A 144179-nucleotide genomic window follows, 5' to 3' on the forward strand; every position below is an offset into this window, starting at 1 on the left:
CAAACAACATAAACAATGCTAACTACGCTAACCGCTCTGACCCGTCTGCTAGTCTCTGGTTCTGGTCTCAACAGACTCCACCTCTGAGTCTGGGTCTGACTGAGGCTCAAACATGTGGCTGAGTCTCTCTGATGTTTCCTCCTCTAACCATCTTCATACTCTCTGCTCTCTCACCTGTCCACCTGGAGCAGGCAGGTGGTGGTGGGCGGGGCACAACGATCCAGGATTTCCCAATAAGGAAGTCAAGTGTAGATTGAGGCTTACAGCCCCAGTTTCCCTATATATAAATATATAATATATATATGTATATATTTTTTTATGTGTGAAAACCATGTTTTACATTGTTTAAAACATGTCTGGAGAGGAACTTTAAGAATCATCCCCTGGGAATCCATCATGAATACCTGGAGTTAATGTTAGCTATGTTAGCTCTTTGTGCCCTTGACGTACTACTATCCAGACATTTGTCTCTGAGTCTCACACAACACTCCCCCATCAGTTCCCTCTTGTGTCTTGTGATCCATAAATAGGAGGAAGATAGACACAGTATTGGTGTTGGTTACTGAGGTGCCACGAGGAGACACTGGATTGAAATTCAAAGCTTCTTGAAGTGTGACAATTGGCTTCGGACACTGCCCAGTGACACAGAAGACGAGTTGCCAGTCAGACATGTTGCATCGGTAGCCAACTGCTGAAAGTGAGATTTCTTGAATTGGAAACCGCTCTCATGTTTTCCAGGAGAGAGAACGAGTCAATTGGAAGGGAATCATTTAGCGGGATTGACCTATTCTAATAGAGGTGGGGATTTGCTCCAGTTTAATACTTCACGACGGCACAAATGGGACAAAACCATTGGATACTAATCTTGTGAAAAGCCATTTGTTGGGAAGCAACAGGGAATTTAGTGCTTAAGGAACTGATGGCAAAATCTAAAAGGAACAATTGCATAATGAAACATTTCTACAGTGGACTGTCAAGTCACGGTCACTTCCCCTCTGTCCTGTCATGACTGTTATCCTCCCCTCTCTTCACATCGTTAACCAGTGCTTCCTTTTTCTCTGCAGGATCCTCTCTTCAGGCTGATGTAATGACTTACATCTCTGGGACGGCAGGGGAAAGATTAACATTAACAGTTTGAGCAAGTGGATTGCCTGACACACTGAGGTCTTTCTTTCAATTGACCCCCCCCCCCCCTCCAGAGACATGAATTATCAGTCAAATCACCCAGCCTGGACTGTTCATACCAGTAAGCACTTCACTCAGAAATGCACTTTGGGTTGCAGAAGTGTGCTCTGCATTGTGAAGGTGGAGGTAATATGTCAAGTCATTTACATACAATTTTCCTCACGGGTCAAGACGCGTCGCAAGTGCCTCTGAATCCAAGATCGCCATCAGAAATGAAGGTTTCACACAATGTTAAGCATCTGCAGCAAGAAAGAAAACTCATGGAAGAAGCAACGGAGAAATAATTTAGCGGCTCAGACTCTAAATAGAGTTCTGCTTTCTCAGGCAGTGACTTTTGGGTTGAAATTGAAACCTATGTGGATTAACAAGAATGTCACTTCAAAGCTGCATTAGGCGAGATCTTCATGAAAAAGCACCACCAGTCTAATTCTCACAGACCTCGGGACCGCACGGTCAATTTAACCAGTTTACTCAAATAAAATTCTGGGGTCGGCCACAGTCACGTCGAGGAAGTGACGAATCTAATCCAAGAGCTGGGAACAAAACAATGACGTCTTACCAGCGGCGAGTCAAGAGTCCGGTGGGGCCCTGGGCAAAAGAACTGCCAGGGGACCCCTCCAATCAGCGTCCATCACCGTTATGTGATGGACATAACCATCACTGCAATTTAGTGATTTTCTGGCTATATTTGGCAACTCTTGAAGCCCTTTAACTACTTAAAAGCAGCCGGTGCGACATATGTTGTAACTGTTTGGACAGACCTTATCTCTTCTCCTTCTCACTGGAGAGGCTCTCTGGACCGACAGTGTTCAGCAGGCGGGACGGAGCAGTCGACCAATCACCAACCTAACGACCAATCAAGATGTCACTGATAATTTTGGTCACTGTATTCGTGATATTAAATTCATTAAGTTGAGTTTTTTTTCCGCTTGAAAACAGCTGGAAACCGCTGGAGCTGTGAGAGTGAACCGACACAGTGAAGCTGAAGGCTGTAAAATCAACACAATGAGCTGAAAATTGCTGTCAAGCCTCATACAAGTGAGAGGAAGTTAAAATTGGGTGATAAGTGACGTCTTTTACCTACAAGTCACTTTAAAAGTCAAACTGAATTTTGAAGTCTGTTTGCTTTTTCTGTCAAAGGGAAACTACTTATATGGATCAAAAAGCTTCGGATTACTTCCCATTACAAATGCGGTTTAAATAATTCACTTACAGTAGTCAAGTAGTCTGCTTGTGTTGCCTTTGGGTCTTTTCATGGAAAAAAAAAATAAATTCTCGTAGCCTCCTTCTGCAGCTGTCACATGCTCAGTCTCTCTTCTCACCTGTTTGCACGAGGTTCTTGGAGACACAGTGTGTAACGACCAGTGACGGCCGTCCCCGCCTGCTCTTCCAACATAAGGTGTGTGTGTGTGTGTGTGTGTGTGTGTGTGTACGTGAACACCATGTGATACCTTCACCGCCGTGGCTCACTGGGTTATTTTGCCTCTCGTTCCCGCTCTGCTCGCTCTTTGGGACTTTCACAGTGCGTAATTATTACAGTCCTTGCTCTCTCACAGCAGCAGGTGTGTTACGTGAGTGGAGTGTAATGTCTTCACCCTGAACCACTCAGACCGGGCTCGGAGCAGGAGAGGGCCACGGTGCACAGTGTTTTATATTTACGTCTGTAAACAGTGAAGCTGTCGGTTTCAGTACTTTGTATTCATGTCATAAATATACAAATGTCAATTAGACAGTTCATCTGCATGAGGAATAAATAAAAAAAAAAAAAGACAGAAATTCTGATTGCTGGCTGCTGAAGAGCTGATGCTGAGCTGCACTGCTGGAAAAGGTTTGAGCTGGACTCTGTTGCTTCATATATGGCTGAGGGCTGATCAGCATTTCTTGATGGATGGCTGGGAGCTGTGCTGCATTACTGGCTTAACTTTGTATGAAGGAGCAGCTGGAGGAGTTGGAATAATGAGAACGGGATGAAGGGGGCAAATGTATATATATATATATATATATATATATATATATAGGTGTTGAAATGAAGGTTAAAGTGTGAGGACTTAAATGGGCTTAAGTGTATGAAGGAGGAGTTTATGAGGCATTCAAGTGTCTCACTTGGAATCATGATAAACAGTCAGCTGAAGTCTAAGCCCTATAAGCACAGCAGTGTGAGAGGAGCTGTGTGTGTTTGTGTGTGTGTGTGTGTGTGTGTGTGTGTGTGTAAAAAGAAAAGAAAATCTTAATTTTGAAGGTGTTGTCTTGTGAACTGTAGACCAGACGTCACATTTCGGTTTGGCCTTCGTGGTCTTCAACAGCCGCGTCGTCGACAGCGTCCTCTGAAGGGCCCCTGCATTGGGACACAGCCTATGTCTCATTTAAACAGCAGAATTTCAAGTATTAGAATATTACTAAGGTTTTTAATAGATGCACAGTGATAATTAATGTTAGGATGCTGTGTATTCCCACAGTCTCACCTGTCATAAACTGGCATAAATCATGACGGTTTTGAGAATTCAACTCTCAGATTTATATCTGCGATGACATGAAAGATCCATTAAAGTAAAAGAACATCTGTTTATAGAAGTGTAGCTGTGACTTTTGAAGCCTGCACCATGTGGGTCCCAAAGTCTGAACCAGACTCTCTTTTCTCTGCGTGCACCACACGCTACAGTTGTATTGGCAACCAATCTAAACATCCCCGTCTAAGGGGTGTGGGATCACCACGCTACCTCGACGACCTGCGGGTGTTTGGCAAACACTCTCGTTAAAAGCTATGACCACCAGCTACATTTGGCCGAAGCCCCCCCCCCCCCACGTCCTGTACATCTAACATTCTGCTTCTTCTACTAAACCTCAGATGGACCGCCGACCTGCATTATGCGCCCCCTGCCTCGGCTGTAGGAGACTGCCTATACACCGCACAGTAGTTCCCCAGAACTAGAAGAGGGACTTTCTGTTGGGAAATAAATATAAAACCCGTAGATCATTACGCTAAAGGCATAAACGATGACTTAATTTGGGGGTTTTATTAGCAATGAAATGAGTTAAAAATGTGGTCGTGCTATAGAGATAGAGCACATATCAGGAGTTTCAGAGAAATTTCAATCAAGTGTTCAGTAAATGCCACAGAGATCAGAGCAGCAGTCTAATTAGCAAATCTCAGTCAGCTGTGCAAGCCCACCTGCGATTAAGGTGTTGTCGGGTTTGAAGGATGGCTGGGCCCAAACGCAAGCAACACAGGAAGCGGGGAGGTACGATGGAAGGGCTTTAATATAAAAATGTCCAAACAAAACTCATAAATAGTCCATCAGGAAGCAAACTCCAGAAAATCAAACTCAGGAAAATCAGGAACAGCCACAGACAGAAAGAAAAGTGAGTGTAGAAAAGACGAGGGTAACAGAGCACAGAACGGAAAACAGGACGAAGTGACAAAGACAAAGGGGAGCACAGAGACTAAATAGACACAAGGGAGGCAAGGGTAATTAAACACAGGTGAAACACATTGGGGGGGGGGGGCAGACAATCAACGAGGAGGGAAACAGAACAAACACAGGAAGTAAAACTAACACCAGACTCACAAGGGAAGCAGAATTTCAAAATAAACCAGGAAAGGAACAAACGTCCAAACAGAAAGAGTCGAAGCACCAAAAGTTCAAACCAAGATTCAACATAAACAATCATGTGAGGGCAAACCGCAACAGGTGTTGCCATGGTGACTCCAGGGCCAGAGAGAGAGAGAATAAATTGTGTGTTTTGCTGTAAAACATGAGTCTCACTTTGAGTTACAAAGCGTTAAATGTTTAAGTTAGTTTTGCTTATATAGGAACATTGTATTAAAGAAAACAAAATTGTCAGTGTTTTAATAAAATGATGGTGTGTAATATGAAATATAGAAATAATAATAGTAATTCTGATGAGGTCCTAACGGGGCTGAACATTTTGACAACTGAATGAAGTTTCTATGTTGTGTGTTCGGGTGCCAAAAAAAAAAAAAACAAGGAAGAATAATAACCTTTTTTTTTGGTGGGATTCCAGGAGCCCAGCAATCCCAGCACAGACACTTTGATTGGTTGCACTGGTGCGTCTGACATTTAGCAGGTGTGTCTCTGTGTAGTGTTATTTATTTTCCCTCCTGTATTCCACAAACAACCGCTCAACTCTGCCTCCGGCTCTGACCCTGGTGTTCTTCTTTGCCGAATGTAGGAAGAAAAAAAAAAAAATGGATACGTTTATGTTATGATACTGTAATTTCCTTCTCACACTGTCACTGAATTCACTATTCAGCTGAACAGCATGTGGTGTTGCATATGGTAGAGATATAATCCTTCACCATCAAAACATAGAAGCAAACATCACCTTTTGGCACAGATCCCCTGGACTACATAGAAAATAAATAATAGAAGAAAATGCATTGTCCTGAAAAACCTGAACGCTGCGGGAGGAAAACGAGCGGCAAAATTGGGCGCGAATTTTTGTAGTGTATTGAGTGTGACTGCAGCACTCCAGACCTAGTGCTGTGATGTCAGTCACAAAAAGGAGCTATGCATGGAATGATAGCATTAGGTAATTGTTTTAGTGTCCACCCACACAGATATTGCATTAATCGAATTACAGTACCGTAATAATAACATAAATAAATAATAAGAATATATTTAAACAAATATATATTAAAGTCAGACCAAAGAAAAAGCCCCCTGTAGAGCACATGCAGGGGGGACTGCAGCTGCAGAAAAACAGTCTTTGTTTCATGTCAAAACGATCAAACAAACACGAGCGATACGTTGATTTCTCAGTAAAAATGTACTTTAATTTCTTTTCAGTTTTATAAAGTAAAACACAAAATGTCTCTTGAATGGTGATGGGTCCGGAGAGAGTTCGACTCACCAACCGCAGAGTTTTACCTGCTGTTATCCTTTTGGCATCTGATTGCCGGGTACTTAAGATAAAAGCTTTGAGTTTCCACTTGCTGCCAGGTGGGACGTTCACCTATTCCACTGCAAGAGAGCAAAACATAAAAAAGAAACTGCAGCTAGGTCAATAGCTTCAGTGAGGGAGATGCCGTGTGCCTGCAAGCAACATCCAACACAGCTGCTTTAGGGTAAACAAAATTGGTCAGTTTACCTCTATTATAAGTATATAGATGTGTATATAAAGTACAGAACTCTATTAGGAACACCTGTACACACTGTATTCATGCAATTATATAATCCTGCAGATATAGATTAGGAGCTTCAGTTAGTGTTCATAAGTGCTCACCTGTTGGAGCGTGAGCCTTTGGCTTAGTCCTTGTCATGGTGGCCTGAGTCCAGCCCGTGGCCCTTTGTTGCATGTCATCCTCTCGCTCTCTCTCTCTCTCTCTCTCTCTCGCTCTCGCTCTCTATGACTGAAACCAAAGCAAAAGCCTGTAAAAATATAACCTTAAAAAAAAAGAAATATAGTCTGTCTCTTCCAATGTTCGTTTTATAGTTAAATCCATCTGAAATCACAACTCGGTCTTTGTCTTTAATTTATGTGATTGGTGATCTTGTCAGTCGACGTCCAAGTTATAAAAATCAGGATTCAGGAACCATCTCAATGTCAGTGTTCACATTACAGGAACAGTAATGAAGCTTTTCAGACTTTGTTAAATTTAAACCATTGTCTTACGCGGCCACTTGGGGCTGCATCATATTCTAGTGTGGCCCTGAAAACCACTTAAAAAAACCTCTTCTAATTTTTGCAGCAGCCGGCCCTTATTGTTGCGGCAGCCATGGGAATGTAGGCAATCAGCTACCCATCCTGTCGGGCTGGTCAAAAATAGTAATCACATCAGAGAAGTGAAATAATCTCAGCCATCAGGGAGAAAGTCTCTGCAGGTATAGACCATTTGATGGATTCTATACTTGGCAATGATAAGGAAACAGGAGAACGGCAAGATCAACCAATAACTCCAAACAGGCATGTGTAGTACCTTTTCATTTTCCTTAGATGTCCACTGAGGCTGCAAATGGGACATTATGCTGGCTTAAGTGGGATTGATTTGGCAAGAAAATTAATAGGACATTGCAGTGCTTGAGCTGTAGGTATGTTATTGTCTGCCATCACAGCCTATTCAGAATAGATGACAGACTATTCACTGACAATTTAGCAGTCTGCTATCGGCTGTTGTACTTTTTTTTATTTTATTTAGAAAAGCGATTTTCAGACCGGAGCTCAGGCTGCACTGCGTATTCAAGAAGGTCAGGTGCATTTTTAAAAGTGGGTATTTAAACTAAAATGACTCTCTCTTAAATGTTACAGCAGAGAGAGCCATAATGTACAAGGCCAGATCTTATAAAAAAAAAAAAAAAATGTAGTCAGGAAGAAGTAAGAGGAAAAACTTCATGCAGTTTATCGTGGAGCTGCAGCACGGCACCGTGTCACGTACACTTTAGATGATGTGTGATGCCGCCTGTGAGGGCCTCAGAGATTTCTTTTGGCTCATTTGGGCTGTGATGGGCAGTGTGATGTGGCACTGCACTATCTCTATTGACAGCACATTTATCACACTTTGTCTCTGATAGCGTTCATTTGCATGGGCCCATCTCCAGTCATGTTGCTGGAGGTTGTCGTGACAGTATGTTCTTTTTTTTTTTTTTTTTTTTTTTTTTTTTTTTTGTCCCAAAGCCACACGGAAAGATAAACATTAGTTCAATGCCAAACAGGAAGGCTGTGTGCTGTTATGCACTGCTGAAAAATGGCATCCTTTTATTGCACATTCTCACCATTTATTCTAGGCAAATGTTTACCGTGCACTGTCACATCAGCTTCATGCCATGTTTCACGCCACATGACAGAACAACATTTGACTTCTTTGATTCTGGTAATGGAATCATAATTTATATAAAACTAAAATGTTGTGTAAAAGTAATCATTATTACGAGAAGTCATTGCTCCAAACAATATTTTCTTTGAAAAGTAAATATTACTCGTGTATAAATGCACCGTGGCCCAAACGTGACAGTGAAAAAATTTATAAATATGCCATAAAGTAAATTAATATAGGACAAGAAATGACAAAAATACTAATACTATTCTATAAATCACCGGGTTTGACTTCACCTCAACAGTTTTTGTGGTGAAGGAAGAAAACATCCTTTAAGCCTAGTTTGATTTCTAATTAAAGACGGGTCAGGTCCTGGGCGGGAGGGTGGAGCCTGGGGCATATGAAATTGAAATCATCACCAACGAAATAGACATTGAAGTACTGATTAGAAACAGTTGTGTTATTTATGTATAATGTAAACGGCAAATGGACCAAGCAAAGAGTCCTGTGGCACCTCATTTCTGATGGTAAGATGGCTCGATGGGAGGACGGGAAGGGATGACGTCAGAGAACTAATTGGTGTGAGAAAGAAAAAGAAAGAAAGAAAAAGAAACTGAAGCTACACTTTTTTAGGCCTATTGCATATTTCTAAAATTTGGCACATTAATTTAAGACCCACATTTTTCAAAAACTCTCTAGTACAGCCTTGAACAGCTGTCTATTAACAAGGATTTTTGCTAAGCGAGTTTATAAATTAGATGGTGCAAGGATACTACTGAGGCCGGGTGGTGAAGCGTGATAATACAAAAATGTTCTGACATTTTGCTTCAGCTTTTAAGTACCAGTCATTTCTTTCATTATATTGCAGCCTGGCCCATCAGATTTCCCGCTGTTGCCACTGTTTAAATCCCCAACGAGAGCTTCGCATAATTCATTTCAATTCAATTTAATTCAAACTTTATTGTCGTATGTACGGGAAACAGTCTGTCACACAGTGCAATGAAATTCTTAATTTGGAAAAACCTCCCAGCAACATCAGACATCACTAAATACCAAAGGAAAAAAAACAAGTAAAGCACAAATATAGTGCAAGAAAAATGTTCTGTGCAAATGACTTGTGAATGTGAGTCTGTGTAAAGTCTACAGAGGTAGATTGTCAGTGTGTGTGTATGTGTGTGTGAACGTGGGCAGGTCGGAGTGAATCCACCCTGTCTATTATAGCCCAAATGTCATTAATTGAAAATCTTGAGTGCAGTAATACGGAATGGCTTCAGTTATTCTTTCAGTTGTTTTAAAAATATTGGGCTCATTGATTTTCCCCTTCAGGCTTACATTAAATAACATATGTTGTATATTTACTAGAAACCTGTTCCACATCTTCCTAGTCTGTCAGATTCAGCCTGAGCTTCTATGGAAACTTTGGTATCTTGACTAGAATTTAAAATGAAGTTACAATAATGCTTGTTCCATGCAGCATGCATTTGTATTGAAGGACCCAGCGGTGGGTCCAATTGGGGTTTTAGGAGTTTAAGTCAGGCTTACAAACAACATTGAGATGTCTCCAGCAAACATTACAATCCTCTGGGAAAGAATTCAAAGTTTTACTTTGCGCTCAGTAACTGAAGTCGCGCTGTCACTGTTCAGCAGGAGATGAGCAGATGTGAGTAGGTGCTCTAATGTCATCCCTCCACCAGCGCTTTCAAAGCAGGACAAGAAAAAAACCACCAGGGATTTGTTAAAATGTCTCAGAGGATAAATAGCATTTGGTTTTATGAGCAATTTCCTGAAAACACACAGCTGTAAAAAAAAAAAAAAAAAAAACATACAGCAGATATAAACAGAACATATGTTTGATTTTATGACACTGGTATTTTACTACAATGGGTCCTTAGGGCTCTTAGACTAATACATCCTGGAATGAGCACAATCAGATTTCCACAAAATTATATTGTTGAGTTAGAACAAACAGTTGAGCCTGCAGGCTGGGTAAAAGGTAGACAATTACAAAAGAGAGTTGTACATTAAAGGACAGTTAAATTAAATTTGTCTAAGAGATTAAAGCCAGTGTGATGATTTCGATATGGTGCAGGAGGACTTTTTGAATTTTGAATGTGTGCTGTTAAAGACGGCCGACCCACAGTCTTGTGTTGTTGTTTATCGAGGTCAGATGAGTCGCCAAAGCACTGTTCATGAACTCGGTATATCGAGAGGCCATGTTACCTTTTCCTTACAGCCTGTATAGGTGTAACACAGAGTTTAGACAGATGGAAGACATCTAAAATTAAACCTGCTAAGAAATAAACCAAACAGCTCTCTAAAGCTACCGCACATTAGCCACCAACAAAGCAATACTTGGTCCATGCAACTGATTCACAGAAAGCAGGAACTTGGGTGTAGTCAGAAGTGTCCTTTGTTACTTGTGCAACCACACCACCCAGCAATAACGTCACAGTGAAGAGACACGTCGTCATCACTGCAGCAAAGCGATGAGTTGAACCACCAGACGTCTGGAAACCAGCAAGACTTTTAGCTGCTGTTAAGTTGCTTTTTTTTTTTACCAGATGAGGGTTGGGGAAAGATTGTGGAGGCAGAATGAAGAGATGTAAGAGATTACAAATGCTGTCAGCTTTTGAATGTTCGAGTCAGAAAATTAGGGTGAGCTTCAATGTCATTGAAAGAAACATCTCTAATTGAGTAGAAAATTAAAGAGGAGGCTATTTCAATAATTCTTTGAAACCCAAACACAACCCATAGAAAGCTAAGGAGAAAAATGTAATTTGAGAAGAGTGTCCATGCAATACTCAAATATATCATTTAATAACATCTGGTGGACTTGTATAATAGAGAAGCAGGGTGTCTCAGATCCCAGACACACATTTTGACAATCCTTTCTGAGCAGTAATTTCATTACTGGACTGTAGAAATCTGTAGGAAATAACATCATAGAGACAAGGGCCTGTAAATAAGCTGCAAATACAATATGACTTGAATTTCCAGATATACTTGCACCTTTTATAAGGGCCTGCAAATGTTTCCTCATGTAAGTAGTTTATTAGGATATTAGGATACCTATGTAAGGTTGTGGCAGTTACACAATGATTAATTGGTATTAAGAGGTCCAACATGTGCCAAGAAAACACTGCCCCCACACCATTACACCATCAGTCTGGACTGCTGACACGAGGCAGGTCGGGTCCACGGATTCATGTTGATTCTGACCCTACCATCTGCTGCCTCAGCAGAATCACCAGATTCATCAGACCAGGCTTCATTTTTTTCCAGTCTTCAACTATCCAGTCTTGATGAGACTGTCACTGCAGCCTCAAATTTCTGTTCTTGGCTGACAGGAGTTAACCTGATGCACCAGATGGTCCGATACAGATGGTTAGTTGAAAACTGCTCGGAAAAGGGGGCGGGCGTTTTCAAAAAAAAGTACTCGGCAGGTGATTGGATGAACCATCTGTCTAGCACCGTCTATCACGGGGTTAACTTCAACCAATCAGATTCTACGTTCCTTCCCATTTTTTTCACTTCCAGCGGAGCCAGTTGGTAAAACAAGCTCTTGGCGTAACCAGTCGGGAGAAGAGCGAAAAAAATCCTTCAGTGCTTCTTTCATTAAGGAAATACTCTCCAGTTCTGATATAACTGAGCCGCCATTGTTGTTAATGAACAGCAGCTTCTGGCTGTCATCACATCTAAGACATGCTTGCAGGTAGTAGTAGTAGTTCCACCTTTATCGGAGGTTGACTGGTCCGAACCGCTGCGGTTCAGCCACACGCAAACAACTTGGGAGTTGGATTCCCGCTTGTGATAAATTCCAGCTGCCTCGCAAGGTCAGACAGGAGAGGAACCCGACGTGGTCTTCTTCTGTTGTGGCTCATCCACCTCGAGGGAGGTCTTGTGTATTCTGAGATGCTTCTCTTTTATGGTCTCACCGTTCTGCTCAGGAGGTCATCCTCAGACTCAGTGAAAGCAAACTGCTTTAGGGAAAAGAGATTCACAGAGGGTATTCACAGGTTAAATGCAAGTACAGCACCTGAAATAATATGCCGGAGTATAAGACGGAAGATCATCAAGGCCAGTGAGATGATTGCCTGAGGACAGTGAAAATGTTTGCCTGCTACGACAATCTGTCTAAAAGAGAAGAATATGTTCCCAAACTCTGACTTTTCTTTGTTCAACCAATTATGGACAAGACCTCGGAATTGTTGTTATGGCAGCAATTACAGTATTTTGACTGCGCACAATCTATTACTGTCTGTTTTAGCACTACTTGAATGCAATGCAGGACATTCGCAACAAACAGAAAATGCCCTTTTATAATTGGTCAAAGTGGGTGCTCCTGTGGACCATGGTACTTTGTAATGGCACTGGGAAGCAAATCAAGCACTGTTTCACTCGCTGCCATTCAGTTTAGATTACTAAGGCCTTGGCAAATGGCTGACATCCCTCGCTTGTTCTTTTATTCACTGTGACCACTTTGTAGATAGGAGCTCTGAAAGCAACTCCTGTAACATATAACAGCTCTGTGGCGTTATTGATAGGACTGTGTGTAGGTTTTTTTTTTAATGTCTTTTTCTCCTTCAATAGATAATTTTGCTCGACTCCAATTAGTGGTAAAGAAAGCTGGGGAAAAGCCTTAAACACTGGAGGTGAATATAAAACTAGCACTGCACACTGTAAAAGTGAAATATAGCTTTAAGTGCTGCTCGGCTGGGAGTCCAAGTGAAAACGCCCTTACTGAGTGTGTGTGTGTGTGTGTGTCTGCATTTGTATGGTTGCTCATCTGCAGCATCCATGGGGAGTCTTTACTCATCTAATCACTCTACTCCCCTGAGTCGACGTCCTAATTAGGTCTAAAATATACATCATAGTTTCCCCTCATCTCTTTAATTAAAAGTTGATGGTAGTTATATATTCAGCTATCAAGTGACATGACACTTTTTTCATACTTGGAAAAGTGTCCAAAAAAAGTGTGGCTTATGTGCCAGTTTAAGGACAAAGAAATAAAAAAAGAAAAGAAAAATATGCCCAGTTTTATGGGAAGATGAAATGCTATATGCTTCTTTTATGTTCTCAGAAAATGTGCATCATTGCCCTTTTTAATTGAGAGTGTGTATAAAAAGGAATAGCTGAATGATGAAATCATTCACAGAAGAGAAGAGATGTGACATGGGGTAATTATTTCAGGCACTGAGTGGTGGAGTACATTTTTAGGATGCAGCCTGTCATGTGGCGAATGAAAAGGTGGCTGAACTCAGTTGGCATCCTCTTATAAGCTTAAGATTTCCAGCCCAAATAAAAGATTCCAAATCGCAATCTGCCTCAGTCTAACCTGTCGATTAATGAGCGTAAAACCTTGACTTTTAAAGCACCTGTGTGTAGAGTTGTCATAAGATCATATTCTTAAACTTGCAATCCTCAACATTTTAATTATATCATAGCTGGATTTTGATGCTTTTTTTCATGGTGTTTTTATTCCCCCAGCAGTTCAGTGCCATTCATTGTATTTGCATTTATAATTCCCTACACAGTATGTGCAGTAGTTTTCATGGTTACTGGCAGAGTTTGCCTTTCCTGTGGGAGATCCAGATCATACTCCCACACACAAGGGATTCACACACATGCATGTACTAGACATGCATGTGTAGATGTGAAAGCCAGGGCGTGTGCAAACTTCAAGAGCTGTGGAAGACAGTCTCTTTTTTTTTTTTTTTCTTCCAAGCAGTGTGACATGATGAATCCTGTTACCCCACATTTTGTCAGGCTGTGCTGTGAACAGATACCCCAGTTGTGCTTCTTGTCTTCTTGTGCGGCGCTCATACTATTCATCAGCCAGTCATTCATCTTGTCCTCTTTTGTGCATAATTCCACAAGGTGAAGTCTCGCATTAACAGAACAATCTTTAATAATGCATGCTTTTTTTTTTTGTTGCTACTACCACTGGGGGGCACCAAAGCTGAAAATTTTAAAATCCTACTCTTGAGGCACAGTCCCGGGGCAGGCTAACCGTTAGCTTCATCCATATTTTCTGTCACATGTCACGCTGATCACTTTTAACACAAACAGTAAAACAAACTGTAAACTCGCGAAGCTACGTGATAAGACAAAACAGCCAATTCATATACGCCTAATAATGTTTGTATTTACAGATGAGTTGATTTGATATTAAAAACAATGCATGCAATACTTGCTGGTAGGCTCTGTGGTCATCCACAGACAGTTTGAGAACATTAAATTTAAAGCATGATATGTAAACAAATATACTCCTTTGTGGGGTTCCTCTAATATGCATTTCTTATATATAAAATGTAAATTCTGATTATGTTTAATGCTGCGACACAAAAATAAATCTCCAGTTATTAGCATCCCAACACCCGCACCATCTGCTCCGTGGTTGTTAGCAAAAAAATATTTCCTAGAAAAGAGAGTCAGACTCACTCACTTGGAACAGATGTATGTGCCTCTACTTTTCAGACGTGCAAAGTGTAAACAACACCATTAAATTAAGTTATCATCATCACATCACACACCATCAAGTTTTTATTTATTAATGGTTTGCTTTACTTGTGTTAAACACAGCCTGACAATTTGGCATATGGGTGAGTGAACACACAAGAAAAATTAGCATGACATTTACCCAAAATTGTAAATTATTTGAAGGTTCATTTTAAAAGGAAGGTTGTAGGTCTTCAAACGTGTATTCTCCAATGCTGTACTGTGGATAACAGATGTGAGGTTACATCGTGAATATGAATTTACTGAAAGAGGTTGCTGACAGCGGATCACAGTGGGTCACTGTTGGTACACAAACATAAAGAGGATGTGACAAATGTGACAAACTCAGGTCACCGAGCTCAGGTCTTGACATTTTTCATGGCTGAACTAAACTAAGAACTTCCATTTTTCAGCGACTAGCGACTCAAGTGACCTTCCATTTATTTCTGTTCTGGCCCGAACTTCAAAAAATGACCTGCAGCAGATTTTATTTTCGCTTTTGTTTTGTTTTTTGTTTTTTTTGTTTTTGTTTTTGTTTTTTATGTTTTGAGAAGCTGTGAGAAAGAAAGCAAAAAAAAAAGGAAGTACATTACAAACAAACAGAGTTGTTAGCTCTGGCTGTGAGGTCAAGTAAAGACAGTCCACGGTCCACGGTGCACCTGCAGTGACAGTAGCTGGGAGGGGTAAAGGAGGCTCTCGCTCTGCTTGGTATGCCCAAATTCCATCAGAGCCGCGCCTGTTACACATTAACACCCCTGGAGACTCTCTAAGGTTCACACTCTGCAGCCTCAAACGCTTGACCCAGTCATGATTGATGGGACAGCACTGCACACGGCAGCCAATCACTTTACATTTTATCAGATGGATGCACAGGCGGTATGGGATTACAGTAGACCTGCTGACACCCAACAGTTGCCCGCACCCAGCGCTGCATGCAGTTTGATCCCAGGATGGAGATCAATTCATTACCCAACATCATTTATCACAGCAGAGACAGTTCCAATCAACTTTAAATCACTTAGTGGTACTTGAGGTATTTCTCCCATGTGAATCCATGGAGCTACAGGCAATTTAAAATCTCATTTTCTGCACACTATTAGTGCACAACTTTTTTACTCATTTATCCAGTGCATGTTTTTCTAATCAATCTTTTTTTTTGTGCAAATGGAAATGCCGTTACAGCGGTGCATTTGAACAATGCACAAGATAGTCTTGTCCACTGGGCTAACGTACAGTACCGAGTGGTGCTGATTGCTTGGAACAATCATTTTTCTGTGTTATACCTTGAGGACATGAAAACATTCTGGACTGAATAAAAAAAGCTTTGGCTTCAAGCAGTACATTCAGTGTTTGCAGTGTGGGTGGCATCAATAAATTCTCCATGTAGCCTATAGGCAAATATGATCTCCCATGGACATCATCCTATAACCAAATACTCATGATTATAATGTTCTAGGCTCAAAACATTAATGAAAAGAGTGACGGCTGCACACTTACCCCAAAGCACACATTTATTAAATAGACAGTATTTCTATCCAAGTCAGAGCTTTGTTGTTTCAGAATGTTTAAAGGAGCTATGTGTAAGTTTTGCTAATGCTACATAGCTAACGTTAACGTTGACAGCTGTTTACTTCCCAGTCTTGCTGAGAGCTTGAGCCCTTGTTGCATTTACAAGAGTTTATAATACATCCTCTGCAAGATTGGTAAGTAAAGATCTGTTAATGCTAACGTTGGCTATGTAGCAATAGCAGAAGTAACAAATAGCTCCTTTAAAACAGCAATAAATTAAAGAAATACATTTTTCAGCCACTTGTTTGCAGCTTGTTTCGAGCTGAAACCACATATTAATACATCATAAATCTGTTATTGCAAACATGCTAGCACACTGTTGCCTATGTCCACAGCCGTCAGACACAGAACAACATTAGCAGAAACTTGGAGTTATGCTTCTGGCCACCTGATGAATTTGAACCTAATATTCACTCTGCTTTTAGCTCTGTTTTTGTCTCCACCAACTCCTACAGGAGCTATGCTGCTAAACACTCGACTATGTTCACCGGCTAATTGCTAGAATAGAAATGTACAATCATGGCTTTGTGAAAAACTTAATAGTTTTCTGCCCCTAGGCCTCCTCTGATAATTAACTGAATGAAACTATAAAGAGAAAAATTCTCCTTTGATTGAACTTCACCATTATGCATGCCTCGGTGAGGGACTGCAAGAAAGCATTGCTTCATTTAAAGAGTTCACAAGGCGTGAAGCTCGAGAAGCAATGCCTTTTACCACTGCAATCATTTCACAATAAAACTCAAATTGCCGTCCAGGGCAATTTTTTGTGACTTCTTTGACTCAGATCTTTGTTGTAACATGAATTTAAGATGAGCATTTAGGCAAGACATAGGAGTAGGTGGAGGTGTGTGAAGGGCAACTTAAAGGCATTAATTTGAGGGTGGAGACACTGCAATCTGTTGAAAGCGACAGACTCCCCTTTAATCTGGCAGAGTGGTTCTCAGAAGAGATGCTGCGGAGCCGCAGAGGAGCTTTGCAGCAGAAGGGACCGCCAGATATTCACCACGAAGGGCCTGCTGACACACGACAGAAACATTAGCTAACGAGACCGACCACCACCAAATAACTGTAAATGGAGGCTGGTGTCTTGCAGAGAGGTCAGGGAGACGGCTGGAATCATTAGAGCTGCACAATATCCTGTGACCTGTAGATCTGGGAAGGGATCAAATGGAACTATTCATAAGTTTTAAACGGTCATCACTCCATCTGCACGGTAGAATATAAACAGTACTGTGATAACTGTTCACATATTGAGTGTTTTTTATTATAATATATGAATTATATCAATTTACAGTGGCTCACATTTGGTGATGATAGCTTTATTATCATTTTATTCAAAAGTGGAATTATAATTAGCGGTAACAGCAATGTAACTTGTTATACTGCGGATATATTGATAAACTGATTGTAAGTCACGTCTGACAGAAACTGAAAATATTGCTCCTGTTGACAACTCTCAGTCACACTTTGTCTGCAGAGCTAACATTAATGAATCAGAGCTCTCTTGCCATTCAAACATCAAGCTACTGCTGCGACACACGGTGAGCTAGTTGAGCTAGCTGTAAGCTAGCCGAGCCATATTTTTACTTTGCACCAAAGATTGCCTTTAAATCTTTTATCTGAGGAGGAGGAGTGTTGTGCAGTGTGTGACAGGTACTGACTCGTCACTCTGTTGGTCTTAACAATCCTCGCCCTGTGTGCCATTCTTCTCTCTAACAAACAACAACTCCCTGTTTGGCTGGTTTGAAAAGCATGTTTACCAGGTGTAGCCCAACAGTTGCATGTTATAGTCTGGCTAACTCATGAAATAAATATTGAAACACCTGCTCTGATCCTGGCCCTTGGAGCAATGATTGGCTCTGGGTCAAACCCTGTCTTTAACCTCTTTCTTAGGTTTTATTAGTCTGCATCATTAACGGTATATTAAAAAGGTCTGCATGAAGTGTTAGCAGGCGTTTAGGTAAAGAAAAAACAAACCAAAAGAAACCAGCTCTGCTACACTGATGATATGTTGTTAGGTGCAGCCTGGGAGTCCAGTTTGAGCTATAGATCCATGAGTTTGAATACTAATGCCAAAGCACAGCACGTAAACAACAGCAGTAATCTGTGCATGGTACAAACTAATAATGACCTTCGACTCTTGCACACCTTCAATTAGTCACATTAAGCTTTTTTACTAAATGGCGCTGCTTTTTTTCACCGGTGCTCATTGTTTTGCGTAACATTGTGTTGCACCCGCCCCCCACCCCACCCCACCCCCCCCATCCCCCACTGACTTGAAGGAGAAGCTCATTTTTTAATGCGCAGCAAGATGCACACATGCAGGGAAAAGTTTTCAAGGTTGCAATGTCCTATCTCTTCTACTATGTTGAAACCAACAACAGGGCTGCCTCGGAAAAATAGACTGACAATCAGAGAACAAACAGCTTTCATTGCTTTCATTTTGCTTTTATTTGACAGTTAGTGCAGAGAGAGACAGGAAACACAGAGAGAAAGGGGGGGGGGGGGAGTGCAACAAAGATCCCCTGGCCAGGAAATGACCATGGATGATGCAGTAATGTGGAGCACATCCAAACAATCTTTATGAAAGAATGGCAGCAAAAACATTCATTGATAATCCATAGTTCTGTGTTTAAACTCAACACTGCATCATGGGAAGAAAATGTCTTTTTCCTGGGAAACTCATTGAGATGATACCAGGAAACATTAATTGTAAATGTGCAAGAAAACATTCAGTCCCTGCCGAACGGAGAGAAGATGCTCATCTGAGGCGGATGATGTCAAGATTATGCTCATGAGAAATCTTAATGAGAGAATATGGATCCGGTGCCATCATGCCCCTCGGGGGTTGTCCAGAAACTGAAGCTCTGTGTTGTTTGAGATTGCATTATAGATGTTCCCCTACTCAGCTCTTTTATTGTTCAGAGGGTCCAGTGCAATCAGAAAGTGTTCAGACCCATTTCACTTTGGTCACATTTTGTTATGTTGTAGTTTTATGCTAAAATTAAAAAAAAATATGAATAGGCTACTCCATAATGACTGTGGTAAAATTCAGCTGATTGGATCTGATTTGGAAAGGCACACACCTGTCTATGTGAAGGTCTCACATCTGACAAGGCAGTTCAGAGCAACATCCAAGTCTTGAGGTGGAAGAAACTGCCTGCAGAGCTCAGGGGCAGGATTGTGTCGAGGCACAGATCTGGTGAAACGCTACAAAAGAAAATCTGCCGCATAGAAGATTTTCCGAGAGCACAGTGGCCTCCATGATTCTGAAATCCTAAGCGTCATGCCCACTTTCCACCAGATATATTTACTTAAGTATTTGTATATGTATATATATATATGTATATATGTGTGTGTGTACTGTATATATGTGTGTGTGTGTGTGTGTTTTGGTCTCGTGAACACAATATCTCAGGAGCTCTTCAAGGGAATCCCTTCACATTTGACACAAATGTCCACTATGACTCAAGGATGAACTGACTGGATTTCGGTGGTCAAAGGTCAAGGTCAAGTGTGACCGCACAGAGGACATAACTCAAGACTTCACGCAGCAATCGTGACAAAAATCTTTCACACAAATGTTTATTATCTTGTCATGATTCTGGATAAACTAGGGATGTAACCTGAAACTAGTCTGAGCGGCGGAGGCAGACGACCGCGAGGTGGTGATTGTAGTTTCTTTTATGTTATTCATGAAACAAATTTAATTGTGTGCGTCAAAACATAAATTTGCAAACCCTGCTGGCATCAAACAAAAGCATGAGTTTTCATGTGTGTGTATGAATGTGTTTGAAGCATTTTGAGGATAAAGACGGTGTGGAAACAACACGTTGGAGGGGGGGGTGGGGTGAACACAATGACAGGAACACCTGTGCATTTTCATTAAATACAACAGAACAGCACTACCCGACACTTTTCCAGCGCTTGAAATGTCCCACTTTTCCAGTCAGGCAAAAATATATATGATAACGCCTGATGATCCGACCGACACCCAGTAACTGAGCTGAACTCTAGTTGTATAAATACAGCTCATCACCATGAGTTTTACCTGACTGTTTGGTAAGACCTGTGTCTTTAATGACAGTCATGTTCTCAACCGTGAGCAACAGTGACGCATCAGGGCAATGTGCCAGTGCTCGATAGATCCACAGGCTTTCCGGTGAGTGTGTCTCCGTCTGCCCGGCCGAAGCTCCACAGCTCCTTGAGGCATATTTAAATTCAGAGCGACCCTTCCGGCTAGCCCGATGTGACGGCTGGGTAAACAGAGCGACAATAAACAATTACTGTTTATTAACTTTATTGAAGGTGTCCTGGATGACAGCTCAGCAGACAGTGAGGAGATGGGCAGTGTTTACAGACTGCTGTTATTTTAAAGGTGGGACAGCAGCTAGAGCAACCTGTCATCACAGACGCTGCGCAATTTTTTTTAAAAACACTATTATAAAAGAAAAGATGGATTTTTTTTCTTTATTTTCTTTATTTTTTTTTTTTTTAGTAAATTTCAGTGCTGTGCATTTATGCTTGTCTGAGGTCTGTCTGCAATTTTGTACAAGGACATAAAAGAATGTCCCGAGAGAGGAAGGAACAAAAATTGCATGTCATTGTAAAACAGAGGTTCGCACAACAAAACAATGGGTGAGTGATACAGAGAGCTTTCAAAATGTCAGAACAAAGTCGTTGCGTTGACATTTATTCAAACACCAAATCCACTTGCTTTCATGGGATTTCAATGGAATGGCATCAAGTGCCCTCGCTCGCTATTTCCTACCAACTTCTAACATTTATACCTCTTTTAACTACTCTGGACTGCTATAGTTTCCTCAGATCAGGCTCTTAAAGCTCTCGTGTAGTATAAAGGTAGATGTCCATGTCTTTTTTTTTTTTTTATATAAAATAAAGCAGATCTATGTTCTATATTAATACTGTGAAAGTATCAAAGCCTCAGTCCACACAGAAACACACAGCCTGTATTCAGAAACTGAGCCTTAAAATGAGCCGTCAGGACTTCTGGAACTTTGTGATGTCACAACAAAGCCTCAGCCATGTCAGGCCCACCTGGACTCGCCATCCAACCTTGCAGGATTTGGTTTCTCTGAGTGTTTTTACCTGAAATCTGCTTTATTTTTATTTCATCACTCAGAGAACAGTCACCAACCTGTTGTTACTAGAGCTGCAGAGAGAAGCCTGAGAGAGGAGATGTAAAACTACACTGAGATGGTTTTTTGTTCTTAAAACCACAAATATATCTTCTGATGGATCAACACTTCAAAATAAAACACAGGAAAAGAGGAAAATATGGACCTTTAAATGGCTACAGATTAAATAAAGATCACTCTGCCAAGAACACAGATAGAAAAACATGAACAAAACAAAGGAAAAATCTATTTTCCATGAGCTTTTTTATGGCCACTGCACAATGTTGGTAGGAGCTCTGAAATAATTTTCCACATGCATGCCTAGCGCACACACACACACACACCTTGAATATGTAGCAGAGATGATAACAATACAAACCCACATTTCCTGACATCCGTTGCAAATATATCAATTTTCCACTTGGCTTTTTTTTTTTTGGGGCATTTTCATGAATTAATTTTAAAAACTCCAGGCATTAACAGCACAAAACACACTGTGTACATTCTTTACGGGGCTTGTTTGATCGTGATCTCTCATTATCGGGGTGTGTTTATAGCTTTATTCTGCTCCTGTCTTGGTTTCCATAATTGCAGGTTTTCATTAACATTTGCCGGCGCTGTAGCTGTAGCTCAGGAAGGACGGCGTTTGATGGAAATCTCCTCGGTTAATTGACGCGTTGGGATTTAGTGGAAGGAGGGATCTGCCCCCGAGGCTCCGCAGGTCAAAAGTTGAACTTCATTTTCAGGCAGGAAACCTAATAGCTCTTGCAAATGATCCTTAGACTTTTTGTACCCCCCCCCCCCCTCCCCCCCTGAATGTTAATTAAATTGGATGCTGCTATGAGCACGGCTAACCTGCTAATAACTGTTCAGAGGAGTGAATATGAGCTTAAAGAAGGATGATGGCGAGGTAGAGAGAAGCTCAGCCGGCGGGCGGAAGTGATACAGTCAGGAGGCGACCCCGGCTCTGACTGAATCAAGTGGCTGTTGTTGCTCAGTGATTCACTTGTCATTCCTCTGTTATACTGACCTCAATAACCAAGTGCGTAGTTAATATTCATTCCTTACTTTGTTTCAGATTCTGTGTCTACTACGCAGATCTGTATTTCATGGTTACACGCTCCACGACCACATCTCAGCCATATGACCTTCATAAATATTCATCATCCTCCTGCAGGGCAGACCAAAGGGAAACCCAGCGTAATATTTAGTTACAGATAAAGTCAGAAAAAATATCAATAGAAAAATACTTTTTTTAACGTTATGATTTTTTTTTTACATTTTTTACACTTGAATTTCTCAGGAAATAATATATATATAGATATATATATATATATCTATATATATATGGCTCTTGATGTATAAAATCAGACATATTAATGGTGTTGAGATCTATGAATTTGTACATCTGGTGCAGATCCAGATAATAATCTGGATGTGACAGACATGTAGGATTGTTTGGACTTAGCTTTTGATTTTACAATAATGTTTAATTTTATGTGCAACGTTGTATGTACATGTTGAGACCACGGTGTTATGTGTAGATGGTGCTTTTTACCTACTAAAATAGAACCAGACCTCATGGATAGTTCAAAATAGAAAGCTTTTACCCTCTGGGGATCACGACAGTGCTCAGTAAATTTCATGGTTATCACTCCATTTGCTTCCTGTGTATCTTGACAATAAGAATACAGCGTTAATTCTCTGGGGACCATGAATATCCCTGGAAGATTTCATGGCAATGTGACGAGCGGTTCTCAGGAGATATAGTTTCTAGAGTAAACAGACTGAGTGATGTCTTACCTAAATAAATCATTAGTGGCTTCCAACATAACGCCACTGAGTATGACATTTTTAAATTCTACGTGTCGTGGTTTCAGTGAACGACGGCGGCCAGGGGTGAAACAAACAGCTGTCTGTGGGAGATGGGACATTATCATCACATGCCTTGTACTTTTATCTGCCTCACCTCCTTCCCTTTGACTTTATGTGGCGGTATCCAGACGTCACGCTCCTTCCACTCTCGCTGCTGAACACGAATGAATGATTTCAACAAACAGCTAATGCTGCTTTCGTTGTCATTATTGGTACAATAACAAGATATTTCTGGACTGTTTTGCTCTTGTTACCTAGGCAATCAATGGATTCCAATACTTAAAATGCTTTTAAGTGGAACATGTTGAAGAATAAGACAAGGAAACCTCACAGGGCTTTATTTTAATGATATAAGTGCATGGTCCACTTTTGTTTGTTTAACAGTCGGAAAAAGAAAGTCTGCAGCGCCAGGTGCACGGTTCAAAAAGGTGTTGTACTTAGTTTCCTAATTAATCCTGGATGTGCTTTGGGAGTAACATGCAATAAACCAATCAGAGCGCCACCTCACATTCCCTTGAAAAGCCCCTCGGCAGATTTGCCAGGTAGTAAGAAAGAACACTTCTCTGGAGAGGAACTGATCTCTGTCAGAGGGAGGCACAAACAGCTGTTCATGACTTGCTGCTCTCTCTCTCTCTCTCTCGTTGACTGTCCCCTTTTTTCCTCCCATTTCCCTGAGGAAAACAGAATTAGGGCCGAAAGTTTTTATTTACAACCATGTAAAGTGAAGTGGGTTAAGAAAACCCACACACTCTTATCTGTCCAAGATCTTCCTCCACTAAGTTCCAGCATCAGCAGAACACACCTACACACAACAAACAGTGCAGCCAGAGTTGTGTTGGTCTGTGTGTGAGTGCAGTTCAGCACATTGTGCAGCCCACCTGTGTAGGCACAGTTTACTCTCTTGACAATACGCCCTTCAAATAACAGTGAAATGCTGCAGCGTTTTCTTCAGACCAGGTTTTTTTTTTTTTTTAAGTATATTTTTTGGGCTTTTTTATTCCTTTATGATAGCACAGTAGAGAGAGACAGGAAATGGGGAGGCAGAGAGAGGGGAAGTGACGTGCAGTAAAGGGCCGTCCGATGCGGGATTCGAACCGGGGGCCAGCTGCAGCGAGGACTGTGGCCTCTACATATGGAGCGCCTGCTCAACCCACCGCGCCTCTCGACGCCCCCAGACCGGGTTTTTTTGTTGGTCAATCGCACAATCGCTTTGCACCGCCTCAAGACAGCAAAGCACCAACATCGCACCTGAACACACCTCAATTTTAGACCAGCACGCCCATGGGTGCTCAGACGTGCTGCGATGTGTATTTGCTATTTACACTGTGTGGGTGCTGGGTGGCAAAATGACAACTGTGTTCGGCCTGAAACGATCAAAGATGCTTGTGTTGTGCTTTGTGGAGCCCAGAGTGATTCATTCACTTTTGTCCCTTGTCCGCTGATCATTGATCTCCCTCTCTATAAGAAAAGACAACCAGCGCCCACAGTGACTAATGTTTATTGTAGTGAATTTATGTTTCCAGCTCACAGTTTATCTTTGATAAGTTGTCAAAGTGTCGCTGTAAAAGAACCTCATTTCTTTTTGGTGTGCAGTATCTCACGGCTGCAGTGACTCGAACACAACTTCTTAGTGCAATTAACAGCTGATAACAGATAATTAAAGTTGCCATTGTTTGTGTGAAACATTGCTGCAAATTTGCCCTGGCTGTAAAGAAATATCCATGTCTCTGTATTTATCTGCAACCAACAGTAGATGCCTACATGTTTTTTTGTGAGATGCAAAACTAATTCACATTGGGAGATAAAAATTAGTTTGGGCCTTTGTTTCCTTGAATGTCTAATTGAAGATAAACAGATTATTACTTGTTCCAAGGTCCAGTACACATTGAGCAAGTTTTTCCTGCAGACAAACAAATAGCTTGAAATTCACAGGGTTCTCTGTGTTAAACTTGGATGTGAGCGCTGGAAGAGACGCACCGCTTGTTCTCACTTTGGTTCATGTTGAATATTTGATTTGGAGACACTGTTGGGACAGAGGGAGGACGAGCAAGTGTTGAAAAGCTGATATCACAGGTGACAGTGTATTTCAGGATGCACACAGAACTCCTAATTTACATTCAAATCAACACAATGCATCTGAAATCTGTTTGTTTTGCAGCAGATTCAAAAACAATTCTGTGCAACAACAATTCCCCGACTTCCCCGACAAAAGCCGAGACAGAAGCGGAAAAAAGCAGAAGCACTTTGGCCAGGTTCACACCCGGCATTAACGATCCAATCACAGGTCAACAGCTGAGAACGTGAGTTCACACCGGGCTTTGGAATGAGTCTCCACATGGTTTCATGAGACCACTTGTGATCTGATCTCACCTCCTTGCTCAGTATGCAAATAAACATGTGAATCATGTCTGTTTTCTAGAGACCAAATGTGTTGTTGTTGTTTTCTCGCCACTCTCACTTTAACAGACAGTGAGAGACAGAGAGAGAGAGAGAGAGAGAGAGAGAGAGAGGGAGAGAGAATGGGGTAAGGAGGGGCTGAGTGAATCAATGTGTTGTGCACAGCTCTGCAATGACGATGTTTAAATAGTAAAGAAAAAAAAAATGGAAAGAGAGAAAATCAGTAAGTGACGGTCAATGCTGATCCTTTGCCCGGCGCCACAAATAAATCAAAGTATGATCAACACTGTGAGGAGGGTGAAAATATTTTTGGTTCATTATGAAACTGTGGCAGGAAAAATTAGACTGTGACGTCGTCTGTCACAGTCCACAACACATTTGTGTTCACACTGCTACAAGAATCTTTTGTTTGAAGTATTTTTGTTTTATTATTGTAACATTATTATCATTATTATTATTATTATTTACCTTTATTTTATCATGAATTATTTGTGATCAGATCACCTGAGACGGATGTTAGTACCCGGTCTGAACAGGGCCTCTGTCTCTCTGAAAAGCCTCCCTCACTTTCCGCAGCTAAACACACCTCTGAGCATGAATTAGATCCCATCTGTTCATTTATACACAATAGTCATTCTGTATCATTTATACAGGTCTTGTCCCCGTAAACTATCCACATATCGGTCCCTTATTAGTTTTGCTAAGATTGTGTAATGAAGCAGCAAACTTTTCCATTATGATTCAGTGGACATGCCTGCAGGCAGACTGTCTCTAGATACTCTCCCATGATTGCTTTAACTCAGCAAGTTGTTTTGTCTTTCAGCAGGAATAATGCAGCAAATAAGACAGGATTCAAGGTTAATGAGAATGTAAACTGCTCTTAAAGGACCGCTGTGGTGACAGTGATCGCTTTGTTTAATCTCATGATGCATGGCAGTTTAAATTTAGCACAATATTATGCATATCAGTGCTGTTGAACTTTCCAACACACCCTGTGAGAAAGCATCTGTGGTTTTCAAGTTCATTTACATACGGTGTGCAGCTCTGGGTTTGCCAGAACAGCATATAGCAATTTTATTGTGTTCAATACTAAATAAATAATTAAAATTTAATGAAATAGTGATTAATGTCTAGATAACATGCAGTTTAAATGCACCAAAATGCTGCTGGCTGTTTTTAAAATAAAAAGTCTTTTAAGTTTTTATTCCATGTTGGCATTTTTCCAATTAGACTTTTACTTCATGTCACATTTTATTTAACAGATTTAACTTTTCATGACAGTTGAGTTGTCAGCAGCCATTGCGCTGTCACCTGTTGTGTATTTATTAATCTTTCTGGGTTTCCGTATAGGTTAGCTAGCTTGAAATAATGTTAATCTCAGTGCCGTCAATGTTGATGCAAAAAAAGCCAGTATATGAAAGACAACTTTATTTTTATAGCACTTTTTATAGAAGTTAATTTAAGGGGCTTTATGTAAGGCACAGAGATAACAGCAGTCTAAAAGAAAAGCACAAAATGTCACAATCAAGTGTATGAAGACTCCTGTAACTTTGTGATGTCACAACAGAGCAGTCCCCGCCCTCAGCCATGTCCCAAGCCCCGCCCACATATAGTGGACTATATAGGGAATAGTGAGTGATTTCGGACACAGCCATGGTCCCCAAAAGTGTTGCCTACTCATGGTAAGATCCAGATGTCCAGCCACACCCACAGTGGTTCTGTTTGATGTAAAATACAGTATTGACATAGATTGGTTGATGAGCACTAGCTGTTAAAATTAGTTAAAGAAGCTATTTGTTATAAGTTTTAGCTATCTCTACATCGCTAGCGTTAGCATTAACAGCTGTTTACTTATCAGTCCAGAAGAAGCGTTGTGAGTTCAGCTTCAAACTTCATTCCTTTACTCACCAAGAGCTTTGTGTACACAAATGTTAAGTCTTGTTTCTATCCCTTGTTGTCTTCTTCTGAAGTTAGCATGCTAACCAGCTAGCTGCGGCCTGTCTCTTCAATTTCCGATAGCAGCTCACTGTAGCCTCCAATCTGCCCTGAAGACGTGGCACTGCTCAGTATTATAACCTTTCCTATTATATAAGACAACAATAACTCTTGTCAAGCATTATTCACCACCACCTGCTCCCGGCAAGAAACCACGTTGGCTGATAGAGGAAACTTACAAATAGCCGCTTTAAAGGCACATTTAAAATCACTTTATTCTTTGAAATGAGATCTATAACAATATGCTCTACTGCTTTCAAAGAGAACTGCGATCTTTTAAATCCCATGCTTTGAACACCATGACCACATCACACAGGGGAGAGAGGCTCAGAGTGGTTCACAGAGAGACAGACAGACAGACAGACAGACAGACAGACAGACAGACAGAGCGTATCTCAGCATTCAGCACTTGCTGTCACCACCATTAGAGTGAGACCGACCAAACTTGCCTTCCCTGCAGTGCGGCACTGAAGGGTGCAGTCACCGACATGCTCATGCTCATTTCTCCTTCCCCCAAAAAGCTCCCACAGGCCGTATACTATGTTGTGCTTTTTACCCCCTCCCCTCCTCCAACACTATCCCATTCCCATTCTGTTGACTGCGACCTCCTCCCTCTTTCGCCTGCTTTTTACTGTGAAATGGAGCTCTTCTCAATCACACAGCGCTGTTGGCCTGCTCTTTATTTCACTCCTCTTTTTTTTTGTTCCCTCTCTCTCTCTCTCCCTCTCTCTGGCTGGGAGCTTATCTGAGAGGCTCAGCTGCTGGTCGACTGTCCACAGAGAACCTCAGGCCACAACAACAACAACAACAACAACAACAACCAAAAAAAAAAAAAAAAAAGATAAAGAAGAAGTCTGGCAAATATAGCTGCTCTTTGGCGTGGATTTATTTATGTTAAGTACTGAGACACTTCAACTATTTACCGTAACCTCAACTTGAAATGTGGAAAGCGATAAGCTCCCTGCTATTCTTCAGCTCACATGATACATCGCTGAAATGCCACTGAAATTGAGTCAATGGAGAGAGGTGATGGCTGCCTTTTTCACATTTTTTTTTATTTATTCATTTATTTTTGTTCAGGAGAGTGAGGGGAGGGAATAATGCATCTGTGCTGTCCAGTGGAAACCACTTATCTCCAAAAATGTCAGCTTTTCCTGGAGTAAAAAACAGATGTGTTTTTCAGCTTGTGACAAAACAATTTTACACATTTTTTTTTTTCTTTTCAACTCATTAACATGTATTTAAAACCTAAAAAAAAAAAGACCAAATATGTAGAAGTAAATGTGAGAATGGCTATGATCATTCAACTGACTCTCTGGGAGGGATACAGCTGATCCAGCCACTGAGCAACAATGTTAACGAAGGATATCTTTAAAGAAAAACAAACAAAAAACAAAACAAACAAACAAAATTATGGGCCTAAGAAAAGTTGCTTAAATTGTCTTTGCTATGAAAACCACAGCCGGTCACAGCTCCATGTTATTCTATCTCTCCCATTCACCGACATTCACTAATAAATAATAATAAATTACCTGAACGTTTACATCAATTAATGAATTAATTGATGTATAGGTTCAGGTTATTTATTTAGCTCACTCATTTTGCCTGAGGCTGGTAAATCTGTGAAGTTGCTGAAGTGGTACATACCCCAAGTGGGAATCCAACACCTGGGGCACACACACCATGGAGGCAGTAGGCCCCGCCCCTCAGTCTTACACCCTGCATGGTTCCACCCCAGCGCCTGTCCCGTCTCAGCCCCACCTTTTGTCATTTCAAAATCCCACCTATTGCAGCTGAAACAGTCCCCCGGGTGCCATGCAGCACCCAGCCCAGTGACTGTCCCACTCCTCACCCCCACACACTGTGGCAATAACAAGTCCCATCCCCCAGTGGTGGTTCTAGCCCCACCTCTCGTAGCAGTTTGCTGTCCCACCCACTGCACTGGTACCTGACTACCCCCCGGTGGTTGTCCCATTCCCTGCGCACCCACTGTGACGGTGGTCGATTCTACAGTCTCAGCCTCGTCTATTGTCACATTTCTAATGCCACCCATTGCTGTGGAAACAGGCTGTGTGGCACCACCCCTGCAGCTGTCCCACTCTAGGTGCCATGCACTACGTCATTCAGACAAGTCAGGTGGTAATGGAGGTGGGAAATGAGATATGTGATGTGCAGGTAGGGGTTTCACCTGAAGCTCAGAAAACATCTGTGAAGTTGCTTCAGTGATATGTGCTTGCCCAGATGTGCTGCAGCGACCTCTAGCTCTTGACTGCCCCACCTCACGGCGCATTACCGACCAGCTATGTTTGGTCATCCATTGTCTGTCCCAATCCTGGCCCCACCGCACCGCAGCTACAGCAGGCCCCCACTGTTTGTGGCGGCAATGTGGCACCGTGTCCCCGTCCCCCAGTGAGTTCTGCTCCTTGTGGCTGTAGCAGGCCGAGCCACCCGTGTCCATCCCCAAAAACCTCCCCTCACCTCAACTGGGAATCCGCTTTGATTCATCCGCCTTCAGCAAAGACGGGCAACCAGATCGGTGACCATTGTGCTACACTGCGTCTGTATTGTATGAAGCGTTCATTAATTCCAGCATTTCTAATTGGATGAGTGCAAATTATGCAATTACGCATTAATTAATTCATTCATCTATTCTTCTTATTCTTCTTTTCATATTCAGCACCATGTGGAGCTGGAGCAGGTAAATTCTCAGGTCCTCACTTGTGCAGATGAAATACATTAGAGAGATACATTATTTTAAAGCAGAACATATTTACAGGTGTTTGATATAAAAATAAAAGTGCATCGGTAATTACTCTGTGCTTCCTCATTCATCAGGAGGCAGAGTTGAGAAATATGATTGCGTACTGAAACTCACAGTCTCACAATCAGAAAGAAAATAATCACTGACAATTCTCTAGTGATTAATTAAAATGTATTGTTGATGGTGTTTACAAGCTTCCAGAATAGTCTCAGCTTCGGATCTTGATGCTCGCAGCTGTGGATTTGATAGGCAAGGTTTCCCCCACTAACAGAGAACTGAAAAGGTCAACAAACACAGCACACTGTTGTAATACATAAGAAGCAGCTTATTCTAAGCTTTGAAGGATTCGAAGAGGAACCAGCATCACCGCCTCACGGTTGTCTGCCTCCGCCACTCAGACTAGTTTCAGGTTACATCCCTGTTTATCCAGTCATAGAAAATATGAACCATTTGTGTGACATTCTGTCATAATTGCTGTGTGAGGTCTTTGCTAAAAAGTGTTTTCTGAGGTGACACTGACCTTGACCTCTCTTTGTCACGTTTGTAACAAATTTTAAAAAATTCCCTCAAGGCGTTCAAAAGGCCAAAACCCCATTTTATGAGGTTATCATAATCTTGACCTTAGACTGCCAAAGTCTAATCAGGTCCTCCTTGAGTCCGAGTAAATGTTTGTGGCAAATCTGAAGGCATTCCCTTGAGAAGTTCTTGAGATATCGCCTTCACAAGGCCAAAATCATGTTTTTTGTGAGGTCACCGTGACCTTGACCTTTGACCTTTAACCACCAAAGTCTAATCAGTTTGTCTTTGAGTCCAGGTGATCCTTCTTAGCAAATTTGACGAAATTCCCTCGAGGCGTTACGGAGATATTGTGTGTGGGGGAAGCCTTCATGCATCCTCACTTTGAGCGGATGAGACAGGTGCGTTCCATACACTGCAGACATCTCGCCTAATGGCTTTAACTTGTGACCTCATTTACTGTTAATACAACGCTCGAAGAAATGATGAGACACACAAAGTGGTCCATTTATTGATGGAGATCCAGAATGAGGGAAAAAAAAAAGAAAAAAGAGGAGCATCAGCATTTCTCCATCTCTCCTTCCACGTGAATCAATTTCATCGACGGCCCCTTCGCTGCCCGTGAAGGAACCCAGGAGCTGACGTCAATACCGCCTCATTCCCAGGCGTTCGATATGTCAGCTGGACAAATGTTGTAAGAGATGATCCAGCCTGCATGTCTGCCTGTGTTTAAGTGAGGCGTGTCACACTGTACTGTCCCGTGTGTGGGATGTGACGTTCTCCATCGGTATACTTACAGTTTTTCTTGTTTTTTTTTACAATCACTTGTCTCTCAATATCATTTCAACCAGGACACACTTCATTCTGAATCAACCAATAAACTTTTACTGTTATGTGCAAAACAAAGGAGGACAAGTGAGAGATGTGAGAGTCTATAGACCTCATTGTGATGTCATCATATTTTATAGGGGGTGAGGCTGCTGCTGAGGCGAGAAGTGGGGTGAGAGAGCGAGAGACGAGATTGTGAATGAATGATTGACAAAGATAGTTTTCCTGCAACTAGCGCTTAGCTTCATCTCCCCTTTTTCAAAAACATTCACCATATCAGTTGACTGTGTGAACTAAACTTCGTTTACTTTTGCACTTCTTTGACAGAAAAGGTATTCAATCACTACCTCATGAATACCTCTCTGTCAGTGTTGACCACAAGCAAAAGGGATGGTTTTCTACAAGATTGCTTTTTCACCTTTATCAGGGCCACAAAGTTTGGGATGTTGACCAAGTTGTTTCTAAAGGAATCAACCATCTCATTTAATGTACCATTTGTACCAGTTAGATGGGAGTGGCTTACTAACTGAGAATTTAAGTTGTACTGCAGTGTTTATAAAACTTTTGCGAACTGTAACACGTCAAAACATACACAGAAGTGATCAGACACAGTGGTACCAGTCACCGAGACATTAACAAAGCCACAGCCTTACGAAATCCCCAGGTCAAGAGAATTACCTTGACGATGTGTGGGCTCATTGATGTGCTGAGTACGATCTAAATTTTCTAGTAGGGCTTTGAAAATTAACATGTCATGAAACCTGGAGGGACCATTTATGTGGATGTTGAAATCAGGTCAGTATGATAGAGGATAAAAATTCAGGATATTCAAAAAGCAAGGATTGGGTTTGGGAGGACGATAAATGACAGCGAGGACGACACAATTTTTTTTTTTAAATAAGTACCTCAAAGCTTGAGAAATCAAGCTAGACCACCGCCTGGAACCTAGAACGGCCGCCGCAGTGGTGTGGACGGACAGGATCATTGCCGCACCAGTACAGGGGAAGCCGTCCGTTGAGTTTGGAGGCTCCTCCCCGATCTGCTCCGACCAATCCTGTCACGGAGTCCGCGCAACCCAATTAGCATACAGACACAACGTTACACACTTTAAAAAATCCTAGTGACTGCTCTCACGTGAATTTTTATTTCATGCAGAAAGTTTGAACAAGAAAGAGCGAAACGCTGGTAGAGGATCATATTAAAAGTATAATAAAATATGGAGCCAGTGCTCAGGGAAGGATATAGTTATTAACTTTTCTAAGGATGACTGGACTTGAAAAAAGCATTCTAGCTGACCGGATGTTGAGGAGAAAGTAAGATGTAGGTGGCAGTAATGCAACATTTTGGATGCCAACTGTCGTAAAACACCATAGAAGAAGAAGACGAATAAGGCGGGAGATTTTACCTTTTAAAAGATTGAAAAGTGCAGTAAAATCCCGTTTCGTTATTTCGGATTGTTGCCAACTAGTGTTATTTGTGCCAACATGGACGCCGACCTTCGTAACGGAGGGGTGGTAATGGCGATGTCTGAGTGTGAGGCGGATGAAGTGGGAGGACAACTTCTCCAAAACTTGAAACTTATTTCCAAGATGGAGACTGCGGCTGGGGACTGTGTTTACTCCGGCGGTGCTTGCTGTTTTGGACCTGGACCCAAGGCTCTGAGTTGGATGGAGTCGAGCAAACCGCTTCACCTCCAAACCACGGGTTAGTGGTATTATCATTCTGGACTAATGCGGCTGGGTGTGGATGGCGGGAAGGACCGGCAGCTCCACGGTTACCCAGGAGAGAGAGAGAGGGAGAGAGGTGTTTTGATTGGACTGTGGCCCCCTGCAATCTGTGAACATCTGTCTTCAGTTTTGCTAAGGTGGGACTGCAATACACACACACACACACACATACACTGCCATGATTGTTGCCAGAATTTGATTTACTTTTGCTTAATTTAATCCTTTATCCAGTTAAAAGACAATGTTAAAAACTAGTACTAAAGTAAATTGTTAAAATGTGGCTTAAACCTGAAAAGAAACTCAGTTTTTTCAGAGCATATCTGGCAGTGAACCAAAACACAGACACATGCACAGTATGTTTTGGGTAGAAATCATTATTCTCTGTGTCTCAGTTTACAGTAAAACATTGTTTTATTTAGAGTTTACTGTAAATTTACCACAATACAGTCATGACATATATTGTGTAAAGCAATATAGATAGATACTTTATTGATCCCCTAGGGGAAATGCATGTGTCCATTAGCTCATTGTTGATAATAATGAAACCAGTTAATAATAAGTAAACAACAATAATAATTAAATGAGTCCACTTCCTTTGGCTGAGTTGTTGTATAGCCTGATGGAAGTGGGAACAAAGGATCTCCTGAACCTCTCTGTTCTGCAGCGCAGTGAGATCAGATGTTTGCTGCTGGGGCTGCTTGGCTTGAAATATTTATGAAAACACAAAATAGGAAAAAACTTACATATGGTTAGTATTTTGCAATGCTCCGAGTTGTGTTTTTTAGTTCATTGGACATTGAGTTTTAAGGGGAGAGAGCATAGTTAGGGAAGCATGATTCACTTTTGGGTGGTAAGCTCATCTGCTCAGGAGTGTGTTTCAAAAGCCAGACACTGTGTGAAGATTTAGGAAATGAGTAAAAATGTTAAAGACTTTAATTTCAAGCTTGTGCTCTTGTCACTAATAAACTATGTTATTAGTAGTCAGAGAGCCACATAAACAGCCTGCTACTCTACTACTTTCTCAGTGATCAATAAATAACTGCAGTGTGTAACTCTTGATAGCCTGCAGCCATGGACAGATTATGAGACAACTGGCCCTTAGACACAGATATGTCAAAACCCTCCGCACCTGCGACAGTAGACCAAAACCACGAGACTAAACAAGACACAAACTGACAAATCACTACAAACAATGTTGTTGCGACCAGTTTTGCATCTCTTTGTGGCTGTTTGGCTTCTCCTTGCCTTCCTTGAATGTCACTTTGAGGCCAGTGCACTCCGAGTACTGAGTCAGAACTCTGTGTATTGAAAAAAGTCTGAAGGGAAGAAGCAAAAAATAAACAGGGAGTGGTAACAACCATGACTAACCTTAATTTGCATCTCTTTGTTGTAGTTTTGCATCTCTTTGTGGTAGTTTTACATCTTTTTGTTGTAGTTTTGCATCTATTTGTGGTAGTTTTACATCTCTTTGTGGTAGTTTTGCATCTCTTTGTTGTAGTTTTGCATCTCTTTGTGATCGTTTTACATCTCCTTCTGATAGTTTTGCATCTCTCTGATACTTTTGCATCTCTTTGTGGTCGTTTTGCATCTCTGATAATTTTGCATCTCTTTGTGGTCTATCTGCAATTATTTGGCGTCTGTTCACAATCCCCTTTGTGGTCATTTTTGGTCTCTTTGCAGGTGTTTTTTGTCACTTTGTAGGTGCTGTGTTGTGTTATTACCTGTAGTCATTTGAGAATTAAAGAATAAATAAATAAATAGCAAAGTAACCTCTAGTGGCAGATGCTCCGCTGTACTGGTTGGTACGCCCACATACATACACGTATCACACTCTATATTGTTTTCTTTATAGAAAAACATAATGATGTTACTGTAATTGTGTTTCATGTGCCACTGTTTGTGCTCGGTCTCATGCACCTTTAATCTCTACTCTGATTATCATTGAATGTACATAGTTCTGTCAGGTCTGTTTTTATTGTGTCACATTCCATATTATTTTCCATTAATTACACCAGTGAACAATGTGTTTTCTTCTGTTTGTGTTCCTTTTATTCTTGTATCTCATCCCCTATTTTCAAGCTAGTTTACACAGGTGTGAGGAAAAAAACTGATGTTGGTTTGCTCTGCATCTCTTTCATCTGTATGCTGTTTGAGAGCAGCTGCATTAGCATCTCTCTCCCTTCTCTCATATTCATCACCACCCTAAGACCTCTGTGTGTGAAATGAGATTGATATAGGTGACCTCTGTGAAATCTTTATGTAAAATGCAATCGTCTCGCCTCCGAAAGCAAAAGTTTTTCTTGCTTTCGGGGACAGCTCACGTCCGGATGAATCTCTCAATTCCAGATGCTGATAAAACACCTTGAGATCTTGCAGGATTTGGGATTGTGGTGGGATGAAATCCATCAATCTGTTATGAGCCGTCAGCTGGCATCTGATTCAAGTGTTTACTATTCCACAGTGTCCTCCTGGTTGACTCAGCTCGTCGTTAGAGCCTCCGTTACAGTTTCTCTTTGTCGTTCACATCAATGAATACCGCCTATGTGTAACTCTTGATAGCCTGCAGATCAAAAGACAATTGCACAGTAGCTGTTTAGCTTCTCTTTTTGGTCCTTGAATGTCACTTTGTGGTAACTTTAGTGTCTCTTTGCAGTTGTGATTTTTGCACGTGAAATTTAACACGTGAAAACATTTTCGTGGTGTAATGTGTGAAGCCCATTTCAACGTCACATTAAGCCCACACATCTACCCATGTGAAACCTTTGGGATTACCATGTGAGACCCATGTACGTAGTTTGTTGTTGCTTGCTTTCATGTTTGTCAGGTCTCACGTTACTGCACTTGTTGAAAAAGTTATGCTGAAACTGAAAATCCGCAGTGTTCGCGACCTGTGGTAACACGTTTTCCTCATGTGCTCCATGTGTTATAACCTGTGGCAACAATGTAGGAAACAAATGTGGAAAACATGGGAATTTCATGGCTCAGTCAGACTACACCATTTATCGCTCATTGTTATTTATGTGCTGTCACTAATTAGGAATGACTCATCCTGTGGCTCCCTGCGGTTTTAAAGCCAATTGGAAAGAAGTCGGTATACACTGAATACACAACATGTGACTCTTTTCATGAAGTAAACTGATGAGGTGAATGTGCAGCAGCTATTCCTCAGTGATTTCCCTTACTATACTTAAGCTGACCACACAGGAGGATTGGGTTGTGGATTATGCAAAAGTCCCTCAATCTTTTTTTTTTTTTTTTCATAGGAAAAGCAAATCTTCTTTGCCATCAGTACGTGTTGTTGAAGTAGCGATGACTCATGCCAAAAAGAAAAAAAAGAAAAGAAAAAGAGTGAGAGAGTGACTTTCAGAGACACAACATGGGAGAATCCACAGGTACACATTAGATTTCCGTGATCATGCAGGCTCTCTGCAGCACCACGCTGAAGGTAAAAACATCGCCTGTTTGGAACAGGTGTCGCCACTAGCACTCGCACATCAGGTGAGGAAAAACAAGAGCAAAGTTGGCTAAACACAAATCAGCCGCTGACCTCCGTGGCGTTCACTCTGCAGCTCCAATTAAAGGCAAAAATTAAAATAATAAAGAAATAAAGCATTAGCCCTCCTGTTATTGTTATATCCTTATTTGTGTAATGGACTATAATTAAATGGAGAAAATTAAGTGCAGTAGTAAGTGTAGTTGTTTGTTCTACATCCTATTTAGGTATTAGATAAAGGCCATGCAGGGATAATAGTCTAGGCCCTACCTCTTTATATTAAATATCTCCAAGTTTAATTTAAAATATTCCCCCTTTATAAAACTTTCTAGTCAGCTACTAAAGAAAAAAAAAGAGCCCAAATTGATAGCTACAAAACAGCAAATAAAGGATAAGGCCTCAGCTTGCAGCTTTTGTATTTCCCTAAGAGGCAGACCAATAGATGGAAAACAGTGGGTATTGACTGTTGTGCCTGAAGCTGGATACAAAGAGCTTTTTAAAAGCCCACTGATTTCATTTGAAGAATCCTAAAATGCAAACACACACTTGTTTGTGCTGCATTTTATTTTTTTCACATAGTGCAAGATGAATACAAATAAACAGCCATCCTCACAGCCTCGTATCATTTAATCCAGAGGATCACCAGATGAGGTATCGGTAAATGTGACTAATTCCAAAGAGCAGTTGTGAAGAAGGAAATGCCTGATGCCAATTTAAAGGAATGTTATAAGCTGATGTTGCAACAAAGTTGGACTTGCATAAAGTAAACTAATTTGATATGTGCGGCAAGAGAGAGACACACTTGTGGTAATGAATAAGGCCCAGGCAATAAGTATTAAATAGGAAGACTTAGTGCAGTCATGGGAATCATTTTGTCTTGGTATTTACTTTTATGGCTTCAGAAGTGCCTCCTCTAAGCTCCGCTTGCATCCATCTCTTCCAATTAGTCTAAGTCCATGCAGGAATATGACTGTCTGCTCCCTCCTCTCTGTTATGTTGGTTGATGTCGGGATTTGGTTTAAGCAGTGAGATATTAAAGAGTTAATTTGTCATTAAATTAGAAGGCTAAAATGCATCCATCCATGTTATTTGCCATTCACTGCATGGCTGGGATTCCAGCAGCTAGTGTGCACAGCTCGATAGGGAAAGGTTACATGACGACTTTGTGAATGTTCGAGACTGTGCACAGCACATCGCTGGGTCGTCATGGATCGTACCCTGTGGGTCGTTTTGAATAGTTTTACATAGATTACCTTGATCTTGGTCTTTATTTTGCTCCATTAGCTTAGTACAGTAAAATAATAATTAATGGTTAAACTAATTAAGACTGTTGTGCTCACTGTGACAATACATTTGTAGTTCACAAACACTAACAATGGGCCAATTTAAAGGTTCAATAATAAGAACAAAAAATACAAATGTATGTTATGTTAGTAAATATTTAAATGCTTTACACTTCTCCTGGGTTTTATTTTGAAGTGTTGATCCATAAGAAGATATATTTGTGATTTTTAAGAACCGAAAAACCATCTCTGGAGCTCTAGTAACAACAGGTAGGTGAGCCAATCAGAAGAGAGGAGGCTCTGTGCCTCTCTTCTGATTGGCTGAGTGATCCAATAAAAATATAGCAGATTTCAGGTAAAAACACTCAGAGAAACCAAATCCTGCAAGGTTGGATGGTCGGTCCAGGTGGGCGGGGCTTGGGGCATGGTTGATGACTACTTTGTTGTGACATCACAAAGTTACAGACGGCCTGACTGCTCGTTTTAAGGCTCCTGCAGCAAGTTCATGATTCTGGCAGGTGGTTCATCAGGATGCTGGCATCAGTCTGGTGACCGGCCGTTTGCCAAATTTAGATTGTTGTTAGGCACAGATTTTTTTGGCATTGCAGGGCTCACGCGTTTTAACATAATGGTCGCCACAACTGAAACCTCTCTAGACTTTGTTTGCTCCTGTTGACTATCGACTGAATCAGTGAAACAAAGGAAACATGAGCCTCACATGAGGGTTTTTTTTTTCCATTCAAATGACTTATTTAATGCCTGTGTCAGCAGGTAACAGCTTGCTTTTCCCTTGCACAACCTGAAACACCCCACTGGAAACAAACAAACAAACAGAACCACAGCACCTTCACCATGTCTCACTAATAGCCTTGAGCTTGTCAACAGTAACAAGCTGGAAGGTAACTTGCTCGTTAGCAACATGCAACGATCTCCAACTGCTTATTTAGATATGGACAAATCAGCACTTTGGTTTTGTTTGCATCTGTCTATATGATCTCCTGTATAAGAAGGATTGATTGATTCTGAAGCTCTCCTCTTTCACCTGTCAACCTAGCTCAAGCAGCGGTGGTGGGCGGGGCATAAGGCCGGATCCAGAGTTCTCAATGAGGAAGTAAGAGTAGACGAGCTTCAAGCTTCAAGTGGAAAAATATGTTATTAAAATATTAATTATAGCAGAGTATTTTTACACACTTTAAAACATGTCTGGAGAGGAACTTTAATATCTGCAGTTTATTTCTTAATTTAATTGCTTATAACATAATTTTGGAAAATATCTGAACATGAAAAAATGCATTACTGTCTAAATGTTGCCTGAAAGCTGCTTCTTTTTTTTATGTATGTAATTCTGTTTACTATAATGTATTTAGTTTTTTGACTAAAAGCGATTCATTCTGCCACACTCTTTAAAAATCCAAGTTTTTTTTAGTTTGTATTTATTCATTTGACTCTTTATAGTTTATATAACTAGATAAATCTTACATTATGGAGGACTTTACTGCGTGAGCTGCCCATAGAGAATAATTAATACATCAGATTATATATACATGTCCCCAGACAGCAGCAGCAGTCTGCCATAAAACAACAGTCTGCCAGACAGACCCAGGCAGGAAATACATTTGGGAAGATGTCTTCAAAAATCTGGAACATGAATCATAAGAGTCATCTGTGCTCTGGACCGTTTCAGAGGAGATAAGCTGCTGTGAGTGAGAGATGTTATTAACACAGACATTACACTGCTGCTCTGACCGAGGAAAACAGTAAATGATTCAGCTGCTTCAAAGGAGGAGATGCTGAATTTTAAGAGCGTGCGTGGTGGCTGTGTTGTCTGGAGAAGTCTGGGCTGGTGGGAATGAGCAGTTTTTTTTTTTCACAGATATAGAGAGAGACACAGTGGAGTGATTTCTGCTGTCTCACAGCCTGCAGCTGCTCCTCAGAACTGGATGCTGATGGTGAGTCTTCAGTGTCAATATTAGCCTCATTTTATAGTAATGCCTGAAATATCTTTTAACACAGTATCTCATCAGCATTCATAGTGATTACACATTTTTCAGATAATGGATCTCATTACATGTTGGAGCCTAGAACAGTCTTTTCAGGCAGTAGGAGGCATTAACACCTCAGCCCGATGTGGATGGGACTACTGTTATTTCACTATAGGAGGGCAGGAAATGTAATTTTCTCTGGCATAATTTCTTGCAGAAGTTCAAGCCCGTAGGCCTGAAACCGTGCTGTTGTTGCACTGATTTATTATTTCAACTATTACTATTTCCCAACTTTTTTCATGCAACATGAAATTTGATAAAATTAGACAAATGAGACTGACTATAGTCCTAATGCACCTGTGGTGCTAAAAGAAAAAGTGAAACATTATAAGCTTCCAAAAGACAATAATTCCCACACCATAGAGGTGATTATCAGTGTGGGTCTTACTGCTGCAGTCAGGACAAATTGTCCATTATCGTGACCCTCAGTCAGCCAGTTTCCATAATACGCCAGAGGGCCACACAAGTGCACCTTGGAGATTTTTTTTTACCCTCTTTGAAAAGAAACTCCCCCAAGTCTTTTTAAAACTTTTAATCTTTACAAACCAAACTTATTATAAACTTGTATTATAATATTAGTGAACCAATAATGTTCAGGTTAGGGGCTTAGCAAAGCTACATAACAAAAAGTTCTGCTGAATATAATTTAGTAAAAAAAACTAAAAAAAAGCTAACCTCATTGCCTTTTATATATATATAAAAGGCAATGAGGTTAGCTTTTTATATATATATATATCTATATATACATATATAGACATATCTATGTACAGTATATATATAATATCATAGTGTGACAAACCTCATACTCCATATCCAGTGTATCAATACAGTCAATTACATATTGGATGCCAGTATCCATCATCAACAGATGTGAACCTCATAAAAATGAATTGCCATCATTTATTCTCATTTTGCGGCAGTTTTTCCTTTTGTGACCAATTAACAAAGAACCAAACAGCGGCAGAGCCCAAAACCCCCGCCCACCTTTGACTGGCCTCCAGTGAAACTCTGTCTAGTGTTAAATTTATTTAACTGTTCAGGAAATTTTAACTCTGTACATAAAAATCAAAGCCCCGGCATGCTCCAGCAGCTCAACGGCTACAGCACACACTCCACATAACTGTAATGTCCATGATTTGATTCCAGCCCAGGACTTGTGGTGCATGTCAGCAGTTCTGATAAACCCACTATGCGACCTCACTCGCACTAAAAGACAGACAGACAGACAAAGTCTGCAACTTGCCAACATCATGGAGTCTGACTCTGTAGCTGTTAAATGCTCCACTGAGTTGGTGGAGGCCAAACAACAGGAGCGTTTCTAGAAGTTGATAAACCCAGACCATCTGTGTCTGAGGTGAAGGTGTGTGCACACACACAGCATGATGAACCTTGACTGCTGCTGTGTAACAAATGGAAATGTGTGGTTTTTGAAAATGTTGCATCTCTTAAGCTTAACTTGAGAAATGAGAAATGTATGCCGGTTGTTTGACTTTGTCATATAAGTCATGCTTTTAGGCTTTTAGGAGTTCAGTCACAGCGCTACCTTTTCAGAATCATCCATACAGCACTGTGGTTAGCATATGTTATGTCAGTTACTGCATTTATTCACCCACTGTGTCTTTGGTGGAGACATTTGGACCAAAGCCAAAACTTGCAGACTTTTTACTTCATTTTAAGTCTGGTAGAATCGATCTGATTTTCTACCTTTTACACTGACATTTACATCAAGAGTTTAACACTGGTTCAACTTAAACCTGTAGGTCAAAAACTGCTGGAACTGAGAGAGCAAATGGGCAAAGAGGAGGGGGCATGTGGGGCTGAGACTTCGGTGAATGCCAGTTTGAGGCGAACGTACGCTCAGCCACCTGTTATATAAAGATTTACCCCCTGTACAGAAGGAGGACGTTGGCTATAGAGACCAAAACAATTTTTTGTACCAGGCTGTGAACATGGGAGTCTGTGGGGACTGACTCACTGTTGGAGCCCGACTCTAGTGGTCATTAGAGGAACTGCAGTTTCTGCTTCTTCTGTGTCGTGTTCGGGTCAAACACATCTTCTTGCTGGACTTTGTGTTTGCTGTAGTGCAAGTGAAGAAGCAGAATCAAACTTGAGGTGAAACTTTAAGTTAACTTTATGTCATGTTAGAAAGAATGCCGTTCCACTTTTGTTGATGATCTGCCAGCTGTTACAATCAATGTTTGAGTTTCATTTACAGAAATGAACTCGCTGTAAAACAGACATCAGTCAGAGAACACATTCTGATCTTGCTTTTCATGTATAAAGCTTATAAGCTGTTGGATATGAGCCGTGTTTGCATTCACTCATTGTTCACTCATTCACTCCCTCTCTAACAGGCGTTCAGCAGTGTAAGTGAACAGTAAATTGTGATTTCAGACTCTTATGTTCAATTTGCATAATCACAGACGGATATAATTTTGCGCGTGGGTGAATCTACAAAACACCTGTGCATCTTTAAAAAGTGACAGACTGCATTGTGGGACTGTTAGCAGAAGCACTTTTTCATTCCAGAGGCCTTTTTTCCACGGCAGACATTTCAACCTGTCGCAGTAGGAAGGACACAGGTGTTGCAGATAACATCAAGGATGGCTCGTAATGCTGCTGGAGTTGACATTCTGCGGCACAAATGTGAATACTCTGAATGCTAATTTTTCTCCGTGTCTGCTGGATGTGTAAAGAGGAAATTGTTTGGCAAAGTAATATGTGTATGACACCGTCTCCACTGTTATTGCAGCGGTCTACCTGCATCAGTGAACAACAAACAGCATACCCTGACAGATTTTTCATCACCGCTGGCAACTTCAATCATGCAAATTTTAATTTTTCTTTTGCACCGAACTCTACCGACATCTCAGGTTTGCCGCAGGAGGAGAAAACACACTGGACCGAGTTTACATCCATGTTGTTGCTGGGTCAGGGTTAAAATAACTCCATGATGCCATACCATTTACCCGCTATAAAAAAACTTATCAGTCCCTGTGACATCAGCGCTGAAGAGGTGACATCACACAAGTCTTTTGAAGAACGTGCCGGTGTCAGTATCTTTTCTTACATTTCATTGTTTTTATTGTCAGATTGAGATCGTCAGTAAACAATGTGTCCTAAATGCCACGTGGAGGTATTGTTTTAGCTAAATATGGAGTTATGGCTGCTATTAGCCAAAAAGTTCACTTTTCTTCTTTTAATACAACAGAGTTGAATTGTTGTGGCGGGGTTTGAATATTTGACATGTCTTAGTAGATGACTCGATCGTAGTCGTTGATGTGAAATATCTGAAATAATTCTCAATGCTGTTTTATGAGAAAGGGGAAGATCTCTCAGGAGTGAGTGTGAGAGGTGGAAAAGTGAGACTGAGGCAGGGAAAAGGAACGACATCAGGGAACTGAATGACAGAGTTAAATGACATAAGTGCAAGATGTGGAGGAAATGCAAAGGGAAAAAAAGAAAACAAAGAAGAAGAAAGTTGGAGGAATATCAACACTCCTCCACAAAGTCCCGATAATGAATATGCAGAGGAACCCAGATCTGGGTCTGCTGTTAGGGGTTACTTTAGATGAGATGATATAGTATAAAAAACTATTTTATTAGTGTGTGTGTGTGTGTGTGTGTGTGTGTGTGTGTGTGTGTGTGTGTGTGTGTGTGTGTGTGTGTGTGTGTGTGTATGTGTGTATATACTGCATAAAAGTGTCTATAGGTGTTTGTATTTTTTTCGTGTTTTTGATTTAATGTTAAATGTTAACTACTTCATTAAATGTTTTGTTTGTTTCCTGTTTTTTTTTTTCACGTTGAATTTGATTGTGGCACTCTAATTAAATCCAGTTCCCATTTTATTGAGTGTTATATAATTAATTCCACAGGTAAATAAATTCATATCATATTGAATTATTGATGGTCCCTTCAACTCTGTTATCATCATGCAGAGTACAGCCCTGTTATTTATTAGCTTTTTATTAATATTTCGATGAGGTTAATGTTTGTTGAACTGTGTGTACAATTAGGTTTTAGTTTATTTATTTATTAATTTATTTATTTAATAAGGACGATGCACTTTAACACAGTTCAAAATTCAAAGCTTGAAACTGAAGTGTTGCACAGACAGTGTTGGTTATAACCTGCTGCACGTTCTGTTTTCACCTGCCGGAGTTAAGTAAAAGTTCATGAATGGAAGATTCCCTGTCGTGTGATGTGTTTCCACCCACGCGCACATCCAGGCGAAGTAGCCTATCTTACTTCAAGGGATCCGAGCACGACAATGTCAAGCATGTGTGTGGAAGTTATAATGAACCTGAATCTCGTACAAGTAGACTGTGTTTTTCCCGTCATGTCATTAAAAGCCCCAAATTCCCATAAAATATTGCAGAGGACAGATATCCGTGATGATAATAATCTAGTGTGGCAGGTTTTTTCTGTGAGCTGTTCTCAGAAGACTTGTGTGTTGTGTAATTCCGATGCTCGTATTTGTCATGTGAAAGGTTAATTAAAGGTTGTGGGAAAAAAGGTCATCAAGAGCAACGTAAAAATTTGGTCGTGCAATTCTTCTGAAACCTGGAGTCACAGTACAGAGCTCTTTCTGAGTAATTGAAGGTGGAGACGCTGCAATTACTGCTGTTTTATTTAAATGGGAACTGCTGCTTGCTTCTAGTGAGATCTCCTGTACATAATCCTGTCAAGGTTGGGAGGCATTCCTCTCACTTTTTTATGCACTGAGCTCAGAATTTGCATTTTAAGATAATGCTCTCATTTCAGGAACATTTCAGGGACCAGGCTGTGAACAAAGAGTGTATGTGTCATGTGTCCACATGGGCGAACATGCGTCTGTGTGAAAATACACCAGTCATTCTAAACACGGGACCGACTGGATCTATATGTGGCTTTTTCTTACTGTGTCTTTACTTTAGTAAACGGGAACCTGAGAGGATATTATCATAATTCACACTGTAATATATGGCCATACATGTGCAGCCTTAGTAAAGATCCGTGAATAAAAAGCACGGGGTCAGTTCCTGAACCTTACAGCTAATGGTGTGATGCTCAAGCTCCTTTCCAGCACTGTGAACATGTGCATTTGTTCCCTGTTTTGTCTTTCAAGAGGTCTGCACAATATGTGTAATGAGTGGCCATTGCAGGGGAGCTCCAGATCTCACATCTGTTCATTTGTTCTGGCGGGATGTAGATTGTGCTTTGCAGTAGGGCCACCTCCAGTCCAAATCACCTCCACTATTATTTGACGACCTCTAATCAGTGAAGGCAGGCTGGAGCGACCGTAGACCATGTCCAGGAAAGGAAAGTTCAAGAGCTCGTGTTCAGGGAAAAGAAAAAATATGCACCACTTGGACAAACCAGACTCTTGCACTTAACTGAAGCCAGAACTGCAATTATAAGCCTCTGTTCTGTCTTGTTCTTGTTCTTGTTCTTGTTCTGTGTGTGTGTTCCCCCATGGAGAATACTGAAGCAGCTGCTTTGTTGAAATGCTGGGCTGACTTGATTAAAACCTGATCAGATCTGCAAAGAGGAAACATATTACAAAAGCACTGCATTAAATACATCACTGCAGTGTGTAGTGGAGCTGTAGTGTAGATGATCTGCTAGCTATCTGTCCACTGCATCGTGCAACATACTAGTGTTTATGGATTGGTTACGTTAAGAACTAAAATGTACATGTAAGGTAAAGTGTTGTACTTATTTTGCTTTTGTCATAGATATATGGCATGTCAATATGTGGCATGCTAAAGTGCAGTGTAACAGGACAAGTAGAGAAGAGTCTTGAAGTCTGAGTGATGTCATATACTCATTAGCTAACATTAGCCACCGTATGCTACTTATTACACATCGTCAAAACCCCTCTGCGAGTACAGAATTGAACACGGCTTCGCTTTGTTGCTTATGAAGGAAACTTTTATTCCTGAAAGGAGCAATTCTGTTATTTGCTCTTTCAAAAGTCATACAGTCCTGCTGTGAACTGAGGCAAATATTGACTTTAATGTTAAAAGAAGCCAGTGTTTAACTGCAGGTAGGAGCTGCGACATGAATTGTCTCTGATGTTCAACACGTTAGTCATGATGTTGTTTCCACAATAAATAAATAAATTATGTTTTGGTTGATGAAAAGTTTGGGAACCGCCGCTCTACGCAATGGCTTTATTTACTGCAGGGTGTTTGAATTAGACCAGATTTTACAGGTGTCCCCTATTTATCTGGTATTTTAAGCACAACACCTTCCTGTCAGGTGACGTGTAGTGATACTCTTTTTCTTGTTAACAAATGCCACGAAAATACCAAAACCAACAACCAAGTATTGCCCATGTACCTTAAGTCTGATAGCGTTTATTCTTCTGCGCCATAGAACTCCAATGTTGTCCACAAACAAACAAAAAAACACACTAAAGGAGCCACACTGTCCCCCTGCAGTAAATACTGGTGCCATTAAATAGCATGTATTAATCCACTGCTGAAAATAGGCCCCAATTAATGCACTGTTTACTAGAAACTACAGAGCTCAGCTGCTTCAGGAAATAATAAAAAACAAACAACTATATGTCAGCCATTTTTTATTTTATTTTGTTTTATTTTTTTTAAAGATTTACATCTTCAGTATAGGAACCAGAGGTCACTGGGTTCAGTGCTGCAGACAGAGTCAAGATATTTCAAAGTATTGACACATTGTTGGTCTTTGTCGACAGTAGTATAAATATAAATATAATATAATAATAATATAAATATAGAACACCAGCCTTATGCTTTAAAAATGTGTTGCCTTATATTCACAGCCTTTTAGTCATTTAAAGTTAATGATGTAATATTCAGTGTTTTACATATAGATAAAGTAGGAAGATGAATATCTGATTCGAGCACATTGCATGTTTAAATGTTCCTTTTCTATAAAACAACACAGAGTTGTTCTTGGTGCAGGTAAAAAAGCCTGTTGTATCTTTAACCATGAGCAACGCTGTGCATAAATCGCTTTTTACCTGCGGCTCGATACATGAAAGATCATTCCAGGTTAATCTGAAGAGGCACTTTACATTCCTGTGTCTCTACGCCATCAAATGCTGAACCCAAGATCATCCTCTGCTAATCATGTTCAATCAAACGTTAGTTCAACTATAAATCCTCACATCTTTATTGCATTATGTTTTGCATATGTTTGCTTTGCTCTGTTATCCATATACTGACTTTTCACCTTCAAGCTGGCTCTTCTGTCAGGTATTTAAAGTGATTTTTTTGCGAACTCAAAGTAAACAGGCTAGAAAACCAGGCAGGACTTTTTCAGCAAAAGAATGTTTTCTCAGTCAATAAGTGCTTCAAGCTGCTCTGCCTTCTTAAGTGTGTTTTTTCACACACGTTTGCTTTAGAGAGACAGCAGGGTATCAAGATCCTTCAAGGTCTACACCAAGAAAAGGTTTTAATGTTGTGAGAGTCCCATTGTTACGTGTCCCATCACTGTGAGACACGGCGAGACAAAACAACAGGAAATAGTTTTTGGCGAGAGCCGTGCAGGAAGCTTTCAGACAGTCATGTAAATAACTGCGCTCATTCTGCAGCTTACCTGGATGTAGATTATTATGATTTTTATATATTTGTTTGTACTCAAAAACAAAATAAAAAATGACAAACAATATTTTTCACAATGAAGACAAAAACTAAATTTAAATGAACCTGTGACAGTCATGAATACAAAGTTAAATGTGCCGAACATATTTATGGAAGCCCAGCATTCATGTTAAATAATGTCCAGACCCGTCAGTAGGCCCTGCAGTAGGTATCAGGAGGTGAAGTGAGTGACTGTGGCAATGGAGGGCATCACCGTGAGCGAGGTGGATTATTTATTTTCTCATCCATTTTCTTTGACTTCCTTGGAGGGAAAATTGGACTTGAAGTGACTGGGGATGTGTCGTCCAAATTGTATTCAGATAACAGTTTTGTTTTTGGTTGGTTTCAACAAAAGGACTCACTTAAGGGCAGGTGTAGCTAAGAATTCACTTTTCTTTTTCCCTTGGCTGCTTTCTTAGACCCAACAAGGAATTGTGGATTTGAAACACATCTGACAAAATCAGCCAATTCAATTATTAACTCATTTGGCAAAATTTAACTTATCCAAATACTAACTTATCTGACAAAATTAGCTTATCTGATAATTAACTTGCCTATTAACTTGATGAGGGCCACTGCATCTCTATCCAGAGACACAATGAGCTGGTAAAGAACTATTACAGATTGTGGACTGTACTCAATTTGTTTGTAAGGCACACAAAGTTAGCTCTGCAGGCTAGTTCTCTTCTGTAGCTATCCAGTAAGCTGATCAGCTGTAGAACCCGCAGCTAGGTTGCATGACTCGCCAAAATGAGTTGCTTGATTGCGAGGTTCATCCCTGACGGTTCTGTTGTGGAGAGGTTTCCCTGTTGCTCCCCGTTAGTGGACGGAACTGTGGCGGGGCTCCTGAGGAAGAAACTCCAGCCATTTAAACCAGGAAACAAACTGATGGCACAGACTTACAGTGTAGGCAGCTGTAATGAGCGGCCCATCACCGGGCTTGTAGGCCAGATTAAAAGAAACTCTCTGCACTGCTGTGTCCATCAGTGAAACTGTATCGTACTAAAAGCCTGCATCAGTCCTGGATAAAGTGTGTGGCGGGAGGACAAGGAGAAACTGCACCGTCCAAACCGTGTTTGAACACCGAGACACTTTGTTAAAAGCTTTGAAAAACTCCGTAATGATCATTCCTGGGATAACGTGTCAATCCAACATGCCCGCGGCCTGTCCGCACTGCAGGGGGATGTGAACTTTCTTTTCTTTTTTATCTTCTTTCTTTTTTCTTTTTTTTTTACACTCTGCCTTAATGCATGTTGATATTCTATACAACATTCTTCAAAAATGAACCACAGATAGTCTCAAAACTAGACAAGCCCTGGAGAATTTTTCTTGCTCCATACCTGAACTGAAGGACAAGCTCACCACAGATAAAACACCCAGCCACATCCAGATGCAGACGCAGCTGTTGCTGCAGCAACTCCATGCGGGGTGCGGCGCTCTGATAGTGTGTCAGTAGCCACACAGTTCTGTGAAAGGATAGAGCTTTGAAAGGCTCCCTCGGAGAAAGCACTCAGTGTCTTTTGAACTTATTGACCATGAACTGTTTCTGCTGTTTATGACCAGTGAAAATATTTCCCCCGTGATCTGATGGTGATTTATTTATGGTGAGTTTGTGAGGTTTAAGTCTGCAATGTCACATTTATTTTTTTAGGCTGTTGAAACGATAAGAGTGCTCTGAAACATTGAAATTCATGCATATACATGTCACCATCACGACCCCCATGATAGAGTCAGACAGGTGTTTCAGTGCACTTCAGAGGATCAGATCATTTCTCTGAAGTACTATTGGACAGGATGGGCTGAATGCACCGGCTGTGCTGCCTATTGAGCAGGACTTCATCCAAAAATCACTGGACTTCAGTGACATGTTGATTAACCTGTTTGCATCCCAGAAAGGTTGTCAATGTGAGCTTTGTCTTCAAGGCCCAAACCTATAGATCTCACAAGTTTCTTTTTAGCTTCCTGCCTACATAATGCCCGTCTCTCTTCAATAATGACCATTATTTCTGAAGTGGTCACCAAATAGTTTGATTGGGGCTGTGATGTTTAGCACAGTGTGTTGCAGCCCTTACTGTTGGAACATGTTGTAATGAATCTCTAGGTGGACTTTGTAGATTACATGATAGAGAATTCTGTTCTATCATGTAGCCTATCAATTCATCACACTTCCTTATTTTGTTTTTGTTAAAATGGCATGCGCTAATGAGAGAGACAGAGAGCAAAGAGATGGATAGAGTAGGAGTGTTTGGCATCAGGCCATTCACGAGGGGTACACGTACTTTCTATAACAAGGTATAGTGTCCTTGCTGTGATTGCTGTACCTCAGATGTGATGCTGCTGCAGTATAAACTAATGATGGGTATAATCCTTTTGATAGCCCACCCACCCAATATCTGCAGTCACTGATACTGTTTTCCTTGGAAGGGCAGACAGACAGATTTTATGTTGTTTTTTTAATTTTATTTACAAGCTGTTTTGCTTTCTGTTCATGACTGTACACAGCAACCCACACAGTACCTGCACATGATAACTGTAATACGTCTGTTGCTGCTGAACGGCACCATCTTAGCTGTCGGCTAGCTTAGATGCTGGCTAGTTCAGCTGTCGGCTAGGTTAGTTGCCAGCTAGCTAAGCTGTCGGCTAGCTTAGCTGCCGACTAGTTTAGTTTTGTGTGTCTTCAGTAACACAGAGTTGCTTACTGAGTAAACATTGTTTAAATAATGTGAATCTAAACTGAACTACAACATTAGACATAATTTCAGAGATTATTTTTCATTTTTCATTTTGTGCTAAATGTGTAGCCGTGACCCGATGACACCTGCAAGCTGTTCCCCTCACTGCAATAACAACAATGGATTACTATTAAATTTTGTACATTCATGTTCCTCCTGATCTCCTGACTTTTCCTCTAGCGGCGCTCTGTGGTTCAGAGGGATGGGTTGCTATTAAATATTGCACAGGATAAGTTCTTGGTGACTTTGGTGATTCCCTTAGCTGTTTTCTTTAAGCATTACACTTGGTAACCATCAACATGCTAGCACTGTCAGCACGAGCACGTTAGCATTCTGAGCAGCACAAGAGTGCTACTGAAACATTTGCTCTGTTCAGTCTACACGACCTCTGTTCAGCTCTGTCCTCAGAACCAGCTGTCTGTCTGTGAAAGGACAAATGTTCTTTACAAGTTTTCAAGCAGGCTGCATGAGGATTATACACAGCGTTTGTTTTTATTTATTGATTAAATGATTTTATTTCCCTGCCCACAGAAGTAGGTGAGGGGAATCGGCCTACAGTGAAACCAGACAGCTCATAGTGACACTGGGAGCCTTTATCAGTCATTACAGACACCATTAAAAGGTTCACACCACATAAACGGTGGGAGATTTGTGTGATTTAAACAGCTCTCAGTGGAGATCATGCTTCAGTAAGCATGCCAGAGTAAAAACAGAAAGCTGACTTGGAGCATTAAAAAAACACGGAGGGTCCCGGGTGACTCAGTCGGTGTGCATTTATACATTTAATAAAATGGAGGCGTTTCTGTTTGCTGAGACGGCCAAGTGACAGGTGTCAAAAAAACGTTTCTAGAAACACTTTGTGTGTGGATTGGGCTTTAATCTTGTTTTCATCTGCTGCCAGGAACCAAAATCCAAGTAAATGTCAACTTACTGACGCTAATAAATAAATGTGTAACAGTTTTCTCACTACTAAAGAGCAGCCATTATCACCATAACATTCTCATTAATATGAAATGCTTCGTTGTTTTACTGATAAGTGCAAACCTGTCCCAAAAGAAAAGAAAAATCAAGACCGAAGGTTTTCTCAAAGTGATTATTTCTTAATAGTATTTCAACAATAAAGAAACATCAGACTGTGGTCGGCTGTATTTCATCAGAGATATTTTGAGATTGTTTTTGGCTGTGTTTACAGCGAGCTTTGCTTTTTATTTAAAGCTAGGGCTGCACTATTTTTTTTTGATTAAGGTAAAATGGGTCACCACATTGTTATGCATTGTTACAACATAAGCATAGTGCTGCTACAGAGAAGCCTCAGCCTACAAATCATATTCTTCAGATGTAGGGGAACGTGATTGTTTGGTACCAAGACCCAACAAAAATCATATCATCATCATAATATAATCGCAATATGAGATCATTTTTTACATATTGTTCACCCCTATTTAAAGTGCATTCATTCATTCATTCATTCATTACTGAATATCGCTCCATGCTACTGCTATCGTGGATTAGCACTATTTGCTAACCATGATGGGCTGATAAAACAGCAGAATCATGTTTTTCTTGCTTTTAAATGCGTTGTGTAGACTGATGATGTATGACAGCAGTGTGTGTGTGTGTGTGTGTGTGTGTGAGAGTGTGTGGCACTATCATTGGCTTAATTGGCATCAGCTTCTTGCTCAGGCTGTTACTTTAACAATTACTCATAAAATCTGAGTTCACCCCTTCCTTTAACAAGGCGAACTCTGCTGTCTGTCTGATGTGTGTTGTAGGCGTCAGCTGACACGATGACGGGCGATGTTGGCCTTTACCACTCCAGCTATACAACTTGTGTGGAAGAAATGTTCTGTGAAACCTTAGTATATTATCTCTCACCTCAACATGCTGTCAGTCCAACTGTGGTCCCGTTACCCGTGTCTTTGCGTCTGACGGCCACACACACACACACACACACACACACACACACATCAGTTTTTCTTATAGAGAAATCTCTCTTGTGCTGAGTGAAGTGGTCTCAGTCTGATACCTGTTTGGCATCTGACATTTTCTTTATCCCGAGCTGACACGGTGATAGCAGGTGATAGCAGGCTATCAGGCTATCATTATGATGCTGTCTAATCTTGTTGTATCTTAGATTAGACTGTCACTTTCTGTGATTCATACCTTCACAGTCGTTCCCCATACATTACCTACGCCCACAGTGGTCTGCTTTTATTACACAGGAAATTGTGTGAGGCAACATTGGAGAGGATTCATGGCCACACTCCTCCCTGAGACAGCTACAGGCTAATGTCTTCACCTGATATTGTGCTAATTACTCGGCCATCAAGCGTTACTTTTAGCCCCAAAACAAATTTAACTGTATAATCTATTACCAAGAAACAGCTCAACAAGACACACATACAACGAATCAGTCCCAGCCTTCAACAAAAGTGATGGTCAAACATATCTCTCGTTCTTATTACACCAGGTATTCTGTCTGATTCTGAGTTGTAGGTTAAATGGTACCTGGGATGTCCATGGACATTCGAGTGGCTTAGTTTAAAAAAACATTCCCCGTGGCTCATTTTGATGTTAGTACTTCATTTGGTGCATATTGTGGTTGTTCTTTTTTTAGACCCATTCAGACCTAAGGTGCCCTCTCAAAACCTAACCACCGCTGGAAAACAACCTCCTTAAACGTGAGGATTTTCTGAAAAACCTTCATTACTCAGATAGAAACAAGCTCAGACCGTTGAAACTGGATATGTCTGGCTCAACTTCAGTGAATCACAACGCATTTCATCAACCATGAATGTTTTAAAAACAACCAAATCATATGCTACGTGTGTATGTCTCATCTTAGTAGGTTAAAGCTGCACTGATTCATATTTCTATATCAACAACTGGTCAAAAAACATATGTGTAATGTGAAAGGAGTCACTCATAATGACAAGAGACAGAGAATTATAACATAACTTTGCAGTTCCCCTCAGCTCCTTAGAGGTTGTAAGTATTTTCTGACTGATTGCAAAGAAACAGCATGACTGCATCAGAAGAGGAATAAAGGCGAAATCTTAAAAAGAAGATTTCCTAACTTGCATCAAAGATATTTATCCAGTTCTTGTGTATATAGTGTAAGAAAAACCAAACCAAACAAGCAAAGTAAAGAAAGTAACTTCTCCCTCCAGATCTTCCCTGTTGATCTTTCAGATTAATTAGCAACTCATTGATCATCACGCAAATCTCTGAAGAAATTACTTATAACATTAGTTTTAGGGAAAACAATTAACTTACAGTCAACATAATCTGGTTAGATCGCCGTCTGGGCACCTTTCGTTGGAGGCCCCCCAGGCACGTCCAACTGGTAGCAGGCCTCGGGTTAGACCCAGAACACGCCTCAGGATGTCCCACGAGGAGCTGGGGAGAGGGATGTTTGAACTACTTTTCTCGGCTTCGCTGCCACCACAACCCCACCCTGGATAAGCAGCAGAAAAATGGATTGATGGATATAAAGTTGACCTCTAACATCTTTGTAATTCATACACAAAGAAAGACAGAAGAGAGGAAGAAGGTGCGATGGCAGAAAAGAATGCCAATGCCAATTTTGAAAGTTTGTTTGTACAGCACATTGTCGTATTTAAAGGTAATCGAACTTACAAAACTGCAACTGAACTGAACACCCATTTTACTATGCCAGTAGCTTCAGGGTTTGGTGCAATGTCATAAAACAATCAATTAGTTATATTATTTTCTTTGATAGGATGCAGATAAGACACCGGGAGCGTGAGGAAATTATCTCAGTAGCATCTTTTAATGTCCTCACGGGCGTATTTTTGGTTCTCCTTATGCCTGGATTTCTTCAATTACAGCTCGTTCCTCTGAAGAATCCCTTTATTCTCCAAGGTTATGAATATTAAAATATATTTGGTGGGTCAAAGATGCAGCTGTTCGGCCTTTGTTCTTTGTTTCCTTTTTTTTTTTTTTTTACATAAGAACATGTCCGTTAAAATACCTCCCGGAGTGACTTTGAGATAAAAAAAAAAACTTCTTCAAAAGTTATCAGATGTGTTAAAACAAGTTTGCATGTCTCATCTCCTGCTTATTGGTTAAAGCTGAAGGTATTACTTTAATTGATTGATGTCATAAAGCCACAGCGGAGCGATGTATCACCTGCAGGAGTTTACAGACTAGTAGTAATTACAAACACGGGGGTCAGAAAGGTTATTTCACATCTTGAAAAATGAAATAATTTGGTATACAGGCGTAATTCTTCTGACAGTTTGACTTCTCTTGCAGCTGGGAAATTGCAGAACTGAATTTAATGTTTCTAAAGCATGACTCTTAAAGCATCCAATTACATTTACAAAAGGCTCGGGGTCTCTCACAGTATTTCAATGTGCTTTCCGGACATGGGTAATTAAGTCTGTCACCTAATCAGCTCTGCCACATTGATCCCTGCACTATTTTAATGACATACAGGATCCCCCATCTTGCCTTTTTAAAAGCACACACTCATCTAGAGTCATGTAACCTTTAAGTTATTTGCTTCCTCAATTAACAGCAGGAGAGGAAAATAATCAGCAATGTGAATCTATAACTAATAAAGTTTCTAAAAATGTCTCTTAAAACATGGTGAACCGGACTTTAAGCACGTGACTCAAGGAGAGATTTGGCCTGAGACAGGGATCGGCATATTCATGACCGCTCCCTGGTTTCTTATCTTTCATGTCTCTGCTTCTTAAGATGTTCTTCTATTCTGCCTTGCAGGACTCACAAGGACAGCGGGGTACCTTTTTGTTGGAGTTCACACCTCAAAGTAAAATTTTCTTGTCCACATGAAACATCTGGGGGCTGGATGCTTGCTGATGTAGTGACTGCCCGTAGGGCTCGTCAGTGAACTGCAGTGCGTCGCCCACTAGCATCGCTAATCAGTCACAGTCGCTGCTGGAGCTTCTATTTTCTCTCTGCTCTACGTCCCCGTGGCGTTTTGTTCTCCTTTATAAATCAGTTTCCTCAACAACAAAAAAAAAAACTTAATAGGGAAAATAAAGCTGTCCGAGCTAACAAGCTTGCTAATGGTCAGTTAACAAACTTTTTACCTTGTTAGCTTGGTCCCTGACAGTAAGTTCACACAGTTCATTCAAAAGACATTGTGCTGAACGATTTTTATCCGTCAGAAGAGGTTAAATAAAATTGAATGGCGCAAATATAGCCAATACACCATGATTTTGTATTCTCCGATATGTATCTCCGTTGTTGGTTTAACACTGGACATTAACGGGAGACGATTAGTTCTCCTTTAGCTTTCAGTGGCATTCAATGACTCTTTATGACAAATACTGTGGGAAATGAAAAAGAGGGGCTGAAGGGAGCCGGACCTGTGAGAAACACAAAATCCAACAGGAAATGTATGAAACAAGGAAAACATGACATTAAGATGCCGAGAGTTTATGACGCCCCTGTAAGAAAAAAAAATCCAGGAACATGTTTCATGTTTTTGACTCAAAAAACACTAAATTACAGAGTAATTTGTGGAACAAGTGGAACAGAGGCTAGATGGGAAAGTCAGCAGGGTTTCTGGTCTGTGAGTCAAAAGTGTGAACAAATGTGAGGCAGCTCTGTGTCTGATCCTCTTTCTTATTTGTTCTGGGGTGAAGGAGGGAAGAGATTGTTATGGGCACTGGAAAGGGGAATAAATCTTTAATAAAACCTTATTGTGGTGACATACTTCCCTGTAAAAAAAAAAAAAAATTATGGGTATGTGTTTAGTTTGAATTTGACATTTGACCGTACATGTATGTCAGCGGAAATTCAAAGACGTCACGGGTCGGGGGAATTTCAGAAGAATAGAAGTCTTCTAAATTTTGAGAGCTCTGAAAGCTCTGAAGACCATTTCAGCATTTCATCAGTTTCTCGGGGGGGGGAGTGAAGGAGATAGCCAAACACTGTCCAGACCCTACAGACAAACTGATTCCACGCTGTGTTCACAGAGCACTTTCATGTTTCTGTAACCTTGCCTGACTGTGGCTCCTAATGAATACGTTTTTTTTTTTTTACACTGGTGTCAGAAAGACCTTCGCGGAGGCACCTTGAAAAGTTAAGCTGTGTAACAACATTATTATCTTGGCTGCGTGCCTGCTGAGTCGCCTTGGAGCACAGTGCAACAATGAAGAAGGTACTGTGGGATTAATGTTGCACATTTTCTGATGGAAAAAAGTGAGAATTTGACCCAACACCTTTTTAATTAAGCTCACATCTGTCAACAGCAAAGCACACATCTCTGCCTGTCATGATATGTTGTTTCACACTGTCAAACTCGTACGTCAGAATGATAGAAAATACCCACTTCATCTAAACTTATCACATTCATTTTCAAACATTAGTATAGATTCCATTAAAGAAACATAAGCACTGTGTACATTGTGGTGGATTTATAGAAATGTGGGAGCACATTAAAGCCCCCTACCCCACCGCCTTTGGAAAGACTTGTGCAGTAACTATAAATCCACTGTCCTCACATTGGAGAAACATTGTAGTCCTCACAAAAACCGATCTATCCGAGAAGATTTTTATTGAGTGAAATACAGGATTAGAACAGAAACAGGAGAACGTAACGTTTCTTGCTCCTGGTAGCAGTGCCGTTCGTAAAAAAAGCAGGTGCTATACTGTCACACAATATAAGTCTTTTGCTTATTTATTCTTTAGCCACATCAGCAGGGAGGCTCTCTGGATGGCTGTGTTGGTCTGTCGTCAGTTGTTCAGTCCGCCTCTGATCCAGAATGAAAGAATTCAACAGCTATTAGATCGATTGCATCATACTTTGAGTGTGATATTAAATGCACGTTTGCAATTTGCATTAAAAGAATCCTGAGTGGAAACGCTACAAAATTAAAATATGAATAATAATGATAATAACGATAAAAGAAAAGAGAGTTTTTATGCACGGCTGAGGTGTCAAGGCCTGTCTACAGACTGTACCTTGCGCTAATTAGCAAATGTTAGCATGCTTACAGGCTAAAATATGATAGTGAATATGGTAATCATTATACAGTACCTGATAGAAATCATTAAGTTGGCATTATATTTGGGCACTCGTTAGCATGTTGACAATAGCATTTAGCTCACTGCTGTGCATGTTTTACAGCCTCACAGAGATGCTAGCGAGGCTGTCGACTCTCGTTTTGTCTTGGTCTCAGACTGACGAAGAAGATCATTAGTACTCTAACCTGAGACGGAGTTAACAGACACAGCGCATTGTGGTTTGACAGCTAATATGCTCTGAAAGCATTTGCATGTGAAACCACCTCTTCATTTCAGATGACGGTCTGAAGAAGTTTCCAATAGAGAACATGGGATAATGAGACCTTGCAGACGGTACTGATTGGCTCTGAGTATGTAGCAGGATTCCCTTCAAGCTCCAAGAAACATCCCCTTCTCTTCATTTTCCTACCTGGGTAATATAGTCTCTGCTGCCTAAGCTGAAACACCACCTCGTAGACCCGTTTGTGCATTCGTAAGACTTTCCTCTCTGTCTCACTGACACTTTGATGACTTTTATTGAAAGAGAGCAGCAACATGAACTTGATTTCTTAGAGTCAAGAGCAATGAAATAGTGGAATAACTCAGTGTCAGATAGATTCACAACATCTAGATAATCGGCGCTGTGTAATCACACTTAAAAACTTTAATTCCATCTAAAGGGATTAATAACTTTTAATGACTTTGCAAAGTAAAACTTCCACCTTGTTACAAATCGTCTTCGTTAGTACATTTAACATCTATCAACCTAGCTGCTTAAAGTTCTATTAGCATTCAACTAATGTGCATTTGCAAATACATTTTGCTGGAAATATGATACCAGTCAGGATGTTTGGTATCAGGAAGCTTTGACTTTTTGCTGATATTGAATTTATGCGCTCCTGTTAACTAAAACGTGAATCTTTTTTTTTGGTGCTATGCTTTAGCAACTTGAAGCTCCTATATACAAATATATATATATATATATATATATATATACTGTGTTGTCTTTCTCAAAGTCCGGTGCTTTGTTTGTAACGACAACCTGATCTGATTGGCTGACTGTTTTCTGAGTGATCCAATAAAAATATAGCAGATTTCAGGTAAAAACACTCAGAGAAACCAAATCCTGCAAGGTTTGGATGGTGGATCCAGGTGGGCGGGGCTTGGTGACTGCTTTGCTGTGACATCACAAAGTTCCAGAAGTCCTGACGGCTGGTTTTAAGGCTCAGTTTCTGAATACAGGCTGTGTGCATTTCTCTGTGGACTGAGGCTTTGATACTTTCACAGTATTAATAAAGAACCTAGACCTGATCTGTAATCAAACTACAAATCTACCTTTACACTATATAGCACCTTTAATTAAAAGAAAAAAAATAGCTAGTAATAACTTATTCATGTTCTCTATCTTTTTATCATGTTCTTTATAGTTTAGTTTTCAGAGCCAGGAAATATTGGCTTCTCATAGATCATTCTTCAAATACTTTGGCATTCATATAAATCAGCAATTTACACCTTACAGTCCTGTCCCTAATTAACACTTAACTCAACATCCTGTGTAATCTTTGATAAAGTATATACTGCTCTCTTTAATCGACCCCCACCTGAATTCGAAAATAAATAAATTAAATAAATGTCCCTCCAAATTGTAAACCATCTGTTCTACCCTTGAATAATTCAAAAAGCTTGTTTAAGTATTCAGCTGTAGCATAGAGCTCTGGTTACATATTGACCTCAAAGTTTGACTGTGCACAAATAAAATAACACAAAAAACAGTATTATCGCTCAACCCTTATGCATAATTTAAGGATTACAGCAGGGCAGGTTATTACCATGAGAAACAAAGACGTCTGGTGTATGATGCAATACGATGATTTCAGCTGTGGTATTTATTGTACTGGCTTTTTCCATCATCATCACCGGAGATATATTAAAATTGCTGGTGTACAACAGAATCTCATTATCACATTCAAGCAAGCTCCAAACAAATTATAATGTGATTCCTTTTCATCTCGATACAAACTCATTTTCATACTATAAACAAGAGAAATTGCAATCTTGGGGAAATAAATTGACTTTCTATACTCCTGTTTGGAGGGGGTAAAATGAGCCACAAAGTGATTCACTGACGAGACAAACCGCTTTTCACAATCAATTGCAGAGTAAAGCAAGCTGCTGTTGTCGAAAAAAGAAAAAGAAAAAAGAAAAAGAAAGACAAAACCTCTTTTGATCAACTGCAATATCCCAAAGAGAGAGAGAGCTGACACACACCCACGCCTCCTCGACTTTGACTTGAGTTTCGTAGTAGCTGCTGACTGGTTCATCATCACCGTGAGCGCTGCATGCATTGAGCAGCGCGTCTATACATCCTCGCTGCGTCTCCAATTCAGCCACTTCAAAGTAATTATATTCCCAAAAGTCTCTGATCGCCGCCGTTTTATCAAAATAAAGAAAAATGTTCTGCAGCACAAAGACGCCTTTGTTATTATAAATTACGTGTCCTCGCCTAAAGTACAAAGAAAAAACAAAAAGTCATTGTTTGTTGTTCAGTGGAGAGGATTTTCTTTATGCTCCTTCACTCTCCAGGAATTCAAAGCTTTTTCGAGAGACAGTCGAACAAGAGTGAGTGAGTCTCTGGATGTCAGTCCGCTCACTCAATCAATTCATCTGTCACTCAGTCGCTCCGAAACACAGGCGGTAATGAGTTGTTGTTATTGCAGATCAGTTGTGAGTCAGTGTAGAATGCACCTCACGCTGCTGCCTTTGTAGCACAGAGGCACAGTGTAATAATCAACACAAACGTCCCGCTCACTTACGTTTTTATCCATCCACCCATCCATCCATTAGCTGTGCTGCTTGTCCTTCGAGGGGGGCAGGGAGGCCGGGGCCGATCCCAGCTGATGTTGGGTGAGAGGTGGGGTACATCTACAGCAGCCCCCCCTATCACTGGGCTGACATGCTGCAGGAATGAGTCCTAAAACCCAGAAAGAAGTTGGCATTTTTGCACCTCTTGCCCCCCTTTTTTAATGTTTTATTCTACAAATAAAATAACAAAAAGAACATCATCATCATCGCCAAACACAAAAACTTATCCACTCACTGGTCCACTGTCACAGCCTCGTTATGTTTATACTGCAAACTATCACTAACTACGTCAGAGGAAACGTTCTTGTAGAAGAAGTAAGCGCGTTAAACTGTATTGAATGTGTGTATTGAAGCTTCAAAAATCCTAAAAGTGATGTTCACTCGTGAAGATTATCTTAGCAACAAAACTTCGTAAGAACTTCGTCAAAAGCAAATTGGAAAAATCCCTTTGGCTTTTTGTCGAGGGAAACCGGGGTGATGCTAACTTCCCGGCCGGCCTACGAAAAAACATCATCACAGCATCACTCTATAACAATCATTCATGCTCACATTCACATCAATGAGCAATTTAGAGTCACCAGTTCATCTAACCTGCATGTGTTTGGACTGTGGGAGGCCGGCCGGTTCAAACCCTCTTGCTGTGAGGCAACAGTGCCAACCACCATCCCGTCCATATCATGTTTTTATGCTGGAGGAAAAGGCGTAGGTTAACTAGAATTCTACAAAAATAGAAAATGTCTCTATAATATTTCCGAAGTACGTGTGTTAATACGTGTCTATGATAAATGAACAATGTTTTATCAGATTCTCTCTCAACTTTTTTTTCCCCCCATTTTCTCCTTCTCATCATAAAAAACACACAACGTGCACACAGGGTCTAAAGTGTTCGTGAGCTGCACACACGAGGTGAAGCTCATTCTTATTCTCATTCGTATTCTTCTTTTACAAATATTATTTCACATGCGGGAAAAGGCCCGACATTGACCCTCGACCCCTTTTTCCAGCTGATGCTGTTACTGGCCTTGGTCTGTTCGCAGGGAGCTGATGTTTTCTGTTCGGTGTAAAAATGTCATGTGTCAAAGCTCCATACTAGCTCTTATGATGGGAACTCAGCCATCGCCATGGCGACCAGAGTGAACACCGTTTGCTGAAAAGGCCAGAAGATGTGGTTTAAAACATTTTTTTTTTTTAACTTTCAAAAAATGTTTAATTCTGATTTCTAACATCGCCACGTGGAAAAACCAGTAAAAAAATTTCTATATGCTCCGTCTGCTGTTGATTTATACACCAGGAATGTATCCAACTTTATCTTGAATTAGTTTACACTAACCTCAAGGTGACATAATGTCATGTGTTTGTTGAGAATAAACATTGTGTTCCTGAAGGACATTTTGTTTGTCAGTAGTTTTTTCACCTTCAGCAGCACTTTAGAGTTTTCCTGGACATAATGAATGTAAACTGATGAACACTCGACCTCGACTTTTTTTCATTAGCATCTACTCAGCACATGGTGTATTTGAAATGGTACTATGTTATAGGGATTGTCTAAATTGCATGTTTCCATTCAGCTGACCCAGATGGGTCCTTGACTTCAGACAGAAGTAAATAAAAAGTAACTTCTCATTTATAACCAATGACACGATGCGTATCTAATGATAGCCGGTTAATTAGCTAACATTAACTCTGTGAGTCGGCTTATATATACAGTATATACACAGTAACAGTCTAAAGTTTGGACACTTTCCCATTGGAGAGTGTGTCCAGACTTCTGACTGGTACTGTATTACATCTTTCCACCAAAATTACAAACAATTTCTTGACCGGGGTCTTTTAGTAAACTGGCACAAGTGACCGTTTCCTAAAGTCTTCCCTTATAGCTTAGCAACTGTAACTGTAAGCAGCTGGCTAGTTACAGTTGCTAAGCGATGTGCACAGGGTGTTTATAGGAAGAGAGGAGGAGGGTGGTGACACCTTTCCAAATACAGATTTGTCGTACCACAGCTTGGGAACCACTGGTATACTGTTTTATGTGAAGAATGGTAAACATGGCCTCCAGCTATCTTAACAGAGATACAGTAAGTTTAAAAAAAAAAAATCCAACTTGCTATAACAAACAAGAAGAAGAAGAAGAAAAAATGTTTTGTCACTCCAACAAAAAGCTGAGCTGAGAACAGTCTGAAGGTGTCATTTTTGTTTCAAAGCATCCGCTCGCTGTGAGTGTTGGTGCTGTTACATGCTACACATTAGCATACAATAGCTAGTGCACACATCAGCAACAAGACAGATGGTATGTTATAGCACCTGTTCAAATTGAATGTTTCATTGAAGAGCTTCAATATGGAAATCCAATTGTAAGTTGTGTTTCACATCTGTCAGTTTAGTTAGATGAAGTCGTTTCAAGTTGAATCCCTTAAGCTGCACATGGTTAACTGCATCATTAGCATGTTACCCTCCTGGAATTGTTGTTAGCTAGCTGAATGTGTGTTTGTTTCTTTTCAAGACCGAAAGTGAACAGTCGTAATTAGACATGACGGCACGCTGTTGTGTAGATAGATTAGAAGAACTGTGTTGTTTTTGTTTTGTTGTTGGTTTTTTTTTCTTACATGTTGGTGTGAAAAGCAGTCACTTTTCAAAGACTGAAATGACAAGAGTTGAGCAAACACAGCTTCCAGGTAACAGTTTCAAACATTTTTCTTTCTCCCTTCCCTCTTCTGTCCTCGTCGACTCTCATCTATATAAATTGATTCCTGTCACATGCTATGAGTTATCGGCTGATTTGAAGGTCACAGAATTTCAGACAGATTCTTGCATGTCTCTCTTCCCTCATATTTTTTTTTCCTGCTGTGGGCGATATCGATTTGTTCCGAGTCAATTAATCATGACAACAATGTTGTGCTGAGGAAATTCGTCTCTGAATGTAACCTCGCTGAGGTTTACATTTAGAGCTGAACTCTACAAAACAGCAGCATATATAGTGTTAGAGGTGGATCTTACCTCATGAGTATAATCAGAATGAATAAAGTTATGATAACTTAAAGTATCTGGAAGTAAAAAAGAGTTAATTTTTAAAAAGCTGAAGTAGATTCAAACCAGACAGAGGTGAGAGCTGAAATCCTGGAGGGATCAGAGCCAGCAGTCTGTGCATGTAATAAGGATGCTTCTGCCGTGGAAAAAATCTACCAGAAGCAAGTTCCTCTTTTTTTAACCTTAATTAAATAATGTAAGAAGAAAATGGTTTGCCTTCCCCGGCACGATTTTTCTTTCCGCTGTGAATTTATCAGTACTTTTAGATTGCTCATGATTGTGCTGTCTCATATTTGTCCATTCACTGAAACAAAGATAAACATAATTACACTTCCAGCACACAATTAGATGGATGAGCTGGAAGAGATGGTGTGTTGTGACCAGTCATCCACTGTGCATTTTATTTCTTCTCAGACGCATGTATAAAATATTAATTGTGCTCCTGCATTGCTTTACTGAATGCAGGCAAGTAGGAACAACGTTCTGCTGAACAGCCGCAGATTTTAGATTTTTAGTTTTTTTTTTTAGGTCCAGACAATATGTTAAAGAAACGCTGGACACAGACGCAGAAATGAAAGCACAGACACTGATCGACCCAAAGATTAATAAAAAAGATTATTACTGATCGATAAGGGGACAAGGCTCACACAAAGTATAATCATTCCTCGTCCCAACGGTACAGAGCTCAGCTAACCTTTTTTTATAGAACAGGAGCAAGGGACACAGAAATGAACACAGATTGGTGGAGATACATATCATCTTATGATTACAACCGATACTCCACACACAGATCTGTCCAAGACAAAAGAAACCTAATGTTACATAAAGACTCAAGCCACATGCAGCTCTTTTTAAGGTCCCGTATTTTACACTTCTTCTGTGTTTTAAGTGTCGATATCTATATGAATACACATGTGTGTGTGGGGTTTTTCCTGCATAGGGAATTGGGAGGTGGCCGCCTCCGCCTCCCGACAAAATTCTAGTACTTGTTTTATCGGTACTCGTGGATAAAAATAAAGCAGATTTCCGGTAAAAACACTCCTGTAAAGGTTTGGATGGTGGGTCCAGGTGGGCGGGGCTTGGTGACTGCTTTGTTGTGACATCACAAAGTTCCAGAAGTCCTGACGGCTGGTTTTAAGGCTCAGTTTCTGAATACAGGCTGTGTGCATTTCTCTGTGGACTGAGGCTTTGATACTTTCACAGTATTAATATAGAAGCTAGACCTGATCTATAATCAAACTACACGAGAGATGTGAGATGACAATTTATTAAGCAAAAACAGGATGAGGAGAACAATGGGGCATTTAACAAAGGCACATTCATTTCTAATTATACAATCAGTTTCATAGGAGAAGCTCATGACTGAACGAGTAATCGAGAAATTATTTTACTTCCACATTTTGGTATTTAAAACGATAAACCAACCGTTTAATCTTCTATTACTTTCACAATAGATTAATTCGTCCATCTGCTCATTGGCTCTTACTTTTCATATTGTAAAGATCTATCTGTGATGTTGCACAGGCAGTTGCCGTCTCTTTTCTCTACAACCGGAGATAATACTATAATTTATAGTTTGCAGGTGTATGACTCACTGACTGTGGCCCCATATGACGACCCTTTCATCAGCTCAGGATAAGAAAGCAGAGCGCTTCTCGGAAAAGCACCGTGTTTGTTGAGAATCGCTATTTTATACATTGAGATCCGATCATTATGTGTAATATGAGAATTACAGTTATTGTTTATTATTACAGGTGTAAACAGACTGTTATCAGATGTCATTATCCAGATATTATATCCAGACAAACATGTTAATACCAAGTGTAAACGGGGTGGAAAAGCCTCTCCATCTGCTCTGCATCAGAACAGTTACGTCTCGTCTGTCAGAGGTTAAAAACCAGCGTATTTGAGACAAACTCTTGCTCTCAAAGGCACGATGCAGCCAAGTTTTTCTTTCAGGGTCTTCCGTGTATTGTTACATGTAACAGCATTTCACTTTATATTCTCAGCAGAAGCAGCAGGCCTTAAGAGTTTTGAATTGAATTGAAAAGTCGTGAATTTATTTTCTTGTCCTTGCAATGGATCGAATATCTTTATACCATAAATACCTGTGAGATGTTGTGTGTGTGTGTAAAGTTACAATTTGCTCTTTCATTTTAGGACAGAGTAGTCACTCTGTAGGTCAGTGTAAGTACTTTACGCTCTTGACCATGGAGCGTGTGTGTGTGTGTGTGTGTGAGCTCTGGTGTGAATCAGTCAGTTCTCAGAAAGGAAAACAAAAAAACGTCTCACGCCTTGTCGCTAACAAGCTAACGTTAGCTCATTGCCCCGGACTGGGCAAGTGTTGTTTTAAACCCTGAACAGGTTTGGATTAAGCCTGTGAGTATTATAATTAAATGTTTCATTAAAATCAAGTTCTTGGTAAGTAATTATTTTCTGGGGTTTAAAATTCATACAGATTTTTCATTACATCCTTCAACCGTTTGCCTTGAAGTTGGCAGTAAATTTCATTCTAAGAGGCATTAAAACGTTCCTAATAAAGTGGATAACCTGGGGGTAACCTGTCTTTGTGCAGTGGTAGGAAGGAGGGTCTTAAAAAGACTAGATGCCTGTCTATTTTTCTTTCCTTTGTGTTTTTGCCGTACAGCTTACCTACTATGATCGGCCTTTGAGAGGCCCAGTCGTTGATCGGTGCACACACTGATCAACACAATCACATTTTGGTGGAGAAAGCAGTCCAGCGTGCAGCTCCTGTACACCAGTCATAGATTTAATAATACACCAAGGTGCTTCTGTCCATCTCTGACAGGGATTATTTGTTCTCCATGTGTAGATGAATTTTCTCTTAGTCTGTTATTTCCTCACATTCAGACACTTTTGTTGAGCAGTGCAGCCTCAGCTCTTCTTAAATGCACCAGCAACTTCTGTAAAGTGTGTTACTCTGGAAATCATACATTCAAAGGTAGTTACACTTCTGGTCGAGACATGTTGAGTTGTACTTTAAAGCTGGAGCCATGCACCGCAGACAGATGGCTCTCTTTCTCTATCTTTTCCCACTTCTGCTTGAATGTGTTATAATTAGTAAAGTTTCTGTATTTAGTGAAACGACCCTGGACATGTTACCTCAGCTACTGTTGCAGGTTTGTTTTGAATTTCAGCTGAATAAAAACCACGGAGTCTTTTTTTTCTTTTTTTTTTCTTCCTTCCAGTCCTGAACAATTGTTTACACTCAGCTTTGTGAATCAGGAGAAGTTTGTGGAGGAAAAGCTGTTTTGCACTCAAATGTAGAACCAAGGGAAAATACATGTATTGAATTTTAGATGAGGACCTACAATTTAATGGAATTAAGTGCGTTATGCACTGACGGGACCGTTGCCATGAGCGGCAAACACGGCAGACTGACAGAACTTCAGACGGCTCTGTCGGGGGGGAAACTACTGGCAAAAACAAATGGATCGATTTTGATCAGCAGTGTGTTGTAAAAAAAAAAAAAAAAACTTTCTAAGACTCAGCCGTGCCCCTGACCTGTTCTTCTTTCACTGTGTGTATTTGCTGAAACATGAATCACACTTTATCGGTAACACGACTGCATTTTAAGGTTCTGTAAACGAACGTTAGACCACCAGCACCACGACTCTGGCCCCTCCATGCAGAGCCCCATTATAATGCAGCAGCAACTGAAGAAAAAAAAAAAAAAAAAACATTATGAAAGAGAGTTAATGTATTTTTACTTTACGAAGCTCTTCGGCTCTTCAACAAGGAAGCACCGAGGGTTTGCGAGTTTGCAGGAGAGCCGGTGTCGGCATCAGTCGAGTGGAGATGAGCATATGGGTTTGTACAGGTTTGTAGCGCTGAACAGTCTCAGCAGCAGCTGTCAGTCAGGGTGAGCATGAAAGTGTGCTGCCTGCGTGTTCCAGCGGATAAATCCTGGCTCAATCCGAGCAAGTATGTGTGTGAGTACGTCATTAATAACAAGCGTTATTTTTGTTTTAACTTTACATGTTAAACTTTTAAAGCGAGGTAAACTTTGTCACACAGCAGTCAGATGAGTTTGTTACACTATTCAAGGTTGTAATGCTTTCATATGTGCTGGCAGTTAGTTTGGTGACCTATAACAAACAAGTGGCATGTGGCTAATTCCTGGTGGCAGTATGTACATAGCAGCAGAAACTCAATTCGTATCAAATGCAAAAATGCAAGTAGAAAGTATTTATGTTTTCATACATGTCTGGTTAAAATAATTAAAGGACGGAGCTCCAAACACACAGTCCATCATCTGTTCTCTAACTGCAAAACAGCTCAGAGCTGCAGCTGAACCGTGAGTAAGACTATGTGCAATCCTTCTCCCCTTCGCCAACTAGCCGCGCTGATGTTCACATAGCAACTCATGGGTGCAGTAGCGCAGAGCTACAGGCGAGATGAGCTTCCTGGTTCTGGTGGTCGTGCTGCGGTCGCTCCGCCTCGTTTGCGACTGATAGTGAGAAAGTGTTGTTACGGCCAATTAAAAGCAAACTGCTAATAAAGTCAGGAGTGCAGAACGCTGTGCTGTGGTCATGGTGCTCGCAGAAAATGACAATAAAAATGTGTGATAGAAAGTGCTGCTGGCGCTGTCACCGTCAGGAGGTGTCACCATGGCATTTAGAGGAACTGATACACTGGCACATTTCTGTTTGACAGTCACGTACCAGAGGTGAGGAGACATGATATCGCAGTTCACGTTTACATTTCTGTGATATTCTACGTCTGGTCTGAACCTCTTATCTCAGCTGTGTTCAGCCGCATCACGAAGCACCACACGGGAATCATACTGTGTGCACATGTGATGCTCACAAAGGAGGTGGTCAGTGTCTTCCAAACTTCAAGGTGTGATAATTACATGTATTCCAGTTCTTGCTGATGCTTTAGTCTTCGAGAGACTTTTATTCTTATTTATTATTTTGTGTGTCAGCAGGATGCCGGGGCCGGCGATGGGAGCTCTGCTTCCTGCTCTCGTTGGCTCCGTTGTCATTCTGCTACGACTTCCTGTCCGCTCACCTAACCTTCCTATCAGGTTAGCGTCATGTGTAACCACGGAAAATCAAATGAGGATTGTATGAACGAATATTTCAGTAAGTGTAGAGTTGTTTTATTCATTGTTTGTGCCTCTGAACTTTATTGTGCACCCTCTCTTTACTTATTACTTATTATACCAGAGTCACATTGCTCATTAGGTTAATCACTTAAATACTGAATTCACCTTGATATGTCGGTTTATTTTACTGTGATTTTACAAATTGTGGTGCAAACTCCAACTGACAGCATGAGCTGCTGGAAATAAAGAAGGTATTTACACGGGGGATGTGTAAGGGTCAGGGCACGAATCCTCCCATAACCACTCAGGCCCCGAAAACCGAAAGGTCAGCCTGATGAATCCAAACATAACTGACAGACAGGAGGAGAAGGAGGAAATCCCTGGGAAGATTAAGTGGTGTGATCACCTTTTCATTTCCCTGCATTACAGCCAAATAAGCCACTCGGTAGATCCGTGAGCAGATGAGGGATTATCACCCATATAATAAAGAGGCCAGGATGGTCTGAGGGACCTTGAACGCTGGATGTTCTTTAAAGGTGAAGAGTAATTTCAGTGTTATCCTGAGCCGGTCACTCCTTCTGTGCTGTGATATGGATTGATTAGTATGCCTTGTCGGAGTTTTTCTGAAATGGGAATGGAGAGACGGGAAAATACTCTACAACAATGGCAACCGCCGTAACAGCAGTCATCACTGCAGGCGTACGACCTTCTTTTTGTGTTGTGTCTCCTTTTGGATTAATCTCACCTGGGACTGCATGGTTCATAAACAAACACAAAACAATTTCCTGACTAAATTACCAGCAAAAGTCGCCAAGGAGATGGAAGGGGTGGGGGGTGGGGGGGGAGGCGACCACGTGTGGTGAGTGTGGCCGGTGTCATAGTCAAGACTCCCCACTCCGCGTCTTCGACTATGTTTGAGTGGCGCTCGTCTGATTTCCGTGTGTTGTGAGTGACACGGTCAATATGAAATGGCGTCTGATCATGATGAATGAGACGAGTAACCTTGAAGACAACAAACAGGATGAGAAGACGGAGTCGGGTTTTCATATCTTTTTATTTTTTTTAAATATTTTTTAGCAAATCATATCCAAGGAGTCAAAAACTTGGCTCAGATCTTCATCAAAGAAGCAGTTTTCCTAATCGATTACCAATTTGCAGGGATTGATCAGATTTTTTGCTGTTGCGGAAGATAAAGGTCCTAATCATTTCATATAATCAATAAATATCCCAGGTAACCTCGGAGTCCTGGATGGAGTTCCAGCACCAGACGACCGAATACGAGCCAGTTCTGGCCCATGAAAGGTTCTGTGTGTGCGGACTGGGCTGCGTATCAGCTCCAGTTAGAAGCACCTGGATTAGATTTGGGCTGTAAAGTTCATGATTCTGGCAGGTGGTTCATCAGGATGCTGGCATCAGTCTGGTGACCGGCCGTTTGCCAAATTTAGATTGTTGTTAGGCACAGATTTTTTTGGCATCGCAGGGCTCACACGTTTTAACATAATGGTCGCTACATCTGAAACTTTTCTAGACTTTGTTTGCTCCTGATCGACTGAATCAGTGAAACAAAGGAAACATGAGCCTCACATGAGGGTTTTTTATCTCTCCATTCGAATGACTTAGTTAACACCTGTGTCAGCAGGTAACAGCTTGCTTTTCCCTTGCACAACCTGCAACACCCCACTGGAAACAAACAAACAAACACAACCGCAGCACCTTCACCACTTCTCAGTAATAGCTGTGAGCTTGTCAACAGCTGGGCGGCAACTCGCTCGTTAGCAACGTGCGACGATCTCCAACTGCTTATTTAGATCCGTACAAATCAGCACTTCGGTTTTGTTTGCATCCGTCTAATCTCCTGTATTTGGAAAACTAGAGAGTGGTTATTATGGGGGGGGAAACCTTGGGTTGTGCCCACAGCGAGATCGCACCTGTAGGAAAAATGTTCTGGGTCGGCGAGAGGAGGGCTACCCGGTGTAATCGAAACCTGTGGCGTGTTGGTGTCCGTCGTGGATGCTGTTTGCCTCAGAGCTGAGAAAAGTAGAAAAGTTTCTTACTTGATTTTATACATTCTATGCGATCCACTTTTAACGATAAACAATTAGTTATTTATTTCTATGTTATTATATTATTTTACATGAATGTTTTTAACCTGTTTTTATGTTGTTTCACGTGAAGCGTGTAATTTCTTCATGAAAGGTGCTATGCAAATAAAGATTATTATTATTATTATAAAGAAGAGGGATCTGCCACAGACATTTATCTACACCTGAAAACAACTAAACTTTTCGATCCAACACTGTGTCACTTCTTCTTTGGCAGATCAGTTGAGACTTAAAGGCAAATCGCCTCATTTGCAGACAGTTTAATATGTTGTAACCTCTTGCTATAATATGAGGATATAATAAGTACATAACCCAAGTGGTATCCTGTACATGTACAATATAACTATTCATGTTAGTCTCCTCATTCTGCTTTTTTTACCTCTGTTTCCTTATACTCTTTATTGTCTGTAGTTGTGTCACTGTATGCTGTTATGTTTACTGTATGTACAACTGGAGACGGTACATACAGTACATTCATTGTACACTGTGCAGTGACAATAAAGGCATTGAATGGAATTGAATTGAATTCCAAAATGATAATAATAATAAACTTTATTTGTATAGCACCTTTCATACAAGAAACGTAGCACAAGGTGCAGAACATCTTCTCCAAAAAGAAGGTTAAAAGACGACTCCTGTTTAAAAAAAAAACTGGATTGCAACTGGCTGAACCAGAGATGTCTTTTTTTTTATTCCATGCATTCTTCCTCTCTGTCAAAACCTAGTGCTTATTTTACCCACAATGCAACTTGCCTCCAGACAGTAAATTGCAGAGGTCTGGTAAATTCACTTCTTTCTAAATTCGTACCCCAAGATTTTTAAGGTTATATTAGTGTTGTCACAATGCTTTAAAATCCTGCTATGACAATGTTAGCGCTAATAAGAGAACACCTTTTCCTTGACCTTACATTTATTGTATTGTGTTATGAATTATAGTGTATATTTCAGTGGACTGTGATATGCTGAAAAATAGAGATATTTTTGTTATTTTATTTCTTATTCCTTTAATCTTATCCAAAGGTTTTGTTTAGCAGGAGTTATTGATCACTTGAAGGCTGAGGTGAACGATATTTTCTGAATCAATTTCTTACGACATGAAGGTGAGCGCAAACTTCAAAACTTCAAAAGTGACGATGAGAAAAACAAGAATACTTACAGTGAAGCACAACAGTAAGAAACCTATGAGTTTGAATTTAATATTATTTGAAATATTAATTGAACAACATTAACATTTTATGAAACTTACCCTACACTTTTCATTGGACTTTTTTTTTTGTGTGTACTTTTAATCTTGGTGCTGTACAGCCATCATTTTACACACTTTCATTATGCTGCTATTCACATATTTCATGCTGTTCAATCTTATATCTCCACATAATGCGTTCTGGTATCTGACCTAATTTCCCGACAGGGATCATTTACGTCTCATATTATCTTTCATCGACGTCTTATCTTAATAGGTCTTGGCTTTTTTTTTTATTTTTTTTTTTTTTATTTTTCCTGATTGCAATGCCCCAAAAATCCCTTCTCTGTAATGTCAGTCGCCTGAGCGGCATGTGTGGGAGTCTAATTCAGGCGCTCATACACCAGCTGACAAAATGATTTATACACCTGATGGTGATCAAAGTGTATAAATTACAAAGGATTTATTGATGAAAATGTACAATGACGGGCCAGCAAAAAAGAAAGGGAGATAAAACTATAAATTATTGTCAATTTGTCTGTTCATCTTCCACATTCAGTATAGAGCACTTACAGCAAATGCTTGACAGTTTATCTATTTTAGACAAGTGATACAGGCATTATGCATCACATGACTTTCACAGAAAATTGAGTTAAAATTAAACATCTCTCTGGAGGAGTAAGTTCTCTGTGCTGGTGGTGGTGTTAAAACTGTAAATACTAAAAGAACCTGCTTCCTGTGTGGAGTGTGCCCCGCTTGCTGTTTCGAGTGCCAGTTTATTAAAGCACCTTCCCCCAGCAGTGTCACATTACTGATATGAGAGGAGACGCTCTGGAGAAGGAGAAGGATGTGTTTAACATATCTAACACCCTCGTGTGTGTGTGTGTGTGTGTGGGGGGGGGTGTGTGTGTGTGTGTGTGGGGGGGTCATTTCAGCAGGCACTTTTGCAATTTCTGTGCGAGTGAATTTTTTGCAGCATCATGAGTGACGCTTCGCTGCGTGGAAGGTGGAAGGAGGACTCGCGGCTTGAAATTAGAGGGGAGACTAAATATTCGAAAGTACGTTTGGCCTCAGTTTGTATTTTCCTTCGGCTGGTTCCGTCTCCGGTTTCACCTCCTGGGAAGTCATTTGGAGGAAATGAGGAGAAGGAATGAATACAGGAAGTAAAAGGATTATGGATGCAACTAGTGATTATTAATCTGTGGATTATGTTTTTGAATGAAGAAGAATGCCACTGGGTTACACATCAAGGTCGATTTAATTCATTGTGTAAATTGTCCCAACAACCATCCAATAAGATTGCCATGAAATTTAGTACAAACATCCATATACCCCTCAGGGTGAAGTGTATTAGCTTTTAGCATTTAGCCATTAGCAGCAAAACTGTGGGAAACTAGTGACGTTCCCTTCAGCTTCTGCTGCAGTTTGTGTTTTGGCACTAAGTATCAAATGTTAGCATGCTAACATGATAAGCTTAGATGCGTAGCATTTAGTGCACACATGCCCCACCTGCCCATTTGTGGATTACCTGAGAATTAGGTGGAGCCAGCTACTGCCAAGATGGCGGCGGCGGAACAGCTCGCTCTGAGCTTCAAAACCGCTCTTAAGAAACCTATGGGTGATGTTTCGGACGTTTCGTCCATCTTTATTTACAGTCTACGGTTGCACTATGAAATTAAAACAGATTATTTCATAATGTCTTTTTGAAAACTTTGGGGAAGGAGAACTTATTCCCTTCAGTGTTGGTGAAGGAAAGAACAACAGTATTATACCGCTATAGTGCTGTTTGACAATGTCCTAGAGATGCACATAATCAAACAGCTGTGACTGATTTTCATGTTTACAAAATGTCAGGATCAAGGTGAAATAGTACCTTGCCTTGACAGATGAATGAAGCAGCCTTGGCAAAAAGCAAACAGAATGAGGCTGCGGCAGCTTTTTCATTTGCTTTCTTAAACACATTGCACCCGAGATGAGACGCAAAATACTGCAATCCAGCATTTGTTAATTCTCACCCTTGAACTGACAAATTGAACTGCCTTCGTGTCAGATGTGCAACGAGGCAAATCAAGCAAATTCATTTTTATATGCAATCCCTCAGTCAGTAGTTATCAGCAAGGTGAGCAGCTGTATAGGCCTGGCTTTAATGCAGCTTTGAATTTATTTTTAAAGACAAATCCAAGGGAGCCTTGCAGCATTATAGCAGCTCAGGCTCTGATGATGACATTTGAAGAAATGACTGAGGTGCCTCGGAGAGATGAGATCATGACTGACGTGAACAGTTTGCTGGGATTTTTCCTGTCATTATTCACTGATGTTTATCACGTTCGAAGCCACGAGGGAAAGTGCTTTGCAGGAATGCCTGTGTATGACAAGTGTATATATGTCTGTGTGTGTGTGTGTGTGTGTATTGTACATGAAACAACATTATTTCAGAGCCAATTAGTCATGACATTAAATAATCCTGTAGCCAGCGTCGACCATGGGAGCAGGTGACTGCCGCCGCTGTTTCCACATCCCTATTATCTTTGTGTGGGGAAACCTGATAACGGCAGCGGGGACAGTGAAGAATCTGTCTGCGTCGCCGCGGTGACACTGTCACAAAGTGTCTGGGTAATTTCTGGCTGTGCTCTGTTTGTCAAAAGTCCCCAAATGGGATTTGCAATTCCATCGTACACGAGATTCAAAAGAGAGAGAGAGAGAGATGCAAGACGAATTTGTGTTTTGAACCATGTTTGTAGAATTATTATCCTCAGCCTGTGATGTGGGTAATTATGCAGGTAGGCTGACATTATTCAAATGAAAAGCAGTTTAGCAAAATAGTTTTGTTTATCTGTTTTCCATGTGTGGTGCGCTCCAGCAAGGGAGTAAAACTAACCAAAGACTAGAGAGGAGAAATGTATGAAATAAAGGGCACTTGAGAATAATGTGCTTTAAATGAGTTGAAGGAAAAGAAGCTGTTCTCTCTTGGTGTGAGGTGAAAAGCAAGTTATCACAACAATGTCCTAGATATTGTTCCCGACTAGATTTTCAGTAATGCTGTTTTTAAAAAAGAAACATACACCAAGTTCTTCTGTTATTTAATGAGCAACTCTCACTTTAACTCAGACCCACGAGTTCTTCTCTTTTCTTTGTGTTGCGTAATGAAGGAATTTAAATCAGTTAAAGCTAGAAAACCTTTAAACGCACAGTATCTGACTTCTGCCGTTAGGGGTCTCTAAATCAAAACACTGACAAAAGACGGTGTTGCATGACGTCATGAAAATAGCGTGAGATCATCATGGGAGTTGTTGTCGTCAGCTTCCCCCTCGGTTTGGATCCGGAGATGTCAGGGGAAGGGGCTGGGAGCTGAGACTGCTGCTCTCATAACTTACGATCCAGATGTTCAGCAGGTTTTTACCAACAGCTGAATTATCCACAGAGATAATAATGACGTATCATGATAATATGAAAAGGATGATAAACCTACAGCGACTTCCCCCTGAATCTGCTGCCCCAGAGTCCACAACTTTCCTGTTTTGGTTCTCTCATAATATTGGTTTTTGGCCGCAGCAGGAATCTGTTTTCAGAGGAAAAGCTTTATCAACCCACTGTACACTACCTGTCTGGCACCCGGCATGTCAGCAGGCAGCTGTTGTAAAAGCTTTATAAACCCAGTGTCCACTGCCTGGTCAGCACAAAGCAGCAGGCAGACACAGTGAGTGACTAGCTGGTGAACATAGTGGATCATTTAGCACCTAGAGGGCCTGATATTTGCCCCGGGAGCCGACAACAGACTAAAGACAGAGCTGAGAGGAGAGTGAATATTGGACATACACATGAGTTCAAATGAATGATCCACCATAACCAGTGGATGTGTAAAAAATAAAATAAAAATAAAATAAATAAAAGCAGTTGTTTCAACTCAAAAGGTCGTGACGATGACAATGTCAAGGTTGTGTTTCACTTGTTTGCACATGTTACTGCAGCTGGTAGGAGCAACTTTACACCTGTTTATTCAAAACATGCATTTAAATTCAAATTCAAACCACCGCCCATAAAAGCCCATTCAAAGTCCTTCGTCCCCCCCCATCGACAACGTGTCCCAGTGCTGTTAAAGCCTGAATAATCCATCTGGCAGCCGTTCATAGAACCCTGGTTCACTTTTTCACCGATGACCACCAGAGTTTTCGGAGGCAGACTTGTTTGAACTGTTAGTTTCGTGAAGCTTTGGTCAATGCTGCGGAGGAAACGGAGAATGACAGAAAAAAGGCGATTTAAAGAATGAACGAGTGGTATGGAGATTGTAACGTCGCCTTAAATAATACAGCTGTACACACGTCGCCCCGGGAGTAACATCAAAGCTTTCTCACAAATTTATTTGATCTGATTTATTTACGTGGTCTAACAGAGCGCAGTCTTGTATGAACACACACAGCACACACATTCCCAGGAGACTCCAGCAGTGTGAATTACTAGTATATACTACTATAGTGGAGCAGTAAAGTGGTGCACTTTCACAATATATTGCTGTTTTCATATTAGCCATTTTATCTTTTCTGAGTGTTCTTTAACTGTAATTAGCCGTTAGTGTTTGTCATGTCAGTAGAAGAAAAATATGCCTAATGAAGAGTTGCTCTCTCTGTTAGTTGACTCACTACAACCCTGTCACCCAGAGAACATCGCTGAGTCACTGACTTCTGAAGTGAAATTGCTTTATTTGTTGTTTCAACCGGTTTTAATCCCCTGGTCCGTTTTGTTATGGATAAAGACGACAACCTGCTGTGGATCGTACAGCTGCTGGGAAAAAAAAACCTGCCGAACAACATCTGGATCATAAATGATCAGATTAACAATCGAAACAAAGACGTCTTGTCTCTGCCGGACAGCGTTAAATGTGTAAGTGCTCTATTTAGTGTTTTTACTGGTTGTTCAGCTCCAGGTAAAAAAAACAACAACCTCCATCCACAGTAATGGTGGTGAAGACAACAACTCCCATGATCCTATGCGATTTCTTGACGTTACTCAACGGCGCCTTTTTGTTATAGTCTTTGATTGAGAGACCCCTAGTGGCAGGAGTTACATACTGTGCGTTTAATGACCATGACAGCAGATGATACATTAAGTAGCTGTTGGTAATTCCTCCTCCGTGTTAGAACAGGTACAGGTACAGTTTGTCCTGTTTGCTCGTCAGGATGAAAAGTCAGTCTTTGCCAGCAAGGACCTGACGGCGTTACTGGGTGCTGAAGGCTCCCCGACTGCAGGAACTGACACTGAATGAGCAGAAAATGAATCATTTCCCTGCAAGAAGAAGAGAGGGCTCTAAATTGCTTTCCAATGTGAAGGTGAAAAAAGAAAGGAAGTGTTATTGATCGTGTAAAGATTAGGTAAACTCTGAGGCTAAAGGTTGAGAGAACCTAAACAAGCACACAGAGACAGCACCTTAGTGAGTGGATTTACCCGTGTTAATGTTGCAAGGTCAGAAAGTGCCTTTTTCTGATTTACTAACTTGTCGGCACAGGCTGTCAGGTCGCGTCAGGGACGACGAATCAGCGAGCGTTTCATCAGGAGACATATGTAAACTGTTGTTCCCTTCATTAGCTGAGATTAGCCTCTACCAAAAAAACAAAACAAACCAGCTTTAATGAGTAATCCTGTTTCCATGGAGGCGTGAACATAAAATACCACTTTACTACAAGTGGCAGAAAAACCTATAGAAAGACCGTCACCCAGGTAACTCACTTAGAGTTTGCTTATGGACACAAAGAACCCGGGATCCGTCTCCAACTCCATCTCAAATCAAATCATAAGAAATGTACAAAGAATTTATCACATTTTTTAAATATTTTTTATTTTATTTGAAAAGATCTTAATAGTTGAATTGAAGCCTTCTGGTGTCTGTTGTTGATAAGAGCCTGCCGTCTGTAATCACAGGGCCTGGTCAAGAGGAATTATTTTTGATGGATGCATTGTTTGAAGTGTACCGATGTTAATCATCTCACGCTGATCCCCGGAGAGTTCAACAAATGAGCCCGAATGAAATGTTTGAAAAGGGAAAATAGAAGTGTGATCTAAGCATACTGTACAACTTTAATTAATGTGTAATCCCGTAATCGCGTAATCCTGCCTTTAATTTCTCCACTGTAATTTTCAATTAGCTCTTTGCTCTCTCCACCAAGGCGGCTGAATGTATTAAAACACTCGGGTCGGTGCAGGCAAAATCATTTTAGGTGAAATTACACCTGTGCTGGTGTTTCCACACCGTCCCCTTTCACCTCCCTGACAGAGGTAGACAGATGTGACTTCACACCTTGGATTCTCACTGTCGTCCATCTATTGGGATGTACACTGACCACAACAAGTGTTTCCTTCCTCCTGGAAATTTCCAAACACTGAATCAAAGTAGATTTCATTTGGTTTTTGTGACACTGATCAACAGAAAAAACCTGTTAATGTCAAGGTGAAACCAGATCTCTACAAATTGGTCTAAAGTAAATATAAAATACAAACCCGACCACTGGAACAGCCCTTTGGTTTTAGAAGTTGCGTAATTGGTTAAATGGACATTACCTGTGTGTATAACGGGATTTTATCTGACAGTAGTATGAATACAGTTGTAGCTACAAGGTCCGACTTTTGGTGAGTCAGTGAAACCTCCACCGTGAAGACAAAGCAACACTCCAAGAAACTCTTACAACATTTACCTTGGAGCCCAGATTAATCATTCATTCATTCATTCATTTATTCATTCATTAGCCATACATGCTTATCCTTTTAGGGTTGCAGGGAGGCTGGTGCACCCTGGGCCGTCAATCAAAGAATCCAGAACAACAGTGCTGACCACTCCACCACCGTGCCACCCCCCAGCTAACTCAGTCATAGAGAAATAGAAGGAGCTGCCATTGATCTGCAAGAAAATGCAAGAAGAAGAAGAAGACTGGTGAAGGAGGTCACACTATTCTCCAGCACAACGTTGCTGGTGTGGAGCCAGTTCTGCCTTGGAGCCTTTTTGAGAACTGGCTCACATTTCGACAGGTTTGAGAAACTAACGTTATGCAGTCCACACTCAATACCAGTCCGTGGCGATAACGCACCAATTTGTCGTTTGCCAACTGCCAATAAACCTCAAAAGAAGAAGAACATTCTGCAGTGGAAGTTGGAGTTATATCTGTTGGAAAGAAATCGTGGCTGACCGGATTCAACTGCTTTGCTGGCTTTTATATAAATTTACTTTTAAAGTCATTACATCTTGCATCACTGCTGCTGCCGCTTCTGCTCGTCCTTTCTCCAAATGGTGGAGAATTTCCTGCTGATGTCAGCGGTTCCCACTTTCGGACCAGTTATGTGCCGCTGTGCAATCGGTGGCTTTTTCAGTGGAGTGTTGTTACCTTTCTATACCTGAGACTTCTGAAAATAACTTTGGTGTCTTTTTGAGTCTTCAAATACGGCAGCAAGAGTGCGGCGCGTAGTAACATGAGATGTGAGTGGATGGAAAGCGATATGCTTCATTATCCTCCCAAAATACGAAGCTGTGTGACAGCAAAGAGCTGATGAGTTGTGAAATGAAGTGTTTTACCTAACTACCACATCCACAGTCTTAAACCAAAAGCAGTCGTATATTGCACTGCAGAGACATTGAGATATTGCTTTTCCTATTGCTGTTTGGTAACATATACTGTAATTGCAAAGTGAGCGAGAAAAACGTTGAGTTTTTCTAGACTTTAGAGTGCAACTGTGGCTATTTCCTGGAGGCTGTACGTACCAGAGCACACTCGGTATGAACTGAACTCGAAGAAAGAAGAAAGAATTTGCACAAAGGATTTTCTTCATTCATTTTCTTTGCCAGCACTAGTTACAAGTTTCAGAGGCTTAGATTAGGGAGACTTTCCAGACGACAGCAAGCCGCGTGCTTCATCAGTCGCGGCCTCACGGCAGAGAGAGAGAAAGGCGCTTTTGATATCTCAACTTGAAGTTTACCAGCAGACTCAGTCAGCTGGAACAAGGTTGCATGGTCTGATGAGACCAAAAGTGAACTTTTTGCTATCAGTCTAAAAGCTGTGTTTGGTGTAAGCTAAATGCCTGCACATCATCATACACATCCCATCCCCAGCGTGAAGTTTGGTGGTGGCAGCGTCATGCTGTGAGGATGCTTCTTAGCAGCAGGGCCCGGAAGGCTTGTGAGGGAGGAGGGTAAAATGACTGCAGCAAAATACAGAGAAATGCTGCAAGAAAGTCTGATGCAGTCTGAGAGAAACCTGCAACTTTGTGGAAGATTGTTTTTTTTTTTCAGCAAGAGAATGAAGTCAAGAGTAAAGCTAGGCAGTAACAATGTTAATGTACTCGAGAGGCCAAGTCAGAAGCTCAAGCAGCTTTGTTAGGAAGACTGGAGAGAAATTGCAGCACAGATTTTATATATATATATACATATATATATATATATATATATCATGTCCAGACTCCGGGCTGTAATTGCTTCCAGAGGTGCAGTTACTAAATACAGTCTGTGTGGGGGTTAACACACAATTTACATTTTGTATGTCTAATTAATTTATATCACCAAGAAGAGATCTGTTCTGACTTAAAGGGTTTTTCTAACCTGTTTGGTTAAAAAAAACATTTGTGTGTTTTCCTGGTTAGAGTTGATGAAGAAGCATTAAAGTGCAGACAGGCCTGCTGTGTCACTGGAATTTGATTCTCCCTCATGGGTCCTGATGGTGCGCTGATAATCCAGGGTCAACCAAACAGTCTCTCAATGAGTGAGTTTGCTTTCAGTCTGTGTAACAGACAACAAGTCCTGACGGCTGGTTTTAAGGCTCAGTTTCTGAATACAGGCTGTGTGCATTTCTCTGTGGACTGAGGCTTTGATACTTTCACAGTATTAATATAGAAGCTAGACCTGATCTATAATCACACTACACATGGACAGAGACCTTTAGACTATACAGGATGAATACTTCTTAAAGACACTGTAAAGAAAGTTTCTGGCACAAGGCAAAACATCTCCCACTCATTATGTGGTTTGCAGCTCAGTATAGTCGTGGCTTACAGTAAGGACAACTCCTGTGGTGTAAGCCTCAGTGGACAACACTGTGGGAACTGTGAGACCAGAGACAGAGGCAATTAATGAGTCTCTCAGTTTGTCTGATGGAACTACAGTGAACACTCGCTGTGCAAATAACTCAGCTAGAGTTGAAGTTTGTGATAGGCAATTTAAAGAACCCATTATTTTAATGTAATCTGTATGAGAAACCTCTTGTTCTCCATTTCCAGTTCAATGAAGCGAGGGCGCCGGAAAGGAGATGAAATCTCTTTCTTCCAATGTGCTTTGATGATTTCAAGCGAAGTGACCAGAAGAAAGTACAAAAGACTATGCATGACATGGTATAATTGCTCTTTGTCTTCAGTCAGATATCCAGACTCTCTATGTTCTGTAATAAAAAAAACAGATCCGAGACACAGAGTGATATTACATGGGGCAGAGCTGCTATTGAAAAAGTTGAGACATTCTAAATGCCAGCGTCAGGAAAAGGCCTAGAAGACCATAATGATGACTGCCTGCAGGCTGGTTTGTTACCGTCGTGCAGCTGCTGCTGGTCATGATGAGACTGGAGTGTAGCTGGGAGTCAGCTCACTGTTCATCAGACTGTGTTTCCATGCAGTAAATCTCACTGTTCCAGTGCAGGCAGGAAGCAAACATGTTTCCCCTCTTCAATCTGCACTTAATAAGCCATGATGACAAAGTGAAAACAACATTTTTAGCAAGTTTATTATAGACGGATGTGTGTCTTTCCCTGTCACGTCAGATCAGCTGAAACGTTGTGAGTTTACCATCAGACTTCATTCCTGTCTCTAGCGAGCAACGCCAGTGTTGACACTCGTCTCATATCACGTCTTTTCTTCTGAACTTAGCGTGCTAACCAGCTAGCCCCGACCCGTCTCATCGATTTCCCGTAGCGGCTCACTGTAGCCTCTCATCTGGCCTGAAGACGTAGCGCTGCTCAGAGGAACGTATTACAACCTCTTGTCTTGTAAATGCAACGACGGCTGAAGCTCTTTAAGCTCCCAGCAAGAAAACACGTTCGGCCGCTTTAAAGGCAGAGAAACATCATGATTTTGGTTTGAAATGACGACGTCCTTCAGGGGAGGAGACCATCATCATGACGGTTAAATAATAACCACTTGGTTAAGGTCGAAGAACAATTTGAAAATGACTATTGTTTGTAAATGGGAAAGAAACAGCAGTCTACTATGTTAAAGTCCATCTAACCTGACTTCCTCCCTACGTGACATCCTCTCGTCATCATCACCGCGACTGTTGGACGGCTTGAATGAGAACAGATGATGTTGCTGAACTGACTAATGCTTGAGTAACACTTATTGTTCTCAACTTTAAGGTATTTCACCACAGAATGTCGAAGCGCGACAGATTTATGTTTTTTTGAAAAAGTTTTAAACCCAGTCTTCTCTCGTGTGCAGGCTTTTGTTAAAGGTGAAAAGACAAATTATCCGTGTGATTCTTGCATTAGATTGCACCGCTACATTAGCCGGATGATCACGGTATTGACTTGCACAATGAGCAGCGCTAATATCATGACATCATCGGGAGAGAGAGAGAGGGCCCCCCCCCCCGCCCACCATCCCCGGGGGCTTTTACAGACGGAGGTGCTCCTTTACTCTGGATAATATCCTGTTCGTTATAGTGAGAGTAATTCCACCAGATACATTCCTCAGTCGCTCTTTCTTTGCATCATCTCAATAAATCATTCAGCGTGTTCAATCAATGCCTTATTTCCTCCTTCCTTTGTAGAGGCTCGGGCTCTTTCCCATTAAGAGTCTTTGCCATTAAAAATCATTTCGGTGTAATTTAGTGGGATTGTGTCAAAGTGGCAGTGTGGAATTTCTGAAGCTGACATTCTTCCAGGGACTTGATGGCAGCTGCGTTGTTACCTGCTGTGTCGCAGATTTGAGATCGATTTTCTTTCTACACTCATGGCGAGAAGTGGAGACGTGGCAGAAAAAGAAAAAAAAAAAAAGTCCATAAATGTTTCTCCAAAGGACGAAGTGAAAAGTGCTTTTCATGCTTCTACTACTGGGTTAACATTTAAAAAAAAAAAAAATTCACAGATCAAAGGCTTAAACCAGAACCTGATAACGATCAGTGTGATCTATCGTCGCGTGAAATATAAAGTCTCATCCCGTCACCTGAATTCAAAAAGTTAAAAGTTTTACGGTTGTGAAACAAATGGACGTGACATTAAAACCCTCTTTCACAAACAGCTTACTGTTGCAGAGAGTCGTGATACATTAAAGAGCTTTACATAACATCACCAGGCGTTCCTCATGCATTTATGCAGGGCCTGAAAATAAAGCGGAGCTGCGGAGGGATCACAAGCCGGTGACGGTGTTTATTTTGCAGATGAAAACGATCATGAAAAACTCTGGCCCACATTTAAAGATGGAAAAAAAAAACAAACAAACTAATATGTTTTTTCACTTGTTATTAGCAGATTGTTGTTGATGGCAGTGACCACAGCGTGACAGATGCATGACCACAATCAGTTCTTAGCTAGTGCAGGACAATATTACAATACACAGTGCAGCAGGTTTGAATGCCGGACCAGACAGACAGTTAAAGGTCAGTGTTGATCTGTGAGGCATCAGCAGACGTGTCATTTGTTGAACAGTGTGATGTGGACTAGTGGACGCTGCACACGGAGCTTTCTGAAGCATTAGCACAAGGCCCGGCCGCCAGCGTGATCCGGGCTCCGTCACATGAAGCTCAACAGGAAGTGCAGCTACTTTCCTTTCATGAGAAGGTCGAGCTCAGTTGCTTCGTTCTTTATGTTCTCAAGAAACGGCAGGAAAATTAAAGAGAGTAATAAAATCTTAAAATCTTTAGCAGTTTTCAGCAGCTGTGTCGTCAAACGATCGATACCGAATGAGGTAGAAATAATAATGTAAAAATTGATTGAACCTGTGGAGAATCATCGCTCAGATCTACAGCTGCTCTCGGCTTTACGGAGCTTTAAGGTCGAAACACACCACCGCCGAGTGATGCGTCACTCACTCTACTGTTAGCACCTAGCTGGTGAACATGGTGGAGCATTTAGCAGCTCAAGAGTCAGATATTTCCCTCGGGAGTTAGATAGAGACTCAAAAATAGAGCTAAAAGACGGTGAATGTGTGACTTCGATTCATCAGACAGGCAGAAAGACAACTCCGGATGAATGATGGTGTTGAACCGTGACTGCTGGGTGTGTAAATAAGCAACTGTTTTCTGTCAGTTTGCATTAAGAGGGAAAGTAGGGAAACAGCTACCATGGCTTTGCCCTAGGGTTTAAAATCCACCTTCCAGCGCCTGTTACTTCTCAACACTGTATTGTTTATTTCACGTGAAACTAGTTGTGTCATTAAGGTGTGTACGGTCTTATAGCACTGTGTGTTTGTCTTTAAGGTTACCAGAAAAGATGCACAGAGCCAAGGGAGTAACTTATGAGTTAAAGAAATTAGATGTTAATTAGTTAACTAGTGAAATGTTGAGCTGCTGGTAGCCAGATTTCTTTGTTTCCCTTTGCTCCCAGGCTTTACGCTAAGCTAAGCTAAGCTAACCACCTGCTGGCTCTAGCCTTAGTCAGCATGCTCATTTGAGAAGTATATTGATCGATTGATTGATTGTCAGCACAGCATGTGACTGAAGACACAGAGAACTACTGTTGTTTCAGCCATTTCTTCTTTCCAACATTCAACATGGTTTTCTTTTAACCAGGGCCACAATCTTTCCCAAGCCGAGTGGCTCTGGTGCCTAAACCCTCAGCAAACATCACAGGAAATCACACAACAGTCAAACGCATCATTTTCCTACTGACGGTGTGTTTTTTGGAGTTGGCATGGACCGATTTCTGCCACAGTGGTATTACCCCACCAGATAGGATTATTATTCCAGCTACAACAGCATGGCGGACAGGGAGGTCAACTTTTCTGACATGCAATCTGGAGAAATAATCCTTTATCCTGCAAACTGTAAACACAAATACAAACCCCAAACCCCTGCGCCGCTCTGACCAAGCCTCTGCTGGAAGTCACGTCATCTTCTATGTAAAACCGTTTTCCTGCAATAAAGTTTGCTTCAAACTGGTGGTTCAGCGAAACAGTGAAAATATCGTAGAGGATTCATTCTCGCTGGAAGAGAAGACTTTGCTCTTGATAATACAGTATCAGGAAACAAGCTGTGGAAGCAGTGTGGGAAAGAACAACCACCTGGTGTGAATAAAGCTCCACTCCTTATAACCTTATAACTGGTGTGAGTGCAATAACCAGATACTCCTGAAAGTGCTAACGAGCATACAGTAATTGCACCGAGTTAATAACAGTTATATTGACTGACTGGATTTGCTTCCTGTTGGAAACACACACACACACACACACACACTTATCTTTGCATTATAAACAGACCATCATATGGGATTTCTCACAAACAGGTAAATCTGCACTTGAAGAAAGGTAACTAGTGTTTCCGGATGTCTTTGGTTGCTGGCTGTGAAGGGAGGTGTAAATTAGAGAACTGTAATTCAGCGGAATAGTGCCAACAAAGTGGCAGGCGTACCAGACCTTGGTTGTCATGGTTACGTAAACATAAATAAAGTCGTAAACATGCAGCAAACCTTATGGAACGGTCATGGGTTGGTTAGGTTTTGTCACAAAAACTACTTGGTTTAGGAAAAGATCGTGGTTTGGGTTCAAATAAGTTTCAATCTTCGTTGTCATGGTTACAGTAAGAACTGCTGGTTTCAGGTGGGGATCAAACACCGGTCTCCTGTGTTTTGTTCTCCCATCCATCCACCACAACCTTCACCGCATACATTTTTTTGCTCTTTATACTACGTCACCAAACTTTCCCCTTTGCTCCTGTTGTTTTTTTTTTTTTGTTTTTTTTATGACCACTAGATGTCGCCTAGCAACAAAACGTAATAATAATGATATGCGTCATAAAAAGCTGCTGCACAGACGACCTATGGGCTCGTTCTTTACAGTCTGGGAAAGTAACTGGGTCTGCATTTCCCTGTATGTATAATACTCCAAATCACAGGAACAGTGTCTGTGTATGATTTTGATATTAGTGCACCAGTTGTTTTGTACATAAATGCATAACCCCCGCCCCCTCCTTCTTTTGCTCTTATCGGAGTCTTTGTTTGTATCCCAGCGAGATGCTGTGCAGCCTGCCACATCAGTGGCCACATCTGGGATAAGTGAGTGTTTCCACGTCTCTGTTATGAACAGAATACAACGGTCCTGGCTGTCTCCTCCGGTGTGTTGTGTTGAGTGCAGAAATTCACTTGTAACGGCCTGGTTACGCTGTAATCCCACGATAAGAAGATCTCGGCGACAAAAACACACATTTAAGAGCATCGAATGGGAGAGAGCGTGGAGCGGCTGCGTCTCTGCGCGCTGCCATCTTGCAGAGAAGAATGTGTTGCTTTTGTTAAAATAGAAAATAAACCTGTAATCCGGCTCTAAATTTTGAATTACTGTATAAAACTGCAGACTAAGTGAAGTTTTTTGGGGGAAGCTTAGGAAGAGGATGAAATAATGTTGCGCTTCCTGTTTTACATTAATATAAAATAAATAAATAAATTTAAAAAAAGGCTGACATGTGTTCTGTCTGATACTACAAGAACAAGAAGCAAAGTGTTTCCTTCTCTCCTTTTTTTCCCCAAACATGCATTTTGGTGGCAGATCTGCTCGAACCTTTTCCCCCACAGCCTCCGCTTCCCGCTTGTGCTGCATCTCAGATTCACTCACATCTCCGTCTATTTTATACTTAACATTCCCATTCCACTTTATTAGCAAACTACAGCAGGCACTATTGTGACTGTTTCAGGCTGGCACGCTGTAATGAAGTCTGAAACAAATCGTGTTTTACTTAAACCACGGAAATCTCTGTGGAAACAACCTGAGCTGTCCCGTAAAGCCCGCAGATGTAGCGGGCTAAAACCTCTGAAGTTGGATTCAATTATTGCTCTCTTCCCACTCTACATTTTTAATATGTTCTGTGATGAGAGAGAGTCCATCGCAAACACAGTGTATGCAAGCGAGGCTGTGTATGTTTCCACAGGGATGACGTGCTACAGCTGGTGGATTAAAGCGCATGCCGAGGAATAAAAACTGCAGCAGCGGGAGGAAAGCAGTAAACTTATAAAAGACATTAATTGCGGTGCAGAACAGTGCCACAGCATCATTAAACAATGGTGTAATGCCTCAGCAGGCAGCGATTAAAATGACCATTAATGCAAACTAATACCACTATATCTCTCTTCTGCTGGAGCCCATTAGTTGCCCAATGAAGTTAACATGTTTCAGCTCATTTGGATCAATCTCTCAGTGAGTTAGAGCTGAAGAATCCGACTCCGCTTTGCACTTAAAACCTTCAGTGTGAAAACCTCTCCGACACAACATTAGTTCCTCTAACGTTTGGACTGGTTGTTACTGTGACATCACGCTGTAATGACAGAGAGTTAGAGCTCATTTGTTTATAAGAGCTAATAAAAGCTGCACAAAATTACAGTCTCAACAATTTGGTTTGGTTATTAATGGCTGAGCTGCAGGCTGTGTCAGCATGGCTTTCTGTCTCCTTGTTGTAGACAGTGGAGGATTCACAGAATCCCTGTTATACAGTTTATAAGTGGAACAAGGTATTTCAGGTATTTAGAGTCTAGATGTGCAACTCATGATAAAAATCCCAATGTACAAACTTGTGTATAAAATAACATGAGATAAGTTAACTATCACTATTTACTGGTCCAAATTGCGAAGCGTGAAGCCGTGTTAATTCTTTCGTTGGCCACGTTTTTATTGTAAATGTTGTTTTGTGTTTATATTTATATTCAAGCTGTGTGACTTGCAGTACTTGCTTTAGCTTTATCTGTCTACCTGTTTATTGTTATGCATTTCCTTGTTTGTGAAAACTTACTTGGCAATAAACCAGAACAACAAAACAATTATCTTCCCGCTGAAGAGAGAAGAGAGGCTCAGAGCCTCCTCTCTTCTGATTGGCTCACCCACCTCCAGAGAGAAGCCTGAGAGAGGAGATGTAAAACTACACTGAGATATTGTTTGGAGGTTCTTAAAACCACAAATATATCTTCCTATGGATCAACACTTACAATAAAACAGTGATAAATGGGACCTGTAAATGAGACGTCTCCACAGAGTGTCAAACAAGATTAATATACGGTGATGAATCCCCCCATGGGTTTAGCACTGTTGCCCATTCATTAACACAAGAATTATCATGTTAAAGAGGGAGACCGCTGGTGATATTCTGCCTCAGGGTGATCCTCCTCAGGTTTTCTTTTAAGTACAATGGTGTATGGCGCTAATAATATATGCATTTCTATGCAAGGCCCTGACAGGGACTTGGCTGGCCTCGACTTAGCTATAGAGACATCACGCGTCAGACTGTCTGCCCATTGTAAATATGACACGCTGTCAGAGATATGCAAATGCTAGTTTTTTGTTCGATTAATTGGATTTGCAGTCTGAGTGTGTAAGGACGAGGCGACAGAGGGAAGCTAATACCAAACGAACATGCTCAGGCAGGTTACTATATACTGCGTATGTTAAATATACCGATGCAGAGGACAGAGATATTTATGTTCATGATCTGTGTGTTCCGCACTTGCAAAGAGAGCTGTAAATTAAACACACTCACACGCACAAAACTCGTTTCCCAGCACACGCATCTTGTTATCCTTCTTTCCTCCAGCCCTCCCAGTGTTGTGTCGGCTCACCAGTCAATCAATTGTGCTGCATAGCAAAGAGTATTTACAGTTCATTAATGAGGCAGCTGGGGACGGGAACGCCGGGATGCGGCGCTCCTGGGACAAAGCAAACATTTGAAGGAGAACTAGAAGAGTGACAGCGTTACAAAATGTACATCTGAGAGGGGACGTGTTCGGGAGGCGGAGATTGGCGGCGGAGTCAAAACTGAGAGGCTGAACTGAGCAGAGCAAAGCGCCTCATGCTCTAGGTTACAACAGTGTCTGCATTATGCACGTGTCTGGAAGGAGACGGGCGCCGAGCCGTGCAGGAGGCCTGTTTAACTGAGCTGACCCTTCATAATTAGTACTGCTAAGCCTCAGTGTAACGATACTTAACGTTTGATTCCCTCATTTTCCTCTCACTATGACATCCTCTTGAATTACTTTCATATCATATTTGTTTTTGGGTTTTTTTTTTTCCACAAGTAAATGCTTGAAATCTGCATAATTTACTGTGGAAATTAGTAGCTTGGGTAGAAAGTCTGACCAGAGTGGCTCGGTTTTTTTCCGTCAAGTGTCTGTGCAGCGCGTTGGCCTCCCAGCAGGGAGGACGCACATGTCGCCTGAAAAGAAAGAACCATTTCAGTGCATCCAAGAACACCCCGCGGTCGATAAGGAGTTGTCATCTTGCCCCACCTAACAAAAGCCAAGCCTGTCAGAACCAATATGAGCCCTCATCGATTTAAATATCCCCCACCCAGTTTTCCGCTGAGCCAACAGCGGGGGGGATTAGGAGCATGGTTGCGGCTATCGGAGCGATGGATCTGGACACACCATCAGTTATTCAGAAGTAATTTGATTTAGCGACTGACAAGCGGGCTGTACTGAGGAGGAGTTGGTGGGTGGAGTTAGGGGTGGGGGTGGGGGTGGGTGGAGGGGGCAGGTGGGGTGGTGGTGAGGTGTTGGGGGTCATAATAGATTAATAATCGTAACTGACAAGTGTCCAAGTTACCAGTGTGCGAGCGGAGGTCTATCACAGATGAAAACTGCAGCTCCGCTAACATCTGTCAAGAGGCGGCGGCCATCGAAGTCGCTTGGCCGGTGAGTCAGTGCAGACGGCCGATCATCCATCATCAACCGTTCCCAGGGTGTCGAGGCCATCTCGTCTCTCACACGCGTCGGTGAGGACAGGCGGGAGCAAAGCCTCTGGCTCAGCGTGTGCTCTGTGTAAAGAGACATGTCTGCACAAATACCTTAGTAACCATGGTAACGTCCCCCCTCCCACACACACACACACACACACACACAAAGTGTTTGTCAGTTGCTGATACATGACACAGATCCAGCTAAACAGGTCTCCTCTTGTCCATTGGCAGTGGCCGGCTCCACAGCGTTACCTCGGCTCTGTGTGGGCTGCCCGCTGTTGACCTTTCCAGCTGCCCCTCAAATGCTGTGTGCATTGCCCCCATATGGACCCACCGCAGGACAGTGTTTACTGTGTTTATCTGACTGCTCCATTTTGTACTGGTGGTCTGGATCCTGCCCAAGTTTGACAAAGCCTGCAGTGTTTTTATTTAAAAAAATAAATAAATAAAAGGAAAATAAGAAAAAAGAAAAGTGAAGTAACGCTGATTGTATTTATTAATATAACAAAACGGAAATGTTTTTGGCTGAGTCACAGGAATGCGTTGAGTGAGAATTGTCTAATATAGTTCTGAAAACATATTTAATTAACCTTTTTAAATTAACCCCACAGTCTTTTGGTATATATTCAGGAGAATTTCTCTTGAATGTATAATAGGCAGTATACGAGCAAAGCAGAGTGTAATTATTTAATTTAAAGCTTATTTTTTATCTCAGAGTCATGAATTCATACAGTTTATTAACTTGTTTTAGCTAGTTACTGTAGGTGGAAACTATAGAGGAAAAACCATGAAATCATTAAACTTTTATTGTGATTTATCCTCTGAGAACCATGAATATACACGTCAGATTTCACTGAATCTGGCTGTTTTTGTTCTGGAGATTTTTGACCAGATGGTGGCGTCGTGTCAAAGGTCAGAGAGGAAGCGTCTGGGTCCGTGGGCCGGATCCGGACCGGGACAAATGACCTACAGTTATTGAGAATTATTACATTTTGACTGAGCGTTTCTATTTTAACTGGTGCAGCTTTTTTTTTTGCCTTTTAGCCTTTTAGCCTTTTAGCCTTTTAGCCTTTTTCACAGGCACTGGTCACGTGACGCTACTCGGCCAATCATTGTGATTTGAGTCAGTCCGTGAGACACACATGCTGTGAGAGAAATAAGTGAGACAGAATAGGGAAAGAAAGAGAAAAGGACGTGTTAAAGCTGCTCAGCTGTTGAGATGTATTGAGATTGTTTATTATAAAAAATGGTTGAGACTGCTGGAGTTGATCATAAAGAGGAAAAATGAAAAGTCAAGCTACACTTTTTATTTCAGTTCATAAAATTAAGGACTAAATCATTATTCTTCAAAAGCTCTCTGCTACGTCGTTATTACTTATTACAGCCATTATCGTCCTTGAAGTTATTGCTACTGCACGGTGGGGCAGTGGTGAGCGCCGTCGCCTCACAGCAAGAAGGTTTCCGGGATTCGACCGACTGGGGCCTTTCTGTCACAATTAAATATTCATTTACTTTCTGCCTGTGTCTGCGTGGGTTCTCTGCTGGTTCTCCGGCTTCCTCCCGCAGCGCAAACACACGCAGGTTCAGGTTAATTGGTGACTTTAAATTGCCTGTAGGTGTGAATGTGAGTGTGGATGGTTGTTTGTCTCCGTATGTCAGTCCTGTGATGGAACCCCCCCCCCCCGGGACCCTATAAGATTAAGTGGTATGGATATATGGAAAATAAATATTGAATGAATTATTCCTTCATTATTCCTAATGTTCTAAACCTGAGCTTAATATCAATATTAATACTAAATATTCATTTAATTGAATCTAATAAAAGCCCTGTCCGCTGTAGATGTGTTGTTTCGTCTTTCCACAGGAGACATCGGTCCTCATAAAGATAGAGTTATAGGACGTGCACACACTGACACAGGCGGCGTGTCAGAAGAAGTGATGAAAACCCTAATACAGACGGCAGGAGAGAAAATCTCCTAAGATATGGGCTTAGCTGGGATGAAGAATACTGGAAATGAGAGCAGGCGTTACACGGCCACGAGCTGACGGAGATGAAAATGTATTGATTGTTTTGCCTGTTGACCAGATTAAATCTAGGAGGTTGTTGCATCGGAATTATTAAAAGAGTCTGTACTTATTTCACATGAGCATAAAATCAATAACCATTTCAGCCGAGCACTGTTAACATATCCTTCCTTTTGAAGCCACAATTCCCCCGGAGAATTTCTTTAATGCTTTATTGTTACCTCTCTTTCATCTCGAGTGCTTTTTTTAGGTATGGGTGCATTAAAGTATAACTCTTCTGACCTGATCATATCAAAGGTGTATTTGTAGTAGGTGTTGCTTCACTTCTGTTGAGCGTACCACGTTAACATTAACATTCAATCGGAACATTAAAACCATAACAAAGAGAATATGTAAAAAAGACATTGTGTCCTATCAATGAAAAATTACAGGCTCGCAAGGATCTTTGAAGTGGGTGCTTGTCTCACCCTTTACTCGAGGATGGACAGGCTGACAAACGCACACAGACAAAGACTCGACGGCGCACAGACAGTGAGTTCCCGTATCTACTTTACTGAGGTACATCTCGTGGAAGAAGGAGGTTTTGTCCCTGTTTGCCTGCAGAGCATCCTCTTCATTTCAACCCTGTGTTCATCAAGGGCTTTGGAAATACTCTATTTCATACACACTGGTGCGATAATGTCACTCAGGTATACGGCAGAGTTTTGTTTTGTTTTTTTTGGGGGGTTTTGGCAGCACATCCAAGCCGCGAACATCCTGTCCCGCAAAAACTCAGCGATTGTAAAGCCGCTGTTGTGTTCCTGGAATCACTCTGACATGGTGGAGTATTATCCTGCTGGAAACATAATTTGACAAATGCTAGAGTGTGGTCTGGGAAAGGATCCTTCCAGTCAGCAACAATGTGAAGGTACACTTTGGGGTTAACAGTCTACATTTGGTATGATGGAGCTTAATGGATCCATGTTACCACCACCAACCTGCCTGTTGGTGCCAGGCAGGAAAGAACTACAGCACAAAAGAAAAATAATAACCTCAAAAAAAGACTTCAAATTTCTGTTCCCACTTTGAGAAGCCAGGACTACACCAGAGTGTTCGACAGTATTTTAGACCCATTTTCAAGTATTCAAGTTCAAGATTTCCCAACGGTTTGCAGAATGTTTATTTTTCGTCAATTATGCCATTTCTAAGCCAAAATAATTATGCTTGTTTTTTGTTTTTTTTTTTAGCTTGGCTTTTGTACAAACCACAACACAGCACAACACTGTTAAAACAAAATAAAACCTCCTCCAGCCACCAAAAGCTGGTGAGCGTCAGTGATTCCATTGATATTATTGTTAAGGATGAAACCGTAAGTGGTATGCGCTCTACCCATTGCACCTATCATTCCATGTAGGGATTCCCCAGGGTTCTGTTTTAGAGCACTTACTTTTCCCTCAGTATGTGCTTCTACACAGAAAAAGAGCAAGCATGTAGTAAGTATTCTTCCCCTTGAATGCACTAATCAACTTGAGCTGAATTGCTTCAGAACGTCAAAGCTCATAACCTGGATCACATTTCTACAAACCTCAGACCACAAGCTAAGAACGTGGGTGTCATATTTGATGGTGCTATAAAAGTTAGCCGTGAGGCCTCAGTAACAGTCGAAGTTCTTAGTTCGTGACTTCCGCAGCATCTGGCACCGACCAAGTATTAAATCCAGCAAAGAAGGTCATGTTTTATGAAATACTGGGGTCGAGACAGTAAGTGTCAATCCTTAACGACTCATCAGGGGAAACTATGAGAGAGGCAATTAAAGGTTTCATAAAGCCCACAGTAATTATCATTCGGTGTAGTAGCTAAATACTTGCTACTTTGATTTCAGAGAAATGACAAGACTTCTAGAGCTTCTCAATATATCTTTTGAAAGAGATACAGGAAAGATCAAAGCCTGAGGTATCTGCCTTAAGCATGCACTTGCAGTTGTGACAGGTGTTTCATCCAGACCCAAGAATTCAAAAAAAATAAAATAAAATACGTGAGTGGAAGCCGCACAAGAAAAGGTAGAAAAGTCTCAAGTGGCAGCATTATCCGCTGGGGCCGGTGCGCTGTTGATTGGAAATTCATGAGAAGAACCTTGATCTAAGGAAACTCAGATGACGGGGTGTCAACCCCTCCTTCACTTCTTTTTGGCTCCACCAGGATCTGCCCTGTGGCGTTCAGGGCTCCCGTGTGGTGCAGGTGGAGGCGGCCTATCACCGCTCTCCAAGTCAACAGTTTCCATCTTCGGTTTTAGCTTGATTTCAGTTTCAGTTGTTGAAGCTGCAACTCATCGTTTATTTGATCATTCTTTTGACAGATGTTCAATGGGTCATCTGGATCCTCTGGAGGACGTTGCTAGCAGAGCTGGCCCAAGAAAACCCCAAGAAATAGTTCTGGTATGTGATTTCCTCTTAAATGACAAATTGGTGTTGTTATATTTCTGTATTAACCATTGAAATACTATATGTTGTTAAGCTTTAGAGGTGTGGATAAGTGTATTATTACACAAGGCTAAGCTAAGCTAATAATTTCCTTGTTTGAGCTCTGTAGTTAATGCACAAACGTGACAATTGTATCCATCCTGACACTTAACTCTCTGAAAGAAAGAAAATCAAGCGTTTAAACCAAAATGACGTCGTTGCCTGGGGCGACCGAGGGGCTAGGATCATCACTGACCTGCAGGCAGATTTCTGTCAGTTGAGCGCAGGGAAAGAGAAATGGAAAACACTCAGTTGATTGGATGAGAATTGAGGCGCCAGCCGTCAGGTTAAGATTAAAACAAATAAAACTCATATCTTCCTCTTAAAATTCCTGCCTCATTGTTCTATCAAATCGAACTGCCTCTCTCTTCCTGTGTGAGAGCCCATTGATTTGCACTTTGTGATAATGTAAAGTCAGATAGACTACGCCAAGCTGGGTGGAGCAGTCGCCTACCATTCATTTTCTCAATAGGCGGTGAATCATTTGCAAACAGCACAGAGGGCAAAAAGAGTTCAAATAAGCTATCTTAAGGTTGGGAAGGGGGGGGCGCTGTTAACAAGTCACACCTGATTTGTTGTAAATGAATGTATATTACAGCTTATACAGCAGAACTCCACTCGGATGCAGCAAAGCATTGATGTGTTGTTCTTGTAGCAATGGAGGCAGGTAGACAGTTAACTGCGTTTGGATCTGGAACATGATGGATCTGCTCTGTTGGGTGTGGGCGGTGTCCTGCCTTTCCTCTTCCAATGATCCCTCACTGTGCTAACGCTGACATCCCTTTCTTATTTGTCTTACCGTTTCCCTCTAAGTGCTAACTACAGACGCTTCCTTTATGTGTCACATTCCCATGAGGCAGTGTGTTTCTTTGATCCTTAAACCAGTGCATTTACCACCAAACGCAAAACTCAAAGCCACTTAAATCACTCATCTTACCTGTTCCAACTTTTAACCAACAGGGACTGAACCTATTGTCCCTGTCTGTACGCATCATGCTTTACTTATATGTGACTCGCTATGTGGAGGAGTGTAGGTCTCCCCTGGGCAATGCATATGTTGAGGGCTTAACAAGTGATCCAAAACAGCTTCTTCATCACAAGGAGCCAAAAAAACGGCGCTTTACTCCCAGAGCTATCTACCTATGCAGACAGAGGGACGCATTTACCACTACAGATACTCTAATGCACAGTCAGTCCCGGAGGAGCTTCTATCTGACGGTCGCTGCCTCCTCTGCGCTTGCTGTTGTCATTGGCTCATCACATCCCATCACAGCCCATTTGCCTCTCAGTTAATCCAGTCCTCCAAAACCCCTCTAAGTCTTTACACTCTCAGCATGGGAAAATAGATGCACTGGCTAAACATATCAGCACAGACTGCAGGAACAGAGGTAATCATCCAGAACATTAAACAGCGCTGCAGAAAAAAAAAATATATTATTTGTTGTCTTGTACCTCAGAAAATCTTTGAATGCTCATGAAAAAATGTCACCTCACATTGTCAGTGAAATTGCTGAAAATGGAAAGAATTTAGAGACTCGAGCCCGAGGAAGGAGAGGCATGCTGGGAATGTGAATGTATTACTGTACGTGCATGTTAAGTAGCTTTTTGGATTACACTTTAGGGCAACTTTAGTCAAATCCTGTCTGAATTTATTGCCTCACTAAGACAGATTTTAATCACTATACTATAGATTCTTTTTTTTATATACGATTATTGATTTTCCTGCAGTTAAAGATTTAATACTGTCATCGTTTTAAAGCCACACTGGCTCACCTTTTGGTGTCAATTGATTTCCATCAGCGCGGTTTAAAACAGATTGTCAAGGCTGTCAATGCAATGGAGACACAAAGCCAAGAGTCGGCCTTTACAGTGTCAGAGCTGCCAGGCTGTCATCCCCCTCCACTCCACACTATAAAAATCACCTCTGCATAGAGAAATTTACCCATGTACCCTCTGGACAATACTTTAATACATCTAAACAATCTAATTATCAATGCCATTACCTCCACTCTATTGTAATGGGGCTAATGTTGTGGCAAATTGTAGGGAATGCCAGTTTTCATAGACACAGTTATAGCAAGAGTTGTGTCTCATCAGACTGTTTGTGGTCCCCATCAACTGTTCACTCTCCCCCTGTTTTCCTTCTGTTCGCATCTAAAGTGACTCCACTGCTTTTGTTTCAGCCCATTAGCTGCTGTAGTTCTCGTATATTGCGCTCTTATTGAAACTCATACCTTATCATTAGCTGCGCACTTCGGCGCAGAATTGCCCCGTTTGAAGGCTGCAGCCTTTTGCTGTTTCTGCTGATCAACAACACGTCATGGCTCCTATTACACATTACAGGAGTCGTGAATATGAGCTGTGGGGAACATAACGAGATGAAAGGAAATGTTGAAAAAGCTCAAATGAGCACTGTGCCCCCAAACCTTTTAAACCAAAACACACACTGTAATGTCGTTATGCCACTCACATCAGCCAGCACTTTTTGAAATTTACTCCATAAGCACATAATAATTTGTAATTATATGTAATTTACACATGCTGGCCTGATGATTCACCATTTCTTTTTGCAGAAATAGAGGGTATTGCCACAACAGAGGAATGTTCCTCTACCAGTAAATCACGTTCATGATACATTGCTCCAGCCCTGTACTTCCTAGTTAGCTTCTGCTACACTTTTGTTTTTCATTGTATTTATTTCATCCATCTTCCTGAAAAGCTTAAAGGTCCCATATTGTATAAAAGTAGATGTCCATGTCTTTTCTGATTATAAATATTAGCTTCTACATTAATACTGTGAAAGTATCAAAGCACTCAGTCCACAGAGAAACACACAGCCTGTATTCAGAAACTGAGCCTGAAAATGAGCAATCGGGACTTCCTGTAACTTTGTGATGTCACAACAAAGCAGTCACTGCCCTTCACCATTCCTCAAGCCCAGCTCACCTGAATCCCACCGTCCAACCACGGTGTTTACCTGAATTCTGCTATATTTTTATTGGATCACTCAGAAAACAGTCAGCCAATCAGAAGAGAGGCTCAAAGCCTCCTCTCTTCTGATTGGCTCACTGACCTGTTGTCACTAGAGCTCCAGAAAGAAGCCTGAAAGAGGAGATGTAAAACTACACTGAGATGATTTTTGGTTCAACACTTCAGATAAAACAGGAAAAGTGTCAAATATGGAGTTTTAAAGGGAGCTCTACTGCATATTTGAAAAAGGTGAATAGTATAGGCCTAAAGCTTTTTGTGGCTCTGGAGGAAGTTGTGTGAAATCTGATAAAAATGCCTGAAGGGATGTCACTTGAGTCAGTGTTGATTGGTTGTGAATGAAGCGAATTCACCAGACCTCTGCGGCCGCTGCTCATATGCACTTGAGGCTATAGCAGCTCCGGGCTACATTAGCTGCTAATAGCACAACACAAGGAGGAATTATGCATACTATGTTAAACTGTCTGACGGTGTTATAGGAGTGAACTGTTAAATCTCTTCAGCAATATTATAATGTTACTGAGATGTTCTGTTAACAACCCTTTTTTTGGAATGATTTATTTGTTAGCATTCGATAACCAAAGCTCTCATGGGTCTCAGCCACTGAAATGCTGCCAAAGCCTCGTGGGATCTCCCATACTTCTCAACATGAATCACTCGCTGCTACTGCTCCCTGTGCTGCTGTTCACCTCGCCTTTCATGAGCCTGGTCTCCATCCCAACATCCACCTGTAGGCTCTGTGTCTACGCTCCCCAAGGCGGGGAATTTATTGTTTATTGCCGTATTCTACATTGAAATAATACTTTATTTCAAAGGACTTGGCAGAATAAAAGGCAAAAAAAAATATATTGTTTTTAAATATTTTTAAATTTTACCATCCAGCATCGAAGTGCATAGAGTAAGGTTTAAACCATAAAAAAAACATAAGTAAATAAGGTTTTCCTGCAATAAGGACCCAAGAGGACATTGAAAAAGTTCCCTGAAAACTGACTGAGAGATTCATTTTTTTGTTTATTTCAGGACACAGTGACAAAGGTGAAATATTCATGATAGAGATCTTGGGTTGTCTTGGTTGTCTTGGTAACCCAGGGAAGTTGGGATGGATCCAAATTATATCAGTTTACCTGGGTCTGGGTATGGTCCCATTCATTTGCTTGGTGTGTTTGTCGATATGTCAGTGCCTGAGTGCATCCAAGGAGAATCGCTATCAGCTCTGATTGTGTGGTGCATCAATCATCGTAGGTAGAAAATGTGGTTTTTTTTGAGACAAGATGGACAGTGTGTTGCATTGATTCTTACGACAGTTACTGCTTCTGTGTCTCGCCGCCGCCGCTCATTAATTAGTGATGCATAACCCTGCGGCTAATGGTCTGTTCCCTAATCAGATTGGGTCTGTTCTGGACTAAATATCACCAGACCAGGTCCATTCTGAGACTGTAAACGAAATATGAGCCCATAGTTCGTCTGTGCAGCAGGATATTATGACCTATAGTTAAGTTTTGTTGCTAGGCGACATCTAGCGGCCGTAGTAATTATGACAGGAGCGAAGGGAAACGTGTTGGTGTTGAGGAGGGCGAAGGTAGGTACAGCGCTGTCGGTACAGCCCGCATGTTTATTAGCAACCATGACACCCAAGGTCCGGTGCGCCTGCCACCGTAGATGTGCTGTTTCAGGAGACTCTCCTATGGGTCGTAGCAGAGGGGTTTCATTCTGGAAGATCTCTGCTTCATGAACCCTCCTCCCGACCTCTTAAACATTTGCAGCCTACCCATCGAGTCGAAACAAAGAACGACATAGACAAAAGTCAGACAAAGAGTGACACATGAGGGACTCCAGTGAAAGGCGCATTAGAGAGTGTGTAGGAAGTCTAATCATCACTTTCAGCCTCATCAATACCAACCCTTGTAATTGTCTTCTCACACAGAGTGTAGGCTGTTGTACAATTAAAAACTGCATCATCAGGAAATCCCATTTCCCATGTGGGCCCCAGGGATTAAATCTTATCTGATTTTTGTGGTCAGATCCAGTGTCTAATGCATATCTATTTAGAGATCGGGGCCGTACGACTTTTCCTTTTCAATATGAAGTCTGTTTATTTAGAACTGAGATGACCTGAGTCGGTAGTTCAGTATGCAGATACTAAATGAAGGAGCTCATTCAGTGTAAGACATGCGGAGAGGCAGGTGTAGATATTTTTCAAGCACCTCCTGTGAACGGGATTTGATGGTACTGAAATATTCACGGATGGAAAGTTTCAATTGAGCGTGCCGTGAATCCTTGTGGCGTTCAGCGGAGACAAAATGATTGGAGGCAACTCCCTCACTGATCATTCCGGAAAAGTAAAGAGAGCATATCAGCGGCCAACGCATTAGAAATCACCAAGAGATTGATTCTGGCGGAGCAATAATGTTCTGAATCTGCTGAGCATATCATGGGGCGAGGGGGCTGGGGAGGGGAGGGGGGGGGGCTTATATATTCCTTACATTTTCCTACAAATTGTTGTATTGAAAGCGTAAGTGTGTGATTATGTGGGAAATGAGTCACTCTATATACATCTGGGGATGAATGGGTGATAGTATCAGTGTGAGTGAGGTGTTCTATCACTCCTTATCATTTGAGGGGCCGCTTGACACAGATGGGGAAGGAGCTCTATCAGTCACCTTCCAGAAAGCCCCTTGTTCCCCACTATTCCCTGAACAAATCCAGCTTCCTTAGTTGCTTTTTAAACAGATATTCAGAGGGGAAGAAGAAAAATAAAGGTTATTTACTCAGTGTCCAAATAATTTTTACCGGGAAGCAGTTTCAGTTTTTACTGCTGTCACCCGACTAAAATACTTAGACCCTATAAATCTGTAACGATAATAGGCATTAAAACAAACCAGCAGTTAATCCACACTCCCTCATAACCAGTATGGATTGTTAGTATTTATATGCACTAAATACAGTTACAGATAGAAGCAATGAAAATTAAAGAGATGGACGTTTCCTGTCACAACTTGTATTTTAAATACGACTAAAATCTCAGTTTGGTGACAAACTCTTGGATCACAATTTATTACAATAGTTCAGGTTCTTGTTTCTACCAGTTATGATAACGTATGATAATTTCAGAGATCTGGACAAATGGCAACATAAAGGCTGTACTATAATTTGTATTCTAGCAGGTTTTTTTTTAGGAGAATATTAACTGTAAATAAAAACATTGCCCTTATTTCATCCTGGTCTTCCTCTCAGGCTGCATACAGTCCCAAACACCTAAGACCGTAGTAACAGTAAAAGTGAAGGGGGCGAAAATAAGATGAATGAAAATGGAAATCTGTGGACACACAGCTCTGCTAAGGCAGTTTTGTTTGACCAAGAAATGTGTCTGGATCTTTACAGAAGCCACAAATTTTATTGCATGTTCACTTGTGTTTGTTTTTTTTTTTCATCTAGATTCATTTGACTAACCTGGAGTTTGTTTAAAACTCGTCTGATTGTCCGACTTCTCCTGTTTCGTTCCCCGTTTAATTTTTATTCTTGTCTTGTTTCCAAGGTGTTAGCAACTAGCTTTGTGCGAAAGAGGTCGTTATAGTGACAAAAATAGACCATTGTCCCCAACTGTAATGTGTACTGCGCTCAGTTGCCTTTGCAAGTTTACACAAACACATGCACACACTAATAATGCCTCTCGTTTTATAATTGCACTTACCTGTATTACATGTCCACATTAGTCCACAAAAGATTGATTGTTACTGAAGGAAAATGAAGCAAATGAAGTCGTGCTGTGATTAGGGTGATTAATAATTGGATGTAGGCTACCGCACTGTGAGTTTAAGGAGACCTTTGCTCCTTCCAAGTGCTTCAAATGTGTTTCTGATGTGATATAACTTCATGATGTCGGAGGTCAGTATTTCCAAATGATGTTCGTGTATTATGTTGGTTGGAAAATGAAATGGGCAAAGGTGCGGCAGAAAAACCATTGATGGTGGTAAAGGACTGAACTAACTGAACTCATCTGTGACATTGTTCGCAGCACTGAAATGGTTATATAGGAAGGCACTTCACTCAAGTGGTCATTCTTGCCTATTACTGCTAAGATTATTTTTTGTTGCCAGCTGCAGTTGAGGGCAACCGCACACCGTCAGGTCAGTGTCTCACGACCCTGTCTGAGTACCCCTCTGTCTCGGTGTACTGTCGTCTGTTACCTTTGTGAACCCTTGATTTCCTTGAAAATGTTCTGTACTAGTCAGTTTTGAGGTGTGAAACACACCGCAGCTTTTATACTGTATTACGGAATGTAATTCTGTTTAATTGGAGATGGAGAACAAATACCAAGCTGTGTGCCCTTGTGCAGAGAGAAGTGATTAACCACTGACTTTGTTTAAATATAATTCTGTCAATCACAGCGTCCTTTGTCTGGGTTGCTAATAAGTATTTCATTGTTCAGCAAACATGATTTCCCCCCCAAAATAAGATGAAGGATTAAAAATAATGAACCGTTCGCCCGCTCATTTGCATCTCTCGTGTTATGCTGAAGTGTGGGTTTGAGAAACAAATTGATCGGTACTTCATTTCTATCAAGATGTCTGGAGAATCTTAATATGCATGGAGGACGGGTTTTACTGAAAAGTTTGAGTGAGAGACCGACACATTTGAGATTATACTTATCTCACATTAAGTGTCACCACTTCCCTCCTGTGAAGATGCAGGAGGTAAGTGGAGGCACCTCCTTGTCTAATTTTACAGCATTTTGATGAGGAGATAGATTGACAGCGAGCACGAATAAGCTGGTGTCCATCCATCCATCAATTTAACTATTAGTTCATTCGCCCACCCATCTTCCTTAACTCCATCCAACCAATCCAATCCAATCTGTCATCCACCCATCCATTCATTCACCCATTCATTTACTGTACCTGCGTCATCTATGCAGCTATCCGTCCGTTCAACCATGCCCCTGTCTGCCCATCAGCCAATTTATTTTCTGTACTTGTTGCACCCAACCATCCATCCATCCATCCTTCCATTTTTTTTATACTTCTCCATCCATCGTTCTACCCATCCATTCAATCATCTATCCATACATCTGTCCATTCAGCCATTCATTTTCCGTCCATCATCCATTCTTACCCCCGTCCATTCACCTGTCTACTCCACGATCTATCCATCCTTCCATTTCCTGTACCTGCCTCAGCTCATTATGTCATAGTCCAGCTCAAGAGCTCTCCGGAGCTCTAGTAACAACAGGTCGGTGAGCCAATCAGAAGAGAGGAGCCTCTCTTCTGATTGGCTGACTGTTTTCTGAGTGATCCAATAAGAATATAGCAGATTTCAGGTAAAAACACTCAGAGAAACCAAATCCTGTAAAGGTTAGATAGTGTGTCCAGGTGGGCGGGGCTTGGGGCATTTTTTAAGGCAACACGAAGTTCCAGAAGTCCTGACGGCTGGTTTTAAGGCTCAGTTTCTGAATACAGGCTGTGTGCATTTCTCTGTGGACTGAGGCTTTGATACTTTCACAGTATTAATATAGAACCTAGACCTGATCTATAATCACACTATTCATGGAAATCTCACATTATACAATATGGGAGCTTTAAATCAGTTTTATAATGGAAAACATTACTATACGATTAAAATGTGTATTTTTCTCGAGAAATTATCAGTAACTACAAAAACAGAGGTGTAAGCTCAGCCAACATGCAGCAGTCTGACTGTGCAGTCTCTGCATTCTGCCTTTGTTTTTACCACGCCTGCCACTTGTGTGTTAATGTAAAAGTAAAACTTTAAAGTGCCCTGAATGATATTTCATTGCAAATGCAAGTAGTGTGAAAATAATTGCACCCTAGTGAAGTGTGACCTGACGTTGCAATTTGCCACACTTTTCATATTTTCAAAGACTCCGTGTACACTGCGTTGGAAACTTTAAAGTTAATGGAAGGTCACAGCATTTTAAGGAAAAGCATATAAACATTATTACAGGGACGTGACATGTTGGCGCTTAGGAGGTGTTCTCCAATTCCCCTGCTGTGTTTGTGGAGGACCCTGTTTCATTCAGAAGTCAGCCTGTAATTTTTGCTTGTAATTTTTTCCTCTTTACCACCAGAGAGGACAAACCACTGTTATTTGACCTCTGCTTTGAACTTTACAAATGGAACATCTTGGCTTTTAAAATGTGGTAGTCTGCCTTGTTTGTACAAAGTTTTGTTAGATTTTCAAAGTCACACAAGGAAATAGCACGTATAACTCCTTTTATCACCTTTAATTGACAGCTTGTTGACCTTCTCTCAGACCTCAAACATCCACTGGCCTTTAAAAACTAGCACTGCGAAACTAGCACTTTTAACATCTGCGCCTAAAAAAAAAAAAAATCCTACTCTTTTAAGATCTCGGCTCAAAATATAATATGATCCTGCAGAAAAGTGTAGCTGCTATATACTGGTTAACCAAAGTCAAAGATAACCTTTCCCGTTTCAAAACACCTGAGCTAAAAGCAAGTAATCTGTGTGTTTAGGTTGATCAGGTTTACCACAGGCCGCTCTGCCGGAAGACGGGTAAAGTCACAGTGGCATTTTTTTGCCTTTGAGATTTGAATATCCGCACTAATAAGAAACGTTCATAGCGAGCAGTTTTGATCTAAAGATATATGCGTGCACTCTTCCCATTCAACCTTCATCTCGATGCCAAAGCAGCCTCATTGGGACTGGCACTCTGTCCGCTTTCAAAGCCGGGTTTTTTCAAAGCCCTGCCTCTATCGCTGCAAAATCCAGGAAATGCTGCATCCGAGGAATTGATGTCTTTGTAGGTGAAATTCATCTACAGTAACAATCTCGGTGAAATGGCAGCAGTGCTCCCCAGACCACTGTCTGAGAGATGACATTTTGTTGAACAGCATTTCATTCCTCATTATCTTCTCATGTTCAATCCATCATCTCTGCCTTTTTTTTTTTTTTCCTCTGCCGTGCACCTCTCTCCTCTTCTCTCCTTCTCTCTGCCCAAAATATCTTCCTTGTCTCACATCAGTCCTTGTGTTTTGTTTTTTTTTTTGTTCTCATTCGGTCCCACATGTGACACCATTCCACGTGATTACCTTGGCCTTTGTGAAGTGTGTCATCTACACAGAGATCCTCTGACATGTTGAAGCCACAGCAACATGTGTTAATGACATTTCTTATTCAGTCCTACTGAGTTAATGTTTCATGTCACCCTCAATAATGTATTAGAAGAGCCTTTTATACCTATATATATATATATATACATTTTTTATTTTTATTTATATTTTTATTTTTTTTATTCATGTATTCTTATAACATCATGAATCATGGTTGGTTGGTTTGGTTCAAAACTTCATACATATTATGACTGAAAAAAAAGAAAGAGCAAAGGGTGATTTATCTCTGACGCTGGAGATGGTGAAGAAGGGGAAGCGAGAATCAGCTGGTGCAGCCAGTATCTTCTCAAAGACTCTTAACGCATCACGTTCAGGCTGCAGATGACGGGAAATGCAAATGAATGAAAAGAGCGTCCTCATGCTGTCTGGAGAGAGCTGATGATTAAATTAACATAAAGTTGGTTTATACACACAAATAATTTATAAACAATGTACCAGGCATTGGTATCTAGGCCAGATACAAATTTAGTATTTGATACTGGAGACGTACTCTCTGTGGAAGCTGAGTGAGTGTGTGTTGTACACTGGTGAACCTCACGCAGGGAACGTGGGGATGGACTTCAGCAGCCTTCTCAATAAACACTAACTTTACACTAAATCCACTTTTTTCTTTTTGAGTTAGTAAATAACATGTGCAGTCACTTTGTTACACTGTCAGTTGAATCATAGGGTCAGTCTGTGAAAACCCGTGAAAAACACACGATGCGTCTTGGGACAACATCACGTTAACCCCATGCCACCACCATGACATAGAAACCCACACGGTCGCGCAAGTTTTATTTTGAGAAATGCGTGGGATGTAATCAGTGGTGGACATTTCCTGGTGCAACAGTCAACTCCACCAACAATCGTATAACGAGCAGGAATGAGAGAGAGAGAGAGAGAGAGAGACCGTCACTTAATGTTCTGTTAACTCGTTGACAGAATATAATTATAGCCTACGTGAAGGTTTCTGCTATGACTGTATAGTAAACATGTGGCTTCCACTTTCTCCCATAATAACATGCAATTGCTAAGATGGTTTAAAAAAAAAAAAAAAAAAAGAAAAGTTATAATTCTTTTTCATATTTCTTGGTCCGTCACAACTTTGTAATCTGGGTAATTTTGCTCCCAGGTGAACACTGGTGGACAAATTCATAACAACTCTGGTATCCATCCACTGCATCGGGAAAATAAGTTTAGTCTACAAAATGAGCAGTCTGATGATTTGCATGAGGTTTCCTGCGACGGAGTCAAAGTCCTGAATTTTGGTTTTAAAAAAAAAAAAAAAAGAAGCAAAAACAAGTAACAGTAAAATAAAATTGGTTTCCGTCCTTTTCATACTAATGGAAGTATAGCAACAAGTGCTGTGTAAACCTCTGTGTTGTAACTATACTATCATTGCTTCTTTATTGATATCTGATGCTTTTCTGTGACCTGAGAGGACAAAAACAAAATGAAAAGCTCTCAGCGCCACTCGCTGGCAAGACGCTGAAGGCCGTCGACATCAGTTCATCAATGTTTTTGTCAACACGGATCTTATCACATCAGATATTCTTAAGAAAATCAACCTGAAACATTAAAAGGGAGCGGTGGTAGAAATATTCCTGCCGTTCATCCTCATCCTCACGGAGTGTCAGCGGTCATGTGGTAATACTGTGTGTGTGTGTGTGTGTGTGCGCGCGCATGCGTGTGTGTGAGAGTCACGGTTCCATTGCATGTTTTGAATTCGAAAATCCTTCTGGCACTCCAGGGTCGCCGGGGCCAATCCCCGATTGACCCTGAACAGGAGAAGTGGGTGTAGAAAATGGAAAGCAGGCTGGATAATGGAAAACACACTCAACAAACAGCATGTTGCTTTTCCTTGCCGTGGATACGGAGCTGTCTGAGCAGCAGTAAGGTGTAGTGGCCCTCAAGGACAAAACACAGACAATAGTAGAGGCACAAACATTTGGGCAAATGCAGTCTAAATCAAGAAATACTGCAATCATCAAACTTAGAAAGATATTTTAGGAAACCTTCAACAACACAATCTGTCCACAGAGAATCTTGCTGAAGGCTGTATGACCACGCTATTATGTCTTCACTTTAAAATGGCGTTTTTAAAATGAAAGAAATCCCCGTCCAGATAACCGTTCACGTACACCGAGCGTGTGCGAGCCATGTGTAAACAGGAAGCACATTGTCTACTCTGCAGCTGTAGAGTTAAAATGCCGAATTTAACTGCACAACAGCTGCTAGCAAAAGCCACAAGGTCAACGATGCTAATTCGTTATACATGTTGCTTTCAGCACTGGTTCCCAATCAGGGAGCGACCGTCCAGACCACAACGCAACCCCAGAGTTTTGAAAGTAAAAAAGGCCGGCAGTGTTTCCAAAAGTCTCAGTTGGGAAAAGAGATGTGTTTAAAAAACGAAATCCTAGCAGTATGGACGTATAGCCTCAGCCGCATTTAGTCGTGATGTTTCAGATTAGGGTAAGGAACTGGGGAATGCATTACGTCAGTGATGGGGCTCCACAGAGATAGCTGCGAGTGCTTTGAAGTTGGGTGAATTTATGATGCGTTCCATCAGAAATTCTGGATATTACACAATTAGAAGTTAAAACCATTAACTCATTCTTATCTAGAATATTAAAACACGGAGCTCACTGTTATCCCTCCCTGATCATTCAACAACTGAGCCTTTGATAATGAAAGAAATCAGGAAAGGAAAAGACGGAGATTTAAAACATGGCGAGCCAGAGTGATAAATTCAGTTATTCATCACACGGTTGAGTAGTTTATCTGAAAGCTGTTTTAGCTCGTTGAGCCGAGACAGTTAATAACACCAAAACTGATGAATGACTCAATTGGAGGAGGACCAACAGAAACGGATGGCGCTATCAGTGACAAAAAAACCAATGTGCCGCTACCCTCCTCATCTTTACATTTGCTTCCGCGTGAGCTAGCTCGACTGCCGCATGTGAATACAGGCGCCGTAGAGGGAGGGCCGTGGCTCCCATCATCTGTTTTGAATTGCGCTCTGCTGAAGCTCGTGCGGCACCGCAAGTGTTAACACGGCCGCGATAATTACCACATGCTGTGTGCAACGTCTGATGTCAGGCGATGTTTTAAACGCTGTCGGTGCGGGAAACACAACTCGAGGATCTGAATGTGCACGCGGGCACAGCGGAAGCTCATCAGCACATGAATACTACGGAGCAGATAACAAGATTTTAAATCCATGGAGTGTGAGCACTGATCCAAGCCGCTCTTTGTGCTGCGAGCCTGATCTATAAGTAGATGATGTTGAGGAAATGATTGCTCTGTGCTATTGTTTCCACCTTCCTCCTCTCTCTCTCTCTCTCTCTCTCTCTGTATCTTATGCCTCTGTTCTCTGAAGCAGTTGCATGTTTCTCTCTTTTTCCACTTTCAGTTAGATCAAAAGCAGCTTTTTCAGCTTAATGGGCCATTAGCTCTGCTCTGAGTCTCTGTCAAAAATCTTCCCAGGCTTCTCATCTTACCATTTCACTCATATGTTTTAAGGGCAACAAAATAAAAAAGAAAAAAGAAAAAGGGAGATATGCTTCTTTTAGACGGGAGAAGAATAAAACGAGATATGCCTCCATATCTACAACATATCATGTAGGAATCATTAGAGAAGATAATACGGTATCGTACAAGTACATGAGAAATTACAGCCTTCATAGTCCTGCCAACATGCCAGCTGAGGATATTAACCTCCTGTAAAGTTTGTTGTTTTCTTCTTGTTTCTTCCATTTTTCCGTCAGTTTCAAATGAACTCGAACAGTTTTGACATGCAGGCACCAGAACAGAAGATATTTTTCAATCAGGTTTGCCAAACCTCTCAAGCTCATTCGCTCCCATTCAAATCTTACTTGGAAAAAAAACAAAACAAAATAAAAACTCTGGAGACTTCTGTCTCAAGAGGCAACAGGGAACAAGAGTTGCTTTGTGCGAAGTTGAATCAGAATGATAAAATCAGGATGTATTTGTAAAATAGGCGAGTAACTTTCATATTCATGCGCACATTTGGGAAAACTGAGGCCAGAATCAGACAGTAGAGGATATTGTTGTTCCAGAATAAAATTTATAGTTTAAAACGACCAAGGTGTAAAAAGTGTATCTTAAAATGTTGCTTAAAACTGGATAAAAGTCCATTTTGAGCCTCGCGCATGGACATAGTGGATATGACACCAGTGACCAAAATGAAATGAAACAGGCCGTTACCATGGTTACAATCACAGATTTCTCTAGGTTTGACAATTGCTGGAAACATTTGGGAAAATGTAAGAACACAACTTAAAAAATATATATAACATAGGTCTAGTTGTTTTTATACATTTGAATGTGGAAAAGTTTCCCATTATAACTTTCACTGTGAGGAAATAGGTCCCCAAGCAAGTGTCATAACACCGCATCTCCATGATCTGGAGACCTCTCCACGTCATGTACTATGAGCACTGAATATAATAGGTGACTCAGACGTTGATCCCGTCCGTGACTAAATTATCATGCACAGACACTGAGACCTTGTCTAGGTACACACTGTCAGGTACGGACCTGCAATGCAACAATAAGCAGGCCACTTCATGCATTGGTACATGTCAGTATTATCCGAACTGATGACTGGCTCCGATGTTCCCTGTTTGATTCCAGGTGACGCACATTTCTCTGCTCAGATATGAAGATATATACAGACCAATGCATTTTAACCGGAGTTGTTCATTTGACTTTACCAAAACAACACAGACGTTTCAACCACGGTAGCATGAGCATGATTACAGCATCAATAAATCACGACCAATCAAACATCAAGTGGCATCAAAATATTCTGTCCTGTGGCACCATCTGTTGGACTTCTGTGTTTCAAACAGGAAACAGGAACAGGAAATAGGCAGTTATATCCCTTGGTTTGTGAGTCCTTCAGTTGTTGGCCATGCACCAACGCCAGAACTTTTCCAATCCTGGCTTGTTCTGCTTAAATGAGGAATGGCTGTTAGTTTGTTTAATTTACTTTGTACTATATTGAAGAGCGTTCACGACTGATGATAGCATTTGTAAGTTTTCAGTTTGGTAGCATGTAGTCCGTACCATGTGCCATGTAGCATCTAGCCTTTGTGAGTGTGCAGCAGGTAGCATGTAGCTTGTACTATATAGCATCTAGCAAAAAGCCATTGTGTATTTTCACCATGTAGCATGTTGTCTATACCATTAGCATGTGTTGTTGGCCTTGGTGAATGTTTAGCATGTAGAATGTAGCTTGTACCATGTAGCATCTAGCCTTAGCATGTATCGTTAGCCTTTGTTAATGTTTGGTTCACCCGCATGTAATCGTGTTTAAGCAGATGTTACATGTGTGGAATTGGATTTGCAGTAGCACTGAGTTCAAGTACATTCTTTGCATACTTCGATTTAGATTTGTTTATAGCACTTATTGTATCAATAGGTCGTTTTATATGATGGTTCTGTAGAGGAGAGTAATTTGTGTTTTTCTTTCTTTTCTTCATAGTTTCACTCTCTTTCAATGACACTGCAAAAGTAAGGTCATTAAAATGAAGAGACTCTATTTCCTGACTGGTATCATTTTTGAATGGAGTTTGGCTCCCTGTCAATCTACATTCAACAACTCGTGCACGTAGGGAGGACAGTTACAGTGGCTTCAAGGAGAACTCTGCTGAAAAGCCTTTTGTGGCTTGTCACAGCCCAGGCTCAGGGAGCTAAACAAAGAGGGAGACCACACAGGATTTAAAGTAATTTAAACAAAACTTTATTCTCAAATTAAAAAACAAAAGCGACATAATAGGTGAATCTGTCGTGTGTGAGTCAGCGGCAACTGCAAGGATGAATGTACGTGTGGAAAACAAAACGGAGAACCAATCAAAAGTGTTGAAGATGATAGACAGAAAAATGAGGAGCTGGCCTGAATAAGCTATAGGCCCCCAGTGAAAGACATCAGGTTGGTTGGCAGTTCATCCAAACGTCTGATCGATCCGACCGTGGTTGAGAGGCATTGTGGGTAATATAGTTTGGGTTTTTAACAAGGAAGAAGACTGACTTTGATGCTGTTTTTTAACTGTCCACCGAGACTCTGATTCTGTTGTTGTGCAAAGCAAAATCAGTGGAGCACAACTTTAGCAACAGAGCACACGGGTACATGTGTTTGTTATGAGGTGGAAACAGTAGGGTGCCGCAAAGAAAATAGAAACATGACTTACCTTCTAATGTGTGTGCAACCTGAGCCTGATCCTGCATGCTGCAAAACAGAGGATGTGCCTGTTTATGTGCCTGAGCGCATTTCCCCCGCCTGGGTGGGAAGAGAATATTAACTCGCCCACAGCTGCAGAGATGTGCTCCGTGTCTTTCATTGCTTCAGTGTTGGGTTTTATTTTATGGGTAAAAGAGTTGATGGTGAAAGATCCAGTCCCAAAACAACACATCAGTCAATTCACCCTCGTGGCGTTGCCTTGGCTCGGCGCGGGCTCATCATCTCCACTGTCGAGAGGTAACTTGAACAGAAACAGCTAATTATTGGTATTAATCATTAGCCACAACATCTGGTGGCTTACAAGTGCTGTGAACCATGCGACATGCTCAGAGCAGGTGTACCTGTGTACCTGGGCGTTGTCTGGGAAATTAATATCATCAACAACAACAGCAATAATAGCAGCACTGTACTGTAACATCACTGTAATAATATATAAATAAAACAGATAACACTCACACACATCAACACCTAACAGCTTCGGTCTTCTTCTTCTTCTTCTTCTTCTTCTTCTTTGACTAAACCTTTGTAGTTGTGCTGTCTTTCATTGTTTTGAAAGACTCTTTAGGTGAAGAAAATGTCTTGTTCCATTTCCTGTTTCATCCAAAAACACCTGTGCAACTACAGCATTATGAATAGATGTATGTTTCCTGTAATTGCAGAGTATATTGTGCTGTTACTATCATTATGTCTCCTTAATGTTGGTAACAGCAGAATAGTTCTTTTTTTTCCCCATACTCCAGTCCACATGGACCGACCTCTGTCTACAAAAGACATTAACCCAGCGGTGGTGATGAGAGGAGAGTGTCCTAAAACCAATAAAACAAGACGAGGTCAGAACTTGGACCACGTTGTAGGTTATTTGCATCCTGCCTAGTGTCAGCTGGTTTCAGCTCTTTATCTGCTTGCTTCTCTCCTCCTCTCTCTGCGCTCACATATACAGTGTTTTAATGCAGCTGAACTCCCAACAAAGCTGTTCTTATTGACAAGTTTTTCAGTTTGAAATAGTGACTGAAACACAGCCCCGTTAAGACTACATGTTAACTTCCAAGCCGTTTCCAAGCTGCTGCTCTGCCGCCGCTTAAATCCTGATTATCAAACCACGTCATCGTCTGACAAAGGCACCATAGACATAATCGTGCTGCAAGACTGCGCTGTGATTTCAGCTGTATCCACCAGTAAAATTATCACTGATCTCTGAGAGAGAGAGAGAGTTAGAAGCTCATTCACGTCAGCTGCTGTGCAGTCGTGCGCTCGTGGTAATACCAGTGACTCTCCGCCACGGAGAGAAGCTAAGATTTGTCCAAACAGTCGCCGGATTTGTCGCTGAAGGGTCCTAAAAGTCAGTTAATCAAGCGACAAGGATGCTAAGTTAGCAACGCTGTTTCTTCCACGTCATTTTTTAAAGAGCAACAACCAGTGGTGTGTAACCTTATCACTCAGTCAGTCAGCGACTTTCTCGTTCATAGAGCTGGTTCTGCTGCTGCGATCCAGCCAACAAAGGGCATTCATGAGTGAGCTGAGTGAGACCTTGCATAAGTGAGGCTGTCCCTGTTTGTATTCACACTACCAATAACCGTAGCTCACCCTAAGAGAAGCAGAGACTTTTATTCGCCTCTTTTAAGAAATGAAGTATTCAAAAAGGTCAAATATTTGTGTTGTCAGTACAATGAGGACACATTGTGGTACTTTGAGCTCCAGCTTTATTTAGCTTCTTCCTTTTCTGCAGTGTGCAGGTAGTGTTCAATAGCTTTTTACAGCTTTTTAAAAAACATTTTTTTTTAAATGAAAACAGCTGCCTGCTCCAAACAAAAGCAACCCTACGAGAGTGGTGAGAGTGAACCAGAAGAGTGAAGTCGTGGGCCGGCCCATTAAACGACGACCTGAAACTCACGGTTCATCGTTCACGTTGTGTTCAGACATTGTTATTAGTTAAGTGGCAAGCTGACCTGTTGGATGCAGCGCTTTGAGCTTAGCTCACCTGAGCTAGACAACAACAGCGCTAATGGGGGGGGGGGGATAGTGGCTCGTCTACTATTCGGAAAGGTTGGTGGTTCGATTCCCGGCTCCTCCACTCGCTCGTGTCCCTGCAGCAAGATGCTGAATACTGATACAGAAAGAGTCTAAGTGGTTGATAAGGCTAGAAAAAGGGTTACGTTAAGTGCAGTCCATTTAATCAAAAGCAAGTTTGATTTTGTAGCTAACTCACAAAATTAACATCAGTTGACTACAGCTGATTAAATCTACAAATGAAAAACCAAACCCTGCTCTTGATTTTTTTTTTTTTTGTGGGACGCTCTGGATCAAACTGGATTTTCATGCCGACAGATCAAAGTTACTGCTGTCAGAAAAAAAACCCTCAGTATAAAAGACGGTCACTTTCCACATTAACACCATTTCCTACTGAGCTCTATATCACACGTTACGTTCCAGGTCTGTTTCAAGTTTGTGGTTTTTTTTTTGTTTTTTTTTTTTTTATCAAGCAGAAAAATTAGCAGCCTTGCAACCTTGATCTACTCTATTGTGCGATTACAATTTCCCCGCGGTTTGTTACTGATTGATGCTTCAGCTACGATGAACTTCAAGAGACATTTTGATAAAGTAATTGAGTTTAAAGGTGAATATGGCGGCAGAGACGGCGACACAGAGACCAGTCGTCGCTCCAAACTTTTTTTTTTATCCTTTCACACGTTCGCTGCTTATTAATGCCGCGAAAAGACCATTGAATATAAACAAATCCTCTCACTGCGGGAGTGAGGGAAAAAAAAGAAGCAAAGTGTCATTAAAAATATGCTCTTTAATATAGACCCAATACCCACAGGCGGATAAACACAAACATATCCTTTGTCATTAGAGGCGAGATGAGAGCTGAATGTTAATTTACTCAATCTATTCAGCGATCGATAAAAAGACTCAAAGGTCAAACAAATTAGCTTGCTTGCCCGAAGCCGCCTCATTCCTCAAAGGGATATAAATGCACAGGCGCTACACAGGTTAGCTAACTTTCACAACCGCCATTTAATCAGAAGAAATGCCCCCCCCCCCCCCCGCGCACCTTCCTCCCGTCCCTCTCCGCATGCGACTTGTCAATATTTGGTGAGGCGGAGGAATCTGAGTTCAATGAGATGAGCGGGGCGGGTGGGGGGGGGGTGGCTGACACCAAGGAAAATTAGATCTCACCTTGAATGAAATATTTTATGCCGTAATGCCTTAAGCTTTATGACTCCGGCAAAAAAAAAGCTGTTGGCAGTTTGCATCCATTAACACATTTTATTGGAGGGCTATGCATATGTATCGTAGAGCAGGACTAGACTTGAGCCCGGCACACTCACACACGGCTGCTGCACAACTCCTGGCTTCATTTGTGTAGCATGGCGAGAACGCATAAATGATTCATGACGCTTGATCAAGCCTTTGAAGTTCTAATATGATTTGTGTGTCTCTGAAGGTCATTCTCACAACTATTGACACTGTGTAGATTGGTGTTGCTTTACTTGTTAGGTTAGAGGAGTCTTTAGCATATCCTCTGCTTTAAGGAGGGTTTTCTCTTATATTACAACCACTGAGGGAAGCTGCCGTCTAAAGATAAATGAGCGTTGAGGGTTTGGCAGTTTTTATTTGTACATGAAGGCAGTCAGTATTTAGTGTAAAACATGAAGTGAGATTTCTATAAAATGCTTTTGTGAAAATAAAAAATAAAGAAAATGCTTGTTGAGTTTTTCGAAAGGTTTTAAATGTCAGAACTTTTATGAAGGTGAGAAATCAAACACGTAACGTTACAATAACTAATAAAAAGGCGGACTCGCGCATTCCACAGACTCGCACAAACAGCTCTACCCTGAAGATACTGTAGAGAAGCGGGGCTCTTTTAGAAAATGTCACACTGATTTACAGCCTGGAGCTGCTCCGCCGAATGGAACGCTGGCTCTCTGGATCCGTACAATGTTTGTCAGAAACTTTACATCCAAATGAGTTTCATAATGCATGAGATCGATCAGTTCTGACCCAGTAAGTGCTGCCCCCCCCCCCCCCCCCCCCCCCCCCCCCCCCCCACGCTCCATCCCTCGAACGTGATGGTGTTCTTACGCTTACGTCTTTAATCTTTTGCAGGTAGAGCTGAACAGTGTCACATCACAGAACCGGCGGGGAAATATACGTGAAACTCAATTTTAGGGCCAAAGAACAAAGTCTAAACTACTTACTTTCTTCTTAAAAGTTACCAAGACCTGAAGGGGACATTGTGGATTCAGTTTTCTTTTTCTTTTTTTCATTGATTATGTATTTGCTTTGATTCATCAGTCTATGTTTGGGTCAGTCCATGTGTGATGCACTGACTGAAAACTGAGGGGGAACCATTTAGTGTTTTATAGACAAGTAGAAGGATTTTGAAATCTATCCTTTTTTTTTTGCAGACAGGAAGTCAGTGCACAACATAAAGCTGGCAGTATAATACAAAACAATTCAACAGCACCACAAACTACGGCCTCTCCGAGACAGTTTCAGTAATAACGGAGCATTACAACGTTTATGAAAGTGGGACGTATTGTAGGGAACGAAAGAATGAGTGACCTAAAGTAATAACTATTCAGTCTAAGAGAGAAAATTACACCAATTTCTGCTCCACCCCTAAGTGCATGCTGGTCTGAGCCTGGCCATCCCTAAGGGAAATGTTTGGATGCCACATTTTACTGCTGTGTTCCTCACAAGGACAAACTACAAACAGCCACATTGTTGGTCGGATAATTTGTTCATGTGCAGCAAAGAGCTGCACAGTCGTGTGGGCATGAAAAATATTATATGACACTTTCACAAGCTGGAAATGTGAATCGTTTTCGCCTGTTTTTATATGAAAAGCTAAATCTCCATGTTGTCAGTTGAGACAGTGGCTGGGATTAGACAACTGCAAAGTGCAGAAATAAATGTCATAAAAAAAAAAAAACGCCCAGTAAAACAGAGATAAAATGACAGACTCATACAGCATTAAGTAAAAGAGAAAGCAGAGATGTAGCTGTTTTTGAAACAAGGCTACAGACACTGTCTGTGTAATGTGTCCAGGGAAAGCAGTCCATAGTTTAGAGACATAAAAGGAGAGACTTGACATGCCCTTATGCATTAGCCACTTTTAGTAAATTTAAAAGGTCTGCAGAGAAGTGAAGGGCACGGCGCGTGGTATAAAGGAGCAGACACTCTGATATATCAGGTGCTCTGACTCATGACCATCAATTCAAACTTTTGAAAGCCATAAATATTACACCACCGGTCCTCTGGAGAGGAAACTTACAAAGTGATGCATTTTGTCACTAATTTCAAAAAGTGGAGCCTGCGTCATTCGCTGAAGTGGCATCCATTTTCACAGCCAGTGAATGAGCCTCAGGTGCAAAACCATCCAGGGGAAGTGGTGTTTTTATCTGCAATATTTCAGTAAAACTGACCATAGAACTGGATCCTTTAGATACATGCTGCTGTGCAAGAACTGGCCGTTTGATACTGAGCATGAAAGTTGATTTTTGAAGAAGTAGTTTAACAAATCAAAAAATTATCATTTTAAGCTGCCTCTTAAAAATATTTTTTATATTAGCAACAGATCAACCTTCAAGTCTCAAGCAAGTCCCAAGTTACTGTGGTCAGATCAAGCAAGTTACAAGTCAAGTTTTACGAATATCAGCTCTAGTCTTCACATTTAAAGCTCCATGTTTCACACTAAGAAGATATATTTGTGGTTTTAGGAATCAAAAACCATCTCAGTGTAGTTTCACATCTCCTCTCTCAGGCTTCTCTCTGCAGCTCTAGTAACAACAGGTCGGTGAGCCAATCAGAAGAGAGGAGGCTCTGAGTGAGCCAATAAAAATGTAGCAGATTTCAGGTAAAAACACTCAGAGAAACCAAATCCTGTAAAGGTTTGGATGGTGGGTCCAGGTGGGCGGGGCTTGGTGACTGCTTTGTTGTGACATCACAAAGTTCCAGAAGTCCTGACGGCTGGTTTTAAGGCTCAGTTTGTGAATACAGGCTGTGTGCATTTCTCTGTGGACTGAGGCTTTGATACTTTCACAATATTAATATAGAAGCTAGACCTTTAGACTGATACTTAATGATTTGTGGCAAATATCTGTGAGTGCAACCACCCACTGCTACAATTATTATTATTAATCTGAGTATTATTATGACCTCCACCATGGAGGTTATGTTTTCTCCCGTGTCTGTTTATTTGTCGGCGAAAAAGCACTGAAATGTTTTGAACCAAACTCGGGAAAAACCTATTCAATTTGGGAACACGGTTAAAGAAGTGGACGTGTGAATGTGTGGGATTGTTTGGCCTTGGCGGAGGTATGTGCATCATTGTAGTTACTACTATCACAGTTCATTTCAATTTTAATTTGTATAGCACCAAAACATAATATACATCATCTCATGGTTGGGGGGGGGGCTCGTGGGGTTTATGTGAGGTACGTACACATGGTCAGTTATTACCTGCAGATGCAGCACAGGTCTGGTGGCTCAATGGTTGAGAAGATGTAGTGCCACCAAAGGAAAGGGCTGTTTGGCGGCAAAATATTCGAAATAAAGCGAACACTTAAACTGATGCTGGTTATTTTTAAGTCAGTGTTTCTCAAAGGAGAAGGGGAATCATTTATTTTCACTGTTATTCCACCCGTAAGTAACACAATCACAGAATGAATGATTATTTTGGTCATGGGTTTCAAACACTTTCTGTTATAAAATGCGAGACCCTGGGACAAAATCCTGTCAGGTGGGGGTCCATGGTCTAATTTGTGTCAGTTTAAGAGTTTGAGAACCACTGATTTAGGTGGCCATTTTGTTTTTTAAAAGTTATTTATATCCTCCTTTTTAAAAAAAAAAATACTTTTATTGTGAAAGCGGTATCTGTAGAGACAGGAAAGGGGTCTTAATGGTACACGGTCTACCAGGTGAGCCACCGGGGCGCCCCCTGGTGGGCGTCTGACCCCATCCACAGCACAATGTTCAGCTTCTGAGCCGGTTCTTGTGTTTACATCTCCAGACTGCCAGGGCCAGATCTGAATCTACTGCAGGTAATACGCCGAGTACGTATAACTACCTCACAACCCCCACGTCAAATAACCCGAACTATCCCTTTAAGGTTAATTCATTAGGTATTTAAAATAATAATAATTTTAATTTTAATAACATCACAGTAAATATTGTCAAGGTGAGAAGATGATCTGTCCAGTCTCCTGTATTTCCAAATGCACTTCAGTTCCCCAGAACTGCATGAGCCATTGAGTTTGTTTTTTCATCTTTCCCCCCAAAAAGCAACAAGCTCCACTTTGGTTTTGTTTTTCTTTCTGACACTTGAGACGCAGCGTGGCGAATAATCACTGCTGGACCGAGAAGACGTTTGTATCTTTTCGCTTGTTTTTCGGAGGAACAACATCAGAGAAAACAAATGAAGAGGCCACGGTTTGTTGAACGCTGCTACGCCGCTGCAAGACGAATGCAGGAGACATGATATGAGAGGGCTTCACACTGTGTCAGCTGGACTTTGGCAGCGGCTGTGGATTTGCAACAGTGGCTGCTGTTTTTCTTTTTAACTAATGATTGATTGATGATTCTCTGCCTGCTGCTGAGATTTCTGCCTGTTCCAGCCCTTTGCAGTGAAAACCTCGTGCCCCCACAGGAGTTTCTGTGACACTTCTACTTCTTATCTTGACCCGCTTGCTCCCACTCTTTCACCTCGCACCTTTTCTTTTGATGCGAGTTCATTTAACTCCCGCTCAGAGGGTGTTTTGTCTTTTGCAGCTGGACTTATGAAAAGATTCTTTGATCCTTATCACAGAGAACATTTGTTCCCACAAGTAAGTGCTTCCAAGTAGTCCCAGTGCATGGGAGGAGCTGTGGCATCATACAGGGGATGAAAGGAGGAAAAGCTCGCTCTGAAGTGTAATTCATTCAGCGCTTCCTGTCAGTGCTCTGGCAGGGTCTCCGCATCAGCTGCAAATGAATGTGTAAAAAATTTAAAAATTGAATTTCTCAGCTTTGAGGTGGGGGGTGTGGGGTGTGGGGGGTTGGCATAAGGGATGGGATGGGATGGTGTGCATATTTGCTGCAGGCTGACAAAATGGAAGCTGAGTAAAGGTTTTCACGTTGCATTTGGCTTTTCCAGCAAAACTGTTTTCACATGCAAAGCCGCCACAGCAGCGTCGTGCATAATCGTGTGCGTCCGTGTCGTTCCGTGTGCAGTAAAATTGGAAAACATAAAAGTCTGGTCACATAACACATGGTGATTTCCTCCCATAGAAATCTGCTTAGCCTGCAATGCCGCGTGAAATGGCACATTATCAAATTCAGAGGGGTCTGACGGCAAATGAGACGCACCGGCTACTTATTTAAGTCCTTATAGTCCCCCAATTGTCTGTCTTCAGCAGAGATTTTCTTTTCTCTCTCTCTCTCTGTCTCTCTCTCTGTCTCTCTCTCTCATTCACGCAGAGATCGCTCGGAGCTGCAGCTTTCAACAGATTCACTGTCTTCAAGATAAAAATTCATGGCAGGCACAATCCAGCCCACAGGCCTGGAGATTGGCATGTGATACACAACTTTAGTGTCTTGAGTACATTCCAACTTGGAAAATGAATTACTGATAGTCTTTTTTTTTTTTTTTTTATCAAGGATGTTTTCCTGACCGAAAAGCGGAAAAATTGTGTTTTTTTTTTTTTTTTTTTTTTTTTTTTCTGTTTTTGATTTCCAGATTGTAACTCTAACTGACAGGCTGCAGCTGCTGCTGCTGCTGCTGCTGCTGCTGCTGCTGCTTGTGTCATGTGCTCGGTGTAGGTGACTGGAGCATCAGAGCTGACGACAAACAACAATAAACAACAGCAACAGTTCACACAGGTCCAGGGCTCCTGAGCTGTGAGCAAACACTATGTGAAGAGACAGGATTCAACACATGAGCATTTTGAACATCCACATTTTATTGTTTATGTTTTAGAGAAAATCAAGTGATTAACTTTTTTAACATCTATATTGTGTTTTTTTTTAATATAATACAAAGATATGATGAGTGAAATAAACATCAACACCATGACTGAGTGTTTCCACCTTGAACTGCAGTGAACCAATGACAGTCTCATAAACACAGATTCAGGGTTTCATACGTCACAAACCTATTTGTGGTTTGTGAGTACCGAGAGAGAGAGAGATAGCATTAGCACAACCACTAGCACTGTGTCAGCCACTGCCAGCTACAAGCTAACAAACAGCATAAACAAATAAAAGATGCTAGCTACGCTAACCGCTCTGATCCGTCTGCTAGTCTCTGGTTCTGGTCTCAGACTCCTCCTCTGAGTCTGGGTCTGACTGAGGCTCAAACATGTGGCTGAGTCTCTCTGATGTTTGAGCCTCAGTCAGACCCTCTTCATACTGTCTGCTCTCTCACCTGTCCACCTGGAGCAAGCAGGTGGAGGTGGGCGGGGCATACGGCCTGATCCAGATTTCTCAATGAGGAAGTAAGTGTAGATGAGCTTCCAGCCTCAGTTTTCAAAACAAAAAATTCACTCTTTATGTGAGAAAACAAAGTATTAATCATAGTTTAAAACATGTTGATGTGTCTGCTCCTGGGTCCAGATGTTTAAAACAAACGTTACAGATTTTTCTACAACACTATGAACTCTGGTTTGTTTCCAGGTATAGCTTGAGTCAAAGGAAGGTTTCAGTTCTTCCCCCCTTTGGGTTCGGTGATTTAGCAGGTATAGCTAACCCTGCCCTTCATATGAACATATAGAGAGAGCATCATGGTAGAAAGTGTGTGTAGAAAGGATTTGGTTGAGGACTCATTTTAACTGATCAGGTGAGTGAGCTGTGTATCTGCTGCTGATCCTGTCACATTTTAAGGATTGGATTTAAATTACTCTGGCGACTAAACCACATGTGACATTACCTGATATAAAGATGCTCCAACTTCTGTTTGACTGTGAAGTTCAGATGCAGGCGTTCTCATTAAGCTTTGATTAAACATGTTTGATATTTGTGACCGACATCTGTGACCAATGACGTCACGTGGGTGTTGCTTGAAGGAAACATACAGTATCTGTGAGTAAACAGCTTTACCTTATCTGAACTTAACTTTGTTTTACAAAGTTCACTCACCTCCTGTTCCCTGTGTAGGCTGTGCAGCTTCTCCATCCAGGATCTGAGCCAAACTCTTTTTTTTTTTTTTTCTTCCTCCTTTTTCAGACTTTTCACCACAAAATGTCACAAACGTCAACCGGCAGTACAAGCTGTGCAAGCTGCTAGTTGTTGTTCACGTTTGTTCCGGTACAAGAACATGTGAGAGTTGCTGTTCCTCGCAGGATTCGTGAGGCCGTCTGAAGCCAGAACTCCAGTCATCGTTACTGACCAGTGGTTGAGTGTGTTGCCTGGTGTATTTACTCAGTGTGTTGGATTCCTGCTTCTTCCTGACTGTCAAAGAAAACCCTAATGCATCTAGACTTTTCATTGTGCAGGTTCACCAAAAAGTAAAGAAATACCCTGCATCCTGTAGTGAACAACTCTGTGCTTCTGTTTCCTCTGGAGATCAAAATGAGAACTACAGAATATAAACAGACGAAGAGAAGCTGTAATATTTGGTCTCTGTTCCAAAAAGAAAAAGTCAATAAATAATCTAATTGACACTCATAGTAAGACTAGATAGATAGACTGAGACGACTGAACGCTGCGGAAGTTTTCAGACGGCAGAGATCAAAGCTACAGAGCTGATTTTATGGAAATGGGAAGTCACGGTGACGTCAGTTCTCCCCCCTGGCCTTTCCTGTAGGTTTTGTTTTCTGTTTCTGGGCAGCTCATTTTTTATTCTATGTTTTCTGTTTCTGTTATGCAGCAGGTACCTGGAGGGCGGAGTCTGTTTTCATGACCTTGGTTGGAAGCATCTGGGCCCGGGGTTTCCACCCCTGTAAGACGTTGCCCTTTTCAGGCGGGGACTGAAAATGAAAACCCTGGGAAGGTGCTTCATCTTTTCAACGAAAAGTTTTCGGTGGTAAGAAGTAACTTTCATTTTCTCAAGTATTGTTTTGAGGTATTTCTGCCCCTCCCAGTGTCTTGGGGGGGGGGGGGGGGTCGTCAGCTGCTGCAGGTCACCTGGGACGTCCAGACTATAAAAGCTGGCCCATGTGCTCACTCGCTCTCCCCCTCCCAACTGCAAGACATCCATTTATTTTAGTATTATCTTTTGCTTTGCACGGCTGTCATGTCTGAACCTGCTGACATCCTCACCCCATCAGACTTATCTTTTAGTGATAATAAATTGTTTGCACGGACTCCCGTCCCTTGTCACATTCACTGAGCCATCTCTGTGACATTTGCACATGTGCCTATTTTATTCTACTTTATATTTCTTATTCACCACAGTTTAGCAGGGAATAATATTTACTCAACTAAATTCATTTTACATCTATAGTTACTGGTCAACTTTTCAGATTCATGATGAAAAACATGAAAACCTCGCTTCTAAAAGCTTCTAAAACACAAAGCAGCCACTGGGTCCCAGACTTGTTGGATTGTGACACTCTCACTAAAAAAGCAGCAGTGAGTCGTTCGCGGTTCCACCACAGACGTCAAATCATCTCGTATTTCACACAAATTCAGATTCATCCTGTGACCCTTCGGAGGCTGGGAACTGCCATCTACCAACCAGCACCAGCTGTAACATGCTAGCATGCTACTTCCACTATTACCAATCCAACAATGTTGTGTGTAATAATAATAACTTTCAGCTTAGTACTTTTTTCACCACTGATGGTTTCATTGTCAGTGTAGGTTTTAGATGAGGAAACTGTTGATACCATCTCTCTCGTGTGCAACACAATCACCCCGTTGTGATTCACGATGAATGTTGTTGCATCCAGCCTGTCAGTGTGATCTGTATTTGCAAAGGCCAATTCACTGGAGTGCTTCTACATGCAAGGCCAACGCCTGTCCTCTGCCCACGTACCTGTTATTATATTCGCTGTTCTCACAGGTGTAATTATCCTCACAATAACACTACAGTTGCATCATGCATTTACACAGCGTTGTTGACCTGTTGTATTATTAATGTTATAAGTGTCCTTCAAAAGTGTGGATGAGCTCAGATGGATGTTTGGACTGTTTTAATGCTCTCCTTCATGTTTTATTGAGAGTGCTATCTTTCCTGCTCACTGTTAACAGCAGTTAGACAGAGGTTAACTAAAGATTTACCCTCGCCATGCTAGCAGCTCTGTGAGGCTGCACGTTGGCACAGTGCTGGTTGGAGTTTAACGCTGATGTCAGCGTGCTAACATGTTCACAGATTACTGCACATTTCCATCCATTACTCGTGCGTATATCAGGGTAGTGGACGCTTCGGTTGGTGTTCAAGTCAAATGCTTCATGTGATTTTATCAATTCAGCAACTTTTTCCACCTCAGACGAGCATAAAAACTTTTAAGCTCAAATTGAAAATGTGCATAAAAACAGGTGGATGAAAACACACCTATTACCAGTGTTAGCATACGCATGTTAAGCAAGTATAATGTTTCATTCACCATCTATATTTTAGCATGTTAGCATTCAGCATTAGCACTACACAGAAAGCACAGTCATATGCACATATGTTTAACATATGTTCCTATATCAAGAGTGGTGTTGCCACTTATGCAGCCTATCACTTATATAAATCCTCTGGAGATATGAAGATATAAGTTTATGACATACAGGATATGAAATACCCATATAATTTGTGTATGTGCATCATTTTTACAGTACCAGTCAAAAGTGTTGCAGTAATTCACAGTGGGATCCACTTTCTCATCCACTATATGTTAATAATATATATATTTAATTTAATATGTACATTTATTAAAACAGTAAACATTTAGAAATTCTATATGCTTATTTCAAACACACATGTCTATCTTTTATCTTTACATATCATCATATACTGACGGGTATGTATGTACGAAACATACATAACAACACAACTACACAACAATCATAAGGTGCACAAAACAAGCGTCCAGTTTAGATGTCCGGCGCATGTGCTACATAACAACACAACTACACAACAATCATAAGGTGCACGAAACAAGCGTCCAGTTTAGATGTCCGGCGCATGTGTAGTCAGTGTGTAGTCAGTGTGTAGTCAGTGTGTTGTCAGTGTGTAGTCAGTGTGTAGTCAGTGTGTCGTCAGTGTGTAGTCAGTGTGTAGTCAGTGTGCATGGACACCTGGACTGACACTCTCAGACATGCAAACCATGAGTCGGCTTTTAGACATGTTTGGACAGTTTGTACAAACTAGTTTATTAGAAGCATTAAAGCCTCGCTACCTGACTAATTATGTTTCAAAACAAAGACTTTTCACTGAACTTTAACGTGCTGGTGCTAATTAATTACACCTGGCCACCTGCAGAAGCTCATTGACGAAGCGAGGTGAATAAATGGACAGTATGCTCAAGAGGACATGCGGCACTCACTGCAGGTAGACAGCGCTGCAGCCTGAGCACACTCTGCAGTAATTACATTTGAGGGGAACACTAGAGGCCCTTTACGTATTAATTGCTGTGCAATCGTTTTTTTTCTTCTTCTTCTTCTTCTTCTTCTTCTCTTTCTCCAGCTGCTCCGGCATGACGGTGCTTCAGAGGGACAGATGAAGGCGAGCGCCATGTGGTTCACTGAGATTGCAACAGGAGGCAGAGACAAATATCTTCCATTGAGAGGCCACTTCAAAGCCATGCAAAGACCACGATGTTGATATTCATGAATTATTATTTATTAATTATTATTTTGACAGTGGCTGAATTCGGATGCTTTTTATTCCCCCCGCCACCTCCCTCTCCCTCCTCCTGCTGGATGAGCCAGCTGAATATTGCATCGAGGAATGTTTTATATCATGCCTGAGGGGTGTGTGTGTGTGTGTGTGTGTGTGTGTGTGTGTGTGTGTACGGAGTTGACACATCTGAATGATTGATACAGCTTCATCGTGAGTATCTTCGATTGGAAAAATAAATGAGTGAAGAGGGAGTCAGGAGTTGGTAATAAATGAATTTCGCCTGAGGTGGTGACTGATCTTTTCCAGGTGGTGGAGGCAAAGGTTGAGCAAACAAAACAAAAAAAAAATTCTCAAAAATGTGCATTATTTAAAACAAATTAAAACCTTCACCGTGTTGATTTAACATTCATCAGCTGCATAAGAGACCTGGATTATCGCTGTGTTAGTCATTCATGACCATTAATCACCTTTTATATGATATATAAGTGATATGATGTGATAACAGGGAAAAGCATGTAACAGCAGAAATACAACATTCATGTTACTAAGTCATTAACCAAGAATGTGCACTTGTACATATTTGACACCCCTGCTGAGTTTGACGGGGGCTTCATATGAATGAAGGAGGAGGCTGCGTTTCTTTCATGCGCTTTGTGTTCAAAATACAAAAGGTTAAGTGAAGCACAACTCAGACTTGAAGCGCGCTCCTAATAGAACCTGTTTGCACCAGTTCATGTCGAAAGAGCCACAGCCAATGGGGAAACTCCAAATCAGTCACATGGTATGAATTATGATCACTCACTCACTCAGTCAGTGTGTGTGTGTGTGTGTGTGTGTAGTGTTAGAAGGCGTCAGTTGTTACACACCACCTGTGTCTTACTGAAGACCAACTCTATTTTCAGGGCTGCAGTCGTAGCTCACAGCGTAATTTAAGTCTAATAATCAATTGAGGGATTAATTAAAACGAGAAGTAATTTGGTCTAGGCAAATAATTTTTATTACAATTCTGAAATTTTAAATTTTCAAGTCTTTGAAAGTCAGAACTCAGTCAGAGAAAAAGCAGAAATCACAGGGTTGAATTAAAAACTTGCTTCTCAAAACACTGAGACTCAAACTTACATAACCATGTTTTTATATGAGCTTGCAAATTTCTAGGAAAACCAAAAGGCGTCTTATTCTATGAAATATAACTGGTTCAGACACTTTAATGTTTCTTCAACAGTAGAAATAAAAGAAGTTTTGAAATCTCAGACTCATGCAGAACCAGACAGGCTTCATAAACCACACTTCATCCAGTCTGAACCATTTTCGAGTATCAACATCTTACGGACGAGCCTGAAGTGCTGTGGAGGATTCAGGTCACAGGAAAAAAAACACTTCTCTCACGCCACACAAATACACAATGTACACCGCACAGCAATTTCTGCTCAGATTAATTAGTTTCAGCTGTGTCACTTCATGGAAGAGCTCACATGATCTATGGCCACAATATGTTGTTTTGAACGCGCTGGATCACATGAATATCCCTGAGCCTTGGTGGTAATGACTGCTTAACCGGAGCATTATTTCTTCCCCAGACACCCAGATATTGCTTATTTTTCTTGCAAAGTTTTTCTTATACTTGATCCTTAAATTAGTCTAATATGTCAGAGCACATGGAAGTCCAAACAAGCTGAGGGAACAGGCTGTTTATTTTTGCAGTTACTCGGTGACACTGTGCACTTTAGATCTTGATTTCTTGTAATTTGTCTTTTTTTTTTGTTGTTGTTGTTTTTGTGCACAGATTGCATCATTTGCATATCTTACCGTACATATTTTCTTTAGTTGTTGTTGGTCTTCGTCTGTTCTGTTCCCCTGCTGTTATTTTTGTATCTAATAATACTCCATATGTTTTCATTTCTTTTTTTACTCATAATCTTCTTGACTAATTAAAATTGTTGATAGTGCTGCTTACCTCCACTCACATGCTCCATGACTGAATACCAGTTTATACTGCAGTGTAGCCACATTTGTAGATTGTATATGTATATTATATAAGCTCCAGAACAAGCAACAAGTTAACTCTGACTGGAGGCTGTTTTGTTATTTGCTGTTTCCAAGATCAAGTTCAAACACGACTTTTAAGGCGCCATGGAAGAAAAGTCCTTAAAGTGCTGAGAAAAAAATGTTTAGCAATCGTCTTCTGCTACACTTTTCTTTTTTCTTTTTCTTTTTTTTCCAGCAGGAAACAGACTGTAGTCGAGTCGTGATCCCACCCAGAGAGGTCTGAAGGATTCAACCCACTATAATCATATCAAATCACTCTGTTCCCCCGCTAGGCTGACAGTGAATCTGTGACGAGGAGGACAGTTGCTGAGAGACGACTGACACCTTGATAAATGATAACTGGCTGCTGATCAGCCTGTGAGAGCAGCACGTGTCCACACACACACACACACACTGGACTGACGTTATGGGAACAGACATGGCATGAAATGTCCACATACACAGGATAGGAAACTGTAGTTGCTAAATATTATTTACACCCGAACGCCACCAAGGCATAACACCTCAGCTGCTCGGCCCTTTTAATCTGTGAGTGTTGGATTAATCCTGAGGCGCTGTGTGGAAAATGAAAGACTTTGCTTTGCTTTGCTGGAGGTTGATTAAGACTGTGCTGTTTGCTGAAAGAATATTGAAGGCCAAGTCAAAAAACAGAGGAAGGTAGAGTCGGCAAAATGTATATTCAAGTAAGAGTACTGACTTATTACGAGCAGTTACTTCGTTCAAGAAGAAGTAAAAGTGACACAGGTAAATTGCTCTTTTTTTTTTTCCTGACTTTTATTTTGTGTGGACATGACTGATGTTGATTCAGCCGTCACTGGTTTCACAGATAAAGCTAAAGAGGTAAACAAGCCCAAGCCCACAAAAGACTACGTCTTCTCCTGCATACACCACTATAATAATCTGTCTTCATCTCTAAAGTCTGATCACAACATTTCCATTTGAATATTGCACTACATATATTATACTCCAGTAAGTAAGCACATTTTTAATTTAATTTTTAATTAAACATTCTGGCTTGTTTGCATTTCTTTAAACTGATCATAATCATCTCGGGCAGGCTCAATGATGAGCAGACGATGCAGCGACGGTGCTTCTGCCAAAGAGTGTCGGAGGGGAACATGTTTTGGAGAAACATTTGCAGGTGCAGAGGTGAAGGTGAATTCCTTGCAAAGAAAATGCCTCAAAAAACAGCAAAGAAAGGCTTATGCCTACAGCCTACATCAGGTGAGTCAGACTACTTTATTAGGAACAACTAGCTAAAACAAATGCAGTCTAATTCAACTGTGGTGTTATACAGCCTCCCTTCATGAAGGTTATAACGTTCGGTTTTTGTTGAAATTGTGTTAAAGAGGTGTTGACTCAGCTGTGTGATCCTTTTGAACTGTATTATATAATATAGTTGTCTTCACTTACTCACTTTTACCCAAGGAAGAACATCTGTGGTTGAAACATGAGTCATGTCCACCTGAGATACAAGTAATCTGTCTGTGTTCATCAGGCTGTATACCTGATCAGGCCCAATAAAGTGTTTCAATACAGTCAAACAGTAATTTAGTGTTGGTAACTAGATTACAGCACATGGAGCAGGTCAATAATTTCATTCCTCCCTTACCATCACTACATGCAATTTCCTCTCCTTTCATCCAGCCTCTTTGTACTTCCCTTGTCTGAAGTCTTTGTTCTCCACATGCATGCGTGTAAAAAGCCAGTTACAAACCCTGTTGACATGGAGAACAAATTAGCGCTCTGCGGGAGAAGTCTACCTGGGGAGATCATGTTTTCCTAATCCCCTACCTGGTCGTGGTAACCAGGTTTAAGAAATCAGATTACTGGAGAGAGCCGAATGTATTTGTACTGACCTCGGACCAGCGTTCACAACCTGAGCTATAGTCTGTTAGCATGACCTGCTAGCTTTGTCAAGAAGATGTTTTCTGACAGAGAAAAACTAAAACAAAAACAAAAAAAAGTGAGGTTACAGATGTTTTGTTTCAGCTGAATCTATTATTTTACATTAAAACCTTCTCGAAAAAGTTACTTAAAGGGCTGTTTGTAAGTTTCCTCTGCCGCTGAATGTGGTTTCTTGCCAGGAGTGGTTGGTGGTGATTGTTTACAAGACAAGAGGTTATAACACGTCCCCTTAGTAGCGCTACGTCTTGAGGGCAGATTGGAAGCTACAGTGACTCGGTATCAGAAAGTGACAAGACTGGCTGGGGCTAGCTGGTTAGCATGCTGACTTCAGGAGAGCTAACATTTGCGTTGCTTTCCACTTCTGGCGACAGCTGTTGGTGAGTACAGGAAAGAAAGTTTGATGCTGAACTCGCAACGTTTTCGGGACTGGGAAGTAAATAGGTGTTAATGCTAATGCTAAATATGTAGCAATAGAAAAACCTACAAATAGCTCCTCTAAGTAGCTTACATGTGAGTACTGAGTTAATGTAATGTCTTACTGCCCCTCTCTGGTCAAGAATAAGTGATACGTGGAGGAATTAGATGTGGTTGAAGACATTTTCTCTCCACACACTCACCAAAATGCGCCTGCTATTTTTATACACCACTTTCAGCGTACTTTTCTTCTCTTCCCACCAGCCTCATCTGTGAGCTGTGAGATCATAGTTTACAGAGAACCATTGGTAATTTTTCTTCACTCTTGGATGTTATTTTTCTGTAATAGTACATGAATGAGGACAAAAGCAAGAAAAAAAAAAAAGAGGATCCCAAGGGCCAATAAAAAAAAAACAGCCTCTTCCTGTATGGCCAGTGAATGTATTACCACCCACATCCCCAAAGCTTGGCTCACTTGGCCCCAGCGGTGGGGCCCCCAGTGCATTTACCAATGGTGACGGGGAAAGGCACACCAACAGGAGGGAATCAGCTTTCTCAGAGATGGTAATGGGGGAGAAAAGAAGCCTCCAGCCCAGTTCCAAATCCTAATGTGGAGGGCAGGGCTGCCAGAAAGGAGGCAGCCATGGTGAGAGGCAGAGGGATTGGTGGGATTATAATGACTTTTGGAGAGAATGAGAGGTGCAGATGGGCTGTGGGAGGAAACTGGGTCCAAACCCAGTGCTGTTGGACGTCAGTCGTGGAGATGGTGCCGTTTCACTCTGCAGAGCATCATGAATCCAATTAAGCACTCAAATCCAAATTAACACATGCAAAACCATGCACGGAGGCACAAACAGACAGTAGGACCATACTGCAAATGCAAAATATTTGTTCTCAGATGCAAAGAAATCAACCAAACTTGGCGTCTGTATTTCTCAAGTATTAAAAATCCAAGCGCCAACAAATGCTTTCTGTTGTCGTCGTGACCTTCTCGGACAGAGTTGTTGCTCTTCATAGAGACAAAACAAACCGCAGTTCTAAATCATGGAGATGCACAAACAGACTCAAGCCCTCAGACAGAGGATTATTACTTTTTTTTTTCTTGCACAAAACCTTAACAGTCTAACCTCAACAGTTTAATATCATCTGAGATCATAAAACCCCACAAAATCGATCCATGGCATTTTTCCAACACTGACCCAACTGCTGCAATTTCATACATTAGCTGCCAAGAATCAATCTCCAGTGAAGCTCAGAAGAAGTCGGCGACTTGTTGCAAGTGATGGGAGTTTCTTTCTTCAGCTGTAAGGATGTAAACATTAATTATGACGTAATGCTAGCTGTCAGTAATGTATTTATATGGTAATGTTCACCTTAATACAGATACTGTGAGTGTTTTCTCTGTAAAGTAGTAAGAAAAGTTTTCACAGTGAGTTTTGTGGATCATCTTGAGTGATTTCGACATGTAGTTGCTGTTGTTGAATCCAGATCCGTGTCATCTTTGCATTTTTCATTGGTGCCCCCCTCACTGGTGACTGAAATCCTTTTTGTCAGTTCAGCTGTGATGTAGTCATAGTAGAGTCTAGGTCCAGCTTTCTACTTAATTGACCCGAACAGTCTGAGGGCTGAATCAACGGGCTGAATTTACAATAAAGACTGAAATGAAGCTGAAAAAAACCCCTAATGGATGCTACTGCTCTGTTACAATTTGGCTCTTATATTTATTGTTCTGACCATTTGTCGAAACCTTCCACATACATTACCCACAATGCAGGTCAACCACCCACAGTTCAGTCAGAGGTTCTGGTGTGCTGCAGCTAATGCAACCTGGAGCCTCTAGCCTCAAATAGAGATGAGCAGTTGGCTGCAGAAATCTCCCACCAGACTCTTTCCAACCCCCAGGTTGTCTAACTTGTAGTCTTCAGTTCCAACCATGTACTGCATACATCACTCACAACAGTGGCGATGTTATTTCGAAGCTGTGAAACAGTGAAAGTTTAACAAAGACCTGAAAGATATCAGAACATGGACCACCGTAGCAGGGCCAGCCCTGTAAACGCAAATGTCTGTGACTGACTGACTGAGTGAGTGATAGAGGTGAGTGATCAAGTTACTTCATTAGTCAAGCTGGTTGAGTGTTTCCCCATTAGCTGTTGCCAACTTAGAGCATTTTTCACTAGTTTTAGAGATTTTTTTGCACAAAATTGCACCTAGTGAAAAATCTAGCAACTTTTGGACAAACTTTCCATGGAAGAGAGTCGCAAGTAATGCCCCACGAGTGAGAACCACACCTCTCACTGTTTCTGCCCTGTTCAGTGAGTGGCAGAGAGGCAAAGCAGCAGTTTGTTACCCAGCTGGTTCCACAGCAGTTTTCAACTATGTCCTCAATCTCACACATTGAACATTGGCAGTTCAGCCATGTATGATTTTGATCCATTCTTGTTTAATTTAATTTTGCAATTGATAAATAAAGCTTATTCTAACTGCTAGATACTGTAATGAAGAGGCAACTCAGCACTAACACATACACTTTGGAGGCTTCAACGGAGACGCCTCTCATTCATTTTGAATGGGGTGACCTTGTGTGTTGCTGAGCTGTATAGTGGTTGCATTGATTCGCACAGGCGTCAATCAAATCACTTTCATTCAAATATCCTGAGAGAGCGGGGGCGGGTGCAGGTCCAGCCCGACATTCAGTGTCAAAATAGAGAAGAGGTTGATTATTGAGCAGAGTTTAAATCCTGAGAGAGGTGGCAGAGGCAGCTGGTGAATCTGGTGTGTGTTTGTCTGTTTGTATAGTTCATTTCCTGTGAACCTCTCTTCAGTATTGCATGGATAGCTAGCTGTGTTGGTGTATCCCGAGCAGGAAACTGTGGTTGTTTTTGCTATTAACAATCGTGCCAGCACCAAGCATCAGTCACAGGCGTCGTTATTTGTTGATGTAAAGCATACGTATAAATTCTATGTCCATGTAGCTCTCATGAGCATAAAAATGACAACAGACAACATCTGCAGATGTTTGTTTTTCATATATTCCTCATCATTGACATTAGCCCATGTATAAACAAAATAACAAATTAAATGTTAGACAGCACCATTTTCAGATGCATTTTTCACAGCCGTGCGCAGCGGTTTCCCTCTACACTGACGCTAATTGGTTTGATAAGTGATGACGAATGGCGCGGCGTTTATAGAGAACCACTGAACATCCTGCTAAATCGTGGGAAGGAGAAGCAGCTCAGATCTTTCCAGCCAACAGCCAGCTATTCTCCCATCTCTCACATGTCTGTCAGATTCGCTCTATGGGATGCCGGCGTGCCAGGAAAAATACTCAGCTTTATTGCCTTTCCAGCGTCATTTTAAAGTCTCACAATCAGACACACACACACAAACAAACAAAAAGGCATAGGGCTGAAAAATCACCTCAATAAAAAATGCAAAATACATTCATGTTTAATCCCTCTGCCTCCTCTGGAGTGTTTTAGAACATCCGGTCCTGAAGTTGGAAAGGTGTTTTGCATTTTACAAAAAAATTTAAAAAAAAGGCCTTCTGTCTGTGTTAGTGAATTGGATAGATTGATCTTACATATAGCTCTAATGCATTGTTAGGTAAACACCCACTCAGTCTGATGCCTCACCAGAACTGCAATTTAATCACGCCAAGAGTAAATATATGAATTCCTGCTCCTGAACGCTCATTAAGGATGCTCGCCATACGGCTCCTTCCTGCAATGAGGCATTTGCGGCTTCGGCAGTGAGAGTAATGACCATCATTCATACTGCCAGCTTTCATTGCCTGGTGGCGTGTTTAGCTACACATACTTGAGATTTGGGGGAAGGAAAGGCAATTGTATTTAATCATCCCCAGGGACAGATTTGCCTTGAAAATCCCAGGCAAGTGATCAATGGCTCATGCAGACAAGAAAAACACTCTATCCAGGCATTAGTCACCTAACATCTCTGTCCAGCACTTCTGACACCTGCTTTCATGTGTACATATTGTGGGATGAGATAGCTGAGTGGTATAGCATTATTTTAAAGTAAGATAAAAGTTTTATTTGAGGAAATTGGCTGAGAAAAATATGAAATATAATTTTAAAAAATGGCCATAAATAAGACTTATACTCCCTCATAATGATAGCATATCATCATAATATATCTGCAGCTACAGTGACTCAGCAATTAATGAGCATAATTACACACTTCACCCTCTTCTCTCTCATTCGGGAGTGTGATGTATGGACTCCTCACTCGGATTCTCTGTCAGACGTCTCCTTTAATTCCTCTTCCCACTGACAGAGGTTTATAGAGACGGGCTGACGTCACCTGTTGTACCCTGAATACCCACACACACACACACACACACACACCCACCCACACAGTCGTGTTTCCTGACAAGACATGAATAAACAAGTCCCAAACAGCTGACAGTCATGGAGGTAACCTCCTGAACCTGAGGCTGTCATTCACTCCCTTTTATTTTTGCACACTGATGGCGGACGCTCTACTTGTCTCGGGGTAAATGACTTGTATTTTCATGGTTTTTGCAGGTTCCACCTCCCTGTTGTTTTCCTCTCCCCAGTGTGTCTTGTTTGTTTCCAGTTTGTCTCTTTGTCTTGTCTGTGTGTGTCCCGCTGGGCGTGGCTTCTCGGTCTTCGGTCCCGCCAACTCTCCTGCACGCCTGCTATTCATCATCCGATCGACTCGACAAGCCTCTGCTGTATTTAAGCCCGGGTTCAGCTCTCCAGACGTCGCCAGACTGCTCAGTCGCCTCATGTGGTGCTGTGCTTGTTTGTTCGCACTACCTTGTTAGTTGGGAGGTTTCTGATCCTGCCTCTGCCCCCCCCCCCCTCTCCCACAAGCCACCTTCCATTCAATCCAGCCCCATCAACTGTCTGCCTCACCTGCCCCAACCTCTTCGGCTCCAGCTCCCAACTCCTGCCTCAACTATCCAGCTCAAGTGGAAATGAAACTACTTTAAAACTATTTTTGTCGTGTTGTCTGCCCAGTGGGTCCAAAAACTGGAAGTGAGCTTAACAACAACATCCTGCCCCAAATTCAAGAAAATATATTCATAGCAAAGAAAGTAGAAAATAATAAAATAGTATTATTATTATTATCCAGATGTTGTCTATTGTTGTTTGGTCAGTCCACCACTTTGTTCCTGACAGAAATGTCTCAACTTGAATGGATTGCTGTGAAATCTCGTACAGACATTCATGGTCTCCGCAAGATGAACCCTAATGACCTCACTGCCCTGAATTTATCTGTAGCACGTCAAACGTTTCACTTACAGCGTCACTGAAATATATCTTAACATCTACAAGATGGATTTCCATAAACTTTTTTTTATTGATATTCATGGTCCCTGCAGGATGAACCTTAATGACTTTACCGATGCCCTGAATTTATCTGTAGCACCGCGAGCATGTTGAACTTCTCACTTACAGCGTCATTTAAATATATAATATCTCAACATCTACAAAATGGATTTCCATAAACATCTTTAAGACATTCATGGTTCCCAGGTGATGTATCCTAAAGACTTTTATGATCACTTGTCTTTACCTCTGGTCCCACCATGAGGTTAAAATCTCATTATGTCCATTACTCTAGTTTTGCAGGTTTTTGGTTTTAAACTAATGCTTTTCCCATTTAGAGCTGAGATTTAATTAGTCATTTAATTAATTATAGTTGATGGACAGAAAATTAATCATTATGATTATCCTCCTTTTGTTGGTTAAGATTTCATTGACCAGACAATAATTTTCAAAATAATCGATAATGGAAATAATCGTCTGCTGCACCACTCGTCCCATCAGCCTCAGCTGTACACACGCTGTGTGTTGTGCTAATTAGCAAATGCTTGACTCATCCTTATTTCACCATGCAACAGTATCTCCTGGTTGAACTCATCTGCAGCTCTGCCTGAGCTTAATTCAGACGCCCTGGTGTTTTGTGATGGGGGGGGGGGTAATGGAGAGCTGATATGTTGATAATAAAACAGCTGCTGGCAGAACAAGTGATTCAACATCCTTTTGATTTTGAGGAGCCAGTAACAATCAGTAGGTGTGATGTGGTGACGCTGTGCATTCGCTGTACTGTGGCACAGGTTTGTTGGACTTAAAGGTAACGGAGAATATAAATTATTTTCATGAACCTGAGCTGAACCAGTGATTTTACCAGTTAGATTTATTACACTGTGCCTGTACGTAGAGTTGTCACACAGTTGTTTTTTAAGTTATCATGCAGCACTTAAATGATCAAAGTCATAATAAAACATCTAAATATCGATTGAATCCTGCAACAAATCTTGGCCCATGAGAACATGTTGTGTGTGCATGGCTGGGAGAAAGAGGAAAAAACTAAAGCTGAAACTCGTTCAATTCAAAACATTTTTGCACATCAATGAATCAGGAGAGACCGTGTGGGTTTGCCATATTCATGGAAAAGAATCCAAGGTGGATTACACAGATCTTGCTGCTGAGTTTGATGGCAGGAAAACAAAGGACAGTGATTTCACGCTGTTCTTTCCCTGTTCGGGTAGTTCATCTCATTTGGTGAGAAGATGCAGCGATTTAGCCTTTGCTTAGGAGGAGTCATGGTCGGAACATCAACATGTTGACGGGCGAGGCGGCTCCAGTGATCCCATCAGGAGTTTGTCACTACTCTGAATCTGGCAGCAGGGCCGGCCCAAGCCTTTATGGGGCCCCTCAGCAGAATTTGATTCCAGGGCCCCCCAATATCATCAATGCTTGATGATTTGCACAACTACTGTAAATCTAACACACCCATTATCAGATGTATTAGTTGTAGCTGTGTTGCTGTGACAGAGGCAGCAGCAAGTGTTTACAGTATTACCAGCCTGTTAACCTGTTAACATAATATTAGATTTTTGTATGATTACCATTGATGTAATATATCACAAAAAAAAACCATTTCAAATTCTCTTGGGTCATTTCAAGTGCTCTTGGGGGCCCTCTGGTGCCCACAGTTTTTACATTTTATTTTTTTGTGATAGAATAAATATTGAATATCTTTCAGTTTCAGAGTCAGAAGAAACAACAATCAGCCTACACGCAGAGAAAGTTGCAGTTTAGCTTTATGTATGCATGAAATATTACATCTCTAATGGTAACAGGTATTTTGCACTCACTTTAGTAACAGTTGTGTGTGTGTGTGTTTCTTCCCTTAGCTCTGAGCTTGACCTAAACAGGCCTCCACTTTAACTGGGATACAGTGTGTGGAGGCGAAGGCTCAAACACTTCCACGGAGAAGTAAACACGGCAGCTTTTCTGAGCACAGCGTACCGCTGCACTTGGTCAAACAGCACCTGAGGGCTGTTTTCATCTTCTGCCGCCGAGTCTTTCCGCACTTCACAAAGTTGTTTATCTCTCTCTGCAAATCTCTGTTTTTTATGCCTCTCTTCCTCTGTGAAACCACACAGGCAGCATTTTTCAGCCCCGCTGTGAGTTGCCTAAACGTTGCCTCTCTTACTGTACTAGCTCCTACACATGAGCCATAGAAACAAAGGGGGAGTCTGCCCTTCATCAGGGAGTTCTCAGTAGAAATTAATCTTTCTCCTCCTCATTCCCCTGCTTGCTTTTATCAGATGCTGTGTTTAATTGAAACTGATTGATCTATCGAAGAGCGACATCCTTCCCTCTTTTTGTGTTTTCTACTTTTGATGGCAGAAGAGCTGCAGGAGCGCCCTTCATATTCGGGCCTGTATAGATGCATTCTCACAAAGCTCCCGGAGCATCAACAATCCACTGGCATACGATCAAATTGTCTCCCCCGTTGGTTCCCCCCGAGCGAGCTGTTGTCAGAGAAAGTGGGTGTTTGTGAATGGAACAAATGTGTTTTACAAAGCTACCTGAGAGCTCAGAGCGCGGCTCTTTAAAGTCATCTCTGCGGCTCCTTGAAACTTTTCTTTGTGAAAGGCGGCGCTTTTAAGACGAGGGAGAGAGAAAAGATAGGGCAGTGTGAAGCCACCCACTCTCCGTGGCGGGAGTCCATCTCCACAAGGTCACCAGGGTTAAGATCACCAATCAGAGAATGGTGATTGAGCCCTTTGGATGAGAAACAGCGAGGCCCTCCGGAGATCCAATCAACAGTCCGCAGGCAGGATACAAAATCTGTGCTTTAGCTAACTCTTTCACTTTGGGATTCAATCAGGTCCTTTGTGGTGAGATGGGGAGCCCTCTCATGTCAAGGTTAGAGATAGCGAAAGGGAGAGATGGATGCATTAGAGCGGCTCTTTAAAGGTGTTAGCGCCGGCGAAACAAGGTGCGGCTGAATCTTTCTCTCTGAGCGACATCCAAATTGGCCGATGTGTTGTCCCAGAGTAAAGTTGCATCAAAGTTTGTCCCAGGGCTGATTGACTGGAGAGAGCTGCATTTGAACATTGTCAACGTGTCACTTCTCTCTCTCTTTCTCTCTCTGTCCCATCTCTTTCAGGCGCTCTGCTAAGCTGGACAGATTGGTGCTCTCGTTAATTCCCATTATTCTATGCATTTTCAAACAGCCACATGGAAACTGCTGGTGAATTTCAACCACATCAGCCGGCAAATGCAGCAAGGCACAGCCTGCTTGCCTGCTATTGCCTGTATTGATTTTCAACTTCTTCTTCTGAGTTTGCTTTATTGTGGACTGAGGCAAGGAGCATCAAGGGCAACCAAAAAACATGTTAAGGGTTTCCATGACAACAAGTGCTGGACCGGTTAATTTTTCCGCTGGCTGTGTGTGGGAAAGGGCAGGCTGTCACAGATAGGTAAACCCCCCTGGTGTCTGGATGATTGCTGTTCAAACTTATCTTTGTTGTCTTAGAGCGCACACACACACACGCACACACACACACACACACACACACACACAGGAGCAATGCACAGCAGCAGCAAACGCCACACTCACATATTTAAACAAAAGGACAACACAACATTTCTGCTCAGTAATACATGTAATAGTCTTTTCAAGTTTATAAATATAAGAAAGTAGATTAAAGGTAAAATATGTATTTGAAAAATACAAAATTTGCTTGGAAAGGCTTTACAATCTCTACAGCACACATCACCCTCTATCCTCTATCTTTGTACAGACCAGACACAAATAACAAAAAGTAAAATTACACTGTGAGAAAAACAATGATAATTTCTTTCTTACTTCTTAATTTTAAGTTTGTTTATGGATTTACAAACTCACAAAGGTGTCATTTCAACTGGGGACATGTTCCCCTCACTTCCTCAATTCCTCTGTCTGTCCTCCTCATGCTTATTTTTTCAGTTTGATTTTCTTCTTTTTTTTCCACAATAATATCAACAGAACAGCACATGAAGAACGAAACAGAGAAACACATGTACACCACCACAAACGAAATAAAATAACACAGTAATTGTCTGGAAATATTTCAATATTCATATTTTAATCAGGCATTTATTTGGTCTGTTTTGTCTTTCATATAAATTCACATGTCACACAACATGAATGCAAAAGCCACAAATACAAAAGCTACAACATGAATGTAAAAGCCACAACACAAATACAAAAGCCACAACAGGAATACAAAAGCAACAAATACAAAAGCTACAACATAAATGTAAAAAGCCACAAATACAAAAGCTACAACATGAATGCAAAAGCAACAAATACAAAAGCTACAACATGAATGCAAAAGCAACAAATACAAAAGCTACAACATGAATGCCAATTAAACCACAAAGGAATTGAATAAAAGTCCCCAGGCAACCTGGACCAAATACTATTGGTCCAGGTTGCCTGGGGACTTTTATTCTTGGAGGACAGACAGATTATTTTGACTGGGACACTTTTCAAAGAAGTTTGAGATGTAAGTGAAGTATTTTGAATTTGAAATCCCAAAATATTTTTTAACAACTGCATTAACATTTTGCCAACATAGTCTTATCTATGTGCAGTCCCAGAAAATGTGTGAATGGTCATGGTCCCACACAGCCACGGTGTTGTTCAGAAGCAATTTGGCTGCTTTTTATTTTAGGTGTTATGAAAAAAGTTATATTTTTTTCAGGCAGAATTCCCTCCCTCCCTCCCCCCTTAATAGGTAGTTTGTGGATTTACATTGTGTCTCACACATTTGATACCATTCTCCCTCTGTTATTTGAATCTTTAAGTCTGCTTCCCATTTTGCTTTTATGTAGACGGTTGATTCCTCCCTGCTTCCTTTCAAAGCTTTGTAGAAAGCAGAGATGACTCGAGACACCTTCTGTCTGTACGCATCCACAATCAACCCAATCACCCTATTTGAAGTTTCACTTGGTTACGACTTTACCTTTTTTCTAAGGTAGTCTCTTGGCTGCATTTGTCTAAAAAAAACTATGTTTACCACACCATACTCTGAATTTTGATTTTCTTAGTCTGAACATTGTGTCTTACTGTTCAGTCAACAAACTCCAATGAGAGAAGAGTTAAACTATTTGATTCACTCATCAGAGTCCCCTTAGTTATTACTGTTTGCACAAAGCAATTAGCTTAATGAGCAGCAGTTAGTGGTGTGGCAATTGCTTTGCAGACTTTTGTGCCCTTGGTCTTGTCTCTCAGGCTGCAGTGCATTCAGAAAGTATTCAGTCTGTTTTTGTTCAAATTAAGTTGCAGTCTTCTGCTAAAGTCTATTTTTCATTTCTTCATCACCCAATGACAAAGTGAAAACAGAATTTTATACATTTCTACAAATTTATTAAAAAAGGAAAACTGAACTATCATGTTGACATAAGTATTCAGACACTTTACTCAGCGCTTAGTTAAAACACCTTTGGCAGCAATTACAGCCTTCAGTCTTCTTGGGTATGACGTGACAAGCTTTGCTCACCTGGATCAGGGGATTTTCTGCCATTCTCCTCTGCTGATCCTCTCAAGCCCTGTCAGCGTGGATGCGGACCATTGGTGGAAGGCCACTTTCGGGTCTCTAGAGATGTTTGATTGGGTTCAGGGTTTTCTGGCTGGGAAGACTCAAGGACATTCACAGAGTTGTCCTTAAATCACTCCTGTGTTGTCTTGGCTGTGTGCTCAGGGTCATTGTCCTGTTGTTGTCCCAGTTTGAGGCCTTGAGCACTCTGGACCAGGTTTTCATCAAGAATATCTCTGCACTTGCTCTGTTCAGCTTTCCCTCAACCCTGACCAGTCTCCCTGTCCCTGCCCCTAAAAAACAGCCCCACAGCATGATGCTGCCACCACCATGCTTCACGGTTGGGATGGTATTGGGCAGGTGATGAGTGGTGCCTTGTTTCCTCCAGACATTATGCTTAGAATTGAGGCCAAACAGTTCAATATTAGTTCTCACAGTCTGAGAAGTTTTTGAGTTTTTCTTTTTTCTTTTCTTGCAAACTCCACACAGCTTTCAAGTGTCTTTCACTGAGGAGAGGACTTGGAGTGGAGTTGTGTTTCGAACTGATGAATATGAATGATGAATATCTGGCTCTTTAACTGCTAAATGCTCCATTGCATTCACTTGCTAGCTGCTAACCTTGTGTCGAGCAGGTAGTGCACAGTGGCTTTTTATCTGAAAACAACAGTTAGACCAAAACCAAACGGGAAAGCTGTGGACCCTCAAACTAAAACAATGAGCTGAAAGAGACTAAAAGGCTCTTTGGAGCTGAGAGAAACTGGAGTGTGTGTTGGAGTGTGGACTTTGTCAATATGAGATTTCACACACAGTCCTTGTTAATATAAAAATGTTAAAGGTCCCATGTTTTAAACTGGTGTTATTTTCATTATTTTGATATTCATAAGAAGATATATTTGTTTTTAAGAACCAAAAACCATCTCAGTGTAGTTTTACATCTCCTCTCTCAGGCTTCTCTCTGGAGCTCTAGTAACAACAGGTCGGTGAGCCAATCAGAAGAGAGGAGGTTCTGAGCCTGTCTTCTGATTGGCTCACTGTTTTCTGAGTGATCCAATAAAAATATAGCAGTTTTCAGGTAAAACACTCAGACAAACAAAAATCCTGCAAGGTTAGATGGTGGGTCCAGGTGGGCGGGGCTTGGGGCATGGCTGTGAGCAGTGACTGCTTTGTTGTGACATCACAAAGTTACAATGGTCCTGACGGCTTGTTTTAAGAACCTAGACCTACTTTATAATCAAGGAAGACATGGAAATCTACCTTTATACTATATGGAACCTTTAATTTGTGCATCTTAAAGTATTCAGTAGGTTCAATTTCACTATTAGGTATTAAGTTAATAAGTTTAAAATAATTAATGACTTTCTGGCTTCCATAATCATGGTCCCCAAAGGATGAATCCTAATATCTTTGTTAATCTAGCCCCCCAAACTTTTCTTGCACCACCATCAGTCTATATCTCTTTAACAGTCAGTTTAGATGATTAGCTACAAATCAATATGCTGAGAGAATTGCAAGGCCAAGAGCTTGTTTTATTAATCATTTTTTATCCTTTAGAATTAAACCTTTTAATCATTCCTAATAAACTGCAGAAATAAATCAGCATCAATTTGGTTTGAGAGGAAAAGTTAATCACATTAAATAAAAGCACAGTTACTTCAGCCACGATAAACACCATCAATTGTCATGAGGTATAAAAAGAAACGTCACGTATGCAAAGTAAATCGTCTCCTCCTAAGTGAAATCAGCAAGTTAGGATCAGTCCATTTTTATTTGCCTGCAGTAATTAACTTATTTTTCCACTTGTAATAATGACTTCAGACACTATAAAGAAGGAGGCCTCTGAGGTGTTAGACAATCAAAAAGAAAAATTTGTGTTTCAGTCTTTTCTCATTAGCTGGAAACGGACGCAGCAACAGCCTTTTTCAAAAAAAAAAAAAAAAAAAAAAAAAAAAAAAGCTGAAAGAGTGAAAGGAGAGCAAGGACATTTTTCACCTCCAGGTAATCTTCTTTTCGCACTGCAACAATTATTCAGCCTGATGAGGTTATGGACATAGTAGAGGACAAACCGAAAGGCTGCCTTCAGCGTTTTGGAAGTACAGAGGAAGCTTTCTCTCTGCTGTGCAGCCAGAGTGAGCTTTTGTTTCAGTGCTTGTTGTTTATTCTGTCACAAGCCTCTGAACTCCCTGTGAACACCTACTGTATGAGGAAAACATCATTAATATTTGCTGCTATTGACTGAGAAGAGATTTGAGCTGAATAGGCTTCACCATCCAGTCTAATTGCACACCTGAGCACGAGGTAAACAGAAAATAACACACACGAGGGATAAAAGTAATGGAGGTGTTTCTAGAAGCTGAAAAAAAATCAAAAAAACTCCTGTTAGGATGAATTAGCAGGAATTAACAGATGGGTGACAAATTAAAGGAAAAACCATCGAACCATTCAGTGAGCCCTCGCACCCTAAGGAAGGGATCATTGTCATCCTGTCCATCAGCACGGAAATGTTTCATCACAGGATAAAGGTGATCGCTCTGAACAACACTGTATTGATTTGCAGTGACGAGACAACCCAGCAGCAGTAACTGATAGTGAACTGTAGTTCACATTCAAGTCAAATATCCTTGTTTAATTTGACAGCAAATGTGTACACTCATAGGTTGTGAGTCGTGTCACCTCAGCGGTTACGTATGTGCACCCTCAGTGTTGTGATGTGAATTTGTTATGAGGAAGATAATATCGACACGAGAAGACATTTGTGTGAATGAAGGGAAAAGAGAAATAAACAGCCTGCAGACCAAGCGCTAGTGTCTCCTGTCTCTGCTTTTCCTGCACAGAACACCTGCAGCATGTTAGCATTGTTACTGTGAACATGCTGATGTAAGCATTTAGCTTAAAGCACTGCTGTGCCTTGTACAGCCTCACAGAGTTGCCAGAATGCCTGTATTGACATAGTCTTCTTTGGACATTTCATCTATAGTGGCAACAGGACATAACAGTATTATTGCCATCATAGAACAGTTCATTTTCAATCTGGACTCTACACTTGTCCTCTTTACTCTAATATTTAATGCTTTACTCTAACTTGTTAGAAGCGAGCACGAACAGCCAGTTGCTTTTTCTAAAAGCGAACATTTTGATTTGTCACAGGAAGAAAAACACAGGTGTTAATTACAGAAACAATGATTCTGTTCTATTCAGGATCCTGTTTGAACAATACCAGGACCCTGAAGCTTCATATTTCAACAGGCAATCTCATTGGCATCTTTATCTCTTTTTCAGAGAGAGCCAAAAATAAACATATACAGTTTATACAAACACAGACACACAGATAATTCACAGACATACATTATACATTGTCACAGTTAAGAAATGCATGTGCAGCTGTGGCTGTAAACACATAAGGAAAAACTTTTAAAATGTTCCAGAGAAATGAGAGAGTGTAACATCATGTTTTTTTCCGAAGCTCATTTCATTTGTATACAGTGCTGCATTTCAACCCAGCTCTTTCCAGGTTACAAGTACAGCTACAGTTAAGCTACATTAAGCTAATGTTGTCCTGTGACCTCACATTGTAAGTGCTGTACTTAAATGTAAGCAGAGAGCAGAGGGAACTTGGCAGTTTTAGTGGTGGAGCCTTATGAATAAACAACATACAACGCTGCTGCCTTCTGTAGTGGTGAGTGAGAAAAGTGAGGAAAAATACACTGTAGTGAAAATTATGCATTTATCCAATTAGCATGAAAATGCTGCTAACATGTCAGTGTTTCAATAATAAAACTCCAACAATATAAACTGTATAAAAACAGACCGCCATGAAAAACAAACTTTCTGCATCATGAGTATTCTAACCTTTGATACGAATACCAAATTGTGTTAATAATACACATGTACTTTTACAGTTTAAAGTAACATTTTTATACAGTTTCATGTCACTTTTACTTGAGTAAAAAACCTGAAAACATAAAAGTCCTATGAAATTATATGAATATATTATTATGATGCTTGAAACAGGATGTTGTGGCAGGACTATAGTACGGTGGCCTTAAGAGCTCAACGTACTGACACTTAAGAAAATACACAAAACACATGGATGTATTATAATACATGTATTATATAAAATAATGTGTTATGATTACATTCAAGTACGTCCCAGCCAGGTTCATCACTTTTTTTTGTGTTTTCTGAATTTGTTTTGAGCAGGGACACCGTACTATAAACAGAAAGGGGGTCAAGTGTAAACCAATCATGTATCAGTTAAGCTTTTCATTTCATTTGGTCTTTATATTAATCAACATGTAGTCAAACAAGCAGCATCATACGCAGAGAGGTGGACCGTAATGTCAGTGCAGGCTCAGTGTTACAGTAGAGACATGGGGCCGTAACCTTAGCTGAGAATTAAGTGCTCTGGAAGATAATCAAGGATTATTTGGCAGCTTTGAGTAAAAACAAGCAGAGGTGCAATTTAAGCCACTCAGATTACCACCGCTCGCTTTGAAATGAGATGGATCAAAGCTGAAACTGCGCTTTACTCAACTTTCCATCACCGCTAAGCAGAGGGGTGTTTCTTCCTCACCTCCACATAAAAATCACTGCATGTTATTCCAAGTGTTGTCGGGGACACAAGTGGCAGCACAGAAAACCACGCTGCAGCCGAGGGAACATATTATCATTTCGTCAGCGTACGAGCACTCCAGGAACTCGTTTGTCTCCAGGCCGGGAGCCGTCATCTTACCGCAG

Source organism: Seriola dumerili, unplaced genomic scaffold, assembly GCF_002260705.1.
Source record: "Seriola dumerili isolate Sdu_G_001 unplaced genomic scaffold, Sdu_1.0 BDQW01000202.1, whole genome shotgun sequence".
Classification (NCBI taxonomy): domain Eukaryota; kingdom Metazoa; phylum Chordata; class Actinopteri; order Carangiformes; family Carangidae; genus Seriola; species Seriola dumerili.